The 124,299-nt window shown below is 41.2% G+C and overlaps 2 protein-coding genes across 2 annotated transcripts; one reads left to right on the forward strand and one right to left on the reverse strand.

Moving 5' to 3' along the window:
- Window positions 1–14,030: 14,030 nt before the first annotated feature.
- On the forward strand, window positions 14,031–107,428 carry REV3L (REV3 like, DNA directed polymerase zeta catalytic subunit). Its single transcript, XM_054393197.1, has 33 exons — window positions 14,031–14,169; window positions 51,651–51,840; window positions 54,212–54,286; window positions 55,670–55,835; window positions 56,582–56,595; window positions 56,927–57,004; window positions 60,270–60,364; window positions 60,937–61,041; window positions 62,019–62,103; window positions 62,189–62,341; window positions 62,634–62,755; window positions 63,704–63,941; window positions 65,776–65,915; window positions 67,966–72,163; window positions 72,536–73,518; window positions 74,126–74,208; window positions 75,678–75,803; window positions 77,320–77,512; window positions 79,912–80,023; window positions 88,164–88,279; window positions 91,430–91,548; window positions 92,289–92,407; window positions 93,367–93,508; window positions 95,816–96,060; window positions 97,914–98,022; window positions 98,899–99,105; window positions 99,748–99,857; window positions 100,818–100,932; window positions 102,598–102,735; window positions 103,569–103,759; window positions 104,582–104,828; window positions 105,150–105,359; window positions 107,240–107,428. Exons 1-33 carry the CDS (start codon window positions 14,031–14,033, stop codon window positions 107,378–107,380), a joined length of 9,504 nt encoding a protein of 3,167 aa, XP_054249172.1. The 3' UTR covers window positions 107,381–107,428.
- A 4,341-nt stretch (window positions 107,429–111,769) lies between these two features.
- On the reverse strand, window positions 111,770–118,396 carry MFSD4B (major facilitator superfamily domain containing 4B). The gene is made up of 3 exons (XM_054393174.1): window positions 118,228–118,396; window positions 115,802–115,918; window positions 111,770–113,016 (listed from the first exon to the last, which is right to left on the reverse strand). Exons 1-3 carry the CDS (start codon window positions 118,391–118,393, stop codon window positions 111,770–111,772), a joined length of 1,530 nt encoding a protein of 509 aa, XP_054249149.1. The 5' UTR covers window positions 118,394–118,396.
- Window positions 118,397–124,299: the final 5,903 nt, after the last annotated feature.

Consider the following 124,299-nt stretch of genomic DNA (forward strand, 5'->3'; position numbering starts at 1 on the left):
GAAGCCTTATGACAATTGGAATTATGACTGAGAATGCCAATGTGGACCTTGCTGTCTTGCATTTGGTGAGAGGAGTTTTTATTTTTCTGACCAATGTAGCACACAAAAACCTCAGCTCCAACACAAACTTTTATTAGCAAATCAGGCTGGTGGGTGGTAGGATAAAGGTTAAGCAGAATCTGTTATTTACACTTTTCAAAGTCATATATAAATCCCTGTGTTCTGAGTGCTAAACTCCTATCCCCATGCATATGTTGTTTGTTTTATTAGGCTACATGTGAATGAAAAGAACAGCTGTGACCTCCCCTCGTACTTTGAAAGGGCCCTGACAAAAAAATAAGCAAATCCTCTTTAAGGGGGGAAAAAAAAAGTCTTAGTTTAAATTAATTCATTCTGCATGTGTAAGGACCCACAGAATTACTCCACATTTTCCTTACATTCAAAATTAATTGTGAAAAGGCAGCTAAAGTAGAATTCCACATCTGTTCATACTCACTTTTGGAGTTATCTCTTAACATTTCAGTTATACTGCCTAGTTCACCACCACTTTTTCTACTTTAAAATCAGGCTCATCCCAGCCTCTACCTGGGCTGGAACTGTGAGTTCAAGTAATGCCATTTCCCCTTTGTATAAACTTTCAGTTGCCTAAAATATGCTATTAAAATGCTTTTTATCTTTCCATATGTAATTTTAACAAGTCTTTGTTGGATTGGGTGTGATATCTTATGCATAATCATTAAACTGCTGGAATTATTTAGCTTATTTAAATAGAATTCACTGAAATGAGTATATCTGCACTGCAGGCTTTTATTTCTTGTATTTTATTTTTATGTTGCTTTTATTTCACCAAGTGATTTGTTCCAAATATACAAAACCTGGGTGTGCATAGCCCACGGTTAAACAAATGCAAAGCCCTAGAGAGACTTAGAAAAAAATTAATTTAGGTTGGTAAATGAACTAATTCATCACTTAAAGTTTTGAATGTGACCACAACCTAACGAGACACACATCTCACTGTTCAGCACTCACAGCAATTACTGGTTGCCATAATTTCTCTGTGCCTCCTGGACTCCATGCACTCCTATTTTTTAACCCCAGAAAATACAGATTGTCACGATTCCTTAAGGTGTTTCCTCTGAGTTTTGTTCTTGGATACAGAATCTTCCTGTGGAAGATTTCTCCAAACCTTCCTGGAACGTGGCACATTCTCTTATAGGTGTGGAGTTTCCCACAGTATGTCCTGGACTCTTGCAACTCAGCATCAGCTTCTTGGGTTTCTGTGCCATGTGTCAGCTCAAAGCCCCTTCTTGACAAGGGCTCAGAGAAAGTAGTCTCTGTCTATGTTGTGTTTTTTTAGGCATTTTCTGAAGGATTTCATGTGCAGTTCAGCCTCTTTTGGTGTCATCATGAAAACAAATCTGAGTGGCCTTCCTGGCTCTTTGAGAATAGAGCTCTGTTCTTAAAGCACAAGTAATGAGGATACAAGAAGAACAAAACAACCAAAAATAGGCCTCTGAACTCAGCTGGAGGAGGCTGCTGCCTCTCCATTAACAAGATGGTGTTGATCAGTTTGCCTTTCTGTGAGGCAGCTGCTCACAGCTTCTGCTAAGCTGTGCACTCAGCATAAGAGGTGGAAGAGAGATGTGGGTGCTGGGATAGCAGTCTGGAAATAGGGAATACTGTGGCTCATATTATGGTGAGGAGGGAGGGAAGGAAGGAAAATGCAACCAAACAACTGATTCGTGACTCACTGTTGCTGTGTATTTTATTTGCCTTGTTCTTGGCCTGTGCAAGTTTGATGATCTCTGTCTTTTGGACTTCTTCCACGTACTCCCACTGCTGTCTAAGCTTTCCCATGTGTCAAATGACCCAGATGTTTCTCCTCCACTGACTGTTTTCCAGTGTGACTGAGCTACTCCTGTGGTCAGCGGGCAAGCAGTACATCAGCAGAGTGCATTTCCAGTAACAAATTCTTGCAGCTCATGGAAAACTGAAAAGTGATGAAAATATTTTTTAACACTTAGGTAGTAGAAGAGTTTGATTTGGTGCCTACTAATTTTTTTAATTTTCATATACAAACCTCATCTAGTTGGGAATGTCCCTGCTTACTGCAGGGGAGCTTGGACTGGATGACCTTTAAAGGTCTCTTCCAACCCAGTGCATTCTATGATTCTGTGATAAAGAAAATGAAATTAGATGATTAATTACTGAAGTCTGTTACAAAATCTCTCACTTTTGAGACTGGAGTAGCAGAACATTTGCTCATGCTTGCTATAGCACTGCCTGAAGACATACAGGAACAGGCAAAGCAAGCAGAGCATAGCTGTGGCTGGCTGTGCTCATGTAATCCAAATATTTAACAGCTAAATGTTCCTAACAATAAATAAGCAATAATAATCTATTCTGTATCAAAGGACGTATTTGAACTCCCTGGGCAAGTTTTGGCTTGAGCTTATGAGGCCTGTGGTAGTTGGAAGGAAAGAAACAAATAAAAGATAAACATGTCCTGAATTATTTTACCCACGGTGGGGAGGGGAGAGGGGGCAGGAATGACCTACCCTGTTCTGTACTTTGTTCTTGAAACAAGCAGAGTAACTTCCCTCAAAGCACACAGGGTGAACTTGCACAGCCTGTGACAAGGCAGCAGGTTGCCAGCTGAGCCAAGGGTGCCCACTGGAGTCACATAGTGCCAGCAGGCAGGGAGCTCAGTGCCTGCAGCAGTGATAAGAATGTGCTTATCCAGCCAGGAGGAAAGTGCAGTAAATCTCTCTCTGTCATCTTCCCCCATGTTCTTCAAACACAGTTACATAAATCCAACCCACATTTCCCTCTTACTATGTGGCAAATATAATCCTCTTCCCAATAATAATAATAATAACAATAATAAAAATAATAATCTGAATCTGAAAGAACGTGTTAAATAGTTTGCAGGAATGATTAATAGTTCTGCAGGCTGGTAAAAATCTGGTTAGGGCAGCTAGGGTATGATGGCTTTTTAGGAGCAGGATAAAGTTTATTTGATTCCCTGTAACTGAGTGTCCTCAGTTGAACCCACCAGCCCTTTGCTGTGAGAGGATTATAACTCACACTGCAGTTGGATCAGCCCTGATTTCTATTTTTAGTGCAGATCTTGCTCCTTATTTAGTCCTGATTACACAGCCAGAACTGCATTCTCAGCAGCTCAGTGAAAAGCCTGCCTGTTCCATTTTATAACTTTTCCAGACAAAAAGATGGGAAGCCTGTAGCTTTCCAAACAGTCTTATTTTAGGAGCTTGCAATGTGATACCATCCAAAACCCAAAGGCCACATGAATCCCTGCTGAAATATACTATTGATTTTCCTGGAGTTTTACACAGCAAGAATTTTGCTGCTTCTGAGTTAACCAGGATATTAAAAAACAAAACAAAACAAAACACCACCACCACACAAACCCCTCAAAAACGCTTCCTCACCCTAAATACTTTAAAAAGATGTTCACTGAAACAGTAATATACATCTGGATCAGATTCTCCAGAAAACATTTTATCCTACTTGGATTCATAGTTTAAAAATCCAATTCATTGAGGCAACTATTAGCAAAAAAAAAAAAAAAAAATGGAAAATGTTGGTTTTAAAGAATCTCTTAGCAGGGATGACCACACAGAAGTAATTTTCTGCCACTCAATTAAAACCATGAGAACATTTTTGGGTTTGAACACAGTTTTCCCACAACAGCAAGCAGTTGCTGTAATTCTATCAGAGCAACTACAAGGCTTCACCTTCCCTTCTAGATTTGTTTCTGGAACATCTTAGTCAGATATACTTAGTAAATTATGTTCCCCATGCACTTAAGGCGTGACTAAACACCCAGATCAAGATGGTCAAAGCCATTGTGAGGCTGTAAACACAACATATAAAATACCTTCACTGACAACAACACATGTAAATGAAATAGGTAATGAACTTTATTCTCATGTGTGAGGACATTTTGCATCTTCCTATACAGTGAAATTACAGATCCCTCCAAATGGGTCCTTAATTCCTAAGGCAGCAGAGTCATAGCCTCCCATGCACAGATCTCTTCTGAGATGTAATGTAAACCCTTGCTCTCCCACCCTGCCATAAATCACTGAGGAATTGTTATGCTGGTCAGGCAGTGATCACTGAGTTCAGCCATCCTTGTTGTACGTGTGAGGATGCCCAGCACTTCTCCTGCAGTGGGCAGATTGATTGCAGACAGACATTGCCCTGGACAGCCCCTGTATGCAGGCATTGACTAGTCATTTTCTGCCACACTAGGAACACAAAGGCAGATTTAAAAGAAAATTAACTGGAGGAGTAAAGAATTGAAATCAGTGAAGGGAGGGATGGACTAATACATTCTCATTGTAAATTCAGTAATTTAATTAGCCCTCAGTCAAACACTGGACAAATTACAAAGCCAATATAAAACAGAAGGGCCATTAAAATTATGTATTCAGCAGGTCTGAATTTGCATATGCTGTGTTCCCCGAATATCCCATTAAATCTGTGAAAGTGGAGGGTATTCCAAATACATGAAGTCAAATTCTCTATCTTGATTTAAATGACATAGGCTTGAGAGACAGAAGTTGAATGCCTCAAGAAGTACTCAAGATCTGTATCTCAAAGGCAGGAGGTTAGAAACTGAAAGGACTGGAAGCAATTAACTGAAAACAAAAGACCCAAGTACTTGAAAGCCTGTTCCATCCTAGTTGCTATCAGGAGCATTGTACTTTAGTAGCCTACATGCAGGCTACTGCAATTTGGGTATTTGGGATATGGAGTGTCTTGGCTGCACTTCTCAATGTGACACATGAAGTTGAAATGCTAAAATATTTAAAATATAATTTAAATAATACTGGCACAGAGGTGCCAATACTTACATTAGGGCAATGGAATCATGACACATGTGACTGTAAATTAGGAACAAAGATTTAAGAGTGACCATTCTGACACAAAGGTATTTAAGAACAGAGCTCTATTCTCAAAGAGCCATGAAGGCCACTCAGATTTTTTTTTCATGATTACACCAAGAGAGACCAGACTACACACAAATTCCTTCAGAAAATGTCTAAAAATAGTCAGTATGATAGTTTTCTTTCAGCCATTGTCAAAAAAGGGCTTCTGAGCTGATAGATGGCAGAAAAAGCTGATGCTGAGCAGCAAGAATCCAAGACCTGCAAGACTCTGTACGAGAATATGCCATGTTCTAGGAAGGTTTGGACACATCTTCCACAGGAAGACTGTCCCTAAGAACAAAACTTAGAGGAAACACCTTAAGGAATCTCTAGCAAGCCCATGGCATAGACTTTCTTATGAAGCACCACAGTAGAGTGCAAAACAAATATCAGTTTCCCCACAAGTACACTCTGGACATAATTTTTAACAATAAAAGTGACTACTGAATCCATTTGGATGAAATACTGATCCAAGTGTACACAGCTTTGTTTGTAACTCAACACTACAAAGAGTACCACAATAAATGGGATGAGTATTTGGGGTGTGATGCAATAACTATTTCTGTATTTTCACTTTGGGGTGGCCAGTCCTGTGTTTTGAGTTAGGAAATGTGCATAACATTAAAATCAATTATTCAAGTGCCATTTTAAATCAAAATGAAGTAGGTCACTTTGAAGTCAGCTTTGATGGGCAGTTTTGCTGTTGGGTTTTGTGTGGGTTTTTTTCAAATGAGAGCATGAATCTGTTCCCTCAGCATCACTTAATCACTGGTAACTTTCATGAAGAGCAAATAAAAGGCCTCTTTTATTTATCCATTATGTTCCTAAGAGGTGAGAACAGCTTGATGCAAATGAAAATCATTAAGGCATTCTGCACTACCATTAACTGTCTGAATATCTGCCTATGCAAATGCAGCACATAACCCAGTGAAACTGCAGCCTCATGACCTTCTGCATTGAAAATCTATGCCTTATGACTCTCTTAACTCAATAGTTAAAATACTCTCTATGATGTGCCTTTGTGTGAGTGCTTGGTTTGAACAGGCATGGAAATGGAGTGCAAGCTGCTACATAGAAACATACCCAGTTTCACATCCCCCTTCAGCCTGCCTGGGCAAGGATACCCAATTTGGAACAGTGCTGTAGGATGAATGACAAGCTGAAATGTGATTGCCCAGATCTGATTCTGTGTGCAAGCACACCCATAACTTCACTCAGGTGAGTAGTTCCATTTATGACATGATGAACATCTAATAATGCAAAGAGGTTTGTAGTATTGCAGCTCTAATTAGATGCAAACCCTACTGCCCTTTCTTTGGAACTTTCTCCTTTATGTAGCCATTTGTGCCCATGCAAACAGTGTACAGAACACTGCTGCTCTCACTAAGCACCATGCCACCCAGCTGATGAAGATGGATGAATGTGTGGAGCTAGAGGGTTCCGTCCTCTAGCAGCAGCACCTAGCAACAGAAACGCACCAGAACTCCTGCACTCGATAGTTTTAAGCAGAGGAACACTCCTGATAGCTCAGACAGCAGGTTACAGAAGGCCATGAATTGCCCTTCAGTCTCCTTGGTGAAATGGTCACTCATCAGGCACAAATGTAGAGCTTGCTGCCTAAGAGCTTTTCTAGAACTAAGTCTGGGCAGAGGTTGAGGAGATCTCCCCCTTCTTTGGGACACCTTTGTTCCATACTCTTATGTAGCAGCAGAGTGGTTAGGACATTGCATCATTCAGTAGCAGCTGGAGATTCAATAGTAGATTGGATTCCAGGCTTTCCATTATTTGAAGAACACCAAACAAGCCTCCCCTCACTCTTAGGAGAATGCCCCCATCAGCAGATCATAGAATGCACTCCATTGGAAGGGACCTTTTAAGGTCATTTAGTCCAATACCCCCACAGTAAGTAGGGACAGCCCCAGGTGGTTGCATGTGAAGCATCTCTTACACTCAGCTTGGGGTTTTGCCCCTCAGTGCTGAGGAATAGGAAGACTTAGAGGCCAGAAAGAATGAGGAAGCTTTCATCTCCTAGGCCTGCCCTTGTATTTTATTTAAACAGGAATTAGATAACTTGCACACACAGCACTGAGTGCCTGGACTAAGGACTCTTAAGCAGAGCCTTATTACTCCTATATTTGGATTCTATGAAAAGTAATTAATGTATTTGAAGGGCTTAGATAAGAAACCAGTGGAACTGATACCCCTAAAGGTCTTGCTCTGATGCTGGCAAACTGGCACATTTAAAAAACTTTATCTGCTGCTCTGCCCATTCTGTTTAGCACAATAGTAGCAAGGAACAAGCTGAGCACAGGGCTGCTCATTGCCCATGCTGCTAAGCTGTGTCACAGTTGAGGTCCATCACAAGGGGTACCATCTGAAACAGTGCTCCCATCCTGCTCAGGGGACAGCATTTGGAGACAGAGAGACACAGTGATCTTCCTAGACCTTTTTTATTTCACAGCATTAGAGGTAGCATGGTAAGGAACATTACAAAGAAGTGATGAGGAAATTACAAATTCCACTGTCCCAGTAGAGTTCGTGCCAAACAATGTTGACTTTTTAAGCCTTTGAAGGAGCAGTGTTATCATTTTATACATGATTACATTAAAATAAGCTGTAACATTTGGGGGTTTGTTAGAAATACAGAAATAAATGATGCTAAGAACAATACAACATTTACAGAAGCATTGTGCCACTACCATGTCCCTTCATCTCCTCTTCTGTCAGACTATCAGCAGTAAAGGATGTTTCCAGGTAGTGTACTTTGTCCCTTTCAGCAACTACTGCTTTATTTTCTCTTTATCTAAGTGAATTTTACTTCTAAACAGGAATATTTAATTTAAAAAATGCTAATGCTTTCAAAGTGTGATAAAAGATAAAGCTGCTTCAGATAAGCATGAAAAAATATGGATGTTGATTTCTTTTGTTTAAAATAGACCATTTCTGATGTACTCCAGGCAAAAAGCAATTTTGTGCCAGTCAGGAAAAGAGGAAGCTAGGGAACTGATTAGTAATCTCCAGCTGGAGCAATAGAGAGAAACTCAGGCTCCTGGCAGCAAAACCTTTGTGACAAAACTGCTTTAAAAAGTTGCAACTAGAACACGTGGTAGAGTCATAGAATTGTCAGGGTTGGAAGGGACCTCAAGGATCATCTAGTTCCAAACCCCCCTGCCATGGAGAAGGACACCTCAATCTATATCAGGTTGCTCAGAGCCACATCCAGCCTGGCCTCAAAAACCTTGGTCTTCAAACATGCATTTTTCTTCTCCAAAAGAAAAGGTCAAGATTTTTTTTGAAAATAAATGAAATTTTCTTATCAAATAAATAGATATTAAAAAAAAGAAACATCAAACACCACCACCACCACCACCCCCCCAACTTAGAGTGATTTTAAAAGTTTATTCATTACAGTACAAAAATTAAGGAGTCCAATTTTTAATGTGTACCTAAAGATGCACCCAGAATAGCCTTCAAAACTGTTGTCTTTACATAGGGATGAAGAAAACCAACCAGGGGGTGCTGGAAAGGTGTTGTTTAATGAAAGACATGCATGTTTTTCTCCAAGCACAAGGTCTTGGCACTGACAATTCTTGTTTCAAATGCCCAATCCTCATGCCTTGTTTCAGAATGCTATGGCTTTGCACATAAGCCCACAGCTACATTTGATTTACTGACTGATTCTCTTCTGTTTCCTTTTAAAGATAAAGAATGTGTTTAAGGCTGAGTGTGAGAATGTGATCACTTCTTGGAGGGCTCTCTTCCTTCTCTGAACAATCTGAGACTCTCTCAAAGTTATTTTTACAGCATACTAATTTCCTATTTCCCCCTGCTTATTAGTATTTTCACTCAGCAATAATTTTCTTGGACAAAAGCATGGTCCTAATGTGAACACATTGCTTAATTATTAGAGGGGGGGAAAGGAAAAAAAGTGGGGGAAAGGAAAAAGCAGGGAGGAAGGGAAAAAGTGGGGAGAATAGGGAAAAAGGGGGGGAAGGGGGAAAAAAGGGGGAAGGAGAAAAAAAAGGGGGGGAGGAGAGGAGGGAAAAGGGGGAGGGGGAGAAAGAAAACAAACAAACAAACAAAACCAGGTCAAAAGCCTAAGTCCTGTCCTCAGAAAAAGATCTACACAAATAGATTTGTAACAGAGTACCAAGAAAGAGACTAATTTAGATTTGACTTGCATACTTGGAAGCACTGTATCCTGGAGCAGGAAGGTAAGTTTCTCTACATACAGCTACAGGGCAGACTGTAGACCAACCAACCAAGTCCTTCCAGTCTCTAGGTGAACCAAACATTAATACCCTGAAGAAATGAATTCTGCCCTACACATGGAGGTCATCTGGGTCTACCTGGATATAAACCACAAAGTCTTCACCCACACTCTTTACAACCATGCCTGGAATCTGCCAATGACTTCGAGGCACAGTAAGAGAAAAATCTCTGCAAATTGGATGGAATTCACATAAAAATAACAGAAATTCCTTGGGAGCTGGAAGGACTCAAAAAGAAATGCTACAAACCTAAGGAAGTGTTACCTCACTTGCTCAAGCTAAGCAAGTAGGAAGTTCAAAATGCTTTTGTCTTAGCATTGTTTGTTCTGTAAAATTATCTCAAAGGAAGAAACCCCAAGAAGAGGTGTCCTGGTTTAACCCCAGACAGCACCTAAGCCCCACGTGGCCACTCTCTTACTCCCTCCCACAGTGGGATGAGGGAGAGAATCACAACAGTGAAAGTGAGAAAACTCCTGAGTTGAAATAAAAACAGTTCAACAGGTAAAGCAACAGCTGCATGCACAAGCAAGGCTAAAGAAGGAATTGCTTCACTTCCCATCAGCAGGTAGGTGCTCAGCCATCTCCAGGAAAGCAGGGCTCCATCAGGTGGAATGGTGACTTGGGAATATAAATGGCATCACTCAATGTCCCTCCTCTTCCTTCTTCTTCCCACAGCTTTAGATGCTGAGCATGACATCATATGGCATGGAAAATCCCTCTGCTGAGCTGGGGTCAGCTGTCCAGCTGTGTCCCCTCCTAGCTTCTTGTGCATCCCCAGCCTGCTCACTGGTGAGGCAGTGTGAGAAGCAGCAGAAGCCTTGACTGTGTGTCAGCACTGCTCAGCAATAACCAAAACATCCCTGAATTATCAACACTATTTACAGCACAAATCCAAAACATAGCCCCATACCAGCTACTGTGAAGAAAATTACCTCTACCCCAGTCAAAACCAACACAATATTCAAGCTTGATTATTTTCATGCAAATAGATGGCTGGCTAATGGAGAACAGCTGCTGCTTAGCAACTGGAGGAACAGGGAGAGAGTGACTTGCTTTACAGACATACTGGATGAAACCTTGGAGAGAGAGAACATTCAGTTTGGAGGTGCCAGAGAAAATGTGTGGTTGTGCTCTCTGACCATGATGTTTCCTTTTGCAGTTATGGCATCCCAGGATGGCAGCATTTTCAGGTAATAAAGGATAAACTACAAGAAAATGTACAGATAGTAGATGCATACAGGTGTGCACAAACAAGGAAAACAAGTGTTAAAAGCAGACCCTGACACACAAGTTGAAAGGTAGGAAATCCAGACACAGGTTGTGTGTCTGTCATCTGCTGTAAGTGTTAAACTGACTCAGACTTCAGCAATTTAAACTAGTGATCAACTTAAGCTATCAGAGCCAAGACTGCTACAGAAACTGGTCTCCTTTTTCTTCCTGCTACTTAGACTCAGCCCTTGCACTGCCTCCTCCATTGTGTAAGCACAGGCTTTCACACATCTACACAAATGAGAAAGGACAGGGACCTGATTTAGGTCAAAACTCACCCATATTTTTTAGTTGGATCACTTTTATCTGGATCAGTTTCCAAATCCAGTTTGTAATGCAGCTATTCAAATTGCTTGCACTAAGAGGAGGAGGGCAGGGGACCTCTTGTGACAGTGCTGACTCAAATCTTTCCTGAAAATATATCCTTACCTTAGTTTGACCCTTGCAGACTAACTTACTGACTGTAAGAAGAATAGGAAAGCAGAAGTGTGCTCCAAGAAATGAAGGGAAACTGGTTACAGCTCAGAAAGCATGTGAGTTCCATGGAAATGTCTGCACAGCTATAACACTACCACTTGGATCAAGCTATTTACATCAAAAAGGAAAGTTCCCCCCCTCCTTCTTTTTTTTCCTTGGAAAGTAACATTCAACACTTTGAGAAATCAATACCTCAAATGAACAGCAAACTGGCTCCAGGTTAGGTATCAACTGTTCCTGTCTCAGTCCTGCTGCCTACACTCTTTTGGTGCAAGGAATTGCTTTCCACTTAGATGCAAACTTGCATCTATACCTCACACTCACATTTATAAGCCAGAAGTCTCCAGTTGCATAAATGTTCTTGGATTATATACCAGCCCAGCTGGGGTGCAGACACATCATGTTCTGCTGCCCATGCATATGACAACAGAATATTGTAGTGGATTGGTATCCCCTAGCACAGAAGTGAACTGCTGATGTTGTAGTATCTTTAACTCGTGCAGGAAGGGGCACTAGCACACATGTGTCAGTGTTGAAAGACATGAAGCCATCAGTGAAACAAACAGTGGTGGCAAGATACAATGCTCAGGAAGCCAAGATGATTGTGTGAACAGAAAGACAACAAAGCATGGAAAGGAGCAAGAAAAGAACAGAGGTGTCCCTCCCTACCAAAGTCCTGTGGAAATGAGGGAAATGTGTCAGTTAGGCAACAGTACAAAATGTACTCAAAGTTAGAGATGTTATTTGTTAACGTGCTTCATCAGTAACCTCCTAGTGATTTATTAGCCTTTGTGAAATTCATAAGAGCATTCCTGGAGTTCCAAAGGTTTTCCAAACATTAGCCTTGCAAATGTAAATAACTGTCAAACGTTTAATTAAAAGCTGTAGCTCAGCTGTTCTTTTGATATAGTATTTTCAACCCTGTTTCAAATTCTTACTTCTGTCACACAAGATTTCTTGAGGACTAGGTGGGTCTTACTTTTTTTTTTTTTTTGCATAAAAATGAGTTTAAGGAGGAAAACAGATGTGAGCTAAAGAAAATAAACAGCTTTACAAAGAAAGAGTAGGAAACCAGTTACCCTTGAGTAGACAGGCAAGCTTCCTGTTCATTACAATGAAAAAATGAAGGGTAGCAACTGCCTGACCTGTCTTTTGTTCAAATCTAAAACCAAAACATATGTAAGCAAAATGTGAAACATATGTTTTACATATTGGACTTTTGTCAGATTTTATAGATCTGTACATTTGTCTCCTATCATCCAGTCTTGCACGCATATGTAACAATATCATTCGAAGTACATGTAAGAATCGTTGGCCTTTTTATGGGCTGATCTTCCACACTGCCAACTCTTTCCGTATTTTATGTCGTCCCCCCCCAACCCGAATCCTCAGCTTGGAGACAAAGAGACTGCAACAGGTCTCCCAACTCAAGGTTTTCGTTAAAAATTTACATGAAAACCTACACGAGAGAGCTAGAAAAGGCAAAATAAGCTCTCCTAAAGGACCATGTAAGAGACCACTGAACCCTCGACAATTTCACAGGAATTAATGGCGGGGAGCAGGGTTCCTGGTTCCCAGGACTCTCTTCTTGACCACTCAGGCAGGTCTCTGCGGGCCTGCCGCCCACTTCTACGGGGGTTCAAGAAGCAGGGAGCCTGACCCCAGCCTCGGGGTGCTCCTCCCCAGCCGGAGAGGGTCCGAGGTTGCGGTCTCACGGCCGCGATACGACAGGCGGCCGCTCCCTCATCCCCGCCGGGTAACAGCGCGGGGCAGCCCCATCTCGACCTTTATTCCCGGGTCGCAGTAAGGCAACGGGCAGCTGTGGAGAGAGGGGCGGGAGAAGAAACACGTCGGCCAGTGGCCGTGGCGGGAGGAGCGCAGCGGTGGAGCACGCTCAGAAGCAGGAGAAAGGCGCTGACGCGCGGCAGATCCCTGCCGAACGCTACCAGCCAGGCTGCGCAGGCCGCGATCCCTGCCCGCTGCCGCTCCGCCGCAGCGCGCCCGACAGCGGTACCAACCGGCACCGCCCTTCTGCAGGCCCCGCCCGCCGTATGCAGGGATCGTTACCACCGCAGAGGGCGCAGGCTGCGGCGGGAGCGCCGCCTGAACGGTGCCGCTGCGCCCCCGCGGCCCCGGGAGAGAGGGTGGCAGGAGGTTTCACTGTTTCCCTCCTCTCCCTGTATCCTGCCGTACCCAACATTTTTAATCTTTTGTTAGCCCCCGCAGCGTGCGGAGCCTCACCTTCCCGTAGCGAGGCGGCTCGGCATGCAAAATGGCTGCCAACTGAGCTTAACCCCATCGTACCCCACCAGTGCTCCCTTCCCGCCCCAAACCCATCCCATCCGCGGCTCGGGATTCCGCAGCCTCACCCTCAGCCCGCTCGGCTGATCGCCGATTCACCGAACACCCCCGCCCCGCTCCCGCCGCTGCGGGGAGGATGTTAGGCACCGGAGCGTTTTCCCCCACTCCCACGTACGCTCGCGGACTGTCTGACGCGCCCGCCCGAAAGGCGGCAGGGGTGCGGGAGTGTGTGTTGGGGAGCGACAGCTCCCCTGCTCGTTATCCTCCCCCAACACACGGCCCATCCACCTCCCCGTTCCCCTAATGGTTGCGTCCGTGACATCATCATCATGGCAACAACAGCTGCAGCCCGGAGCCGGGGAGCTGCCGCCGCCGCCGTCGAGGTGTCCGTGGTGCTGCAGGGGGGCGACGGGCCCGCGCTCGCGCTGCCCGTGAAGCGCTCGCGGCTGGCGGGGCTCTAAAAGGCCCGCGGCCAGCCCCGGACGACCGCGCGCGCGCTGCCGTCGCGCACGCGCTCGGGGGAGCCGCCGCAGCAGCAGGAGGCGGCGGCAGCGGCGGGAGAGCGGGAACGAGCGCCTCTGTGTGCGCGAGCCGGCGGGGCGTGCACGCGCGCGGGGCAGGCGGGCGAGGAGAGGCAGGCGGGGGGCTGCGCTCGCGCGCTCGCTCGCTGCGGCGGGGGAGGGGGGGGGTGGGAGCCGTGCGGGCTCCGCGCTCGCTCGCTCCCTCAGTGTGTGCCTCGGCGGCAGCCAACAACATGTTCTCAGTGCGGATCGTGACTGCCGACTACTACATGGGCAGCCCGCTGCCCGGCCTGGACCCCTGCCAGTCGCACTTCCGAGAGGCCCCGACCAGGCGGGTGCCCGTCGTGAGAGTCTTCGGCGCCACCCCTGCAGGTAAGGGACCCCCGTCGCCGCCGCCCCCCCTCAGCCCCCCCGTCGCCGACCGCCGGGTGGGGACGGCCCCGCTGCAGCGCGGGTCCTGTGGCGCTGGGCCCGTCGCCGTCTCCCCTCAGCCGGGTGGAGGTAGCGGCAGCTCCTGCTCTTTGTGGCTGGGTCGCGCCCCCCCCTCCCCACCCGCCGCAGCGGCGCGTCTCACCTGCCAGCGGCGGCTACGAGAGAGCGCGCCGGGCCCAGCCGACCCCCGGCGCCGCGGGGCGGCGGCGGCCGGAGAAGAGGGTACCTGCCCCGGGTGTCCCTGCGGGGGAACCCGGCAGCAGCTGCCGCCGCGGGCGGAGATGTTCTGTCCCGCCGCGCACCCCACCCGTTCTCCTGGCCGGTGGTGGATAGGGGGCCCCGGGGCCGGGCCGCAGGTGCGGGTCGGGGCGGAGGGCCCGCGGCTGCCGGGGCTTTGTGCGCCCCGAGCCAGCGGCAGCAGCTGTGCAAACAGTGGGGATAGCCCCGCGCCCCCACAGCATAACGGGCAGGATAACAGCGTGTGGGCAGGGGGTAAAGGCGACGCACCGGGAGGTGTGTTCCTGCGGGGCACATAGCCACAGGGTGGGCGTGCGAGAGGAAACCTTTGAACGTAGTCACAAGTGAGACTTCTGCAGTACTTGTAAAGTGGGGGGGTTATGTTGATCCTACGCTAGCGTGGTACGAATCGCGTAAAACGGTAGGCACTGGTGCTGCACTGCAGAAGAGAACGTCCTAACCGCTGGCCACATGTTGCCCCCTGAGACTTGCTAATGTCACATCCCACTTCTTCACTGCCTGTTCTCTGTGGACTTACGGTTTTATCCTTCCCACATCCCAACTATGTTTCTGACCATCAGAACAAATTCCAAACATTTGATATTTAGGAAAATGAATATTTATTGTAGTTTATTACTTTGGGGGAAAAAAGTCCTGTTCTTTGAGATGTTGGACATGTTAAACGTGATTGCTTGTGATCCCTTTATGCTTATGTTGTGTAATGCTGACCTTGGGGAATTAAGGTATTTCTGCATGTTTTATTGTCTTACGTGTTGAAAATGAGATATTGGTATGTACATTAAATGTTAGGCAAGACAGAAAACACATAATAAAAATGGAACCTTTCCCTTCACCCACCAGAGCAGATTTTTGGTTTTTCTCTGGTGGTTTTCTTGATTTTTTTTTTTTTTTTAATTTAGACTTATCTGTCTGTTCTCTGTTTAGGCATAGAGGAATGTGAGATTATAGAGCTATTGTGATCTGATGCATCTACAGCTCCAAATTGTTAAGTGGATGAGTGGGATTAATAGATAAAACGTTGAAATAGAGGCACCTATTTTATTGTAGTTCTAATTTTGCATACAAAGGGAGATATTATGTAATAATATTTATGTAATGGCACGGGTAACTATTTCATTATTAAAAAATGTGGAGCCTGAGGTTGTCTGGCAGGTAGCAGGCTTTCTGTGCATGCATGTGGTTAACTCATTAAGGCTTATATTCTTTTAAGAAAATGTTTAGGGCTATGCCATATTATGAATGTGGCATCATAAAGTAAACAGTGAAGTAGTTTAGTTGTCCAGCTATTAGGAACACAGTAGGAAATCTCTTGCTTCCCAAACCATAAACTTTAGTATTAGTTTGCATGATAGAAGTGTTTCTAATTTGTCTTGGTTAGAGAAGACACTTCTCTGTAGTCTGCAAAGGATGTGTGACTTGACTATCTTCTATTTATTTTCTTATTAAACTTTTTAATGGGTTTTTCCTTTCTATACCTTTAGTAATGTTTGCTAATAAGCTTCAAGACCTTGTTATTGCATACTTGCTTTTTGTTCTTTTTTAAGGAGAAAAACGTAATTCTGTCTCTTTTCAGAGGTGTTGGAACTAAGCAGCCACTGTCAAAAGTGACATATGTGACTTCAGAGAGAGGGCTATTCAATTATTTACTTGACAGATGAAATATACAATGAAATTTGATACAATCACATCTACACTGACATTTTGTTTGAGTAAAACTAAGTTCTAGCATACTCCATAGGACAATGAGGTGTACTTACTGTTTGGCCCACAGGCTGTTTGATGCTTGTGTTCACTTGAGTTGGTCTGGGTAAGAGTGACCCTTTCTCATGGGGTTTAACATGTCTGTCTTGCCTGAGGGAAAGGTGCTTGGTTACCATGCTGAAAACATGACAGCAGGCCACTATGTCTGCATAGGCTGTTTCACCTCTGGCATGATTAAGTCTGCCTGAATCTTAGTGTGTTTAAAGCTGTGTGTCCATGCTGTGCAGCTAATTGGGAGTCAGGTTCAGAACAGACTCCAAATTCCACCTGCTGAGTGAAGGGGGATTGATTGGTATGTGGAAGTGGCTTCTGCAGATGTTCAGAAAGTCAAACATCTAGCAGCATTTCATCCTGTGTCTAGTGTCAGCTATGGACTTTGGTTCTGAAGGCACCTCTTTCTGCCTCCTCTTCTGCTCAGTGAGGTATATGAAGGACAAGGATTGGCAGTGTTCTTATCTTTGAGGGCTTTTGTGTAGTCATGTACTCAACAAGCCATTTGTAAAGGTTTGCTGATAGGATCTATAAAATTAAAGTGGTTTGTCATATGGTGGTTGGGGGAGGTAAAACCCAGGCTTTTGATTTAAAACAGTGGAAGGATGAACTACTAGAATGCACTGTTTGCAATAACATCTGATAACTTCTTTAAGTCTTTTGAAGAAGAAATATCACTGTATTTGGCAAGACTACACAAGTCATCTATAGATGTCCTGCATCTTGGACGCCTAAAAGGCTTGAAAGGGAAGGAATCAAAATGTTGATTAAGGCCAAACTCTACCTACAATTTTCTGTTGTCCTGTGAAATACAAAGAATAAAATTCTGAGTACAAAGCAAAAGGTGAATTGAAGCACTACTGGAATTTATGTTTGAATGCATCTTAGCTGCTTGAGCCATTTGATTCCATTTTAGCTGTTTGGTGCTTGAAAAAGACTGACATGTCTGTTGACATAGTGACTTGGACAAAAGTACAATGTGAGAAATGCTGCAGCACTGCTGTGGTGGTAATACAATGAAAGCAGTGTTTAATTCATACTTTGTTGTGTAAAATCATAGATATTATTTGATACAGTAGTCTTTGTAGCTCTGAAGGAGTTGTGCACTATTGCTGCTTATAGTTAAAACAATAGGTTTTCAATCACTAGGTAATGTACAACGATGAAACACAATTCCATTATCTTCTCATACAGTATTTCTTTTTGGCTATTTAGCAATTTCTGTAAATGCTTTTAATAAATAAAAAAAAAATCAAGAATTGCAAGGCCTGTTTATTAAAGTGAAACCATAATGACAATTTAATTTTATGTTTACATATTGTGTTTTGTTTAATTGGTAATTCTTGGATTTTCATTCTTGTTGCTGAGTTGTTGTGTACGAAGCTATTAAAGTTTTGATTTGTTTTCTACCAGCTTTTGGCCATATCAAACTCTTGGAGGCTTTCCTCAAGATTTCAGTGACCACTTCAAAATAAGTATGTGAATGCTCAGCTGGGTCATTCTGTCAGGTGCTTATTCATCTGCAGGAAGAGAGAACCAAACTGTGTTCATAAAGAAATCAGAGATGAGATGTCATGTAAGGAGAGGCATTAACAAACAGTCTGAGCAAGCTAAATTATTGCTTCACTTAAGGCTAAGTGCAAATAGCTGGGGACACTAAACATAGACCACTTACAAGATACTTGTTGGTGTATTAGAGTGAGTGTTGTAAAATGAATGATTGAAACATTTAAAAAATCAGAATCTTGATTTGGGTGTAATTTGAGGCTGATACTCGTTTTACAGAAATAGGTCCACGTTTTAAAATTGCTTTTGAAGGGGGTTAGGCTCAGAAACGTGTGTTTCATCAAAGGGAGGGCCTTTGGAGAAGACAGGTTAAGAATTTACCTAAGAAAAAGCAATGCTTAATTTGAGGAACAATATAACTGCTGTCCTCAACTGCCACTTTGCATATTTGTCTCTTTTTGAAGGGTTTTGTATTTTACATTATGAAGTCACTGATCCAAGAATGAATCTTACTTCAGGGCAGCACAAAAACTCAGCTAAAGAAGAGGATGTTTTGAAGTTACCCTTGCATGCTTTTGATTAGGAGCTTTGCTGAGGCTCCATGTAATTTAGAGTAGGGGTTTACAGTCAGGAAAGTCTGAATGCATTCCAGGTATATGTCTAAGTTTGGTGGGTTCACTTCTTGTTTTTCTGAGAGGGGAAAAAAGCAGTCAAATGCTCCAGCTCAAATCTGGCTCCCTTCCAGCAGCAGTAGCTCTGGTATGACTCAGTGAGGGGGCCTGCTTATCTTCTTTCTTCTGTTCTTGTCTCCCCTTTCCCCCTTCATTGACCTGGCCAGGCTGGATATCTGATCCCATCGCAGTGGCTTTTTCTCCTCCACTGCTGCTCACTTTAGAAGGAATGAGCTCATTGCAGGAAGTTGCTGCTTTCTACCCTCAGCTCCTAATAACTTTTTTCTCCCTTCATTTTCGCTACCATTTCAGAGACTGTTCCACAGTGGTCATTCCCCATAGCTTCCTCTGTTCATTATCCCAATGTTCACAGCCTAGCATCATTCCAGTTGTTGCTGCTTCCCATATGCCTTTCCTCAGAAGTGGGCATTTCTTCTCATTAACAGGGTTCCAGTCTCTTCTGTGGCTTCATAGTTAGGGTATGAGGATGCAAAATAGGATACAGCCATTGTGGTGAGGCTTATGCCTCTGCCTTTCCTTGTGTAGTGTACAGCTCTTGATGGAGAGCTGTTCTGTGGGCTGCAGCATGGCTTAGAAGATACTCAGCATTGTACAGTGTCACTCCAGTCCCAGTGTACCATTTCTACATCTTGTGCTTCTGAAGAAAAGCACTGCTTTTGAAAAGCAGCCTCGTGTCCGTTTGTTTCTCTTTTCAGTTTCTGTGAGAGGTGAACAGGGCTGGAGTAGGATGAGGATTGTTCTGAGATTGTTTTCAGTGTTTGAATTTTATCAATGATCGATTGGAGGTTGTTAGGCTGTAACATATCTGGTTCTTAAAAGGATGCATTTCTGCTGCATTGTGGAGTTTCAGTGGTTCATTTTTTGTTAATTTTTTGAAGAACCTTCTCCCTTTTTTGAGGCATTTGTTACTATTTTGTGTGGATTGCCTGCTGAGTTGTTTGAGCAATGAGAAGCTGCCTGAATAAACTGTGAGATTGTGCTCTGCTGGCATGAAACTCATTAAGTAGCAAATTTAGTACCCATGTATATACAACTTGCTTTAATTCTATTTCTTGAATAAACCTTAAGATGGTGTGATAAAATCAATGTTGTAACTAGACTCCAGATATTGGTTTCATAATCATTCTACTGTTTGCTTCTGTAGAGTACCTCTTGGTTGAGTCACTGAATATATTTGTGCTTTTCTAATTCAGTAAAAAACTATGTGTATAACTGACACTATGTGCTTAGAACTCTGTCAGCTGAAGACTTAAAAGTGTTTCACAAAATAGCTGCATCTATATTGAGTCTAATATGTAACTTGGGACTGATTTCTAATCATCAGCCCCTGGAAGTAGGCTAACAACTTATCTATCTCAGCTACTACTTCTAGTTCTGTTACATACTTCTTAGGGATGTTTTTTGGCCTCTTGTTGAAATGTCTTCTTTTCAGTGTGTAAAATGAATCTCCTCAAAATAACACACTGGTCTGAAAATACTTGTCTCTCTTATTTTTACCAGAGTAGCACATGCATATCGCAACTGAGGTTGGCAGGATTAGACGATGTGTAAACACTCAGTGAGAAACAGCTCCTGCTTAGTATTTTTTGCAGTCTGAGCAGACAAGATAAATCTCTGGAAGAAGGAGACAGGTGTGGTAACACCACGCTATCCGTTTCTTCTCAGTCTCCTTTCAGAGTTCCAGTATTGATCATTTAATACCCTGTTCTGCTAACTGTTGTCATTACCCTGTTTTTGTCCTTTACCCTTGATTGACTTGATTGACCTCTGTGTGCAGTGGGCCTCATGAGAAGAATGGTAATGACAATGAAAATGTAACCATTTGGAAAGAGGAAGTATGAACATTCACACTGAAAGATTTACAGTAGGTGTTTGATCTCATAAGTGAAGCAGCTGAAATTTTTCAGAATGATTGAACAGGGTCACTAGAGATTCAGTCTCATGTTAAGGGAGATCAGCTGAGCAAAATTTCAGGACAATTAACAGTCACATTTTATTTATTTATTTTTTAATTAAACATACTCTATCTCCAGCTATTTCCAAGCCAGGTTCTGAAAAGCCAGCATCTCCTCCTCATCATCTGTCATCACTGGGTGCTGACAACAGATGAACTTGCTTCTTCCTCTCTGTCTGTCATATCATATGTTCTGTCCCTGTGTGCTACAATTGTTGAGGCACAAAGACATTTTCAAAGTTCCTGTACATATCTCCTCTATATTACATTTATTCTATGGGGGAAAATTGTTTCACTGTCTATTGAATTGCTGTCTCGCGTTTCAGGAACATGTTCTTGACAGACAGCAAGGTATACCCATATAAAGATGTGTCGGTGTGAGCTGAAATTCCCCCCCCACCAACAATAACCAGGCTAGCCCAGTCTGGAAGCAAATGAAAAGCTGTATTTACAAGCAGAGTCTAAAATCTACAATGAAATGCAATGAATATATACAAATATACAAAATTCACAACATTCACAAATATATACAATCAACAGAAAGAGCACAATCGATCTCCCTTTGCTTCCCCCCAAGGGGACCCTCCCAAAGGGGCCTCTCTCTCCCAGGAGCTTCCCCCCAGACCCCCCTGGACAGAGAAGCAGAGTTAGTTAAGCAGAAAGTTGTTAACTTAGCTGCCAAGGTCAGTGTGTTATCTTCAGCCAGAAGAGAAGAAGAAACAGCAGCCAGACAGCCCAGCAACTGCCCCCACTGCCGAACGCAGAATGTGCAGAATGCCTACTTTGTTTTGGGTAATAGTTCTTAAACATTTCTATCTATCCAATGGAAGTGTTTAGAACAATCGTTATTTTGCTTTCTTACACCCAATAGTGACTTATTTACATTCTTTCACTTTCTCTGTTTTGAACTTTGCAAGGAAAAATTAAAAAGACAGTTTCAAACCATCACAGTCCACCCCTTCTAAACAATTCCATTGGCTGCTACTATCATTTATCTAATCTAAAATAATATCTACAACAATAGGTGAATAAAGACCATAGTCCATTCCGGCTATCTCAGATGTAGATGATTCAAAAGAGTCAAATCACAGGAAAAACAGCAAACAGCTTGTTTCCTCACAGATGGAGCGAAGAAAGGAACAGGGACTCTCAGGTGACTCAGGGCTCTCAGGGTTCGTGCACCGTAGATCTCATGAACTCTCCTCTTGGGCGCGATGCTATATCTGCGCAACACTCTGAATTGAACCTCTCTCAGCCAAAGTTAGATTTCTTTGTGGAATACACTGAATTTCACCATTTCCTTGCATCACCCAATAGGTGTGACCAGGACCTTCAGCAGAAACCACCCCTCGGACAGGTTTGGCCTCTCCTGAAGGAGAAAATACCCAAACAGTTTTGCCTAACAGATTCTTTTCTCTGATAACAGGAACTCTATCACCTTCTTCCTTTCGCAACAAATCTGATTGGGCAGGTCCAGCTCGATTCACTGAACCTCTACTATTCACCAACCAGGTTGCTTGTGCTAAATGTTTCTCCCAGTTTTTCAAAGATCCACCCCCCATGGCTTTGAGAGTGGTTTTCAGCAAACCGTTGTAGCGTTCGATCTTCCCTGCAGCTGGTGCATAGTAGGGAATGTGGAATATCCACTCGATGCCGTGCTCTTTGGCCCAGTTTTTTACAAGATTGTTCTTGAAGTGAGTTCCGTTGTCTGACTCAATCCTCTCTGGAGTTCCGTGTCTCCACAGGATTTGTCTCTCCAGGCCAAGAATGGTGTTACGTGCAGTTGCATGAGGAACTGGATAAGTTTCCAGCCATCCAGTGCTTGCCTCTACCATAGTCAGCACATACTGCTTACCAGATCGAGAACGAGGTAGAGTGATGTAGTCAATCTGCCAGGCTTCACCATACTTGTACTTGGACCATCGGTCACCGTACCACAAGGGCTTGATCCGCTTTGCCTGCTTAATAGCAGCACAAATGTCACAGTCATGGATGACTTGTGTGATAGCATCCATGGAAATGTCAATGGATCTGTCACGAGCCCATCGGTAGGTTGCATCTCTGCCTTGATGTCCTGACGAGTCATGGGCCCACCGGGCTAAGAACAGCTCACCTCGGTGTTTCCAGTCAAGATCAGGATCAGAGGTTGTGTCCACCTGGGAAACTCTTGCAGCTAGATCTGCCTGATGGTTGTGTTGTTGTTCCTCTGTAGCTTTGCTCTTAGGAATGTGAGCATCGATGTGTCTCACTTTCACTGGGATTCTCTCAATGCGAGCAGCAATGTCTTGCCACAGATCTGCAGCCCAGATTGGCTTTCCTTTCCTCTGCCAGCCATTCTTCTTCCAGTCTTTCAGCCAACCCCACAAGGCATTGGCTACCATCCATGAGTCGGTGTAGAGATAAAGCTTTGGCCATCTCTCACGTTCAGCTATGTTAAGAGCTAGCTGGACAGCTTTTACCTCTGCAAATTGACTGGATTCTCCTTCTCCATCTCTCGCTTCTGCAACTCTGCGCGTTGGACTCCACACTGCAGATTTCCATCTCCGCTTGTTCCCAACAAGACGACAGGAACCGTCTGTGAACAAAGCATATCTCTTGTCATCATCAGACAGATCACTGTAAGGAGGAGCTTCCTCTGCACGAGTTACTCTCTCCTCTGGAGGTTTAGCACAGCTTGTGCCTTCTGGCCAGTTTGTGATCACCTCCACCAAACCAGGCCTTTCGAGATTTCCCATTCGAGCTCGCTGTGTTATCAGAGCCATCCACTTAGACCAGGTAGCATCCGTTGCATGATGTGGTGAAGTACCTTTGCCTTTGAACATCCAATTCAGAACTGGCAATCTAGGAGCTAGAAGAAGTTGTGATTCAGTTCCGATCACTTCAGAAGCAGCTTTCACTCCTTCATAAGCAGCTAAAATCTCTTTCTCTGTTGGAGTGTAGTTTGCCTCTGAGCCTCTGTAGCCACGACCCCAGAAACCAAGAGGACGTCCTCGTGTCTCCCCTGGAGCTCTTTGCCATAAGCACCAGGTTGGACCATTGTCACTCGCGGCCGTGTACAGAATGTTCTTAATGTCTGGACCGGTTCGGACAGGTCCCAGACCCATCGCTTGGACTACCTCTCGCTTGATCTGGTCAAAGGCTGCTTGTTGCTCAGGACCCCATTGGAAACTGTTTCTCTTTCGAGTCACATCATAGAGAGGTTTCACAATCTGACTGTATCCAGGAATGTGCAGTCTCCAAAATCCCACTATGCCTAAGAAACGCAGAGTTTCTTTCTTGTTGATGGGATTTGCCATGGTGGAGACTCTGTTTATCACATCCATTGGGATGTGACGGCGACCATCTTGCCACCGCACTCCCAGAAACTGGATTTCTCTGGCAGGTCCTTTCACCTTGTCTCGCTTGATAGCGAAACCAGCTTGCAAGAGAATGTCAAGGATTTTGTTACCTTTCTCGAAGACTTCTTCAGCAGTCTCACCCCAGACGATGATGTCATCGATGAACTGAATGTGTTCTGGAGCTCTACCTTTCTCCAAAGCATCATGGATCACTGCATGGCAGATGGTTGAACTGTGAATCCACCCCTGGGGCAAACGATTGAATGTGTACTGAATGCCTCTCCAGGTGAAAGCAAACTGAGGCCTGCATTCCTCTGCTATGGGAATAGAGAAGAAAGCATTAGCAATGTCTATGGTAGCATACCATTTGGCCTGCTTGGATTCCAGCTCATATTGGAGTTCCATCATGTCTGGTACAGCTGCACTCATGGGTGGAGTTACTTCATTCAAGGCACGGAAATCAACTGTCAGACGCCACTCTCCATTCTGCTTTCGCACAGGCCAGATTGGACTGTTGAAAGGTGAATGAGTTTTGCTGATGACCTTCTGACTCTCCAACTGACGAATCAAGTTTTGAATGGGCACCAAAGAGTCACGGTTGGTTCTGTATTGTCTGTGATGCACAGTTTGAGAAGCAACCGGCAGCTTTACATCCTCTATCTCATGTTGTCCCACAACTGCAGATTCATCTGAAAGCTCAGGTCTGATAGACAACTTCAATTTTCCTCCATCAATTTCTACAGTTGCTATTCCAAAAGCCCATTTGTAACCCTTAGGGTCTTTAAAACGCCCTTCTCTCAGAAAATCAATTCCCAAAATACAAGGTGCATTAGGACCTGTTACAATAGTATGTTTCTTCCACTGCTTCCCAGTTAAACTTACGTCAACCTCTATCTTAAACAACTCTTGAGATCCACCAGTGACTCCCTGAATAGTTATAGATTCTCCCCCTTGATAATTTGATGGTATTATGGTGCACTGAGCTCCTGTGTCAACCAAGGCCCTGTACTTCTGAAATTTTGAAGTGCCAGGCCACTGGATGTACACATCCCAATAGATTCTGTTATCTCCATTATCCCTTACCTCCCCCTGGCGGAAGGCAGGGCACCCCTAATGGTGGGGATTACCTCCACATGTACAGCCGGCACAATGTCCAGCACCAGAATTAGGATCACTGTTGGAGCTATCAGAGTTGTTCTGGGAAACTGAGGAAGCGACAGCTACCCTCCTGGTATTGCTACCTCGGGATCTGCCCCTCTGCAGCTCCCGTAACCTCTTGAAAAGATCAGAAGTTGGTTGACCATCCCATCTGTTCATGTTCTCACCAAACTGATCACGCAGAGTTATCCAGATACTGCCACGTGATTGCCTCTGCTGTCTGTTTTGGTTTGACCTATTCTGGAATGGCCTCCTTGGAGCACGTCTGTTCCTAACAGCTGAAACTTGTATCCATCTGGAGGAAGAGGAATTAGAATCATCCCCCTTCATCAAGTTGGATATGGAGGTTTTAAGTTCCTCCTTCAGCTCTTTCATGCAATTCTCCATCTTTCCAGACAAAGTTTCAATGGCTGAAACCAAAGAAGTACGTGCAAGACTATCCTCCAACTGCCTCATTTGGTCAGTGAAATGGCCAACAGTAGGAGGTGCTCCACCATAATTTCTTGCCACAATCCTGCTTGCCAGAATAGTAGCATAATTAGGAGGAGCAAGCTTAATGAGCTTTTTGGCAAGGCCTGTTCCAACAGGAATTTCATCAGGATTCAGAGTCTTATGATCTCCATACATTACTTCTCTCACAGCAAACTCTCTCAGACGCTTGATTCCCTCAGCTATTGTGGTCCAAGGCTTAGGGTTCCATGGTAAATCATCTCTGCTGGGGTACCTCAGCGAGACTGCCAGTAGGAGGCGTGCCCACAGAGAAACTTTACCAATGCACTTGCCTAGATGCCTGTCTATGCCTGTATCCTTTGAGAGCATCCCCAACTGAGAGGCCGACTTGTCGCCTACCACCAATGCTGGGGCTCCCATATCAAAACACCTGGCTAGCCAAGACAGGACTGGCTCATTATCTCCTCTGATGTAATCCTTCCTCACATGTCTAATTTCCTGTCTGGGTGCATTAGCTGACTGTATGTCATCCTCATCATCATCATCATCATCATCATCCTGAGGTCGCTGTCCCCATAATCCTATTTTAATCCTCCGTTGAATTTCTTTGAGTTCAGAGGCACTGCCAGCAGTTGCTAATCTACTAGGGTCTACATCCTGACCTACATCTCCATCATCCATGTGGGGTCTCAAGAGGTCTACCAGAGTTTTAAGGCTAACCCTCTCTTCCTCATCAGAAGGATCTTTCTTAAGAGAGGGACCCTGAGTAGAAGGACCCTCATCTCCATCTGCACCATCTCCTGCAGCATCTGCATCTCCTCCTGCAGCTCCTTTACGCTTTCTGGTTACAGTGGCCACCAAATTTACTGGCTTGGTTTTCACATTCACAGCAGAGTTGGAAGAGCAAGTAGCCTTATGTCTTTCTTGATACAGTGCTATCAGTAGCCATATGATTATTCCAAGAAGCAACAAATTTAAGATTAAGGCTAGTACAAGATATCTAAGGTACCACTGGTTCCAAAGACCCTCTGTAGTTGTAAGAGGAGTAACAAACTCATATGTGTCTGCTAGCAGATCCATAGTTGAGTTACCATAGCTTCTTAGCCCAATAAGACCATAACAGAATTCACCAACATTCAGTAACTTGTTCTTAACCCAAAGAAATGACTTATATGCCACATATCTCACAATCTTGTCTATCATGCAGGAAACAGCCCATCTGTAGACAATCACACTGATAATAGATAAAATAGAATGACTCAGAACCCAAAACAGCTTCATTTTGCTTCCTAATCTGAGCAGAAATAAATCAAACAAGCAATCGAGCCCCGAGTTGGAGCGCCAAAAATAAAAAGTGTGTCGGTGTGAGCTGAAATTCCCCCCCCACCAACAATAACCAGGCTAGCCCAGTCTGGAAGCAAATGAAAAGCTGTATTTACAAGCAGAGTCTAAAATCTACAATGAAATGCAATGAATATATACAAATATACAAAATTCACAACATTCACAAATATATACAATCAACAGAAAGAGCACAATCGATCTCCCTTTGCTTCCCCCCAAGGGGACCCTCCCAAAGGGGCCTCTCTCTCCCAGGAGCTTCCCCCCAGACCCCCCTGGACAGAGAAGCAGAGTTAGTTAAGCAGAAAGTTGTTAACTTAGCTGCCAAGGTCAGTGTGTTATCTTCAGCCAGAAGAGAAGAAGAAACAGCAGCCAGACAGCCCAGCAACTGCCCCCACTGCCGAACGCAGAATGTGCAGAATGCCTACTTTGTTTTGGGTAATAGTTCTTAAACATTTCTATCTATCCAATGGAAGTGTTTAGAACAATCGTTATTTTGCTTTCTTACACCCAATAGTGACTTATTTACATTCTTTCACTTTCTCTGTTTTGAACTTTGCAAGGAAAAATTAAAAAGACAGTTTCAAACCATCACAAAAGAAAAGAATGAATTTTCTTAGGGTCCCACTTCAAATCAGTAGCAGGACTGTTGTTTCTGTGCTGCTGCACTATCCAATAATAAATTAATATAAACAATAAAATAAAATTCCTTTATATGTTGACCGAAGCTATAGTTGTAGTGACAATTAAGACCTAGGTTTTATTAGCAAGATGCAGGGACTGGTTGCAAAGATCTGTTGAGAAATCTGTATAACTAGCACTGTTAATCATGGTACCTGTATGTATCCTGGTAAAAACAATGACTTTGAGGAATGCAGTGGAACAATTAAGTCTATGAGATTACAAACAGACAGTATTTTTCTGCTTGTGATAAAGTTACTTTAAGACTGAGATCAGAAGCCAAAATATGCAAGAATCTAAACAAATACCAGTAAAGTTTGTGCTAGGTACAGGAACTGACTGAAGTGCCAGTGTTTGCATGGGCCTCACTCATCCATGTTTGTTAAGCTTCTTTCCTTTCAAGAGCTGATTTTTATTACAGATAATTTATAAGGTATGTAGAAGTTTATGGGGCTTTTGGCAGGACATTTAGATAAAACATCACACTTGTTAGCTGGATTGGACCATGTGGTTTGTTAGTGACCCATTTGATGTCTGAATGTTCCAGTCTTTCTGTGATCAGTTCGTGGATAGCCATTTCAGGTAACTTCTACCCCCTCTCCTAGATATGCAGTCTGTCATAGTGACTGCATGTTTCTGAGTTCATGTTATGTGACCTTGGTGTACCTCTGCATGCCTTCTCAGATTCTCAAGATGTGGAGTCATCGTCCTTGGAGATATTCCAAAGCTGGACACGATCCTAGACAGGTGGCCCTGCTTGAGCAGAGGGCTTAGACCAGGCGACTTCTAGAGGTCCCTTCCAATCTCAGCCATTCTTTGATTACTGATATTACTCTTGTCAGCAGTGGATATCCAGGTGCTCTCTACAACCTGTTCATGTATCCACGTAAACACAGTTGCATCCAAATGGTGTGGAGAGTTTGCCAGATAGCTGTCTTTCAGTTGATTACACTGCAGCTGTGTGAGTTATTGGAAGGTTTTGGTGGTGTTAGTGAAAACTTATTTAGATTTAAAACGAAGAAACAAAAGAATGTTCACTACACAGACTGTTGCTAGGTTGGGTTTATCCCTCAGTAACAGGTTCTCTCCCTAAAAATTACAGAGAAAGCAGGAGCAGCCACTGCTTATTTACATTCAAGTTGTGCCTCTTATACTGTTTGCTGACTAAACCAGTGTTTTCTGCAGCAAGGCTGTATGTCCCATTTTAGGTGCATTATCAACATGTGGTACTCAGTGGGAATATTGCAAGGGCTGTGGAATGTTGCACATAATCCATAATACTTGGCATTACTCCTTGGGGGAGGTTTACAATACAAGTTTTCAGAGTTTTGTATAATGAGATGTATAATGAGTCTTTCATTTTGTGTTTGAAACTACCTAGGTGGGTTTCTGTATAGCACAGATCTTATTAAGCCGTGGGAATTGGAAGCTGGTTCAGTCTTCAGTTCTGCAGATATTGCCTTCAGATCAGTAATGAACCATTTTTTATTGCTGCCACCCCTATTATATTTATTATCCAGATGAAGAGGTAATTTTCTGGAGTTCTTGATATAGCAGCTTTTATATTTCCTTCTAAAACATTACCTATTTAACCTAGCTAAAATGTTAAAGACTTTCATTGCAGGCGAGTCCTTCTTCATGTTCTTTGTGTGTTTCTATCCATTGACCATTAAGCAAATGGTTTTGTGGCATTCACATTTGTAAGCAGTGAAACCTATTTTACTGTCTGTAGGAAATTAGAAGAGATAATGGGCAGTTTCTTATGATGAAGGAAAATTAATCGCTTTTTATAAAATCCTAAGTATCAAATATTTTCATTTTTGAGCTGTCTGAATTAGCTTTGTAGAACTGAGGCTTAATCATCTTTACTGCTAGACCTAAATAATAGCAAGAAAAACAAACTACATTATCTGTTTGTCCGTTACCTACAACAGAACTATGGTTTTACCCTCAGATTAATGTTGAGGTTGTAAGGGACCACTAGTCAACGTCCTACTGAATGCCAGCACACAACCCTCTAATGTATCCTTATATACTCATCCAGATTTTATAATCTGCAAACTTGCTGAGGATGCACCTGTTCAGTGACCAGGTCATTAATGAAGATGTTAAACAATACTGGCCTCAATATTGACCTCTGGAGTACACCACAGATGACTGGCTTCTGTGTTGCCTTCTTGCAAGGATGCTTCTCCTCAGTTCAGTTTTGGTTTTCTCCCTTTTGCATAAGAGTCAAATCTGGTTTAGAGCTTTCCAGTGTGTGCCTTGTTGTCAACTACTTTTTTTTTTTTTTTTTAACATGACATCCTCTGAGGTGGAAGCATATGTACTTCATTTCATTTCTGATTACAGCAAGGTTGCTTTTGTAGCATATATAAAACTTCTGTGTAGATATCTTTGGTACAATACGGCTGTGTAAAAGTAATAAACTCTAGGTCTGTGTTTTCTGGGGTATGGTGGTATTTTGCCTGTACAGAAATTGTAGTAATGATGTAAAATAACTGAATATAAGTCATCATTTGCCTAAAAAGGTGTTTTTTATCAGAAACAGAGTTTTAAATTGTCCCATGTTTTCCTTGCTTAAGAAAAATGGCATATGTTGTGCATAAAGTAATTTAACTTGCCATGGTAATTCAGGTCATTCCTCGGTGTGAGGTTTTTTAATGTATGGTTCTTAAGGAATTTGTGTCTTCACAGGTACATTTATAAACCTGCTATTTCTATGCAGAGATTAATTTAGGATCTTTACAGTCTAGATTCCTGTTTCGAGTCTGATGCATGAAAAAAACCCTAACCAACCAAAAAACCACCAACAAAACCCTAAGGTGTGGACCTTAGAATAGATGGGAAGAACAGAATAAAGTTCTGCTAAGTGTTTACAGATTGTGCCAGCATGTCAGCTTTTGGTGAGCTTGTGTTCTTATGCCAGCACTTGGAAACCTAATCAAGGAAATAAATAGTCATTTTCAACCACTGCTATATTAAAGATGAAAGACTTAAGAACAGAAACCAGTTGTTTTAGGCAATGTGCAGATAATGGTGGATAGTCCTCACTCCAAAAAAAATATGCCCTGTATAAAAGGAGCGTTGAAAGGTGCAGAAAGAGTGGTATGCTATGAAAACAGATGGCATGGCAATATTGTTAGTCGACTATTATTTTGAAGTGGAATTTTGTAGGAGGGATTGTCTGAATGGAAAAACAGGAGATGGGGAGGATGTGTTGAAAGGAAGAATGGGAATAGAAAGGAATATGTAGAGCATGTGAGGTGAGCTGGGGAGGGGGGATTGGAGGAAGAGAGTGCTGAGAGCCAGGACTGCAGAAAATATTGATGTGGGAGTTGCCACAACAGGGACCAGTTATCTAAGACTGGTCCCTTTTGGTTTCACGTCTTTGACTCATGGGCCTGATTCATCCCCTGGAATTTCTTATCTCCAGACTTGTGGCTGGAAGTAGATGAGGTGTTATGTGAGGTTTATTGCTCTGTGCAGTGGGAGAAGAGAGAAAGAAAACAAAGTCCCTCCAACTGAGAACTGAGAGGTGTAGAACATAATGGAGAACTACAATATTCTCATGAGCACTGTGCTGTCTGTGCACACATTTTGTGTTGTCTGCTTTCATGAAAATTCATAAAAAGAATTCTAAATATCTGGTGTTCATTTTCACAATATATCACTAGAAATAAACCAAAACCAGCCACACTTCATTCTGCAGTATGCTGTATGCATATGAAAATACATCTTTTGCTGTCAGGGAAAGATAGGTGCATAATGTAGATACATATGTGGCAGAGTTAAAAACAGAACAAAACCCAAACACAGTGAGAAACAGATCACATCTTCAACTGATCATCTTTTCCTTAGCTGTAAATGAGCTTTCTGTAGCCTGTTTGTTTGTCATGTTCTTCAGCTGCTTCCATAAAAACCTTGCTTGTTTTGTGCAAGCTTGATTTGTTGAAGGAAAACCTTAGCAACCTCTTATTCTTTCCAAGTTGTTAGTCTTTGGCTTTTTTCAGAATGTCATTCTCTTATGGAAACCACTAAAGGCAGTGTTGTACTTTTATTAATAAATTGGCTTCTGTGGTCATCTGACTCATAGTAAATCATTCCATTTCACTGAATGCTTAAAATCTATGACTTTTAAAGGTTGAGTGGTTGTTTTTTTTCACCTGTAGTGCCTTGTTGACCAGGGACTTGGTATTTTGAAAGCAAAACATTGATGGTGAGAGGCTGAAGCTTATGCGTTTGACAATCACAGTATCACAGTATATTAGAGGTTGGAAGGGACCTAACCAGTTCTCTTGGGCCCCCCTTCCTTCCAACAACAATAAAGTTGTGGAGATAAAATGGTGGTGGAAAAGTAACAGTAAATCAGAGTGGAGGTGGCCAGAGAACCTCCAGTAGAGGAGGTTCTCCAGCCTAGGAGAAAACCTGAAGACCAAGACTGCACTGAAATGCTTTTGTTATTTTAAGATATATAATTTGGTATACAAGGCTCGGGAGAAGCACAAATAAAGTTTAAAACTGAGTAGTACAGAACTTGGCTGTTTTTACAGCTGTTCTGCAGCAGCCACCAGTTGAAACTTAAAACTTGATCATATAGTCAAATCTCTGCACATGCCTCTAAGATACATTGATGAGTTTTCAAAACCAGTAGCTTGCATTTTTCTTTCATACTTAGTTAATAATTTTGAATGTTTTATGGTGTACAGTATTGAACAGGAGTTTCTTAGACTGAGAATTTGATGCAGAAATCACATTGCATAAATGTTTTGTGAAGCCACCTGATGTAATTTGGCTTATGTTTGGAGAAATACACAGTGTAGTTACTTGTTAGTGCTTTTACACTAGGAATTCACTAAGAGCTGTGAGGAAGAGGAAGGAGGGGGGAAAGACTGGTGCAATATAACTGCTGAGATGAAGTCTTTGCAGGGGAGGTTGTTGGGCTTTGGGTTTGTTTCTTTTATGAAGGTGGGCTCTGTATGTTGTCCTCAAAGAACTGGGTTTTGTTAGCACTGTGTAACTGAAGTTTTAACTGTTCTGGAGCTGAAAATTTCCTGTTTCAGAGTATTTTGTGAGCTGCTTATTGATGCTGTAATGGGGAACTAAGGAAGGGGAGATAATTTCCTACCAGTTGTGTGTTCTGAAACTCTGCAGAAGAATTCTTCTGTTTAAATTCATCAAGAGTAGAACAAGATACTGCTGGTACTGGAGTAGTACATTCATGTGAGGATTACAAGACGACACATAAGTGAAGATAAGAGGAAAAAAACAACATTGAGGAATTAAGTCTATTCCATCTGAATCCATGAAGGAGTGTCATCTTTTTTCCATCTACACATTATTTAAATGGTTTCTTAATTTCTTCAACTATGTCATGGTCTGTTAGTGCTGGACTTAGATATACCCTTCTGTCAGAATACAAGTCTTCAGGATCTGTAAATTGTATGCTTCATTTGTTGGCTTGGGTTTGTTAGGGTAATAAAAATGTTTTGGAAGTGATTCTTTAAAAATCAGTTAAAAATGACTCTTGTAATTAAGGGTGACAGTGTCATCTGTGCAGAAGGAATGACTTCTAGTAAATCTCTATAGAAGTGATTCCAGTTCTTGCTTTTTGGAGTTTGTTTTCAAAATACTCTATAAAATAGAGTATTGTCACTTCCACCAGCCAAAATGTCTCATTGTCACTTGGTTACTTCTTGAGTAGTTTTTTTCTACGAAACTTACGAGCGCTGGTACTTTGTGGTTGTCATAGTGGTAGAGAACTGGACCTTCATTGTAACTCCAGAAATTCACTGGAAAATGTTTCATCTGAGGAATAAACCATCAAAGTCTAGTTAGGACTATTGATAAAATGCTATTCAACTATTTTTTTAAGTACAATTTTTCTCTCTTCTTTGTAGTGTGTGTATTCTCTCAATTTTAAAAGAAAATGTGAGAACAAAATGTAGTTCTACATAATGTCTTTAAAAATCACTGTATGAAAGAAACCCAGATTACATATTCCAAAGCACAGCAGCTGCTTTACAGCATCTGAGTACAATGATTGTTTATTTCAAAGCACTGTGTTCTAAGCAGTCTCTAATTTGAGTGTTCAATGTATTGTGGTTATTAATGTAAGGGAACTTTGTATTCTCTGATATTATTGTTTGCAAGGATGGAAATTGAAAGGAAAGAACATGAGCTTTTGCATGTAAGGAAGCAGTCTGGTTTTTAACCTTTTGGGTTGTGGTTACTTTCTATTTTTGATTAGTTTTCAGTTGACCAACAGAATTCATCACCATGATACATTACATACTTAACAAGGAGAAAAGTGTTTTTTCATCAACCTATGTTCTAGCAGCTGCCAACATTTAGAACAAGGAAATGTCGAAGTTGATATTGGAGGCCAGCCATGTAAGAGGATAAGGCGCCAACTGCATGAAGTGTTGTTTTTCTGGCAGATAGCTTCTGTGTACACTCATCCCTAACTCAGAAGTAAATCTGATCTGAGGCAGTTTCTTGCTTTTGTGAGTTAGTTCATCTCTGAATTCCCAAAGCATAGGCCACATCTGTGGTGAAAATTGTTCTTCAGCTGTTTCTGTAGTTGCACAGTGAGGTCGAGGTTTTTTTTTTTACATTCAGGAACTTCAGTCACACTTTAATATAAGCTCAGTTGCAACTGGACATGGTTGTCTCTCATTGCCAAGCTGTATGTTGAACTAGTCAGCTTTAAAAAGGCTTCTAAAAAATGTTGCTTATGAGGCTTAGTGGTATCTCTCTGCTCTGGCCCAATCATAGACAAAAGGCTTTACTCCAAAGAGGATTTCTTAGAACTGTTGTCGTTTTGTATTAGAATTTGTTTAAGCAGTTAAGAAATCTGTTTTTAAATGAAATTAGAAAATCAGACATTTTCTGCTGTTAGTTCACTACATCTAACATGATCAAAATGGAATGAACTTTTCCAAACATGAAATAAACTGATATAAAAATGAATTGTGGGTGCAATTAAAATGCATGATTTCCATTACCTGAAAGTTGAAAAAAGTGAGAAATGCAGTAGAAGATGGTTATTGTAATTATTATTTAGAAATGGATTCCAGTTTTTCCACTGAGGAGACAAATACTTATGTTCTGTAGTTGTCTGTTAACAGATATATTGATCCCTAGCTATTGAACAGTGGCTGCCACAGTTAACAGGGTTAATATGTCCAAAATGCCATAAGTTACAATTTTCATTAACTCATCATTTCTGTAGAACATTGTTTATTAGATCTTTCTTTGCTGTAAGACAATTTTTAATGTTTGAGACATTATTAAAATTTCCAGGGACAGTTCTTCAGCTGGGTGCAAGGAAGTTTGTGAGTAGATGATCTGGCTAATCTGGTTCCATAACATCAAGATAAGTATATAATATTCACAGTTCCTATAAAATCAATTTCCTGTATTTTTGGCTACCTCCAGGAGTGCCACCCTTAGAGTAATTTTTTAATAGAAGCAGGCTACAAAAGTTTGTGTTTAGAAACAATAATTGGAGCCTTGCATTTTTCTAATGCATAATTGTCTAGAGTAGTTACTTATTTGTAGGAGAGAATAAGCAGAAGCCACAATTTAATTTGTGATCTTCCTATGAGGTTGTTTTTAGTTCTTCATAACAGTAATGTTTAAGTGATTGCTATTTTTCCTGATGTCATAGCTTGTATCCCCTACAACTCGCCAGTTCGTATCCTAAACATAATTTTGCACATGAAGATCTGAAAACCTGATAATGGCAAGATAAATCAAAAGATCTGCCATATCTAACCACTGCCCTTTTAAGCAGTATCTCTGTTGTTTGGTCTTTACTTTGTACTTCTACTAATTGGAGTTATTTTAAATTGGATTAAACTCTTGCAAGAGAATAATTTATTCAAGTTGGCCTTTCAAGATTATATTCGGATGGAAAGCTAAGAATCACGTGCAGAACCTTTGCAAGACATTTGGGTTTTCTTTCTGTTAATTCTACTCCTGCAAAGAATTATTTTTGAGAATTTATTACATATATAGTGCTGTCTGAATGCCATCTATGCAGTTAGTGAATTTATAAATAAAGTAATTCCTAATTTGGTATTACATTTGTAGAATCAAGACTGAGGGATTGAATGACTTCTTTAAGGTCATGAGGGGTTTGAAGTTGGAATTATCCTCCATTCCTTGCCTTCAGGTGATTTAATCATAAGACCATCATTTAAGATAATGATATGCACCAGTGCTTCTAAAAATTCCTCACCAGATACAAGCCTTTGTGCACTAATAATGTGTGCAGCTTTGTACAGCTAAACTAATGAGCAATAGACTAGAAACAGACATTGCAGAATATGTATTGAGAAGTATAAAACAAAAGGTGTTAGTAAAAGGTCATATTTTTAGAGGTACTAAAGATGGCTGTGTTCATCAATTTCAGCTTATTTTATTAAAGTTCATGCTTTTTTCATCACATTTTAAGTAAGATTTTTGAGTATTCTGTACTGGTAAATTATTTCAGACCTTCACAGCATGGCATTTTGTTTCCCAAAGATTAAAGTTTTGACTGTGCTGTGCCTTCTAATGTTTTTGAGCCATGTTCAAATGCAAGTCTGCATACGTGCTAGTAGTGCACTTCCACTTTCTGAAACAATTGTTTGAGGGATAGTCCCTGACACAGTTTGGCTCATACAGTTCTTTCTTGAAAAAAAAAAAAATCTGGACTGGGAAACTTGGCAGACTGTCATATTGGAAAATAATAAACACCCCTCTGCCAGGAGTGCTTCAATTTTGTTACAGTCATCTGGTCAGGACTAGTAGCTGCCTGGAGCTCTATGAATAGCAACAGTAGGGGCAGAGGAGCAGTTTTTCTACAGGCGTAGGGTTGAAATGATTCTTATTTAGAAATCTACCTTTGTTATGAAAGAGTTAGAAACACAGGTTTGTTTTTTCTCTGAATGTGTTTTTCTGAAGAAATGAAATACAATCTAGTACCAAACAATTTAAAATGTGGTGGAGCATTCATTTTAGAACAGGGCACTACAGAAACATCTTATTGACACTGACAAATGTTTCTCTGACCAAAGGCATGACAAAATAGAAATACCCTTACCTGTGGTTTTAGATCTCAAGGTCATTTGCTGGTTTTGATTGCAATTATTTTCTGCTTTTCCTAGAAATAAGGGAAATCCTTTTCTCTTAAATGACTAGAGACAAGGATTTAATAGTGGTTTTAATAGTAGGTCTCTCTTTGGAGTTGCACAAGACTTACTACTACTTCCTCTGAATATGAGGTTTTCAGGTTGTTTTCCCAGTCCACAAGCACCACTGTTATAATATGATGTAGCAGACACCTGTGTGAGAAGTTCCTGTTGGTCTCTGCTTTGCTCTTGATGCACTTTGTATTTACTTTACATTGAATGGTTTCAAGTCAGTTGACTAGAGGTATGTGGATGAACAAAACTAGTGCTGAAGATACAGAATCACTGAGTGATGTTTTTCAAGAATCTGACTTTGAACACCTCCAGGGAGAGGCCATCCACAGCTTCTCTGACCAACCTGTTCCAGTGCCTCACCACCCTCACAGTGAAGAATTTCATTGTACTATGTAGTTTAAATCTACCCTCTTTCTGTTTGAAACCACTACCCCTCCTCCTATCACTGCTCTCCCTGATGGTGTCCCTCCTTTTCCTGTAGGTCACCTTTATGTACTGAAAGGCTGCTGTGGGATCTCCCTGGAGCCTCCTCATCTCCAGGCTGAATGACCCCAGAAAGAAAGGATTTGTTTGAAAGTTACTCAGTGGAAACAATTTGAGTTTATGGCTGTCTCCTAATACAATCCTGTGAAAAAGAAAAAAAAAATTAAAAGTTAATAGTTTTGTGGTACTGAGGAATTTTTGATATCCATTTTCTGAGAATCAGATGGTACTGCCCACCACTTATTTCAGTGATTTAAGGCTCAGGGGTGGGTTAATTATATGTTAGTTTACATTAATCAGTCTTCTGAAATACAATTAATGAATAGCACTGATATATAATAGTAATAATATGCCTCCCTAAAAATATAAGGGTGACAGTTAACTATTTGGATAAAGGACCACGATTTCAACTGGGTGAAATTAATGGAGAAATTCAGTGCAGCTCTCTAGTTGCTCATGCTTGCATACTGCAGCTATTGCACTCAAGCATTGCAAACTTCTAAGAGCTCTCTGAGTTTGAGGGGAGACATACTATGAAGTGAGTGAGTGAATCTGCAATCATGGAACAAAGGCAAACAGCCAACACTTAGTAAGATTTGCATGGTTCAGATTTAAGTTAGTTTTGATTGTTGGCATTTAACAGCTTGCTTAGCATGCAGAATATCCCTCCAGCAGGTTTACATTTGTCAGATTTGGTGATTTGCAATAAGTACCAAAAGATTGCAAGCTAAGAAGGGAAGAAATAATAATAATCTGAGTTTGATGATGCTCTTTTAGTCCTGGAGGTAAATTTTAAAATGCAAACACTGCAGCTGAAGAGCTGAAGTGTCTCTTATTTGAATGAACACACCTGCGTTTTGTAACTACCATACATAGATCTATGCTAAAATGTATGCAGATACAGATGTTTTTTAGTGTACAATGTATCTTGTGTTCATTTTGACTGTTCTTGAGCTCTATGATAAAAATATTCTTGTATGCTTTTGCACATATGTTTTTGGTATTGTTATTGATGCATTTTTATGGGTTTTTTTTTTTTTACTGTTTGTTTTATTACAGCTTTATTGTTCTTTAGCCATGTGCCATGAAGTGTAAGCATAGTGGCTCCTTATGGCCTGGTGAACAACAATATTCATTCAAACCGTAATAAAACTAATGAAAGTAATTTATTGAGAGTAGAAGACACAGAAGGGCTGCTTTTTTTTTTTTTTTTCCCAGTACTCATTGCAATGTACAGAATTCAAGGTAGAAGCTTTGTGGTAACTTGGAACATGTCACCTGATACTCTCTGCTTTCATTTGACTTGAATTATAGTATGTGGTTGCGGAGTAAGAGCTGGAGTATGGGATTTTTAGAAAAGTTAAATAGCTTTGGGGCTTTCATTCCTTTCAGGAGTATAAATATTTCACATGAGAAGCTACTGGTTATAATATTTATAATAAACAATTTTAGAGCAAGTTGACTGTGTGATCAGTTTGTATCAATAATGTATAATGTTGACAGAATGCAAAGGAGCCAAAGAATTGCAGGAAGTTAAATAGTGAATCACTCATACATAGGTCTGTAAATCACTTGATGGAATTTGAATATTCCAAGTGGGATATTGTATGTAAGAATAAATAATATAAGCAGTGTCCACAGTGTAGAAAACGATGACTGTGTAAAGAATTTGGGGTCATTGCAGACAAGCAGCTGACTTGAGTATCACCATGGTGCTGAAAGAGCTAATGTCATTAATAATAGAATGCTGAGAAGGTTGAAGGTAGTATTTGTGAAACAGATGTGACAAGCAGTATGTCCTACTACTGCACTAATGTATTTGAAATTATGCTGAAAAGACGTAGAAGGCTCAGAAGAGAGCTCAAATGTTTTTCCTCCCCTAGAGGTTATTACCATTTATTTTTGTTAGATTGTATCAGAGCTTATGAAGAAGTGATGGAAGTTCTGGTGAAATGAAGAAAAGAATGGAAAGAAAAAATACCTGCAATTTAAGCTAGTCAAATTCAAACAACAGCTCAAACAGATATTTAAAGCAGAGTTTTTTGAGAGGGGATTTTTAATGGATTTTGCCTGTAAAGGGAAAGTGGTAGCCTCCTCTTCTCTTAAAGCTAGACATGAATCTTTGTAGAATAACTGCTTTTGTTATATGAGCTACTGGATGACCAGGTTAACTTCTAGGTCTGTAATATCCTGGAATAAATTGGCCAAATCTTTCCACATAAATAAAAAAAAAAATCCAAACCATTAATTGTAGATTTCATGGCATCAGCATGATGCATCAGTGCAGGGTTCTAACTGGGAGAAAAGTGCTGCTTCTCGTTGAGTTTCAGCAACGTGGAGTACTAACCATAGGCTTCTGAGGCAGAAGGATTTGAATTCCAGTTCCCCATTTGACTTCTTGCATTATCTTGGAGCAACTGGCTTGTGCTGATCAGAGCTGTGTGTAAACAGCTGAGCCCAAGATCTGTATGGTGGAGCTCATGAGAGAGCTCAGTAGCTTTGTGGCACCACTCTGATGGTGTTACCCTGTAGTAACAGCTTTGCAAACTGTCATGGCAGGAGCAGCTGATATGCTGTAAATTTATGTGCTAGTTCAACCTGCTCTAACTTGTGCCATGTGCTCATGCTTCCAGGAATGACAGGCAAAACATCATGCTGTACTTGAAAGCATTTGAACAGTCACTAGTATGTCATTACCTGGTGTCACTGTAGGCACAGTCACAGTGGAACCCGAAATGGAAGCTAATGTGACTTTTCTAGGAAATGTTTTTGGTTAATCAGGGTTGGGAAGTTACTGTCACAGAGAGGGAAAGCCTGCATTAGCTTCCCAAAGCAGATATTGAATGCACAATTTGAGTAAACTTTAGCTCAGGGAACCAATTTTTGAGACAGTCTTGTCCCTAGAAGTGCATCTAATTAATAATTCAGCATGTGCAGGATTGGATTCTTCTAACTGCTTGTGACCTAAGAGGAGATGCCAGTACTGTGAGTGCTCTCACACAATGTAGCTCAGAGCATAAAGAGTAAGCAGCTTCTATGTTTTTTATGGTTCTTTCTCAACACCTCTCTTCTTTTTTCCCATAGGGTAGGGGTCTTTAGACTTGTTCATGTAAACAGTACAGTTCTGTTGACAGTTAGACATGTGAAAATAAATGGACTCCTTTTTTCCCAGGGGACAACCAGTACAGAAGCATCTTTATGGAGGAAACAGTAGCATAAAGTGTATAATACAAGTTTTGGATTCAAGTACACATAGTGAAATGAGCCAAGATAGGGAATTGCAGATAAATAGCATCACATATGTAGACAGGGTGCATGGGCTCTAAAACAGCAGACAGGTCACTAGACAGATCCTGTTGTTTCTACATGGTGTGATAACTGCATAAAGAGTGGTTTTTATGTCTTGTGTCTGCTCGTTTTTGCAAAGATTCTGCTTTTGCTGAAATAATTGCCTTGGGACTAGGAAAGTTTGAAAAATTGCTTGGGCTGTATTAGCTCCATCTGAAGTTAGACAATCCTTTATTAGATGTGTTTCCAGTAGAAAGAAAAAAAAGTTATGTTTATGCATGTTTATCATGTACACTAGAGGCTTGTCTGCACGATTTTTTATAGGCAATGAGCTGCCAATTAGACTGTTGAGCTTTTTTTTTTTTTTCTAACTAGAATAAAGAGACTTTAGAAAATAGCATGTTTTGTAATACACATCCCTAGAGCTATATATCTTCCAGTTGAGTGCAGATGTTAATTATTAGTTGGTTAACCTCAAATTTCTCTGGAGCAAAAATGTAAGCCTGGTCACATGGCAGGCCACAGTGTTGATTGTTATCATCAGTACTTCTTAAAAGTTTTCTTAACAAGAGTCTGACTTTTTTTTCTGATTGTTTAAGTACACAGGCATTCTTTTGCATGCCTTCTTACAGATCATGGTGGAGGTGTCTGGAATCCTCTGTTGGAGGAATTACAATTAGATTGCTTTTGTTTCACTTCTGTAAAGTGATTTGATAAATTATAATTCTGACACTGACTAGAAAGTGTGCTGTACTATCCCTGAGGAAGCATTGCTTCATTTGTGCAGGTATTTGTTTGAATCTCTAATGCTGAGACAATTTTTTTGTGCTGTGATTTCTTTGAGAAATTTCATGCATGTTTGTTTTAATTATATAGATCTTGATTTATGAAGGACATTACCAAAGCTGGCAATGGTTCACCTGGGGGGTGAAACATGTGTTTAATTCTTATTCTGTATGACACTTTGTTGTGTTTGCATTATCTCAAATTTTTTTAATCAGTTTGGGAGTCATGGCTGGTTTCTGACCAATAGTTGCTAAGTAATTCTGTCTGAAAGTGGCACACCTGAAATTCTACTGGTTTTGTTCATTCCTGGTATACTGTGATCTTCCAGCCTTAAAGTGAAGACATGATTTCACTTTGTGTATTTATTCTGTGTTGTTCAATAAATAGCTGCAGAGTAGTGAAAGCTTTACTAGTACATGTCTTGATTATGGACAAAACCCCTTTAAAAATAAAAAAAAGGCAGATATGTGAGTTTCCCCATTTAATTGCCACTGTCCTAACTGTGATCCTGTTACATTAATGCTGGTGTAATTGCTCTGCTTTTAGAAACAATTTATTTTACACTCTGGTTTAATTAGTGTTTTTTTTTTTCTCCACGTGGAACTCCAGTCATGTTGTTTACAAGTGATAAGAATAATAGGATTTGTGTCTTGAAAACGTAGAACAAATTCCTTTCTTTTTTATTGGACTTTGCAACTTGCTTTGTCAATCTATTTGTAAAACACTGGCTGACCAGCTTGCTTTAAAAGTAAGGAACATCTAGAGATTGTTATTGTCTTTGAAACCACTTGAAATGCTTGTAAGAGTTTTCTGTCAATAGCTAATGAAAGGCTGACCTCAAAACAGGCTGTTTGCTTGAGTTTTTTATGGCAGTTAGTTAACTGGCATTCTAGTATTTCATTGTATTTGCAGAAAATAGTGCTTTTTAGCTTCCTTTGGTAAAATCATGGAGGGGGCACAACGTAAAAGCTATGTGGGTGTGCATCCTGCCTAACTGTCCCTTCCCACTTGTAATATTGTGTCAGCACAGGATTGTTTTCCCTTTCTTTCAGAGCAGGCAACCCTTAAGTTATGGTTCTGAGCACTGTGTGTTCTGTTAGCTATCATCAATGCTGTATGAAGCAAGAGCTGCACACAACTGCCCTGTGGGTGCTGGCACAATCAAATGCAGTTATGGTGAACTTGGGGAACATGTTGAAATGTTGAAACAGACACCTTTTGCAGGATGAATTTTTTAGCCAGATCAATGTTCCAGCTCAGTTCCTAGTGCAGATGTCCTCTAAGTATTGTACAATCTCAGAAGAGAAATGGGGAATGGGAGAAAGATCAGATGACCTAGACAGCTTAGTTTTCATCTGATTTTGTCTCTACAGCTGAATTGCTTTTTCTGAAGAATGGTCATTCTATGTCAGGTTTTCTAATAGTAATTCATGGTTGCTTGGGTCTGTATTTCCTGGTAATATGTTGCTGTTTCCTGTAGAAGTTTTATGACTTACCAGCCACCATGAACTTTAATAAATGGATGCTTGCAGCTTGAACACATCCAGTTTTTAGCTATCTCAAGCTCTTCATTATTCAGTGTCTTACTGTCAATTGGTTTGGGTCTTTGTACATTTTCGAAAAAGCTGTGGACTGGTAGTGAAAATTAAACATCTTTTTTGACAACTCTTCAGAGCTAGAAGGAGTTTGTCACATTTCTGTCACTTTTGATAACGTTTTAGTCTTGATCTTAAAATTTTGAGGTCAAACGTGAAGAATGCATTTTTGGGTAGGCTGGTTAAAAAGTGTTAAAACATACTGCTGTCACTGGTTTGGGAAAAGGCCCAAGTGGGGGTAGAGAGGATTCAGATCTGAACAGAGCAAGGAGGGGGACTGGTATTAAGTAGTCTCTTGGAGCATTTGTTGGGTTAGCTTGTAAGATAGATTGCTAGCTGTTTTTTCTCCTCTTGTTCTTTTTAATTATATATGAGGGAGAGCTTTTGTTTTCAGTGCAGAAAGGTAGTCAATTAGAGTTGTGCTGTGCACAGACTTCCAACACTTTAAAATTTAGTAGCCAGTGAGATGACCCTGTAAAATAGGGATATCTGGACTGGATGATATTACATCAGTGACAAATACTCTGAGTAACACTTGAAGAATGCAGGCATTGTTATAAACATCTTGTCTTTGGAAGTGAGGCATCCAGTCAGTTTTTATAGGCACTCTGAAGGTTATTGAGTAAATACAAGGTAACCACATGAAATGATCTGTACAAGGCAAGCAGTCTATAGATACATGCTTCTGTAAAGTGCTCAAATGTTTAATTTTATTTTTTTTCTGTAGCTCTGAGACAGAAAAGGATCTTGCAGTTCTAATTGTGTGAAGAACCAGAACAGTGTGTATGTTATCAATTAATGACTGTAACAAGCCTAAGATAAGAGTGCTACAAAGACTGGGCATTCTTTGCAGAAAGAAAAGCTAGAGCAGGCAAAAAGCCATGAAACACTTCAAGTGCTGCCAAGAGACAGCAGACTTTAGTGAAGATGAAAAGAGAGGGATGGATGCCTAATTCAAGATGAGGAAGTGAAGTAGCATGTCACAAAAGAAACTGAAATAGGAAGTAAAATACTTAATACTGTTGCAAAATGTGCCGAACAGAATAGTAACACCAGCTGTATTACTGAAAGAACATTCATTTACATATTTTGTGATATATAAAAGAACAGAAGAAGGCATAAAAAGATCACATTTGAAGAGTGACAGATGCTGTGCCTGCATTTAGCATCTACTGACTTTAGTGGATGCTAAGGTCTTCGTTTACCTGGACTTGGGGGGGAAAAGCCTGCTTCTTAGTAATCATATCTGAGGGTGTGGCAGAGATCAGGAGACTATATTCACAGCAGTAGACAAAAAAAATATAAAACTAAAATATTTTTTAAAGCTAACATATAAATATCCTGGAAGAGGCATTAATGAACCAGGTAAACTAGCGACTGCCCTTCCCCCTCCCTCCCCATTGCAGGGTCCAGGTTTGAAGTCGAGGAGCCAACAGGCAGGCGTCGCTGAGGCTGCCTGGGGGGGTGGAAGCTGGACCCCGTGCCTCGCGTTTCACACAGACAACTGCACGTGTCAGAGGCTGGTGGAGAAGGCGTAGCTTACCCGCCGTACAGCGCTTTGAGTTGACTGTCTGTGTTTGAATAGGTGATCTGCCATTGAGCCGTTCAGTTTTCAAAAGGGGAGTTTATAGGCATGATGGAGGAGCTCACACCCTGCTCGTTACTGGGGTTCCAGGCGGTGATGAGCACTCCCTTCGTGCTTGTCTTCAGGGCGATTACCTGCTTTGTCCTAGCAGCAGCGTGTTGAGTCCCGGGCCACACCACAGCAGCGTGCTCTCCTTTTCTCCCTTGCTTCTTCCAGTTTTGAGATTTATCTTTGGATTATCCCTGCCCTTTGGATTACAAATTGCAGCTTCCTGTGTCTCTTCATTTGGTAAAGGTTTTGGTGACCAGAAGCTCAGAGGTTCGTGAGTAACTAAAGCTAATTTACTTGGTTATTTCTAAAGTTCACAGACTGTTTCTCTGTGGCTTAACGCCACAGCGAGGCCGAGGGAGTCTGTCCTGCCTCCTGAGGTGGTATTGCTGTTTGTTTTTGTGTTATAAGAGTTTCCAGTTGGTTCCTCTGTATTTCAAGTTTCTGATTTTTCTAGACTGTTATTCCATTGTTCATTAGCATCTTATCGTGTGTGATCAACCTGTCATCGACCAGGCAAACGAACCTGGATCAAATTAGCTCAGAAAAATAATTTTTATATGTAATAAATCATATTCATATTTTATTAGATTTTCAGCTTATAAATTTTGTCATAAACTAGATCAATAAATTCTTTTAAAATACTTGGATAAATCTGTGGGAAAAGAATATGTCTAAAAAGAAGCTAGTTTCATTCACTTTTGGTTTCAAAGACTGTTTTTTCTCATTTAAGATTTTTACTCTCCCATGCCTTTTGACAAGCAGGCCATCTAACATTTTGGCAAATAAAATTTAAATAGTTCAATAACAGTCCTGTAGCACCATTTCTGTTTGCCACGTTACTGTAGTGTAAAGGAGGCAAACATCTTTCATCATAACAAAAAAACACTGAAACATGTTGTAATCTGAGTTAGATTTTCCTAATGCTGCTGTTGCTTCTGCTGTTTAAAATGGTTGCTCTTGAACTTGCACAGTACCTCTCAAGAGTTAATCCTGAATGGCTGTTGAAGTATAATCATTATTGAACAACTGTTAAACAGGAGGGAAGAAATTAAAAATTATCTGAGGGAAGAGGCAGTGGTAAGATTTCTTTTTTTCATGTGCGATACAAACTAGAGTTGCTTGGGATTTATAATTTTGTTAGATGAATCAGGGTTCAGACCACCAGCTTTCAAGAACACAGCTTCTGTAAATCATCTGTGGAGCTGCTGCCTCTATAAACAGCTCTAGAGAACTGAATTTATTTGACTTTAGTCCATAGCAAACCAAAGACTGCTATATCAGCTGAAAATCATTTCCCTTGTGTAGCTGATCGAAGGGTCCTATCATGAGAATCCTTAGGAAAAAATCTGGAATAGGGATGTGAGGTATGTACTAGCTCAATTTATATCATCTTTTTAAAAAGCTTCAATGGATTAAAGCATTTTGTCACCCTAGCTGTTTTCTGTAGCTTCTTTTTTTCCCACTTGGAAATGACTTGAAAATTCTGCACGTCTGTGCGTAGTATTTCTTGGAAGGCTCATGAACAGGCATATCTTTCACTAATATTTTTTTTAGATAGGTTTGTTGCAAAGGGTGATGCTGTCTCCCATGTTTCTAGTGATTGTGTTAATAACCAGTGGTCAGTATTTATATAGTATTATATTTTTTAATGTAAGCTATGGTATTGTAACTAATTTATAGCAAGGTTGTGGTTAAATGTGTTAATATTGCATGAAATGTTTTATTACTTGAGAAGTGGGGGCTGTGTGTTGGTTTTTATTAAGTTACTATGTGTAGCCTGCAACTTGTACTCTGAGAGTTTAAAACAGGGACTTGAAGCTGTAACACTGTAACAGAAATCTTCTGGTGAAGGTAGAACACAAAGTGGCAAGTATAAGTCACCTCAGACTTGCTTTACTTTGTTACCTTTTCCAAACCTTTTGAAATAGTTTGTAGGTTCTAGAGGGATGGTTCCTGCTAACTGTTGTGTGCTGGGTTAGACGTGGCTGAGACAAATTTCCCACCCAGGTGTTTGCTTGCACACCCCCCACACCCCCACCCCCCCCCCCCCACGTCTTGTAAGGCAGGGGGATAAAATAGGAAAACCAGAAACAGTAAAGCAATAGCTTAAGATAACAGGGAAATTGTTTGCCAATTACTATTGTGGGCAGAAGAAATTCTACTTAGAGAAAATTAATTTATTGCCAATTAAAATCGATTCAGATCATGAGAAGCTCAAAAATTGAAACAGCATACTTTTTCTTCCCCTCTCCCAAGTTCAGCTTCATTCCTTCACTCCAGGCTTCCCAAACCACATACCCTGCCCTGCAAGGTTAAGTGAAGGATGACCGAGGGGTTGCAGTCAGTACATAGGAGTATCTCTCAGCCTCTCCTTCCACCTCGCATCTTTCTCCTGCTCTGATATGGGCTCCCCAGGGGCTGTAGTTCCTTCAGGAATATCCTTGCGCTCTGCTGTGGGGTTGTCCACGGGCTGCAGGGAATATCTGCTCCACTGTGGGCTCTTCCATGAGCTGCGGGGGAGGGCTATCTGCTCTGCCATGGAGCTGTTTCCCCTCCTCCTCTGTTCTCTGACTTTGCTGTTCCCTTTCTTAAGCGTTTTCCCAGACGTGCCCCCAGCTTGGCTGAAGGGCTCAGCTGTGCTCTGTGGTGGGTCTGTTGGAGCCGGCTGTGTCTCTGAGGGCAGCCCCAGCCTTTTCCCACAGCAGCCACCCCTACCGCCCTCTTCTGCCAAAAGCATGCTGTGTAAATCCTGAACACAAAGTTAGTAAGACATTAAGAATGCAGTTTATTTTGTGTTGTGAAGTACTGTTCCCTTGTATTACTGTTGCATACCTTCTAGCCCTTTCAAAAGCTTATGGAGGAATTTAGAAGGTGTCTAAAGCAAGGAGGTACTCCCTAAGTAAGTTGCTGTTGGTCCAAAAAGAACATACAAAAGATGTTCAGATCATCTTTAATGACATTAAAGGATATGTGTGATAAGGAGTAGGAAGTGTCATGAATTTGCTTATGGGTATCCTCTGAGCAGTGCTTGTTTTTGTGGAGCATGTCCTCTAGCTAGAGGAATAGGCTAACACAGCAGTTACTTGCAAGTGGGAGATCTTCATGCGAAAGGGACAGAATAATGCCAAGAAATATTCATAGAACTAGTTTGCACTGCTTGAAAAATAGGGGAAGGGAAAACAAACAGAATGTGGTGTCATTTACTTACTGTAGTAAACTAATCTGACTCATGAGATTTAGATTTAGACTGGATATTAAAAAGAAATTCTTTATAGTAAGGGTGGTGAGATACTGGAACAGGTTGCCCAGGGAGGTTGTGGATGGCCCATCACTGAAGGTGTTCAAGCCCAGGTTGGATGAGGCCTTGAGCAGCCTGCTCTAGTGGAAGGTATCCCTGCCCCTGGCAGGGGAGTTGGAAATAGATGATCTTGAATGTCCCTTCCAACTCAAACCATTCTATGAATCTGAGGGTATCTGTATTCCACAGTGTATAGTTTTTCTGGGATTACACAAGCTTGGTTAGTTAACATTTCTGAAAAGTGTCTATGGAAGGCAATACTGGTGAAAACACCATTAAATTTACCACAGTTAAGGTCAGGGCCTTTTTTGCTCACAGTTTGGAATAACAACGATGAGCCTCATATGAAGGTGAAAGGTAAAATTAAGTTACCAATCAATGTAACTTTTTCTTCTTTGAATAAAAACAGGTACCAATTTCCATTTACATGTGGCTCTGTTACTTCATCGACAAAGACTAGTGAGGCAGCTAAGAGAGCCTGAGGAGCACTTAAGTCTTTAATGAAAGCTAGTTGAAGGAAATGGAAACCAAAGGCTGTGTCACTGCTCTGCTCCCCCTTTTTACTACTGACTTACTTTTCTCGTCTTCTACAGGATGTGGCAAAGTACATACCATTAGTTTATTTGGGACTAGTAAATACACTCTTCTCTGTTTGACCATACTTTGATTAGCTGGACTCATGTGGGAGCTTTCCTTACTGGACCAGCAGCTTGTCCTGTGTCACCAGCCTGTGCATGCCAAAGGCATGGTGTGACAGCTAGAATCTGTAGCTGGGGTCAGCTGCATTTTCCTCCTTCACATGTTTTGGTTCACAAAATTTTTGATACTCATTCAAGAAATATTGTGGATAGTGCTTAGGTGAGCAATCTGTCAGCAGAGGAAGCAAGGATAGCATTTTTTATATGGTCTATTTTGTATATGGGTGTTTAGACCTCACCTTCTTTGTCTACTTGTTTCTTCTAAGAAAAGAATAAAATACTGTTGCCATCTCTCATAACTCACAGGATTCTAAGCTTCTGAAGAATGTTTTACATGCAGCTCATATTTGATATCTGAGGTGCTTAACTTCTTTGGTCTCCTTTATTTCAGGAGTCATATACTTTTAAATTGTTTTGAATCTATGGACTTTTCTAGCTCTAGCTTGACTACGTAACAGTACATTTCATGAGCTATATTTTTCCTATGGCCTCCACTATAGATGCAATTATTTTTGCTTGGTGCTAACTATAGATAGTAGCAATTTGATCCTTTTACTTAAATAGTAGAAGCAAAATAAATCTGTTCTTAACACTGGCAGGGTAAGACTTGTAGTAATAAGGATTGTAAATAAAAATAGCAGTATAACCAAGTATCATGGTAAATGAGTCAGTACTACCAAAGATCAAAGTGAGTAGCTGTATAAAGCCATGTAACTTGACAGCTGCTGGCCTAATAGGAGTCTTAGATCAACAGTAGCTTGTTTGCTTTCTTGGCAGAATCGAAAATGAAAAGCAGCTCAGTGTGTATGTTTTATAAGATTTCCCTGGAGTTAGGTGGTAATTTGACTCTTTGGTGTCTTGAAACTGTAGTCTTTTTCATGGGTTTTTTTTGTACACAGAGTGCAAGGGAAGAAGACAGAATGAAATAGAAGTAAATCTTCTTCATACCTGTACTTTTATTCAACAGTAAAATGTCATTTAAATTCAGCAAGAATTGTTAATCAGGTGCTAGCTATAAAAGCATTATGAATTAATTGTCTTGCATAACTTGAACTTGAATTTGAGTCCAGTAAGTGTAGACTGTCTCCTTTATTCTGCTTATTCTTGTGCTTTGCAGTTTTGTTTTCTGGAGGAACAGAAATTAAATCAGACGAGTTTGGCAACCATTAAAGCAAAAGTGGTTTTTAAAAAGTGTTAGCAAAAACAGCAAGAGTTCATAGCTATTTGTGTAAAAAAGGAAAGAAAATAAAACAGTAAATGCAAAACTGATTTTGACTGACAAGTTAGAGGTAGCAAACACTTGACTATATAAAATTCCTGAGGGATAGAGCTGTGTATTTGCCAGAAATTCTTAGTCTGTTGTTCCAATATAAAAAAATGCAAACAAAACAAAATATACCAAACAATTAAATAGAGAAACTAGAGGTAGAAGTATAAACAAGTGTTAAATTTCTGTTAATTATACTGGGGCAGGGGAAAATATCCTTTATTTCAAAATAAGTCAAGTACACCCATAATGAAACACTCAGATTTGGTGGTAGACTCAGTACAGAAAACAAATGGCCTGCTACTAGTGCAGGGATCAATATTTTCTTGGTTCACAATCCATCAATAAATGACTTCTCCCACATTAGAGGGGTAGAGGTTTTCCTGCCATATAACACTGTTACTGTTCTTTATTTTGCTATTAAAAAGTCCCCTCTAGTTCATAGTTTCTTTCTTTAGTTCCCCTTTTTCTTAAGGAAAATGTAAATGTAACATGTATTTGAAGTGCATGATAATCTAAGCGAGATATTTCTTCTCCTGAAATGGTTTAAAAGCGTGGGCAGAATTCATCATAAAAGATGACCTTAACATTATGAATATATATATATATATATATATAGTTTACATTTAAACATTGCTGAAGAGACCTGATGGAGGTGATTTGTAGGAAGAATAAAATTCTCCTTGGAAAATGGACTTTTACCCCCATCCTTTGAGCAATCTCTCTCATTCCTACATGTTACGTGAAGGTCTGATAAATATTTGAAGAAAGAACAATACATCTGAGCCCCAGTATAAAAAACCCAACTGTTGTTTATAGTATTTGAAAGCACGCATTCCACAGGTGTAAACATCTGCAGGCAGCCCCAGTTCAGAAGCTCTGTTCTTGCTGTGCTTTAATGGACTTAGAGCTCTCATCACTGGGTGGCCAACAGTGCTGCATTGATAGGGGTATGAAAGAGTGTAAGTTGTTCAGGCAAGGCCCATCTGCTGGGAGACTACATCAGCTTGAAAGAGTGGAATTCTGGAAGTCTTTTCATTGGTCTTAATGGACCAGTGAAGTTATGCTGCCTCTTTGTAGTATTTATTTTCTTGTGGATGGAAGCGCTGTCTTACTGTTTTGCTCTCTTCTTACAGGGAGTTTATCCAAACAATGCAAGATGATTACTTTGCCCATCATTAGTGTGCAGTGGGGGTTAATCAGCAACATGCACTTAGAGTGGCCTTCTTTCGTTGACCAGTGAGAAGTCATGAATGATTCTGGGGGCTAGAGGGGTGGCAATCATGATCTGAGGGGTGGCAATCATGATCTGATGTTAGTTTAAGCAGAGAATCCAAATTCTGTTGTATTGTGTTGAAGAAAGAACACAGAGAACACACACTAAACCCTAAGATGCATAGTAGGTTTGAGACTTCCCAGTCCACATCAGAGTGCCTTGTCTGAAGCAGAAGCTCAAGCCATGGTCTAGCAGAAGGGTTTTCATGGTGTGTTCTTTTGTTCTGTAGTTATTGCAGACTCATGAAAGCTAATGCTCGGAAGTAAGTGTGGTAGCAATCTGCATATGTAGTAGGGACCTCTCATGGTCCAGTTTTAAAAAGTTGAAAACCATCTGGGTTTTTTCTATATCCCAAATGAGGTCTTAAGTAGAATATTGAAGGGTCTTGTGGATGCTCTGAATGTTCCTTTTAATTTCTGAGAGGTTGTGTGTTCATCCCAGTGAGGAAAGGGAAGGCTTTGGTGTTGCAAAGTTTTCACAAAGGCTGAGAAGCCATCAACCATCCAGCACTGAATATGTGATACTATGACAAAAAACTGCTGAGTTGCCAATCCTACTGTTATCCAGGGGTAATGCTGTGTATGTCATGCAACCACATTTGTTCTGTGTTGCTGTTGTCAATGAATCAAATGTGAGAACTGCTCTAAATCAACACCTTCTGTTTGAAATACACCTGAACTTGATTTATAAGTTTATCCTTCTGTCTGTAGAACCTGAAAATATCCTGAAAGTAAATCATTAGAAAGTAAGTGTTTACCTTTTCTTTTTAGGTCAGAAGACTTGTCTCCACCTCCATGGTATCTTCCCTTACCTCTATGTACCATACGATGGTTTTGGACAGCGTCCAGAATACTATCTTCGTCAAGTGGCATTCAGCATTGACAGAGCACTTAATGTGGCTTTAGGCAACCCATCTTCTAATGTTCAGCATGTTTTCAAAGTGTCATTAGTATCTGGAATGTAAGTATGACTCACTCAGAAATTTTGTTAGTTGGAAATGTTTTTGCCTGAACAGCTACTAAATAACTTCTCACTTGCTTTTACTTTAATATAATCAATGCTTTCCCCCCCCCCCGAAGTGTTGACACAACCATTCTTTCCTAATCTTGGATCCTAATTATTTTTCCAAATCTGTTCCTCTTGGCTTTTTCTGTCTCTGCTATTACAGCAGAACTTTCCAGCCTGATGCAGTGTGAGGTGTCCCTGCCCATGGCAGGGCGATTGGAACTGGATGATCTTTGAGGTCCCTTCCAGCCCTGAGAATTCTGTGATTCTATTTTCTTCTTGTCTGGCTTATTGTAGGTTCCCCATAACCAGACATATCTTGCAGGAATTTGACTCCAGGTCTCCTTTTCTTTGTTCATCTAAGATGGTCCCTTTAGGAAGAACCTCACAGAGACTGTCAGATCATGTTTATCCATCTCATTCTCCCAGCAGCACAGGCCACAAAGTGGAGGCTTTTAAAATTAATTTATTTATCTGTCAAGGTGACTGTTGTGCTTTATTTGCTGTAGCTTTCAGCTACTGCTGTACCTATATGCTATTATTGAATGTTAATATATTAAGGCTTCTCTTAATCAATTTTTATTTAACTTGCATAAATAAGGACTGAAAAACATGTCAAATCAAAATGAATAATGGGAAGCTGTCCTGGAGGAACACTGTTAGTCTATACATGCATTGAATGTTTCACTTCAAAACAATGTAAATGCTAATTTTCAAGACTGTGCAGCACTGTCTTTTAAAACTTAGGGCTTTTTCTTGCACTTTTGAAATACATTCTTTCTAACTGTTAAGTTTAGGGAGATATTCTTTCTGTTCCCACCAGTTTTAGTGTTTTTTTCTAGACACTGCTAGGAAAGTAGATGCAGTAACTTCACTTTTGGTTATCTTATCTAGGAAAATTGTTCTGCAATAAAGGTGTTTGCTAAACCTTTGTAAGTTTAACATAAGATTTTTGTTGCATTAGCTTCCAAATGTAGTGGAGGTCCAGGAATAAAAAAGAGGCACAATGTATTGTCCTTGTGTATTGTGAAGTTAACATAGGTGTTCACATCTAAACTTTAAGGTGGTGTCACTCTTGCTCTCCCTGCTGCCATATCAGTGCTGAATTATTACTCTAAGTAGCTTTTCATTTACATGCCTACAGCATAAGTCTTTGTAACCCAGTGTATGGAACCTGTCATATAGTTTGTACTGCCTCTATAAGGAAGAGGTTGATTCACTGTACAAGTCTGATCTCCTCCTTTTGAGCTTAACAGCTTTCAGTTTGTTTCAACTTAGCTCAGTTTTAACATCATAAACTTACTTAAAACAATTTTGTCTAGCTTTTGGAGATATTAAATGTGTGCATATCGAACCATATTAAGGCTAGCAGCACTAATGCTGAAATTGTGCATGCAGCTCTGCAAAGTCTGCATTTAATTTAGAACTGAAATCCCTCTTACTACTGAACTTTTTTTTTTTACTTAGCAGGTAAGCATCCCAGTTGAATTTTTTTAATAATAATTTTGGTAGAGTTTTTATTTTGTCAAGGCAGCACTTAGATGCATGTTTTCCTGAATTTCTGTCCACGTTGGTTGTGATTACTGCAAGCTGTAGACTGCTTGCCTGTACTCAGTGGGCTGAATTATGGCCTGTTTCCTTAACATGCTGTTTTACAAGCATGTTAGATTAGATTAGAATTCTAGATGCTGAAAAGTCAGTAATTCAGTCAAGTAATACCAGAATTAATGCTGCCTGTTCAACCTCAGTTTAGTCTTGACATATTAATTATGCTATGTATTCTTTAATTGCATTCTCAAATCCTATTTTCTTCAGGATTCATGCCTCATTTAGTGCACAAGATGATTAGTAATCACTGAAAAGGGGCAGCTCTTCAGTCTTTCAAGCTATTCTCCTTGTTTGGTTATTTATATTGCACAGCCAGTATTCACTCATTTACACCTGACCTGCAGAATTAATGTCCCTAAGGACTTGTTACACCATTTATCAGAAAGGCTGAATGCTGTTTTTGAAGCAATCCAGCATGAGTAAATGTATTAAAATACTATTATGATGGTGTGAGAAACAATGTTGAGCTCAAAATGCTTTCTGATTCTTCTTTTTCTAGACCCTCTGCCATGCATAGGATCTAATCTTTTTTAGCTCTATATAGTAATGCAGTGCTCCCCTTTGGCCTGACACATGGGAATTTTCATAGTCCTGAAAAGGCAGTTTATCTTCTGACTTTTTTTTTCCCATTTATTTTAATACTCTTTATAGTAAAACATGGTTGAATAAATGCCATAGAATATCTGACTAGCTGTTGCTTTTATTTGTTCTTCTCCAGGCCTTTTTATGGTTACCATGAAAAGGAGAGACAGTTTATGAAGATTTATCTTTACAATCCTGCAATGGTAAAAAGGTAAAGATGTAGTGATAGAAGTTTTGGCTCATTTCCTTATATCTCAAATTGAAAAGTCAATTTTGAAGCAAGATTCACCTGCATCTTAGCAAAGTCAAAGCAACAAAATTGTTATCCAGATTTTTTCAAAGCATATTGTTTTGCTTTAAAACCAGCAATTTTCTTAGAATCTTTTTAAAGGAGGAGTATGTTAGGAAAGAGAGGCCAAAATATGCTTAACCTTTAGTTATCTCCTATTAACTGTAATTATTGTAACACTTGAACAAATTTGCATCAGTTTATTTTTCTTGTAACCCTTAAAGAAAACCATGTAGTACTCTTCCATATGTAATGGAGCAGATTTTGGTACCTTCCACTGTTTTGTTTTTTTTTTTAATGCCAGCACTGATGATTAAATTTAAGATACACTTGGAAAACTGGACATTTTTGTTATTACATAGTTTCTCTATTTCTGAGTAGAGTAATGTTCTCTGAAATGAAAACACAGTTGATCTCAGTTTTACTGTCATAGTAGTTGCAGTAAATTCAGGAATCATTAAGGAAGAATTCTTTCTCAAGTATAAACTGAAATCACTTGAGTATGTAGGATGACCTGTCGTGACTGGTTAAAGATCTAATCCATGACCATAGGACAGGATTGTCTGGGGTTTGTTGTAGGCTAGTAAACTTTTGCATGATTTTAAATTTCAGTCTAAATGTGATCTGTATGCATGGGTGATGTGACAGTTTCCAACTTTGAAGATTCTTTTGTTTGAGTTACAACTATCTGGATGAGGACTGACACTTCACAACAATTATTCCTTTAATTCTTCTGCACAAAACTTTGTTGCATTTCAAAGTGCTTAGTGCTTTTCTTTGATTTATAGCCATAGCCTTTTGCTTGAGATAAACCTACCTCATAAATTCATAGTTATCCAAACAGTTGCAGTTATTTTTTCATGTGTAGGTGTTTCAAAGAGCAGATTTGTTACACTTCTAGGAAGCTGCTAAAATACTGCTTCTCTGTATATCATGTAACTTTAAAACCATGCAGGACATCTTCATATGCACATCAAGGAGAAGTAGAAAGGCTTTCAAAGTTATTCCTAGTGTGTAGACAAACAGCTTCCACAGTTACTCCGTAGAAAGATTTCCATAGACTGTAATGTTTTGGGATCAGTACATGGTATGATCATTTTTCAGAGAATTAAAGGAAACAACTCAAATACTGAATCATTATTAGCAGAGATCATTTTTGTGGGCTAGTTATTGTGAAAATAAAATTCTTCAGTTAAAATATGATGACAAAATTTAAGTTTATTTTGTATTTCAATTAAATCAGTTGTCAGTATTGTTGCACTGGAATAATTTTTGGTTTATGTCCTAATCTGTCTTTAATTTTAGAGTATGTGAGCTTCTGCAAGGTGGAGCCATAATGAACAAATCTTACCAGCCTCATGAAGCCCATATTCCCTACCTCCTTCAACTCTTTATAGACTACAACTTATATGGAATGAATTTAATAAACCTGGCTGCTGTCAAATTCAGAAAGGCAAGGAGAAAAAGTAAGGTGTTTATTTCTTCAGACCAAATAATTGTTTTGAAGGCTAAAATTTACTGTTTGGAGCAAAGTGTCACTAGCTATCAGACTTCTGCTGTTGGTTGTGTTATTTCCTTGTAGTTTAAAATCGTGGCTAATCATTCTGCTTTGCTGACAAATAATGTTTTAGTTAAAACACTTCTGTTTGCATGGCAGTCATGTGCTCTTTAATAGTTATTTGTATCTTTAACAAGTGCAGAAGTGTTTGCTGTTGTTGAAAGGTAAATTGAATACAAAATAAACCTGCTAGTGTTTGACACCAACATCACTGACAAAATTCAAGGCTGATCTTTCACATACAAGTTGCAGGCTGAGTAATTTTCAAGGTCTTCTCCCAATCCACCTACCCCCAACTCAGTTCCTGGGATTTTTTTGTTTCTTGTGCCACATCCTGTGTATATTGTCGTTTCCTTCCTCTGAAGAGTGAAGGTCCAAGAGGAGACCACAAGGCTCCCTCTTCAGAGGGAACTTCTGCAGCTTCCTTACCCTGCAGCCTTAGACGGTGTTTTCTTTATTTGTAGGGCAGACAACAGCTGCTTTCATTGCAGGCTTCCACTTACTGCTGCTGCCACTGCATCTGGAATAGATAGTGTATTCTCTTTTAGCTCACAGATAAAGGAAAGTGTGAAGCAGAATTTAGTGTTTTCTTTGGCTTCTAATTTCCATGGGGATCTGACCTGAGGACCCAGACACTTGGGAACTCAAGTTTACACCAGACTCTGCATGCTTTGCTTTGAAACTCATGCAAATAGGAAAAGATAAAATTTAAGTTGAGATACGACTAGAACACAGCAAATATAATTTTTATCATGTCAGTGTGAGAATATTTTTTTCCTTTTTACATGTATCTGCATGTTAGAAAGAAAGTTGAGTCACTTAAACAATAGCATACCTACTTTTTGAGGATGATACCATGCAGTGTTATTTATTCTTTAGGAGCATTTGGACTGGTAGCACTAAATAAATGCAATTGTATGATAATAGGTGCATAAAATATTGCTGCATAAATGAATTAATTTCTCCTTCTATTTTTTCTTTCCAGGTGATGTATCAGGTGTGAGTAAACACCATAGAATTCATTTGTCAGAAAATTCAAACAGTGTATCTTTCATTGAATGGGAAGAAGATGAAATACCAAGGTCAGCATGTTAAATTTTATATATATTAAAAAAAAATAAAGTCGCTAATGACACACAAATGATCATTACTTAGTTTCTTTATATGGTTTTGGTCATCTGACTCTTTCTGGTATATGTTTGTAAAAATCTAAGTGGGAGAAAACCATAGGAATATATGTGGCAAATTCAGCTTTCTGGTGATTGAAAGATGTGCTTCTAGCTAATGACATCTGATGCAAAGCTAATCAGTTCAGTAATTATAGACAATACTTGCATATCACTTAACAGATTCTGGCTCTGTAATCACCTGTAACTAATATGAGTGGTGTGCTGTCAGAGAATTCCAATTTATCTGTTTCGAATAGTAACTACCAAAGACTCTCAGCTTAGGATTTTCATGTCTGTCTCCTGTGCTCCTCCTTTTTTCTAGACATTTCCTATTCTACAGCTTGTAATTTGTAATAACTTTACCTGTACAAGAGAAGGAATGTTGGGATATTGGGGGCCAATGAGGGAGAGAAGCAGGTGTTACCTTATTCTACCTCGATTTGTGTAGTTAACCCACAGCAAGATCACTGCACTCTTTCTACCAAGTGATAATCTTCCTTTTGGAAACCCTTATAAGTTCACATAGGATCTTGCATCCCAGTTATAAATTCCATCCTGTTTCTGTTCTACTTTTAAGTTGTTCTGCTTTTGTTTTATGATACTACGATCTGGTTATGTATCCAGTGTATCTACCAGCTTGCCTTATCAATGTATTTCATTAGTACACTCCTGCATTTCCTGCTAATAGTATTCATGAGATGTGAGGTAAACTCAGTCCCAGAAACTGGTCTATATTCAGTTCTATGAATTTTGTATCAACCCTCAGGCTTTTTCTATATAACTATTAGGAATTTCACCTTTATCTAGCTCTTAAAATGCTTTAATAATTTAGGAACTAATTTGCATCTCCTCCAGCTGAAATTGTTCCCCATTTGATACTGTGTCAAACATTCCTTTGTATAGAAAATGAATTATATCATTAAAGGTGTTCAAGCATGGTTGTCACAAACTCTGTAGGATGTAGTTGCCTCTGCAAAGTAACAAACCAAAAGTCTTCTCCATTCCTGATTTTACTCTGTTATGAATCTACACAAAATTAATTGCCTGTCATAATTTCTTCTGGATTGTTTATGGCAGGCATCAACTTAAAAGAGTGTAAGTGTTTCTATTTAACCATGTGATTCTTTTAAAAAATGTGTGGGTTTTTTATTTATTTTAAATGGGTTCCTTTTTGAAGAGCAAATTAAAAGTAGAAAGCTCAGAGCTTTGTTTTATCTTCCAAACAAGTCAGAGATAGATTCCTGGTCATTTATATGTCATTGAGCAAACAAAAATACTAAAATCAGAAGCTCTTCTGATATCAGTGACCATTGGGTATTATGCTGCCTTTTAACTTGTTCCCAAACCCCCTTTAATTTCATGAAGGGTGAAAACAATGTTTGCAGCCCCCTCCCTCATTCTCATTTCCCAGGGATCTTGCAGTCCTTTCTTACTGTGTGATCACAATGCAAGTTTCAGCTTGCCTGCAGTTGCTGTCGCTTGCTGTGCAGGCAGGCTCTGTTTGAATGCTTTGATGAATGCAAGCACCCAAAATGCAGGACATGAAAAGTATGTATTTTGATCATGTTATGGACTTGTTTCTCAGCTGATGGTGTGACTGGAAAGGGAGGGAAGCAATGGTGTTGGATTGTCCTTAAAGTGCGCATTAGGGCATGGGCAGTCTGCTTCTGCTAAAGGGCTAAACTGGTTTGGTTTAGGAGTTCTATGATCTGCTCTCTTAATTCTTTACAATTACTCTGACGGTGCTCAGTACATGCCAAATGCTTCACAGCTTCCACCAGACTTCTTTTGGATGTTCAGAATAAAGAACCATCCTGCTCTGCCTTCTTTTCATGCATTTACATGCAGAGTGAAAAATACATTTCCTGTATTAATGCAGCCACAGAATGTGGTATCACAAATTTTAAAAGTATGGCTACCAAGAAATTATTCTGGAAATTTTTGCTTTCTCTGCATGTAAAATATATACTTTTAAAACGTTAAAGTGACAGGCAGTTCCTGAAATTGACTTTCAGGATGCTTATTCATTTTTTTCTCTCACTCTATTAAAAATGCAGTTGCTGAGATTTCTGTTTTATTTCTCAGTTTCAGATTGTGTGTAACACAGGATTTTACTTTCTAATAAAAATTCCGCTATTATAATATGGTACAAGGGGAGGGCAAAGATGATTCTTGAATCTTGAAAGCTGAGTCTGCTGTAGATAGATTAAGGTTATCACAGTAAACCCTATCAGCCTTAACTAGAGGAATGTTTATTCCCCCAGAAGTCATGCATGAGCTGAGCAGTTTGAACTATGTGTTACTGTGATGTATAGAAAGAATCAGTGACCAAATAACTAGATCTCCTTTAAGTGCTTTCTGTCTTTTTCCTTCTAAGTGCCTGTAAATGGATATTCTAGTACTGGTTTAATTCCTGCTTCCATTTCTAACACTATCAATTTCCATCTTGTCCAGTTCTTTGTCCTCATAGACTCCTCCAAATTAGTTGCCTTATAGCAACAGGTGGAAGGTCACTGACCTTAACAGATCTGGAAAGGCACAGCAGGAAGATGATCAGATTATTATACAACAAACTTGAAGCTGTTTCTGGTATTTTAGGTCTTTACCAAGCCAATCATCCTTAGTTCTGCTTGTGTTTGGGATGCTAATACTCTGTGTTCACCAGGCTACCCCTAATCTTCCTTTAAAAAAAACCTTGAAAAATAAAACATTTTTTGCCTCAGTTCTCTTAGCTGGAAATGTTAAAATGTGTTGCATTGCTCTGACCTGTGAAAGAGATTAAACAATTCTTGCTGCTGTGTTTTCTGGGCACAAGATCCCGTGAAGGTGCTGAGAGTTCTATAGAACTTCTCATCTTGTGTCTGAGGAAGAGAACACTTTTGTAATTGCTGTGGGATTTAGAATTGTTTACCACTGCTTTCTCTTCTCCCTTCAAAAGAAAGAGCTCATCCCTTGAAGATGCAAATTTCTTTTCTAATTATATTGAGATATGAACATTAATTTAAAAACTTGCAGGTAAGGATGAGAACTGGTAATTCTGTATTCAGGTACTCACACCTCTTCCCTAGATGGTTCTAGTCCCTAGACTAGATGTTAGTCTGGTTGTAAAACAGTGATGATGCATGTTTCAGAGTCAACATACTGATAAAATTAACTTAAGGTGTTTATGTTGTCACAGCTCTTTAATGTTGAAAGATGTTGAACCACAAAGTACCTGTGAATTGGAGGTGGATGCAGTAGCTGCTGACATTCTAAATCAACTGGATATTGAAGGTAAAGTGTTAAAAACTTTCCATGTAAAATGTTTTGGGACCAGGAACTGTATTGTCATCTTTATTTTAAGGCTCAGTTTAGTTAAGCCTCAATCCAGATTTCATTGACAGTGGATTGTTGATCTACAAGTTTATAAAGTTTTAAAATACATAAATGTTAATGAACTCTGAAAGCCAACAGGTTGTAAGAATAGTTTATTGTCAGAACAGTAGAAAGAGATTTGTGTTAGAATGTAATGGAGTATTTCAGACCTTGAAGGAGAGCAAGTGAAGTACCAACATTGAGCATGCATGTGGATGTACAGGCATCTGTACACACATACACACACACACACAATTTCTTGGTGAGAAGACCAGCAAAAGCCAAAGGTCTAGAGAAGAAATAGGAGCTCAGGATAACAAATGAAGTCACTCCTTAACTTTACATAACACTGAGCCCTAGAGTAAAGCAAGAATTGCAATTAAAAAAAATAGCAGGTTAGAATGCCAAAAGAGATGAAGCAAGAGTGCCAGAATCTAATTTGGGGAAAAGAATGCTTCATTGGTGAATTCATGTATCATTGCATGTTTCAGCCCAGATTGGCAGGAACCCTGGTTTGCAAGCTATATGGGAAGATGAAAAGCAACGACGGAGACAGAAATGTGAATCCTCTCAGATTAAGTCACCTGAGTCACAAGGTAAAAAAACAACAACAACAAAAAAAAAAAAACACCAATAAAGTGGTGCAGCTGTTTATTGAAAGCTTTGAATGAGAAGCAAGCAGGAGATAGAATTTAAATCAATGTATTAAGTTGGAGGGCTTTTTAGATGTACAGTTTTTTTCAGTTCCAAGCTTACTAATTGCCCAGTATGTGTATTCCAATTTTAAAAGCAAGATACACAGCCTTGCCTCAAATCATCATGATTCAGCTTAGCTGCAAAGCCTTCTTGGCAGAATGAATGATAATGACAGTTAAGATTGCATGCTTTATGATGGAAAACATTTAAATGTTTAAATACTGGCAGTATTTCAGTCTCTTCTCCTAAAGCTTTCTGTGATAGTTTCTGCACAAGGAAGGGCAGCCCCTTTGAATTTCTGTGGATTTATAGCTAAGGTGATGTTAGCTGAAAATTCTAAAAGGATGGATAAATCCCTGTAAAATTCATTGCACAAGGAAGACCATGCTCTGCAAGTTAATTGAATAATGAACAGAGCTGTTCTCTGCAGAACCTAGGCCACATTTCTTTTAAAATCTAAATATTTGTCAAGTAAGCCAGAGGATTGCAGGAGGAGAGAGGCAGGTTCCTGCCTAAGGCTGCTTTCTGACCATGGGTTTTTTCCCTGTGTTTCTGTGTGATATTATTCAGGCTGCATAAACCAGCCTTTTCAGAACTGTTCACTGATTGTTCTTTTCCTGGATGCTCACCTTGGTGTAATTGTGACATGATTTGTAAATGCTGTTGATACTTGGCAGCTGTAGATGAGATGGGGGTGTGTGAAGTGTTTTAAAGTGTTTAAATACACTCGAAAAATCAGCCCTCCAATTTGGCACTTAAAATTAGCAGACACTTCAACTTTGAGCCATTTCCTAATAGAATTAGTAATTTTATCTGCTCTCTGTATTGAGAGGTCAAAGTAAAACTGTGTATAACAAATATTTTTCAAATTTTAAAGACCGTGGATTTGTACCAGCAACAGAGAGTGAAAAATTTTTTCAGAAGAGACTTAAAGAAATCCTCAAGCAAAATGACTTCTCTGTGTAAGTGTTTAGACATTTGCCATAAGCTATAGTATTCTATGGAATCCTTAAATATGCATTTAAAAATTGGTTTTCAATTAACTAGAACGTTGTCAGGATCATTGGACTACAGTAATGGATCAGAGGAGTTCTCTGCTGAGCTAACACTACATTCTGAGGTACTTTCTCCTGAAGCCTTTCAGTGTACGCCAGCTAATATGGTAGAAGTGCATAAAGATAAAAAGATGAGCAAAGGTGAGTATCTTTAATAGCATAATTGTTTAGGTGTAAGTCTGTGGGATACTTTGGCTGTTTATACTATTAGCAGAAGCAAGTAAAGATCTGATTGTCAATTAGGAAAAAATGAAGACTAGGTTTGTCTTGTTTTCATCATTGTTAGAGTAATCCTTTTTTAAAATGGCCATAGCAAATAATGGAAACATACTTGAATAGTCAAATTCATTTTAAAGTGGCTTGTTTTCATCATGTATTGATGTCTGTGACACTATGAAGTTTCATCCCTTCTCTTGTTTTTCTTTTAAAGAATCCAGTAGGATGCATACTGATAAAGAAGAGGAAGCACTTATTAATGAAGAAGCAATTTTAAACATTGTGGAGAACAGTCAGAGCTTTCAGCCTTTGTCTCAAAGACTGAGTCAGACAACAGATTTTAGTGAGTATAACTGGAATGTCTTTTCTTCTAGTCTGTTATATTGATCCACAGTCTTTGTTGTGTTCACTTATGTTGCCAGTCATGAAAGGAAGTAGTTTACCTCAGGGACTTTGTCAAGCAGATTGAGACTTCACAAATGCACCCCCTACCATCACCAGCAAAAGAGCACCTTTATTCTTTACAAGTGGCACTAGGACAGTGCATTTGTAGAGGCTACTCTGCTTTACTGGGTCACTAAGCCTGGCTTCTTGCCAGGGCAGCTCAGGCCAGTCTGAGCTTGAGATTGTAGTTCTTCAGCCAGAAGAGAAGGAGAGGGAAGTAACAAAGATGCCTGGTAGACTGAAGGTCATAAATTGGTTATGAGGTCTGATTAAAGGTAAGCAGGAAGAGAGAAAAATTGTGATTGGAAGGATGTTTAAGAAATAAAATAAAGAATGACAAGGCAAGTGCATGAGTTAATGTAAGTTTAGATCAAGTAAAGGAAAGTAAAAAGTTAAATGTAAGAGTGAAATCAGGTGAAGTGTCCAACAAAGTGAATGCAGCCAGTGAAGTGATGGGAGAGAGAGAAGGCAGTGATGCTTCAGAAGCTGACATTCATGCTGAAATAAAGCAGGAGAATGAGGCTTTGCTGAATGCAAGGAGGTAATAGTAGGGTGGAGAGAGAGAAGTGCTTCCTGTATATCTACAGTCAGGAGAGGAGGGCAGAGTGAAAAAAGAATTTGCAGATCAAGAGCTAGAAAGGATAACGAATAATAAAAGTTGAAAACATAAAATATGAAAAAAGCTTTGTTTCTGTGGCCTGCCTTGCTTTAGACAATAATGAACTAGGAGATGTTAAAATGTCATTTTGTTAGTATTGGTTGGTTTTGGGGTTTGTTGGTAGACCATAAGTAGTCATTCACAAGTAAAACAGAATATAGATTTTACTTGTATGGGCTTTTTCTACAGTGAACAGTAGTGCTGATGAGGCCATGATTGATTTGTTGGCTGGCTTGGAGAATGATGGATTTCAGATGGGACATCACAAAACACTCTCTCAGCATCGTTCTCTTGGAAGCTGTCAAAATTCTCAGAACAGTGATGATGAAGAAAATGAGCCACAGTGTGAGAAAGAAGAAATGGAACTTAGTTTGTTAATGTCCCAAAGGTGGGACAGTAGCATTGAAGAGCCTGGGCCAAAAAGAAGGTATGTATATGATTTTCTTCTCTGAGTATGTTATTTTCTGCCAGATCTTTCCTCCCCACTAGCTATGTGCTATGAATCCAGTGAGCTGTAGAATGGTCTCTGTTGACAGCATTAAAAAAGGATCTGTGCAGATCCTGGAATAAAATACAGTTGTTGAGATGATACTATGATTCATCAGTTCTATACAGAAGTAAAGACTAAGTGTTTAGCTTTGGCTAGGCCTAAGCTTCTAGTTTGCTGTTTGAGGAAAAACTGAGTAGGTTTATTGGTCTCTAAGTCCGAAAGCAAAAAACTTTAGTTGTAATTTCCTTTTAAGGTCACACCTTGGATGCAGCACAAATGTTAAGGTGTGTCTTGTAGATCTCATGTGCCTGTAACTTTTAATGAATATTTTAAAAGTATTGTTGTGAAGACTGACCCAGAAGCCTGAGAAGAGCACTTGTTTGTTTCCATGCTCAAAGCTTAAATCAAGCCATGAATGTTGCTCGCTTTGCTGGACTGCCAAAGGTCAGCTGCCAAGGTTCTTGAAACACTTTCTCAGGTTGTAATGACCTTTTGTACAGCTTCACTGACAGGCATTGAAAGAAGCTATATCCAGTTTCTCTTCACCCCTGCTTTGAGCAGATCTTCTGGTATTTATAATTCTGTTTGAAAGATGAGAGACTTCACAGACATATATCATTTTTTAATTTGGGTTTTTTACATCAGAAATCATATCTGTACTGTGATTTGAAGAGCAAGAGAGAAGTAGAAATATTTCATCTTTTCTTTCCTACAGACATACAGAAAAGTTGTAACAGAATCAGAAGTTAGATCATTAGTGTCCTCTCTAAAGCTACTTTTCCTATTTGACCTTTGATTTTCTTGTGGTTTTTTTTTTTTTTCCCTTCACAGTAGTCTGAAAAGTTGGAATTCCCATCTAAAACATTTAACATTAATCTTCAGTGTAGTGGTAGTTTCTGTATAAAACCAGCCTGTATCTTGCAGAATTTCTTAGTTCAGGCAGAGCTCTATTTGGGTGTGACAGCACCTTCTGGAGTCAGGTAGGATCCTGAAGCAATTAACTGTTTTTCTGCAGGAAAGAATGCTGTTTAAAAACTCATCAGACTTGAGGAGCTGGTTCACGAGTAGCTCACTCCTGTACACCTACAGCTTCATCCCAGACACAAAGCACTGAGGATCAGGTCCCTCCACAGGGAGTCAGCTCATGTTAGGAGGGAATTAGAAGCTTTGTTTCAGTGTGATCTCTGCAGAATTTGGACTGACTTAGGAAGAGAGCACTGGTCCCTTCCCCCTGCCTTCTTGCTGATGCAGAATGAGCCAGATAGTCTGATGATGACTCCAGCCTTATCCTGCTCAGGGTCATGCTATCTGTACTACTTCCTGATGCACCTTCCCATATGCATATTGAATGTTCACCCATCTTCCATTATCACAACAAATACACTGAGATAATGTGGAGTAACAACCCCATACTGACTGAATTATATGGCTTGGGTGTGATTTGTGCTGAACTGAAGAAAAAAGTCCACCAAGACATGGATTGGTTCATGTCTGGTGGCATCATGCTATGTTACACAAATTTTCCTGGAATCTGGGCTTGAATGTGGAGAGATCCAAGTTATTATCTGCAGTTGTCTCCAGCTTGTCTGAGTTTACTGAAGCTGACAAAGACTTGCTTCAGGCACAGGATGATAGGTTGGAAGTTTGCCTTTGCTTCCCAAAAAAGCACAGCCGTATAGCACCATATCCCTTTAATTCTGAGGTTCCATGTGGCTCTTGGTAGTTTCAAAGGGAAGTATTGTGCCTTAACCAGTTCTTTCATTTTCTCTAGGTCAGCTGGCAAGAATATGCACCGAAGCTCAACAGAAGAGGATTCATCTTCAGAGGAAGAAATGGAGTGGAGTGGTAACAATATGCTTCTAACTAATCTCTCTATACCTCAGTTAGATGGAACTGCAGATGAAAATGGTGGTAAGTAAATTTGGAAGGTGAATTACTACCTGGGTCATAGATTGTTTTCATATCAATTTGCTGATTCTCAAAAGTGCTGATTGTTTTCCATTTTTGTTTCAAGTGGAACAGATTGAGAAGCAGGCCCTTGACATCTTCCTTATAAACATTATTTTAATTTACATGCACTGTAAGAATTGCCAGAATCTGCTTTGCTTATTCATAGATTTATAGAATGGTTTGGGTTGGAAGGAACCTTAAAGATCTATTTCCAACCCCCCTGCCAAGGGCAGGGACACCTTCCACTAGACCAGCATGCTCAAGGCTTCATCCAACCTGGCCTTGAACACCTCCTGGGAAGGGGCAACCACAGCCTCCCTGGGCAATCTGTTCCAGTGTCTCACCACCTCACTGTAAAAAATTTCCTCCTAATCTCCAGTCTAAATCTGCCCTCCTCAAGCTTTAATCCATTCCCTCTCATCCTATCACTCCAAGCCCTTGTAAAAAGTCCATTCATGGCTTTCTCGTACCCCCCTTTAGGTGCTGGAAGGCTGCTTTGAGGCCTCCCTGCAACCTTCTTTTCTCCAAGCTGAACAGTCCTGTTGTTCTATTAATTGCCAAAAAGATTTCTATTAATTACAAAAAAAGGCACAGTTTAATTAGTTTTATGGAAAAGACAGCTACCTTGTTACAAGGGGTATTTTTCTATTACTCTTTGTTATGCAAATATGGTGTTAAAATTAATTATTCTGTGGGATAATTTATCCAGCTAGGATTTTATTGTGTAAATTGAGAATTGAGGTGGTTCTTTGCTTTGCAGGTACTTGCCACACGTGGTAAAATACAGTGAGACTTTTCTAAGCCCATGTTTCATTCAGCAGATTGCATATTCACATTTTGGGATTGCATGAGTTAAAATTATGCAGTGGCAAAGCTGATGCAGAAGAAGCCACCTTTTAAATCTATAAAAAATTGAATTAATCTGTACAGATAGGTCTTGCTGTCTCTTGATAAGCTGCTGTCTTTGATCAAATAAGCCTGGTGAATGGAATGTACACATTGAGGTTAGGCAAATGCATAAACATTATTATTTGTTTCATTAGACAGTGTACGTGTTCTCACAGTTTAAGTATTCTATTGAGCAAAACAAAGTAAAGGGCCCCCTGTTTAGTATAAGTGTGCAGCACATGCTCCCAGGTCTGGTATCTCCTGTCCCCCTCAACATTTCAGCTGAAGATGTGGACACCTGCACAACGGGTTGTGTGCCAGGAGCTCTGTGGTAACTGTCTCTTTGCAGAGACAGACTCCTTCAAATGACTTGGTATTGGTTTTGGTTATGAGCAAACACACAGTTGCTGCAAACCAGTTGTTAATTTGTTACTTAGCATCTGCCTGTCCACACTTAATGAGAGATTACTGCAGCAGGTGCTGGTCACAGAGCTGTGTGGGAGTGTTGATGCTGGGTGTGAACTCTGATCTAACTGGTGTGAGCTCCTTGCTGAACACCTGAACAGGTGGTAGATTACTCTGCTTCATAAAGAGCAGCAAGCCACCTATGCCCAGCACAGAAGACAGTTAATACAAAGCCCTTCATATCTTTTAAGATCATACTATAGCTGTTTGTGCAGTGACTTTTCTGTGGGGAGAAAGTCATCAAAGCAAGCTCTTTGTCTTTCAGAGCCAATGAGTAAGTATACTTCTCAAGGACAAAGCAGGATACAAGCTTTTCTAGAGATCAATCTGTTTGTATTTAGTTATCTGAAAGTGATTTTAGAAGCTTCCTGTCAAAAAGCCAGCATGAAATCTTTGGCAATTGTATGCAAGCCTGCCATTTAGCAGAACTGGTGGAATGGCTGAGACACAGATGTACTGATGATTTGATTTGGATAAAGCAGCTCACGTACTCCGGATCTGTAGTTGTCATGATCATAAACACAATGTGATTTAGAATGGTTTTGTTTCTTCTCTGGATAGCTGGGGGGGGGGGGCTTTCAGGAAAATGTCATTAAAATGCCTTAGGGTTTCTTTTGTACAGGAAAGCTAGAGTAAAATTGCTTGTCTTCCATTTCAGACAATCCCTTGAATAATGAAAGTTCTCGAACTCACTCCTCCGTCATTGCAACAAGCAAAATGTCTGTGAAGACCTCAATCTTTCACAAAGATGCTGCTACACTAGAACCCCCATCTTCTGCTAAAATTACTTTTCAGTGTAAACACACAAGTGCCCTTTCTAACCATGTTTTGAATAATGAAGATTTAGTAGAAGACCTCTCGCAACCAAACGCAGAAACAAGACCTGAACTTTCAGTCCATTCTCTTTCAAAAGAAAGCACTTACTCAGCAAAGTACCTAACTCCATTCAGCAACAATACCCATCCAGAAAACTCTCACAAAGACAGTAGCAAGAAAGATAATCTACCAATTCCTTCATGTGAAAATAATATTTTTGAGTATGAAGATGATATTTCATCAGTGAACAGGCAGATACCCAGTAGGAAGTATACTAACATCAGAAAGGCTGAAAAGGATGTTTCTTTTATGCACATGGGCCGCCACATTGGTGACAGCATGTTGAATAAAAACTTATTTAACTTTTCTGACTTGAGCCACTCCAAAGGTAAGATGTCCTCTGAAGCCAGTGAAAAATCCAGCAGTGCAAGTATAAATACTTTTTTCCCAGCAACTGTTACAGAAAATTGTGAATTGATGTCTTGTTCAGGAGGCAGTCGAACTGTGGTACATTCACTTGAAAACAACACTGGTGAAGGTGGCCTTAATAAGCTTAAAATTAGATATGAAGAATTTCAGGAGCATAAGGCGGAAAAGCCAACCCTCAGCCAACAAGCAGCACATTATATGTTCTTCCCTAGTGTTGTCCTTTCTAATTGTCTCAGTCGACCGCAGAAGTTAGCTCCTGTGACATACAAATTACAGCAAGGCAACAAACAGTCCAGGTTGAAGCTGAATAAAAAGAAACATAGTTTTATCCATCACCAGGAGCCTGCCAGTGTCAGTGATGCTGCATCAGCGAAGGAAAGCTGCTATACACAAGGTAATGCTTGTAATAACTTCCCTGATAAGGACAGTGCTTTACCTAGTGACTTAGTTCCAGTTCCTCTGGAGGCTTTTGAAAACAAAATGCCTCCAAGTACTGCTAATTACACTGACTGCCAGTTTGCAGATGGATCCCTTGAGACGGAGCAGTCCTTTGGATTATGTGGGAATAAATACACGCTGCGAACAAAACGGAAGGTGAATTATGAGACTGAAGACAGTGACTCAAGCTTTGTCGCACACAACTCCAAAATTAATCTACCTCAACCCATGGAAAGTGGTGAAAGTTTGGATGGGTCTCAAAAGTCTCGGAAGCGTAGAAAACTTTCTAAGAAATTGCCACCTGTTATTATTAAATATATTATCATCAATAGATTTAGAGGAAGAAAAAATATGCTCGTTAAACTAGGGAAAGTAGATTCTAGTGAGGAAAGAGTAGTACTCACAGAGGAAAAGATGAACTTATATAAAAAGCTTGCACCTTTAAAGGACTTTTGGCCAAAAGTTCCTGACTCTCCTGCAACCAAATATCCTATTTATCCACTAACACCAAAGAAAAGTCACAAAAGGAAAGCAAAACATAAGTCAACCAAGAAAAAAGCTGGAAAACCACAAAAGACAGGTACTAAAAATATTAAAAGAACTTTATCTTTCAGAAGAAGGACTCATACGATTCTTTCTCCTCCTTTGCCATCCTACAATGCCGAAGCTGAAGACTGTGACTATAACTATAGTGATGTTATGTCTAAGTTAGGTTTTCTTTCTGAGAGAAGCACAAGCCCAATAAACACATCTCCACCTCGCTGCTGGTCTCCCACTGATCCAAAAGCAGAAGAAATTTTGACTAACCTGGACAGAGAAACTTTATTTAGTAGGGGGCCCAATATGTACAACAGCAAGACTGTTAATTCTAGCACAGGAAAAAGTAGTCGAGCAAAAACTCAGGTCAAGAAATGTAAAAAGAAATTTGCTAGTCCCACTGTATCCACCAAGAAGAAGAAAAAGATGAATCAGGCTGAGAAGCCAGCAGATGATGGAAAGAAGAAACCTAGAACAAAACAAAGACAAAAAGCAGCTGAAAAGGCATCTTCAAGAAAGCGTGTTGTATTTAAAGATGAAAAAGGAAACAGTCATTCTACTGCAGAGGTAAAGTTGGTGCTGAAACATCAAGATCTGCCTGAGATTTCTTACAACCCTGTCAACTCGCAGCCACTTCATAACCAGAAAGAAAGTCCTCTGCCTGGCTATGCAGCAGGGTTTCTGCCATCAGCACAGCTTCCTTCAGCAGCTGGTGCCCAAGCGAATTCTTCAGGCTGTTTTCATTCATTGATGGAAATTGATAAGCCTGTAGATGTACAGTGTTTACCTGTCCCACGAGAAGACCCTCATTCATCTTTTGCATCTACTCCTGTGGCATCTGGAAGGGAAATAGCAAAAATGAGCTCTCAAAAGCCCAGGGCTCCAAGTGCTATATTTAGGGTGAAAGATTCTGCTCTCATTCAAAACGTGTTTGATCCATCTAATCATTCAACTCAGGTAACACAGAATGCACGCATCTCTAAAGATAAGACTTGTGCAAAAGCAGAAGAGATCAGAACTTTGCAAAACAAATGCCTGCCACCAGCTGGGAAATTAAATGAAGCTCGTGACTCTTCGGACACAGTAAAGATGGATCAGTTACATGCCACTAACTACTTGCATTGTAAAGACAATAATCAACAGCAGATTTTTCGTTTACCAGAGGCATCCAAGCATTCTGATCCATGTTCTTCTGTTCCTAAGCCATCTGAGGAAAGCCCTGGGCCACTTCAGTTGCCTAAAAACTGTTTTGTAACATCTTTGAAGAGTCCGGTGAAACAGTTAAATTGGGATCAAACCCAGAGAGGATTTATTTTGGATATGGCACATTTTAAACCTGAAGCAGTAAAACAGAGGTCTGTGCCAGAAACAACCCTGCAGCCCAAACCCATCTCCCAGTATAAAAACAGGACTATAGTAGCCCCCTCAGCATTCAGTGAGGGACAGTCTGGCCTAGCTGTTTTGAAGGAGCTGCTCCAGAAGAGACAGCAGAAAGCTCAGAACGCAAACGTTACCCAGGAACCATTACCAGCTAAAACACAGCTGAGCAGTACACCATCCCCTCTTGAACAGAACAAAGCAGTCAAAAGGGCACGGTCAGTCACCTCACCAAGAAAATCTCGTGTTCCTAGGAATACAAGACCTAAAGAGAAAACACCAAAACTTTCCAAAAAGGAGTCCTTAAGCCAGCAGTTCGCTAATCGCATTGATCCCTCCGTGTCTGATGACAGTCCCATTTTTTTTTCAGACCCTGGTTTTGAAAGCTGCTACTCTCTTGAAGACAGCTTGTCCCCAGACCACAATTACAACTTTGATATTAATGCTATAGGGCAAACTGGATTTTGCAGTTTTTATTCCGCAAGCCAGTTTGTCCCAGCGGATCAAAATTTGCCCCAGAAATTCTTGAGTGATGCAGTTCAAGATCTTGGTTCTGGACAAACAACAGAAACTGACTTTCTGTGTCGTAATGACCAAAAATCTGAGGAAGAGAAGCAGCATCCTTCAAGCACAAGTAAATGGATGAGGTCTGGTTCTCTGAGCCCTGAGCTTTTTGAGAAAACCTCACTGGATAACAATGAGAACCACTGCCATAGCCAGTGGAGGAAGAACGTTCATCCTTCGACTACTAGGTCTAGTTCTGTTGATGCCTCTTGTACACAAGAGACTGAGGTCTGCTTAAATGAAAAATTCAAACTGAATAGAAGTACAGTCAATAAAGAGAGATTTCTGAACCTTCCTCAGCCAACCAGCTCAGACTGGATTCAAAGCCACATTAGAAAAGAAACCACTTTTGAACCCTGTCAACCACTTGATTCAGTTAATACCTCTTTTACATCCATACTGTCTTCTCCTGATGGTGAACTTATAGATGCAGCTTCTGAGGACTTAGAATTGTATGTCTCAAGAAACAATGAGGCATTAACTCCAACTCCAGATAGTTCACCAAGATCAACCAGTTCTCCTTCACAATCAAAGAACGGAAGTTTTACGCCTCGTACTGCTCACATTCTGAAGCCTCTCATGTCCCCACCCAGTCGTGAAGAAATCATGGCAACTTTGTTGGATCATGATCTTGCAGAGACAATTTATCAGGAGCCATTTTGCAGTAATCCTTCAGATGCTCCGGAAAAGCCAAGGTACTGTGTTAAATGCATTTCTGTCTACATATGCTTGTGATTATATTAAATTTAATTGATTTTTGTGAACAATTTTCTGCTGTTTTGTGGCACAGATGCATGAAAGATCCCATACATTGCATTTGAAGTTGAAAATTACTGTGCTTCCCATGCAAATACACATTTTTGTTCATGACACTTTGTATGTTTTTATTGTTTCATATTATTGTACTAAGTTGGAATGTGCCTGCTTGGTTTGTAAGAGAAAGATACTGCCCACAGGAACTGCATAGCGAGAAAAGTAGTTAGCAGGGCTCTGTTTGTATGTCATCCTAAGTGCTGCCTGCAGTGCAGTTCAGAGCAAAAAAAGAACTCAAACTCTTTTCTTCACAGGGAGATTGGAGGACGGCTTCTCACAGTGGAAACAAGACTTCCAAATGACCTGCTTGAGTTTGAGGGGGACTTCTCATTAGAAGGCCTACGGCTCTGGAAGACTGCTTTTTCAGCAATGACAGAAAGTCCTAGACCAGGATCTCCCCCTCGTTATGGTCACTCTACTGTTAATGAAAGAGAAAGTAATAGCCATAAAACTAGTGAAGACAAAAAAATAGTCATAATGCCATGCAAGTGTGCTCCAAGCCAACAGCAAGTTCAGATATGGCTTCATGCCAAAGAAGAGTATGAGCATTTCAAGAAATTGCCTAAGAATCATCCTGCCGAGCTGGCAAAGGCAGCTGAGAATTTCAGCTCTGCAGCATTTTCCGAAGAGAAAGCTGTAGAAGTAGTAAACACAGCTAAAAATGTGAGTTTATCTAGTCCAGAAGATGAAAGACCTGTTGTGCCTACAAAGAATTCTCCTGCTTCTCTGGCAGAACCTACAAAAGCACAAACCAAGGAAACCTGTGATAAGTCTATAAGCACTATAGGAACTTTTATAAATACTAAAAATGACACAGACTCTAATAGAATTCCGTCTGACAGCAAGACTCTTGTTACTTCAACACTAGAACATGATAAGGAGGAAGAGGAGGAAGATTATTATGTCAGTTACAGTTCACCAGATTCTCCAGTGCTTCCTCCTTGGCAGCAAGTAGCATCTCCAGATCCCAAGCAGTCCAATTTAGAAGACACAGAGTGGAAAAATCAGGATATTATTTTGTCTTCTGTGGAAGAAAATGAAACAGTACCTGCTGGAAGTGCACAAAACTCTCCATCCACCCAGGAGGACATTAGGATAGCCTTTGACACATCTCCATTTCCAGTTAATGAAGATCCTGGAAACTCTGAATCAGTTTGCCTGCATAGTACACCCATTGTGCAGAGGAAACATCAAGATGGAGTACCTGAAGTTCTTGGTTTTACTCCTTTATCCACAGGTAAATTCATTAAGTGATTCTAATGATGCACACACACACAAAAACTGAATATGATATTACATTTTTGTACATAATGAGAGGCTACAACTCCACAAAAATATATTTAAAAGTAGTTTTGGAAAGGAAAAGGCCTGTGCATTATTTTTAAAATAACTGCTGAGTTATGAAAACCAAATCCAGGAACAGAGCGCCTTTTTGCTTCCTGATGATCTCCAGTAACTTGAAGTGCTGGTTAAAAACTTAATTTAAAAGTCTAGCTTATTTTGGGGGTGTTGAAATCTTGTTGGTTATGTTGCTTGTAGTGTTGGTATTTTTCCAAGCACAATCTCAGTGCAGAGCGTGAACAACATTGCAGTGTTCAAGAGGATAATCATGTCAGGTTTGGTAACTTGCTGGCCTTGTACTATGCATTCCTAAATGTTCATAGATGCTAAATTGCAATAGTTATGCTTTGAATTGGACAGAGGATAATAGGGGCTTTATAAAACTTTGTATATGTAATGTGTTTGATAATGTTCACTAATTGCCTCTGGTTGTTTCTAGCATGTTTTAATATTTAGACAGTGTTAGTGAGGCTAAGCAGTTTTGTACTCATACCTGTTCACAGAGCCAAAAGCACAGAAACTGAGCCACAAGAGGGGAAGTAACACTGATGGTCTTCGAAGAGTACTTCTAACCACACAAATGAAGGTAAATTAAGATTTTATGTACAGATAGATACTTTTATTTTTATTTTTTTCATGTGCCCCACACAGACATTTCCGTTCCCTTTTTGTGTTGTTTTGTTCCTTTGCTGTTAAGATCTTGAAAATGCAGCTAAAATTATAGGATACAATTGGTGTAGAATCAGTATGCAATCAAAGCTAGGAAGAAGAAATCAGTTTAATTTGCAAGGGGGAAAAGTTAGATATTGAGAGTATGTTCTGCGTTTTAGAGCAGTGAGATAATAATGAAATGCTAAGGAGGCACTGTGTAAGGATGTTGGTTTGCTCTTTTAGGTAGAGAATCCTTTTTAAGGTCTCTTGTGATTTCCCTGTTTTATATCTGTGTGTGTGTGTTTTAATATTTTTCTGACAATGTTCTAAGCATTTTCTGAAAATAACATAGGCAGATGGCACTGCTCTGCTGACAGTAGAAAGGAAATGGGTCACATAAAATGGTCAAAGCAGCATGTTTTGCCTAAACTGTTTCTGCTCCCCATGTCGGAGACAGAATGGTGCATTGCTAGGTGCATTGCCAAAATGACCAAGAGTCTTCTCAACATACTGACACTCACCCAGTTCAAGTGAGTACCTAAGTGCACCCTTAGTTCAGGACCTTAAAAAATAGACTCATAGAATGGCTTAGGTTGGAGGGGACCTCAGCTCATCTACTCCAACTGCAGGGGCAGCTCTCAATTGCTCCGCTGCTCAAGGACTCATCCAGCCTGGCCTTGAACACCTCCAGGGAGGAGGCATCCACAACCTCCCTGGGCAACCTGTTCCAGAGTCTCACCACCCTCATACTGAAGAACTTCTTCCTAAGATCCAGTCTAAACCTACCCTCGCTCAGCTTAAAACCATTCCCTCTTGTCCTGTCTGTAGACACCCTTTTGAAAAGTTCCTCTCCAGCCTTCCTGTAGGATCCTTTCAGGTGTTAGAAGGCAGCTGTAAGGTCCCCTCAGAGTCTTCTCCAGGCTGAACAACCCCTGCTCCCTCAGCCTGCTCTCATAGCAGAGGTGCTCCAGCCCTTGGATCATCTTTGTGGCTCTCCTCTAGACTTGATCCAACAGCTCGGTGTCCTTCTTATGCTGGGGATACCAGAACCGGATGCAGTAATTGAGGTAGTGACTGAAAGAGGGTTTTGATGAATTGTCACTTGAGAGAATAGAGATTTGCAGATTGCCATCTCCTGAGGCTTCTAAGAAAGCCAACATATATGGTTTCTGGGAGGATTTGTATTTCAGTTGGGTTTTTTCAGTATTTCAAACTACCTCTTGCTTTACTATGAAGTTTTATTAAAATTATTCCTAAAAGGCAGAAATATACAAGTAGTAATTTTAGTAGAGCGTTTGCATTTTCATTGATAAATTTGTTTTTAATACTGCAGATCAATTTAGCTACCTGGAGTTTCTTTAATCTTTTACTGTGCTTTTTTGCCCTTTTTTTTCCCCCAATAAGAATCAATTTGCTGCTCTGAGTGCTCCAAAGAAAGAGTCTTCTGAAATTGAAGGCCCATCTTTAAACAACACTTACGGTTTTAAAGTCAGTGTGGAAAACCTGCAGGAAGCAAAATCTTTACATGAGGTAATGTACTGTTATGTCTTATTTTACAAAAGGATAGTTTATCAGGGGACTTTTATAGTGGCAGAATTTGAGAATCTTTTTCTCCTTGGTTCACTGCCTGGCATAAAATGAGTCATTGTGTGATGTCTGCAGCTTTTAAATAGTTGCTCTACTAGTTTCGGCTTGATCTCCAAGTGCCTTTATTTAATATAAACTTCACAGTATTTTTGCTGAGAAGGTGGTGAACCTTCCTTTAAAAAATAAACATGAGGAAGATCAGAAGGAAGAAATAGCAAGTTTTGTATAAAAACATTACTGGAAAAACTAATTGACCATAACTTCCATGAATTGTTTCCTTTAAACAAGGCATCTGGCATCATTCAGTCAAGCCCTCCTGGTATCTCTATTTTTTTACCTTCTGAACCTGTTGGTTGGCTTCTACTGCATTTAACAAAATGTGACATATCTCAAAGAGGGTTTCCACATATTTCCTGTAGGTCAATGGGAAGAGAGATCAGAGTTGGTGCTGGAAAAAGGGATGTAATGTGAAAGCAGTTCTACTGTGTTTGGCTGCTAGCTGGCCAGCCAGCATGTCTGCTCCCAGATAGCCACCACATCTGTGGCTTTGAAATTAGCTGTGGGCCAATTCACAGAGGAAATGGGGAGACAGCAGTTTTATGTGCTGAGTAGGTGACACAGGAGAGGCCACAAGAAACTGATGATTTTGTGGGCAGTGGAAATAGAGCTTGATAGGAAAATTTCATTTCAGTGATGACTGTAGTTATTTAGGATGTAAATGCAGCAGAAATCAGGCTGGCCCCAGGGCAGCTTGCATGCTCAGAAATATTGTTGCTTTTCCCTTGTAATCTCTGCAGTTTGCCCATTAGTCCACATTATCAACAGCATTATGCAAGACAAGAGCAGCAACATAGCACTGAAACCATATTAAATGCTACAGTATTTATTGCAGAGTCAGACTTGTGCACTATATAGGAGTTAGCATTTTCTTAAGGGAAACCTTTCTGCAAAAAGCTGTAGCAGCATGATGTGGAATTTTATTAATGCAAGTGAAGAGAAAGTTGTGTTATCCATATCATCCTGTAAGTGACTTTGTTTTCATGCTTATTTGCATGTTTTGGGCAAGGGAGGGAAAGGAAAATAAGGACCAACAGTGATTTCCAACAATGGAAGCTTAATTCAGGTCAATATCAAAGCTGCTGGAAAACACTGCAGGAATTTACAATTTTTGAACATTTCTGTTTGTCTTTTCTGCCTTTGGTAGGAGAAGATAGTACTCAGAAATTAAATACTGATTTTTTTTTTTTTAATAATTGAGTATAAAAATGTATTGAGTGATAAATTTTTCTTGTAAGGGATGTTCAGAGATGCATGTTTAATCACTTGTCTTACTTTTCATACATGCTCTCTCAGTTACACTGCAGTATGACCATACCAATGTCTGCACCACTAATCTTTTCTTACATCTTTTGAAGCGAGCTCCTAAACGTGCTGACTTACTGTGTTTGTTTGTTGGTAGGTCCAACACCTTACCCTCATCAGTATGGAATTACATGCTCGGACCAGACGAGATTTGGAACCAGACCCAGAGTTTGATCCCATCTGTGCTTTATTCTATTGCATCTCATCAGACACAGCGCTGCCAAATTCTGAGAAAAGAGAAATCACTGGTGCTGTAGTGGTCGATAGAGACAGGACACCCTCAAGCCAAGGTTCTTGTTTTCTGTTTTTCTTAACACATTTTACAAAAATGCTTGTTTCGTAGTAATCAAACAGTAGCAGGCAAAATAGAATCGAGTAATATTACTACTTAGCTCCTTTAATTTTGTCTTGTTGACTGTTGGATGAATGGCCATATTAAACAGAGAGAGAGTTTTCCTGCTTATATCTTCCAAAGAACTATTGCATGAGCTGTAAACCACAGATAACATCCACGTGTGCACAACCTCTGTGTTTGCCTTCTGGTGGACAAGCTCCTGCAGTATTCTAAAAGTATAAAGAGGAAAACCAGCCTTTAGTTTCCTACTCCAATTGCTGGATAGCTACAAGTAGAAAATGTTAAAAGCAAGACAGTATGTTTGATATTTTACTTAAGGGTTATTTTTGTGGTTTTATCTGATCCTTTTAGGATCTAAACAGGGGCCCTTATTCTATTGTACCTTTTTGGCTTTGTTTAGACCAGTGATACTCAACCTGTGGCTCTAGAGCCGGATGTGGCTCTTCATGGCCCTACAGGCGGCTCTCGCAATGTAGGCATCTGATCGGCGCTCCACTCTATCAGGCAGCGCGGGGAGCACTGAGCAAATGGACCAGCAGTGTGGGAGTCGCTGAAGTTCCCCCTCCCATAGGGGGAAAGAAAAGGAGCTGCTGGGATCCCCCCACAGGTAAGAGTAGAGATCACCTCCCACCCAGCAGCTGTGGGGCAGTATGGGGAAGAACTCGCCCTTTTGCCCCTTCCAACCCCTCTACCCCACTCCTTCCTAGCAGCCAGAAGGGGTCGAAGACAGAACGCTGCTGGGAGAGAGGATGCTGATGTGTCATGTCGTGATGTATCAATATGTGATGATGTTGAGGCAGCATCATCACACATTGAAGTGTCATGATGGGAAAAAAAGGAAAAAAAAAAAATCACACTGTTGACAATATCAACTTGATTTTTATGGTGCTCTACAACTCCATTTAATAAAGAAGTGGCTCTCCAGCTGTTAAAGGTTGAGTACCACTGGTTTAGGCTAGTAAAAAACAAAACAACCAAAAAAAAAGTCCTCTTCCTTTCAGGGTTTCTTTGGTGTCATGAACGTGTCTTAAACCACAAAATACTGTCTAAAATTTAAGTGCGGACGAAAACCTACCACAAAGAAATTTAGCATTAAGGCAACAGCTTCTTCTTTTGCCAGTTTCTTTTTCAAAGCATTGTAGATGTTTTATCATGTTAAGCTAAGTTACTGTTCTCAGTGAAGCTTATTCTGGTATTACATGCTTGTTACTATCTTATAAAAACATATCTCCGTTACCTTACTAAGTGAGATTTTTTTCCATAGTATAGCTACTACAGCTCCCTAGGTGTGTGCCACTGATAAATTAGGAAGAAAAAGCTCTCTGTCAAGGGGTCCAATAGTACTTTAAAAAAACCAATGGTTCTGATCTGGTTTTGTTAGCAAAATAAAATGGTGTTTTGAAATGTTACTGTGACATTCCTTGCTTTAATTGATGTGTGCTGTCAATATTTTCTTGGTTAGAACTTTTTGAGTTCCATGTGGAATGAGTTGACATTGAGATACACCTATTTTACCCCTTTTTGTAGTATTCTTGCTTTGTAAGTTACAGTATTTAACATTTCTTTCTGAAAGCACACTCTTTAAAATTCTCAGAAATCTTAAGAATGTGTCAAAGTAGAATGCCTTTTTATAAACTCCAGATTGTTGCCTTAATCAGAGATAATACTATCTGTTGTATGGAGAGAATGAAAAGACAGAAATATGTCTTGCATATTATTCATTTAAAGAGGTTTTTTAGTATGGAAAGAAAATGCTGAGTTCTTGCAGGCATACAAATTTAGCTATTATTCACATATTAGCAATGTAGACACTCTTAATGTGGATTAAGTGAGCAGTTGTTTGTGTTCTTCCATTTCTGTTAGTAACTTAGCAGTGTTTTTGAGAATTGTGCTAAAAAAGAACTCTACCATGTTATGTATCATTTTAATTCTTCTTAGCATTTTGCAAGTACTGCATTAAGCTAGCAATTAAAATGGATATTTTGCATGAAAGCATTGTGTGAGCTGTCGTATGGGCCTTTAAGATTTCTTACTCAAAACCAATTTCCTAATAGCTGGACTTTGGAAAAGTCCATGGACATGTAAAATGGTGACATTTCTCTTGAATCATTTCTATTTATACCACTGTGATAAGAATTTTGCAAAATGGAAAGAACAAACTTTTCAACCCAAGAGGGACAAAATAAGTCCATGGAATTTAATTGTGATAATAATTAGTGTTAGAGATAAAAATAGATTGTGTTCCATGCTTGTTTTATTCTAAAGTGATGTTGTTGACTTGAAGTCAGGGAAGTCCTTCTGAATTGTAATGATTTCTTTTACTTTATTTTCTAGGGTGCAGAGACCAAGCCCCCTTGCTCACAAGATCTGGAGTTACAGGACTAGAAGTCAGTTACGCTACTGATGAAAGAGCTCTTTTCCAGGAAGTAGTGAATATTGTAAAAAGGTAGCATATCTGTACGTTCTGCTTCTATTTTTCAGGCTTGGTACAGCAGATTTAGTTCCTTCAAACCTTTGCCAGTCTCTCAAGTGCTGATTTGTTGTTGTTGTTGTTGTTGTTGTTGTTTCCCTTGAAGGCTTATTTCTAGAGTGGACAAGCGTGGTGGTCTTTCAAATAAAAACACTTTTTTTGCTTTTCCTTTTCCCTGACAGCAAGATCCTCTTAAGCAGCTGAGTTACACTCTTGAAACTAATCAGCCGTATAAGTAATCTTCTTTAACATACAATCTTGCCTGTTAATCCCAGAATTCACAGCACATCTCTCACTGAAACTCACAATAGCAGATATTAACAGTGCTGAAAACTACAGAAAACCCCTCAGATGGGAAGAATTTTTCTAGGGATTCTGAGACAAGGCAGAAAAAAATGCCCTGTATGGTACTAAACATGCTGTGCACAAATTAAAATAGCCTATCATTGAAAAATCAATCTCCTTCATTGGTTTTGTCTTCTCTGAATGGAAGTCCCTTGCTCCATCAGACTTGGAAAGCTTCCTCATCTCCACTGAGTCTGGAAAGCCTGTTTGGTAGGCTCTCTCAGCTGTTGAGTAGGTGGAACCACAGATGTCTCTTCAGGCCTTACTGTCAGAGGTGCAAAGCTGTAAAATTGCAAGGAAAAATAAACAGATTTAAACTGTGAGTCACCCTGCTGGAATAGAGGCACAAGAGAAAAATGTGTACTAGGCAGAGTACATTTGCAATTCTTTCTCTCTCCAACCAGAAAACCTCTGATGAGAAAGACATTGACCAACCCCATGATGCCAGAATACAAAAAGAGTTGCTGAATGCAACCAGCACAGGGTGGGTCCTGACAGAGCACCAGATTCCTGTTCAGAGAAGACAAAATTCAGGTAAGGAACATAATTTTATTTTTCTCTTTCTTGGAAACCTAATGCTCCATCAAGCTTAGGAAAAATCACTGAAAATGACAAGCTGTCAATAAGTGAAGATTTCTCCACCAGTTTTGTGGAAGTTTGAAAAGTGACAGTACAAAAAGAGCATGGGGCAGAGAAATCAGTAGTTAGATTATTTATCAGTGAAGAACAGAAGCTTCCATCTGTACATCCTGAAGTCATTACAGAAGGAAAAAAAGTTTTTGTACTACTTCAAGTGGACTGTACCAATCACCAGGTTGCTGGCTGAGAAATCTCTTCTTATTTAAAAGATCTCTTTCTGTTCTGTGCTAGCATGTCCTTTTGACACAACTTCATCTTCAAAGACTGAGCTAGTTAACTTGTACTCCTGGAAGATAAAAGATGTGATCTATTAAAGGAGACAGGGACTGCTGTCATCTTAGTCTACTTCTCTATCCCCGCCATGCAATATCACCTGAGGAATCAGACTTCTGCTGACCTCTCAACAAATATGATTTAAAAATCTTGGACCACATCTACAGTTTGCTGCTCTTTTTTCCCCCCCTTCATTTTCTGTAGCCTAGGTGAAAGGGAGTTAAGGTAGTTTGCTGGAGTACTTTATATTTATGCTTTATATGCTTTATATTTATGAAGCACAAAACATGTCTCCAGACCCCAAGGAGGTTTAACTGAAAGAAAAAGTGTGATAAAACTGCTTGATTAAAAGATAGTGCAAAAATCCTCAATGGGAAATGAAGAAGCCAAGAAACTTCAATGAAAACTTTCAGCAACAGGAACTATTTTTCAAACAGTTTTCTGTTGCAGTTTTCAGTGTTACTTTTTCCAGCACAAGCTAGGTAGTCTAATTCTGGTAGGTGCACTTAATAGCAGGCCTGATATCTTAGAGAAAGAAAACAATCAAACCATGTTTAAGAAGCATTACCACTTGGAGTTCATGAAACTGGACTCAAAGTCACCTTAATTTATCAGCAGGGGACCATATGAGTGTCTTTTACACTGATCTGTCAGGCTAGAGGATAATAGGTTCTTCTGACCAAATAGCATGCCCAGCAGGACTGCAGCTTGCATTTGGTTCATGTTCTTGGCCTCTTTGGCTGCTGGAGGGAAGAATGGAAGAGTGAAGTTCCAGATTCCTATCACAGTGAATGACCAGACTATCTATTCAATCTTGATAGTCAACACCAGGAACAGAACTACCAACTTGTTGAAGGGCTGAGCAGAGGGTACCTCAGCTGTGGGAGGAATTGTCTTTGCAGTCCAGCTGAAGGATTCTTGTTCCCATTTCTGGCCATTCTCTTAGTAGATGGCCTCAGTCTTGCTCTTATTTCCCATATGTAAAATTGTGGAACATACTTGTTTCACCTTCCAGCATTCTACCTTTCTGTTTAGGCCTTTTGTTTTCATTCTGTTCTGGTTATGGAAGATAAGAAATGGTTGATTCTGTTGCTTTTGTCAGTAGATGTGAACTGGAGGAGCACTGCAGAGAGTTCTTGACCAGCACACAGATGAGGGAAAGCTGATTCCTGGGAAATGTATCACTTTCTACAGTACTTCTGGCTCATCAGTCTCTTTTTTTTTTTTTTTTCCATCAGAACTCTGCAAGTGTTTTGTCTTTGAACCCAGAGTATCTACACACGTGGTCTTTATAAGGTGCTGGTTGATACTGAAGCAGAGAGAGATAAATTAGTGAGGTTTTAATGCTCTGGTGATGTTTTATTCTTGGGCTGTACTGCCAGCCTTTTGCTGCCGAAGGGTGAATCCCAAATCTAACCTTTGATAGCAGAGTTAAACTGTTGCATGGTCACTGAAGAGGAGTATTGCTCCAGAAAACTCATTGGAATTGATGAGCTGAAGTTGGATTCAGTTACACCTTCACTGTGGAGTTTTCAGTGTGTGCTAGATCTCAATGACCACAGTAAGATTAACAGAAGTTTCCACTTAGACATCCATAAAGTAAAGTAAATACCAGGCTAAGTGGTGTTCTGTAAAATGAGTGAATGTTGTCTCCAATTAGCTCAGGGTAGTTGACAAATGAAAATAAGCCATCTTGAGGTCTGTAGACCAGAAGCCATGGTTGTTTCTCTGCAATTGTGATCTGTGATTTCATCTAACCTGAAAATGAGCAGATTTATCCAAATATTGAGGGAAATAAGCACTCTTCTTTCTAGATTATCACTGAGAGTGATTCAGCTGTGAAATGGAAGTACTTACAGGAGTGAATACCAAAATCTGTGTATAGACAGCTAAAAGAAAGCTGATAATTGTAAAGGGAATTTGAGAATTCTCTTTAATTCTGAAAGGTATTGAAATACTGAGCTGCTTGAAGGTTGAGAGGCAGGAAACAGTTTGAAAGGAAGAGCCATAGGGGTGAGTTTGAAGGAGGGAAGGGAGAATAAACAACATGGACTTGTAACAAAGAAAAGTATGACTGAAGTGGTGCTTGGTACTCTGACAACCATCTTAGGGTTGCAAGGAAGCCTCACCTACAGAGGTCCCATTTTCCCTTCTTTGGTAAGCTGTCCTTTGACTGCAAACAAAATAGATAGGACTTCAGCTCAAAACTGGCATGAAGCAGCTGAGAGACAGCCACCTTCCCATCCTGGTTACAAGCACAGAGGCCAAGTTGTAGGCTCTTTAGAAATGTAGGGGAAATTATTTCTTTTCATGAAATGGAGCCCATCCCTGCATTCCTTTCCTAAAGGATTCTGGCGTGCTTCCTGAAGAGCCTTCTTGATAGACCCTCTCTATTGTAACGTGTCAACTGCAATGAGTTGGGAGAAAACTAGGAAGAATCTGTCCATTTGAAAAAGTAAAACAGAACCAACTCTTTGTCTGAACATAAAGGCAGAAAAAAAAGGATCAAACACATTCACACAACTGCCTAAACCAGTCAGACCAAAGCACAGGGAAGCTAGCTGTTGGAGGAGGAGGAGGAAGGGAGGGCTATGAGAATGCTTGTCTCGGAGATTTAAAAGGACAGGAAAACTAAAGATGTCCAAGCCTGATGGAGCAGTGGATTCCCATGAAAGAGAAATTAAATGTCTGGGCCTCTCCTACAATTTTAAGGCAAATTTTGCCACTCTTCTGTGTACTAGATAGCAGAAAAGGACTGGCCCTGCAGGCATGAGAGGAGAAACATTTGGGGAATTCATGTGGGAATGCACAGTCCCCATCTCTGTGATATGAAGAGGATGTGGAAACAGGATAGACTTGAAAAAAAGCAGTAGATTCACTGCTGTTGGAGACTCCCCAGCCACCCACAGAGCCTTGTCCCCACAGAAGAATTTTCTGATAAAAACATAAAACCCTAATGTAAAGTTGTAAGATATTTTTCTTAAAGATTTCAGAGCTAAAAATTTGTAAACTAATGACTTGTTAATGTTTAACATTTGAATGTTTTGTATCACATTTTTCTTGCAAGGTATGATGCTAATCAGTTTTTTGTATTGAAAACAGTGCTTTGTTTGTCCTGCAAATGCTCTAGCACCATTTTCTTTTAAAAATAGATATGTTCGTCTAACCTTCTTTTCCCAGGAGTAACCTTCTCTTTCACTGTGTTTTCCTGTAGAAATCTTTATTTAATATCTTGTGCCAACTTTATGATTTTTTTTTTTAATTGTCCAAAGCAAACTAGAAAAATGTTTTCAGATATTTCAGTTATCTATTTGAGTCACCAAATATTCCACTGCTGTGCACAGTTACTGGTTTTGTCTGCATCATAGGTCTGGCCTAATTTCTTTTATTATTTCCCCCTCCCCACTATTTCTCTTACATTTAGCTGGAAGAAAAATAGCAGTCAGAAAAACCAGACACATAATAGAATGGAAGGCATAACTGAGAGCTTGAGTGTTCATTCACAAAATTATCAAGTGAGAAAGAGGAAGAGATGCCATAACAGCACAGATGACTTAGCTAGAAAGGAAAATAATTGCATCTCTTCTCTGCAGCATGTATGAGGTGAATGCTAATGCTGTCATCTTTAAATCCTGCCAGTGTAAATGCTGCCTTTCATCTTTGCAGAGGGACTGGCAACAGCATGCAAAGCAGTATCAGTGCCCATCCTTTTAACAAAAGAGCACTATCTTGGCAGGCACACCTCCAGTTCCTGTTGTATTAGTTCTAGCCAGCAGCTTTCAAATATCAGCATTACAACTTAGGAGTTTCTTGCAGGTGTTAAAAGCTGATCTCATTACCATTTTTCTTTTAATAAAACAGCTTAAACTGATGATGAAGAGCAACTGGATAGTATATGTAAAAATTGTGAAAAGGGAGGGGAAAACGTTAAACTCATCCTCTCCTTAGCTCACAGCCTGTCATCTTTGTGGTACCACATGAAAGGGGAGGGAGAGAGAACGTGAGAGAGACAGACTTCAGTTGAGCTCCCATCAGCTGAACCTTAGGTTTACCTAAGGTTAATTTTTCCATTTGAAATAATGTCATCTTTGAGCTCCAGGCACCTCTTCTGTAATAGCACAGAGAATGCCCCAGGACATCTCAGCAAATGACACACTGTTCCCTCAGCACACCGTGGGACTGGGCTGCAGGAGAGGGCACTTCTGCTGCACTAATGGAGGCAGAGTTATCAGCTAGAAACAGCAGAGCCCCTCTGGTTAGGTGCAGGAAACCTGATAGGTCTGTTAAACTTGTTGCATAAGGCAGACCTTATGTGTGTTATAGTGCAGGAGTTTGGCATCCCAGGAGTTGCTTGGTAGAAGTTTAATCTTACTTTGTTTTTCCCTTCAGAGATAGTTCAGAGACACACTTAACCAAAAATGCATTTTGATGGTAAAGTTGAGGAAATACCTAAGCATCCCTAAATTCATGAGTGCTAATTATAGTCCTTTGTGCATATGGATTGTGAATACATACAGCTATACACACAAAACATACCTATGTGTAACTTGCTGCAGTATCTGAGCAGTGTGTTTAGTGGTTTTCCTGCTTTGAGAAAAACACTACCTGGATCCAAGTTTTAAATACGGGGAACTAAGGGACTATGTTCACAGGGAATTTACAGTAGGGCTTGAATTTGCTATTTGTTGGCTACTCTACCTTGATTTTCCATGTAGATAGGTTTGTATGAGAGTTGCCTGACTGAAACTTAGACAGCTGTATTTCATTGTCAGTGTCTAAATAGCTACTCACATTACCATGTATGTTACAAGAAAGGAAAAAACAGGATCCCATTCTGTAAGAGGTGGCTGAAATATGAGGAATAGTTCATCCAAAGAGACCTTTTTTCTTCTAAGACAGAGACCAGCTAAGAAAACTTGAGATGCCTTAAAATGCATCTGCAGTGTTTAGTTGGGAAGGAAAAGCAAAGCAACACTGTAGAGTGATACCCTCTGACTCAGTAATGTGTTGTTATAGGTGAACCCTGGTGGCTGTAAAAGCAAGACCAGGTTCAAAACCAGCACACTGATGTTATTTTTTAATTTTGACTGATAACTTTCAAAAAATAATTGTTAAAACATCATTCGATACCAACATCAGATAGAAACACACTCTCCAAATGCAAAGTGCTTGTTATTTTACTTTCTCTAGAATGCTAGAAATCAAAATCTTACTTTAGAATCTTCTACTTTAGCCAAAAATTGTGTCAAACCCATTTCTTCACAGATGGAAGTAGGTGATGAAGGGGATTTTTGCACCTTTGGCTGGCCGGTACAAAAGCCCAAGTTGTAATAGACAATTATCTTTTTCCTTTATTTTTTTTCCTTTATTCCCTTTCTGACCCCCCCCAAAAAGGAAAAAAAATAGTGTGTGTGGCAGAAGGTGTGGAGAAGCTCTCTTCTGGAACTATTCTCAGAGCAGTCAGTTACTTCAGAGTGAGCTGTCATCTGCCTTTGGCTGGGACACACAAGCAAGGAAGGCACTTTCACAACAAAGTCTGAAGTTTCAGTTATAATATCTGTGGTACACCTTGAACTTAGGATTGAGGGAAAGGGTATTTTCCTATATCCAGCAGTCAGGAAATGTTGGCAACTTTTAATACATTTAAGGATGCAAAAAGTACAGAGATGCTATTCATAAGCCCTGGGCCTCTGCATACTTCTCTCATAAACCAAGATCTACAAGCCTGCATCCTGTTGTGGGGTTGGGCATAAACTGTGGTGCCTGTTGTCCAGTCCTCTGCCTCCTGACAGCTGCCCTTTTATCATTCAGTGGTACTGAATACTGCCTGCTAGAAATCAAAAACCCCTTCCCAGTGAAACTTCCTTTCTTATTTTGCTATAAGAGTAAGAGATATCTGGTGTAACTTTGGCCAGTCTCTTTCTGTCCAGCCCAAGAAAATCATTCTTAGGCTCTTCATCAAGTGATCAGATAATGACTTCTGGTTTTAATTGTGCCTACTCAAAAGGTAGTGATACAGACTCCTTGGAGCTAACCCCTGCCTGTGCATAGCCTTTGGGGCCACCTTGTCTTTTCTGAGCCTCGTTGGAAGATGGGCAGTGAATGGGTCAGAAGACAGTTCTGACTTTTCTTTTTGTCATACCTGAGCCAGTCACATTTTCCACCTGGCATGAGGTAAAGCATAAAATGTTTTTTTCTTGTGTACAGTTATCCTGAAAGAAGAGCTGTTTAAACAGACCTGGAGGATACAGTTGCCTTCCTCCATGTTTCAGTTTTGACAGTTCTCACTCAGCTGTAAATTACAATTTACTCAATTTCCAAATAGAGTCACCATTTGAGACCAGAAGTGTCCTCTGGTTACTGTAAGCTGCATTGCAGTATGCATGATGCATTGTTGTTTACAAACTGTTCAAGTAGTCTAGTAGCAAATTCTGTTTCATAAAGGGAAATAATGCAACAAAGTTGGAGGACAGGACTGTATTTTATTCAACATCTGTCCTGTGCCAGTAGCTGGGTTTATGCTCAGTTACAGCTTGATCCCATTTGAAAAAACCTGCCTAGACCTAAATTTGTTCTTCATTTGCAAAGACTGAAATAATAGATGTGTGTTTAAAACAATATTTCCCAATGAAAATACTCCTCCTGGTTATTTTTTTCCAGTTGAATGTTACTAAAAATCCTAAAATGTCTGTTTTAAGTATTGTCTCCTAGTCCAGATGCTTCTTTCATAAAAACCGTTGTGACTGCTTCTTTTTTAATCTCAACATGATTAAAATGAAATCCTGTTTATATTCTGTTCATGGAAAATATTTTCTTAAATAATATAAAACTCATTTTCCTTTTCCCCCCTCCTCTCTAGATATGACCCAGACATTTTGTTAGGCTATGAAGTCCAGATGCATTCCTGGGGTTATCTCTTACAGAGGGCTGCTGCACTTAATGTTGATTTATGCCAGATGATTTCTCGTGTGCCAGGTAAGTTATTGTCTAGGGTTTCAGTTGAAATCCAATAGAAACAAGTTGAAATCAATGAATAAATTAAAGGAAATATATGCAGAGTATTTTTTCAGATGTCCCTCTGTATTTCATAGTCAGGCTTCTTCCCCTATAGCCATGAAGTGCCACACAACATTCAGTTCTAGTGAAGGGAGCCAGGGTTGTAGCCCTTAACATCTTTGAATGTAAGGTTCAAGTGGGCATGCAGGACATAGGCATGATCTCCACAGCACTGGTATTCATAGCACAGAGGCTCTTCTGCCAAGCAGTAGGTGCACTGCAGGTTCCTAGGAACTAATGTTACTGTAAGGTAAGTACTTGTTCTCTTCTGACTGAACTGCAGGAGGAAGATAGGAAATGTTCACACTGGTGTCAGAAGTGTGGCTCTGCGTGCATGACCATAAACGTACCAGTGTTGTGATCTGTCTTGCTTTGTGGCCTCCTTCTCCATTGTTTTGACCCCATCCATGTTCCTCTTGCTTTTCCAACCCCTATGCTTCATGTTTCCCTCCCTTCTTCACATGCTGTATTTTCAGAACAGGTTGTGCTCCTTCAAGCAGTATGCTACTCTTTCCTCCCATTGAAATAAAGATGGAAGGTACTTTTCCTTCCCTTTCCTATGATTTCAACTAAACAAAAAGAAAGCTGGACTTCTCTCTGGTTTTGCTTTATTGGCTGAGTCTGGTGCTGCTTCTGCCATTTACAAGTGAACTGTTGATAAGTCATTAGGACACACCACAAGAGAAGTGAGTACTGTGCCTAGTGGAATTTTTTGTGTGTGCACTGTGGCCTCCTGTCGTTTCCTCCTTTGCATCACAGCTCAAAGTTTTTTATTTCATCTCATGCACATGAAAAGTAGGAAGATTGTCTCGTTCTGCTTCTTAACAATTTCATTTCCAAAGAGGCCCATGTGGTTGTGCTGAGATGCTCCCCACACCAGTTGCAGAGCACTCCATGTGTTTGTAATTTTGCAGTGTTCATCACATGCAGTCTCTTGTTCATCAGGCAATGGGTCTCCTGTGACCACAGTATGCTTTGTTGCCTGTCCTTACCAGCAAGATATGAAGTGAACTTTAGAAACATGGGGAATCACTTAAGAGAAAAAGAGAAGTAGGCTGACATTGCAGAAAGTAGAACTAAATTATAGTTTCTGAGCCAAATACCAAAAAAAGAGGGGAAAAATGTGTTAAGTTCCTCATTTTTGCAGGAGATTCATCATGTGGAAATGAAGAAAAACAGAAGGCCTTTTTTCTATCCAAACATGAGTAATTGCTGGGTTTTCTCCTTCAAAATCTAAAGCAATAAGGAGGTTAAAAAGACAGTACAAGTTTTTTTATGAAAGGCCTGCTGAATTTGGTCAAGGCTCTGTGATTTATTGATAAGGCCACTAAATGAGAGAAGTTTTTTTAACTATATTTTGATTGTTGAGAGACACGTTAGATTAACATACAAAGTTAGTCAGCATTGTGTTGTTTCAGAGCAGGTCTGCAGAATTTCAGGCCATTTTTACTTGTCTTCAAGGGTAAAAGTGCTTCACATCTGTATGAGGAACGAATTGCTCAGTTCTGATCATTATTGCCAAGTGTTGTGTATCCACACTTCCATACTCTCTGCCCAAATGCTTCTCAGTAGAATCATAGAATGCATTTGGGTTGGAAGGGACCTGTAAAGGTCATCTAGTCCAACCCTCCTGCATTAAGCTGGGATATCCCAAACTAGATCAGGTTGCTCAGAGCCCCATCAAGCCTGATCTTGAATGTCTCCAGAGATGGGGTCTCCACCACCTCCCTGAGCAACCTGTTCCAGTGTTCAGCCACTCTCACAGTAAATAACTTCTTCCTAATGTCTCACCTCAATCTGCCCTGCTCTAGTTTAAAACCGTTGCCCCCTGTCCTATTGCTGCATGGAATTAGTAGGGCACTGTGCAGGAGTGCCTGATAAATGGGTCATGGTAGAGTACACAACCAGCAGTTGAGAAATGAGCATGGGAAATGGGGGAAATGGCCTCAAAGTGTTTTCTTTTCCATTGAACTAGTAAGAGGGAACAAGACTGGAGGAGTAAACAATGCAGTGTGTTTTCATGGTGAATTTTAACCTGTATTGTACATTATTATTTTATTTATTTATTTGTTTATTATTATTTTAACCTGTATTGTACATGTATATATGTAAACTTAGGAAAGAAGACCAAAACTGTAGCCTTGAGCTGACTGTAAAAAGAAAAAGTGTGTTTCAGGAAACATGCACTAAAAGACTGTCTTCTCTTGTGTTGGTGTTTTTTAAAGCATGAAAAAAAATGGCAGAAGAGGGTGTCTTTGCTGAACTGTAGTCGCTGCTGTCTTGCAGAGAGATTCAGAGTGCTGCTTCTGCCTCTGCAGCTGTTCTTTCCTGTTCCCTTCTCTCTCCATCTGTTCTATCCAGAGCTCATGCCTACCTGCTCCCACTGTTGCAGGGTTGCTTTCACTGTATGCAACTGAGGTTTCTCTTCCATGACTTGGTTCCATCTGAGTAAGACCATTACAAGTGGAGCATTGAGTTACAAACTCCTTAGGGCAGAAGTCACTTCCTTTGTTGATGTTGTGCACCAGTGTGTGTGCAGCTAGCCCTCAGGTAACATTCAGCATTGCTTAACCAATATGTTTGCTGTGGAGACTATATTGCCACAGACACCAGTTCAATGAAACCAAAGGAAAAGTTGTCTTCAGAGGGATGTGGAAGAGCACAAAAACCTGGGGGAGTTGTATTTACAGATTCATAGAATGGTTTGGGTTGGAAGGATCCTTAAAGATCATCTAGTTCCAACACCCCTGCCATGGGCAGGGACACCTTCCATCATTCAGGCTGCTCAAGGCCTCATCCAGCCTGCCCTGGAACACCTCCAAGGAGGGACATCCATGACCTCCCTGGGCAACCTGTTCCAGTGTCTAGCCACCCTCACTGTAAAGAATTTCTTTGTAATCTCCAGTCTAAACTGGTCCTCCTCAAGTTTCAATCTGTTCCCTCTTGTTCTATCACAGCTGTGGAAGACTGGTAAATAATCTTTCGCAATCAGTAACAGTCTTGATGAATTTTCATAGCTCCTGACTGCCCTATAACTTGTCTAAATATATTCTCTCTTCATGTCTTTAGTTGAAAAGAAAGAGAACAGATTTGCAGCTGAGCTGGATGAATATGGGTCGGATACAATGAGTGAAATAAATATTGTTGGGCGAATTATGTTAAACATCTGGAGAATGATGAGAAACGAGGTAAAGTTTTTAAAAGGTCATGACTTTACTCAGGGTTTTCAATGATTGCAGGCTTTCTTGACAATTTCATGTATCTTTTTGTTCTTTATTTCTACACCTGTTCAAACAGAGCAGTCTGTCACCATATGAGAATGGATTTTCCTATCACTGTAAAACATGAGGCCCTTTCAGTAATATTTCTTTTCACTTCTTTGTGGGTTTTGAGAACCTGGTTTAGTAATTTGGTTTGTATGGTGCTTTTACTAAATGAAATACTTATTTTAAGCTGTCAGACTTCTTGTTTTGCTGTTTATGACTTTAATGTTCAAGTGGTTTAATCTTTACAGATCTTATTCTGATCAAATTCAGACCTGATCTACTGAATTTTGTATATTCTTTTAAATTGATGAGGGATACTTTTTCCTGACTTGCAAATAGTTAGGAAATTCTAAGTCACAGAGTTATTAACAATTATTGAGGCTGCAATAGAGCTCTAAGATCATCAAGTCCAGCCTATGATTTCTGTTTCATTAATCCTCTAGGGCAGTAAGGAAAACAGGATATAGCTTGACATTGAGCTATGCCTTAAGAGGAATTTACTACAACACATTCTGTGTCTCTCTGTAGAACACAGAAGTTTGTTTACCTTTCTAACAAAGAATACTACTAAAAAGTTAGTAAATTTGGGTGTTGCAGTTAAAAAGTAGGAACTTGACTGTGGAAGACATCATGCCTGTTAACACCTGCTGTGTTTTCTCTAGGTGACCCTAACGAATTACACTTTTGAAAACGTGGGCTTTCATGTCCTGCATCAGCGCTTCCCTTTGTTTACTTTCCGAGTTCTGTCTGATTGGTTTGATAATAAGGCAGATGTCTACAGGTAATAATGAGCTGCTAATCCATTTTTGTTCTTTCCCAGGCCAAATTCTTAACTTTGGGTAGGTGTAAGCTAAAGTCAACAGAAGAAATACTCATTTTAGCTCAGGTACTCGAACAGTGTTATGTGCAGCAACATGACCTCATTTACTCTGCTGTTGTGTAGTTACACCCTCAATATTTCATCTTTCTGTATTTCTCTGTTTAAAGTGCACCCAAAAAAATTTTATTTACCATTTTAACTTATCTGAATAGATGTACTATTTTGAAGTTCTGCAAGGTCTTTATTTTGTGTTTACTATTCATCAGGAGGACCTCCAATGAAATGTCAGGTTTCTGTTTTCCTGCACAGTGCATGGATTAAAAATAGTACAAACCAGTGTGCAGGGTGTTAAAACAGTAACTATAGCTTCCTTAAAATACCTTTATATGGCACATATCACACTGGGCTTCACTCTTCCTTGGAGTGATTTGGTATTGTATGTGAACAGTTCCTAAAGCTGAGTACTGATCAGAACACCACTCATGACATGTATAGCATTTCTGTAAAAGTTACTTTGCACCTAGGTGGCAACTTGGTTTGGTGTTGAAATTACACATTTATGTTCATCTGAGATCAATATTCTTAATGCAGAGGGATGTTTCCACAAAAGTCCTCTTGGTTCCAAAACCCATATAAACAGATGGGGAGAAACTTGGGTTTCTGTTTCATTGGGGCACTAAGGTAAAGAGGATACAGCTTGACATTGAGCTGTGCCTTAAGAGGAGTTCACTGTAACACATTCTGTGCCTCTCTGTAGAAGTTTGTCTGCCACATTTTCAAAGGAGCCATAGGAAAATGTTGTAGGGGAAATTTAATTTGCCAGTTTGTAACAAGATGTCATAAAGGTACATTTTTTTTTTTTCTTGACAGAAAGAGCAGCACTCTCCTGGTTGTTTCTAATGAGGTGTTTGCTTTCACAGGTGGAAAATGGTTGATCATTATGTTACCCGGGTCCGTGGGAACCTGCAGTTGCTAGACAAACTGGATTTGATCGACAGAACAAGTGAAATGGCAAGACTTTTTGGCATTCAGTTCTTACATGTATTAACAAGAGGCTCCCAGGTAAGATTGAGTTTTCCTTACACTTCACAAAAGTCTTTACAAAATGCCTTAATTCTTCAATCACGCTGCATATTTTTAAGGTCACAGAAGACTGTTTTGGATAATGACACTGAAACGTCAAGAAAGGCAATTCAAAAGCAGTGATAATGAATTGGTTAGTCTCAGAAACTAAAAATACCTGTTAGAAACAGGGTGCCCCAAATCTAATCACAGAGTGCTCCAAATGTAATCACACCAGTGAGTTTCTTCTGATGACTTTTGGGAGCAGGTTTTCTCTTTTTTTTTTTTTTTTTTTATTGAGCTGGTATTTTTCACTCTTAGGTGGTCTGAAAAGAAATGCTTTTTAAAACACTAAGAAATAAAATTGAGCATATTTTAGAAAGATGAGGTTGTTTTCTTCCAGGGCAGACAAAGCTGCATCAAATCTAAGTGACATTTCCTGTGCAGCAAGCCTCTGGGTGAGATTTGATGATAAGGCCAGAAGAGCTCTGGCTTTATTAAGTACACGTGTTGTGCGAGATGTGCGTGGGTCTCTTGTTTTGGTACTGGCATCTGAGGAAGAGAGGAGGACAGAGTGAGATTTATCCTACTCTTCCAGCAATACCAAAGGCTTTTCTTGCCTGGGTGCTGCGTGACTAGACTAAGCAGACTGTCTTCATGGCTTCACATGAGCCCTCAACAGCACCTGAAGTGAGAGACAGCTACTCCCACATGTGTCTGCTCTTCTGTTGTCATCTTCTTCCCTACCATAATTCTTATTTCCTCTACCACCGTTCTGGTTTAATTGACATGTAGCTGAGGTGACCACGATTGAATTATTTTCTTGCTACCTTCTGTGGACAAAAAGACAACTTAAAAAACTAATTTCCTAAGCAGGCCAGCATTGTCTTAAGCCACTAAGAAACAGGAGTGTCTGAAGCTGCAGTTCCTTAACAATTCAACCCACTTTTAAAATGTTGCCACGTTTTTGCCATTTACTCTTGCCTGTGTCATCTCTTGACCCAGCATAGGTTCTTGTTGATCTTGTTGCTGGTAGTGGTTCTACTTTTATTTCCTTTAGGGGAAACTGGGGTGGGGGTGGCACCAGCAGCAGAACCATGGTGAGACTGAATAGGTATTTGCCAGATTAGCTCCCTGATATGGTTTCCCATGCTGTCAGAAAAGTACTGCTGCTGGAGCAAGGGAAGAGAAATGCACAGTTAAGGACAGGGAGGATGGGACTGGCACACTGCCAGTGTAGATCTGCTTAAACTGTCATGATGGTAGCCTGCAAAGACTGTTCTGCCTGTCATCTTCTCAAATGGCCATGAGTGGGAGTAAGCAGCAGAAACATGCTGCATTTTCTCTCCTGACTGTTCTTTTCTCTTTCCTTCTGTGCACGTATGGTTTGTTTCCATTGAAGCTTTCTAGGTCACAGAAATGGCAATTGCAACAATTGCAAATCACCTCAATTTTTTTTTTTCCATTCACAAAAAAAAACTTGCTACCTTTCAGATATTCCTTGTCTCCTGAGCCGAAAAATATGTTAAAAGGCAACATCACTAAGTTATGTCTCTTATTCTGACAAGGCCTTTTCTAAAGGTGATTTTTTTCCTCTTATTGTATTAAGCTATCTTGAATATTCTATAGTAGGCTAAACAAATAACAGAAGGTGCACATAGGCACACAGATTATCAGTCAGAACATAGATCCTAGAACATAGTATCATAGAATGGTTTAGGTTGGAAGGGACCTTGAGACTAATCTAATTCCAACCCCCCTGCCATGAGTGGGGACACCTCTCACTAGCCCAGGTTGCTCAAGGCCTCATTCAGCCTGGCCTTGAACATCTCCAGGGAGCAGGCATCCACAGCCTCCCTGGGAAACCTGTTCCAATGTTTCACCATAAATCTGAAATCAAATTACATATTCAGAACCTGCAGGAGGACATCCTGTGAGGGTTGAGCTTGGAGCATAGGAAGTTTCATCTAAACATGAGGAGGAACTTTTTTACTTTGAGGGTGGTGAAGCACTGGAACAGGCTGCCCAGGTGGAGTCTCCGTCTCTGGAGTTATTCAGAGCCCACCTGGATGCTGTCCTGTGCAACCTGCTGTAGGTGAACCTGCCCTAGCAGAGGGGTCGGAGCAGATGATCTGCAGAGGTCCCTCCCACCCCCCACCACGCCGTGATGCTGCGTGGCTGCTTGTTTTGGAAAGCCCCCTGTCCACGCTCCCCGTTTCAGAAGGGTCGGTGTGCATCTGCCCAGTTTGAGCACAGCCCTGTTTGCTCTGCTTGTGACACTGTGCCGGCTGTGTCCCACCCCCGCAGTACCGCGTGGAGTCCATGATGCTGCGCGTGGCCAAGCCAATGAACTACATCGCCGTGAGCCCCAGCGTGCAGCAGCGAGCGCAGATGAAGGCCCTGCAGTGCCTGCCCTTGATCATGGAGCCGGAGTCTCGCTTCTACAGCAACGCTGTGCTGGTGCTGGATTTCCAGTCCTTGTATCCTTCCATCGTCATCGCCTACAACTACTGCTTTTCAACCTGCCTGGGACACGTTGAAAACTTAGGAAAGTAAGTTGTGTCTCTTGCCTCACAAACCTTCCTGCTTTAGAGGCTTTTAGCCTAACGTACTGAGAACCCTTGTGTGGGGGATTGGAACTACCCCCCCAACATAAAATTGCCAGACCAGCTCAGATAGGAAGCAAATGAAGCTCTGTTTACAAGCAGAACTACAATCTAAAATACAGAATATAATGAATAGGTACAAAATATACAATGTTTACACATATTTACAATTTATAAACAGCACAAGGACAAACCAGGGGGCTACTAATAGCTTCCCCTTCCCTGCTCCCTTCTCTACCCCTTTGTACAGGGGATGAGAGAGCTCTTAGTTACTTAACCACAACAAGAACACATTCAAGGTCAGCAAAGCCAGCAGAAGCCAGTAGTATCTGCCAGAGTGAGGAAGCCGAAAAGAGAGAAAGGTAATATACACAACTAGTTTATGTTGGTAATCTGCCCAATGGGATTATTTAGACCTTATCATTGTTTTCCTTTTTACATCCAATGGCAATTTATTTACATTCTATCACTTTCTGTTCCAAGATCTGTGGAAAATTTTCAAGGCACAACCTAAAACTACCACACCTTGGTTGTCATGGGAAACAATGGGCATTGTTATAGTTGGACAGTCCCAAAGGGCTGAACAGAACAATAAGAGATATGTTTATCCCATTTCATTGGCACAGCTTGGTTTTGCCCTCTTGCTTGTTTCTTTCCCCCCTTGTTCTGCTTCTGGCCTTGCTTGCTCGGCCTGATTGTTCTCATTTGGGTTATGGTAAGAAACAGCAGCAGGGATGAGGGAGAGAGAAGCTGTTTGCTAGTAACAGCCCTCTGGGCTTTGTCTGGGGGGGTCTCTACAGGGGGGCAGGTGGGTTATTGTCTAGTTGTGTATGTATATATGTATTTGTATATGCTTATTACCTTTTATAGTTAAGCTGCTTTTGTAAATGGTAATAATAATTTCATTTAGCTTCCAAATTCTGAGTAGTGTGGTAATTTACTCCTTGGGGTAAAATTCCAAATTGTAAAGTGGTGCAAAACCAAACCACCACAGACATATATGAATAGCACAATATTCTGTTAGACAGCAGAGATGATAAAGATCTCAGACACACACATACACACATCAATATGTAATTTTAATTAAATATAGAATTAGAGTCCCTTCTGTTAAAAAACCCAAACCCAACTTTGTGCATGAGTGTTTATGTGCAGTATTGTGGTGATGCCAGGTTTACTATTGCTGCAGAAGAAGTTAAGATGTTGCAGAAATCCACAACTTGGTTTCAAAACTAAGCTAGTATTATTCTGCTGTATGATAGGAAATTGTTGTTCTCTTTTTAACAGTTGTGAAAACTCTTCTGGTCTTAGCTATTGCAGTTAAAAGATACAAGAAGTTCTGCTGCATAGCATCTCTTAGTGAGCTCAGTAATTCTGTTATTTGGAAAAATACTTCAGTTCTCATTAGAATTACCTCTGTGAAAAAGTAATTGGAAGAATGGAAGAGGCATGAGATGATTGCTAGGTGTCATCATCATTTGACCTCTCTTTCAAATTTCTGACCTGAAATTCTGAAACTGCAGGAAGCCAACAGATGCATTTATTATTAATTTATTCCTAGGGCCTTTTGCATGTCTCAGAAATGGTGTCCCTGCCCATGGCAGGCTGGTTGGAGCTGCATGATCTTTAGGGTCCCTTCCAGCTCAAGCCATTAGATGTTCTGTTTGTTTATACCTGAGATTATAACTGTGATTCTCTCCTTCCTGGCATGATCCTCATTTGGACATGAGTTGATGCTTTTCCTTGGTTGGACTGTGAATGAATGAGTTGTCTTCACCTTGGATTTTTCTGTTTATTAGGTATGATGCATTCAAATTTGGCTGCACCTCTCTCCAAGTGCCTCCTGATTTGCTTTACCAGATCAGGCATGACATCACAGTGTCACCCAGTGGAGTAGCTTTTGTCAAGGTAATGATATTAGTGCTCTCTGACAGGCATCTTCACTTCCTGATGGCACACTAGCTTAAGATCAAATTGTTATTGTGGTTTATATTTTGCTGCATTAAAAGAAGACAGGAGAGCTTCAGTCTCTCATTTCCCAATATGTTTTTTTCATATTTGTCAGAGTGCTGAACTTGTGGCAGTTCAGGATACGAAATGTCATCTTTATGCTTTCATTTACACTGAAGGCTTATTTCATCTATAATTAAACTGTATTTTACTTGTGCAGTTTGGGGATCAAACAGTAATTATCTCTGTGTAACGATTTGCTGTTCTCCTGCCTGTACAGCAGAATGTTTTCCTAGAGAAAGAGTCATGGCTTGGGAGATGAAACTCCCTGACTTGCTTTCTATTGTTTTCATTTTGTTATGTGTACTGCAGGCTGATTTGTAATGAATTAATAATTATTCCCTGGAGCTCTTACACATAATCAGTTCTAGCACCAGCATACATATGTGTAATGTAAAACAAAAACTGGAAAGAATAGTTATAGAATTTTAAAAAAGAAATTAATATTCCTTTAGTATTTAACATTTTGTGACTGAACAGTTAAATACTGAAGTCCCATTTTAGTTAATAAGGTTATCTAAACATTGCAGTAGCAGGCTTGATGAAAACAAAGAACAAAAAGCTCTTTACCCAGCCCTTAAGAGTTTTTTGCCTGTGTTTTAGGTTGCTCTTAATATTTGTGGGAAAAGCCAAACCGTTGGTGCCTAGGGCATCCTGCTAATTAATTTGTCTTCTTAACAGTGATTATCTAACAGTTCTAATTTTTGCTTTTACTGCTGACTGTTTAGGTTGGGCTTTTGAATATAATTTTTGCCTTTGTTCCCTTTCTGGCAGCCTTCAGTAAGGAAGGGTGTGCTGCCAAGAATGCTAGAAGAAATCCTGAAGACCAGGATAATGGTGAAGCAGTCAATGAAGGCTTACAAGCATGACAAGGCTGTAACTCGAATGCTTGAAGCTCGTCAGCTGGGGCTTAAATTTATAGCTAATTTCACATTTGGTTATACTGCTGCTAATTTTTCTGGAAGAATGCCATGCACTGAGGTAAGGATTGCAGGTAAAAAGCAGAAAAACTGTGGGCAAGCCACGACTGATAAAGTGTAGTCAGACAATACAGCATTGTTGCTTGAAACACTTTTAATGTAAATACCTTCATAAAAGCTGGTTTTATTTGTAGCACTGAAAATCACAGCAACCTGGCTATTTATTTCTGATCCTTTTAAAAAAACAAAAATTGGTTATTATTTTATGCCCATAAAGGAGCATTTGAAGTTGGCATTTCTGTCCAACCCCCTCCAAAGGTAGATTAGATTATAGTTCTAACAGTGGAAATAAAACATTGCAGCTGTTTCATAGTTTTCATAAAAGGAGGAATCAGCAGAATCAAAACCCTGGAGAAAATCATCCTAAGTGATTTTTGTCTTCCCCTTTACACTTCCAATATGCCTAAAAAATGTTTACACCAAATTTTCTTTTAATTCTTAATAATTTTTGATTGTTCTTCCTTTAATTCTTGTAAGCAACCTTTTTTTTTAATTGTATGCATTTAAACCATGAAGTACAAGATATTGCCTCAGTAGAATAATTTTCATAAACAGATGAAGCAAGGCTAGACTCTGTTTACCAAGAGCTAGTTCTGAGTCTTGCAGCAGAAAAGATTTTTCAATTTACCCTTCATTTTTACAGGTTGGAGACAGCATTGTCCACAAAGCCAGAGAAACATTGGAGCGTGCTATAAAACTAGTGAATGACACAAAAAAATGGGGTGCTCACGTGGTGTATGGTGACACTGACAGGTAATCAGTCATGCTCTGCTTCTTGCAGGGTTTTAAAATCATAGCAGTTCTTCACAGACACATTTTTTTCTTTCATCATCCCAACAGTGGGAATTTATGGGACTGAAAAAAGTGTGTGGACCTACTTTGGGATGTGGTTTCTTCTCTTGCAGAACTTGCAAATTAAATCATATTTCTTTTCTTGGAGTTACTTTTAGGACTCTGAGAAAGCACTTTGAGGGAGGGTTTACTTTCTTTTGAGAAGTGGAACAGAAAGTGGGGGGGGGGAATTATGTGTTTTCAGGTGTTAATTAATATAAGTTATTTCTCAAAGCAGGGGGCTGCCTGTTTCTGATGCAAATTTATTTTGGAAAACACATTCTGTATTGGTAGTGAGAGGAAGGCACTAATGTAAGCTTCAAAAGTGGATACAATTCAAAACATGCAAAGATACATCATAGAAACATCTCCCCTTCCTCACTCAATCTGTCATCTAAATGACAGCCACGCTCTAGGATGTCTGTCTCTGGTGCTAGACTTGGATAATTTTTCAGCCACAGGAGACAAAGCTTGTCTGGCTGACCTTCCTTAAGGACTTGTGAGTACAGTGATTGATTTTAGCCAGATCTGATGGAAGACTTGAAATTTCAGAGATACTATGTTAATAGCTTCACCAGAGGAAAAAAAAACCAAAGAAATTGTTGGAGAAAGGAAGTAAAATTCTATTGTTGCACACAGTGGGGGAAAAGGTGTGTTCAGTCCTGGGATCTCAAGCGTTTCAGGGCCTGGAAGCTGTCACGTTCCCTGCCTCACCAGAATCACACTGTTCATTGTGCCTCTGGTGCTTCTCATCTTAGTTAGATACTGAAGTTTCTCAGCTTTTTGGGTTTTGCAGCTGAAGTAAGGGGAGAGAATTGCTAACAACATCTCTGCCTATGCTGAACAGCTTGGTGCTTATTTCCTCTGTCTGATCTCTTGTAGCATGTTTGTACTCTTGAAAGGAGCCACCAAGGAGCAGTCTTTTAAGATCGGCCAAGAAATTGCTGAAGCTGTAACAGCAACAAACCCCAAACCTGTGAAACTGAAGTTTGAAAAGGTAAAAGGAAAATATTTTACTTCAAGTGTGTTGGGTGAAAACATTTTTCTGGCTTTTTCTAGTGTAAGGATGTACTACAGTTGTGTGCTGCACTGGTTCTGCAGGTATACTGTAAGCTCCTTAATGCCTCAGGGACCTTGTCAGACAAGCACTGCACCATCCATAACAAAAAGAAATATTTCTGCTTTCACAAAAGGCTGCCTGGTGGCCTGTTGTGCTTGGCAGCAGCAGGCAATTTGAAATTCCTGTCTCATCAGTTTTTGGAAATGTCTCCCTCAGTTTTGTATTCCATACACGCAGTCAAAGCAGTATGCAGCTTGGTAGAGAAAATGTATAACATTCCTTGAAGTGATTCCAGTGCATTAATTACAAGCTTGATATTTATTCTTCAGCCAGCCTTGGCACAGGATATGCCCACGTGATACATATACACAGAAAGTAAAACACCCTAAAATCCATTCAGTAGGCTTTTGGAAGAATTAATGGCAATCAGCCTTTTATAGAAGAGCAAGGCGAGGTGATGCTGATCTTGGTGGACATTTATCACTAGAAAGTCATTAGCAAAGAGTTCAGGTGCTGTGGTTGTTTTCAAAGTACATACCTGGCTCAACAGGGTCAATTAGAATTTGTAAGCAGATGGCCACTTTTTTCAGAAAATACAGCAGAAAACCATTGGCAAGAAAATTCAGAATGGGTGTGGAAGGCAGGGCAGCTTTTCCACATTGGGTGCTCTACAGGGCCCTTCCCACTCTGAGACTCCCACTCTGTGTTGTTAAGCTGAAGGGAAAAAAAACAATTAGGTGCAAGGAGATACTTGAGAAAATGTGTGAGTGTTTCACTTCAAGTGCTCTTACCCACCTAGGGGTCAGAATATTGAGTAGCCTCCTAGGGTAGCTTCCTGGCACAGCCTCAAAGCTGGAGCAGCCATTCAAGAAGTGGAACACCTATGCACAGGACCCTCTTCTACCTGAGGCAATCTAAACCTGCTGCTCCCTCTTACATGAGAGCCAGGAAGATGTGGTGTTATCCTAGTGATACTGGGAAGAAATTATTCCCCATTCTGCCTGTTAAAACTGGTCAAGGAATAGTGACACAATGAGGAATGTACTAAGAGATTGGGGAAAACAAGCCAAAGAAACCATGGCCCTAAAAATCCATTCATGAGGAAACCATTCTCCAGGCACAGGCATTTAAAAGCATGCTTTGCCCAAAGAAAGAAACTTGTTTTAGGTACTTCATAATTAGATGAAGTTTGAAAACAGAAAGTTGAAAGCTACAACTTTTGCTGGGAAAGATCTCTAATGTTTAAAGTGCAGTTGCTTTCTTTTTAAGAGAGATAACAGAGTTACACTAAAAGTGCTGAGATGTAGTCCAGAAAAGTAAGGGGATTGGAAACAAATTACACCATATGTCACTTCTCATCTGAGCTTCAGGTTGCTTGCCTTCTACAGCTAGATGAAACATAAAGTGATTTAAGAAGGGAACACCACTGCATCCCAACTTCCTCAGGCATTCTATGGCAGTCCTTTGATCTAGTTTATTTGGTTTCACAAAAGAACAGAAACAAAGAAAGCAAAATATTCCTTAGGAAACCCTCTGTGTTCAGAACCATCTTATATTGCCAACACATGCCAGATCAGGCTACCTTCCTTCTAACCATTTCAGGTCTACTTGCCATGTGTCCTGCAAACTAAGAAGAGGTATGTGGGTTACATGTATGAGACACTGGACCAGAAGGACCCAGTATTTGACGCCAAGGGCATCGAGACAGTCCGGAGGGACTCCTGTCCTGCTGTTTCCAAGGTAAGATATTTCTGGATTTCTTCCTGAATGAAATTAGAGTATTCTATTATTGAGTGTTTGCCCTTTCTTAGCATTTCTAGTCCTTGTGAGTTGTCTGAGGCCATTTAAAAAGATCCATTGAATGAACACCTTGCACAGCATTAGGAGCACCTGCATCTTCCATCTTAGCTGCTATCATTCAGCCCCTAAAACCCTACAAAAAGCACTCTGGCCCCATGTAAGTTCTCTAGAAGACCATTCTTGATCCAGTTCACCTGAACTGGAAGTAATTATTACTCCAGGATAAGTGAGGCATGCTCATGCATCTACTAAACAGCTCAAATCTAGTTTAGCTAAGAATTGGTTTAAAATAAGCTTCCTTGCCTATTTTAAGCTCTGTATTAGGGGGTTGAAAAGTTAAGTTTCTTGTCTGTAGGTCAGATTCATGCCAGTAAGAAAGGTAACAAATTAAGAGGATTTACTTCCATTTTTCTTTTTAATCCAAATTCTTTTGTTTGCTGAGGTAGTCAGTCTCGGCAAAACATTTTAGATGATAAGACATCTTCATTCATACTCTGGAAGACCTCTGTAATTGCTGAAACAGTGCTGGAATGTGGATGTTGTCATGAAAGATGTCAGAGTGAGGAAGAAGTTGTCCAGTAGTGTGTTCATGAATGTCTTTGAGTGGAAGAGAATGCAACTTGTCCCTATTAACATTCTAGTTCACAACTGATACTTACTTCTAAGCGGTGCATTAATGCTTCCATGGAAGTCACTGGATTAGTTGGAATTAATTTTTTCTTGTTAGTTTTAACCACACCTCTCCTTCTCACCTTTCTCCTTTGGTTGTAAAGATACTTGAGTGTTCTATCAAGCTGCTATTTGAAACACGGGACATAAGTCAGATCAAACAGTATGTTCAGAATCAATGCATGAAGTTACTGGAGGGAAAAGCCAGCATGCAAGACTTTATCTTTGCAAAAGAGTACAGAGGGAGCTCAGCTTACAGACCTGGATCATGTGTTCCAGCCCTGGAAATCACCAGGTAATGAGATAAAGAAGTGCTAATTGTACATAGCTTTTTCTCTCGACTTTTGGACTGCCGGGTTATAGGTAGCAATGAGATACCTCCTTCAGATACTGTTGCAGCAGTTGGCTCCTTTCTTCTGAGTGTGAAAAGAGATCAGGCATCGTGCAGCCATTGTGCAGGCCTGGCAGGAGCTGCATGTGTTCAAGAGTCAGGTCTCTAGTCAGGACACCGTAGCAGTGTGTTCACTGCTGTTATGCTTTGGCCTTGACTCTCCAGCATTGCCCATCACTCCATGGTTATCAGAGACGTTAAAAATGGCAGTAGTGCTGTCTCTCAGTGCTGTGAAATACACTACCAGGCCTGATTTTCATTTTTTTAGAAGTACTTTACCCAAAGTCAGGCTTTCATCCTGTTGATGTTGTTCACCAGTAAGAGATAAGGTGAGCTGGCACATTTTGCCATCTTGCTCAATATAAAAGGTCTTTAAAGAAACCATGCAAGTAAAATAAAATTCAAGCCCTGCATTGATGCCTGCTTCACATTGAACTGTCCTTCTCTTTCTGGGGGTCCTTGAGCTCTTTTTAGTACCCTGGCTGCACTATTGAAGTATTTCTTTAAGGAAGGGGTGGCTAGAGAGCAGCCTGCATGCATGAAACAGAGCATATCTTTAGTGCTCATGTTCCAAGTTCTAACACTCAGGACAAAAGTAAACCAGCTTGGTCCTGTGCTTCATAATAGACACTGACTTCAGCTGGCTGGAGAGTACTGACACAGTCAAGTAAGTGAAATAATGCTGCCTCTGTCTCTGGCTGCACTCTAAAGGCTGTTTTCAAACAGGAGGATGCTGGCCTACGACCGTCGCTCTGAGCCGCGGGTCGGGGAGCGAGTGCCCTACGTCATCGTGTACGGCATGCCCGGGCTGCCCCTCATACAGCTGGTGAGGAGGCCCATTGAGGTCCTGCAGGACCCCAACCTGAGGCTCAACGCTACCTACTACATCACCAAACAGATCCTGCCACCACTGGCTAGGGTGTTCTCACTCATTGGCATAGATGTCTTCAGCTGGTACCACGAGCTGCCAAGGGTAAGTGAAATGAGCAGGGTACCGATGGGGGTTGGTCCTGACTGTTAATGGAGCGAGGTTTGTGTGAGGCAGTAGCAAAGGTTATTTTACAAAGCAGTGTTTGACCATGCAGACCTGATTCTTAGATCTGGAGGGGGGAGTCTTTTTACTTCATTTTTTCAGCTAACCCTTTTGTGCAGGGTTGATCACACTGTCACCTTCTGTTTTCTGCATCTCCCCCTAGTTTAATGGAGTATTTTGCCATAGCCACACATTTTCCACAGTACTTGTTTATGGACCCCCTTTTACATACCACTCATCACCTCTTGCTTTTTCTAACAGATTCAAAAAGCTGCCTCAGCTGCCCAGAGTGAGCTGGAAGGACGCAAAGGCACAATCTCCCAGTACTTCACGACCTTACACTGTCCTGTGTGTGATGAACTGACCCAGTATGGGATCTGCAATAAATGCAGGAGCCAGCCACAGCATGTGGCAGTGATTCTCAACCAAGAGATCCGAGAGCTGGAGCGCAAGCAAGAACAGCTGGTCAAGGTATGATGAAAGCATTGTCGGATGTCTGTCAGCCAAAGGCAGGGGCTGAGGTTTCAAAGCAGCACAAACAGGAATTAAACACCTTGGAGCTTGTTTGTTTTGCCTGTTGCTGTTGAAGGCAGCACAGCAGCTGTTACTCTCCTTAGCTTGGAGTAAAACTGAAGGTAAAGCAGGAGAGATCAGAACAGGAGAAGCTTTTCTCCTTTTCTGCTTTAGGACCATCTTACATGGTTCGTTGATGCCTTTTTATAATGACAGGGATGGAGAGTTGTAAAATACCAAAAAATCATCTGGTTTTGTATTAAAATAACTGAATAACATTTGTCCCAGATGATGAGTTTTATATCTATAACCCAGGTGTGGTTTAGCTTGGGGGTTTTCTTGTCACCTTACTCTCCACAGGACTTTTCCAAGCTCTTTTTTTCTCTTGAGCTAGGAGTCAATTAAGAAGGTAGCTGACTGTGCTCATAAATATATTACAGCACTGATTTTCTAGGTTCCCCTGGGGCTCTGTTGCTAGAAAACCATTCTTTAAGTGACCCTTCTTAAATATTGCATTGCTGAGGTGTGGGCTTCTCTTTCTTGCTGTGCTTTGCAATGCTTGCTCTGATCTGCATGGGCAGTAAAGGAAGGTGATGCATGGTCTGCAGTTTCCCTGGGGTAGTTTGAACTGTTCACAGTGCTTTTGTTCTGGAGTAAATCAGAGCTTGGCAGGTTGGTGCAGCCCCACAGAAGGATCAGTTGGTTCAGTGGGTTTGATCAGAACATGCTCTTGTCCCTGCAACATGCAGTAGGTTGGCAAGGCCTGGGATCACCTAGTCAGTGTTTGGTGACTCAGCCTCTCAGTAAGAGCATGAAGGTGAATAGATCCTTTACAGCTGAAATTCTTAACCCTCCTAGAGTATCAACCTGCTGGAGCTAGAAGAAAACGGACAGACCAGTTAATTGTCCATTATTTTAAAATACACTGTAAAAGCACACACCATCGATGAAGGCCATGGACTTCTCCCCTCTACACAAACTGAAGTGTCTTGAGTACTTTGGACTTGGCACTGCCAGATTATCAGTTGGACTTGATGATCTTAGAGATCTATGGTTCTATGATTCCATCAGTACCATTTAGTTTCATACCTTGCATTCAAACCAGCCACAGCCTCTTTCACAAGAACTAAGGCGGTTCTGCTGGCTACAAACCTGGGACAAACCCTTTAAATCCTGTTCCTTTTGGTCACAGGTGCAGGTCAGAGGGACTGGTATGGTGTCAGGGGCTGCCTCTGGGAATTGGCCAAGAGGGGCAGCTCCAGCTGCTGTCAGGTTGAGTTTCTGGTCTGATGCAGGTCTGGCTGATAGGGTCACTGGTGCCCAAGTAATTTTAACATGGAAAGAAAAGAACTCATTTTAAAAGCCAAGGACATGAACAACTTGGCATTCAAACTGTGCAGGTGCTACCAAAACATTGAGCAGTGAAAGCAAAAGTCTTAATTGAAGCTTATCCTGAATCAGGAATAGTTTAGTTAAAGTCCCTTGGCTGTGTAGATAGTTTGTCTTTTTTCTCTAGGAAACTTTGATACAGGGGAGATTCATCATGAGCAGAGCACTGCTCCACTTAAAGCCACTCACCTCACTTTTCCAAGTGAATTGAATCAGCAGCATGGGAACCAAACTGTGCAGGCTTTGCCCAGTGTGGGTAGGCAACACCCACCAGGCAGGCACTGGCAGCAGGAGCAGGAGGGGCTGCAGCAGGCACAGAGCTGCTCTGGCTCCCTCCATGCTGGGGAAGGGCTCGGTGCTGGCAGCACTGCATGAGTTCTGCCCACACTGCCCTGGGCACTCAGCTTGGGTGCAGTTTCCAGTAACCTGTTTTGCTTCTCCCCTGCCAGATATGCAAGAACTGCACAGGCTGCTTTGACCGACAGATCCAGTGTGTGTCCCTCAACTGCCCTGTGCTTTTCAAGCTCTCCAGAGTCAGCAGAGAACTGTCAAAGGCACCGTACCTTCGCCAGCTCCTTGACCAGTTTTAAATGCTCTGTGTTACAGGATTCCAGGTGCTAATTTTTTCCCTTCAGTGTTTACCACACTAAGACTATTGTGCATGGTGCTTTTTCAATTCTCATCTAGTCCAGGATTTCCATTTTAACTGTGGGGTTCATCATCTGAAGAATAACGACCGCTCACCCTAACCAAGTTATAAAGCAAACCCTCTGCCATTTGTCAGTCTATGAATAGCTCACTTTTGAAGATGTACAAATTTCTGCTCTCTCTCTCCCATGTTTCTAACATCCTGTTTTCTAATGCTGATGTTGAAATAGCTCTGTGTGCCATCTTGTAAATCCATTTCCAAGTAGAAGTCAAGTCAGGTTTACTTCCTGGAGGAAGGAGCACTGAAAACCTCTCGAAACGCTAAACCCATTGGTGTGTGTTCTGGAACTGTCAGTGTCAAGCCCTGTGACTTTCTCTGGTCTCCATTCATTCACTTTATAATTTTGTCTGCGAACTATTTTGTAAATACACTTTTTTACTTTTCAAACAACTGAGTAAAAATAATAATAATAATAATGTGCAATGACTTTTATACAGATAATTTTAAAGTCGGTTGGTATAATCTCCTCCTAAGTTTCGCTCGACTCCAAGTAGGTTGTTCCTTTGAGCAGACTGTGCAAGCAGTAGTACCATGTGTAGCATTTTGAAACCTTATTTTCTACAGATTGCTGTCTTGCTTTAGCTATTAATGGGGCATTGTGAGGAACTGTGCAAAGACATTTTTGTTACAAACCTGTGGGACTGTTGCAATACTTTAAATATAAAATTTTATTCCATTTTTTTGCTTGTTTTGTATAGACATTTCTATTGCTTCTAAATATGCTTAAAATATTTTCTTTCCTTATGTACTGTACAGTTAAATCTTATTTGCCACCATCTTGACAAAATGTGTATTTAGAATATTTGTATAACTGTATAAAATGGAAAAGGAATTATGTGGTCAGTGCATTGTTTTCTAAACTGGAAATCATTTTGTTTTAGAAGTTAATAATGGAAACCATATTAAAAGTTGAATAAAATGATATGGTAAAAATGACCCAGCTGCTTTGTATTGCCCCTCAGGGTAATTGCTTCCCTCCTCTGGCACACTAACAGTAACACAAATGAACCTGCTCAGCTAACAGTTAAGAATCCACAGTTTGGTTTGGGATCTAAAACCTCACTATTGATTCTTGGAGGCCTTCCCCAAAGCAGGATACATTTCTAGGTCTCCATTAGTCAAAACAGAAGCTGGTCCTAAATTCAGAAGGCCAGAGTAGCTTTGAAAAATAGAAGAAAGCTTTATTTACATCAAGGAACCTGAGTGCCTTCTGTAGCTCAGAATGTCTTACATTCAAGTATTAAGTCAGTCTGAAATGTCACATTATAGAGTACCCTGTAAACCCACACTGAGCAGAATAAACACAATTAAATATTGAATAGACCAGTCACAGACTGTGATGTAAGCTAAAACACCCAGCCATCAAGGCACAAACCTTTGCCTCCCCTCACGTCCATCAGGTACAGGATCTAAGTGCAAATGCCAGCACAGAGCAGTGCTTCAGCTCTCACCACAAACACTACAGGCCCTGGCCTGCAAGAGCTCACTTTACCTTAACACTGCAGGGAGTGGCCAAGAGCTCCTCCTCACCTCCGGCCTGGCTTGATGGCCAACAGGATGCTTAGTAATTCAGGTCTTTCATCTGTGCACTGCAGTGCTTGTCCTCAACACAGAGATGGCTTCTCTAGCATAAGCAAGGCAATGCTAAAGTAATGAGGTGACTTCAGGTAAGCTTAACCCATAGCACGTCAGTTTAAGTGTTTACGCTTGCTGGAGGATCTAGAACTTAAAAGGCACTGTAATGGAGATCCTAATTTTATCATCTATATGCTAAGGAAGCAATTTACTTTAGAAGGAAATTTAAACATGTAAAAAAAATAACATTCATTGTCTAAAAACAAGTGCTGAGGAACACCAAAATCCAAGAACTAGGAAAGCTGCAGCCTCTGAACATCAAAGAGGTCCAGAACTGCTGTGAGCTGGACTCAGTGCTGATGATGTCCTAGATCTGGTTTAATCTTTAAGTACTCCATCATCATTAAAGGCAGCCCCTGCTACTGAAAACATGCTTTTAGGGGCTAACAGGAACAAGTTTGGTGTTTCCATTTTAAGGCCAGAACTAAGACATTGAAAGCTCAAAGTCCTCACTGAGTCAGATGTTCCAAAGGCCCCACACGTAGATCAGCCATGATTCTGCACAGCTCAAGGTCTGAGTACCACTGCTCTTTGCATCCTTTACCTTCTGGAAGTGGCTGCTCTCACCTTGCCATTCCCAATGGCTGTTGCTCCATTCCTACTACTCAAGCTTCCTGCTCTTAGGGGGGAAAACAAGGGAAAACAAGTCAAGTGACTTGGAGCAGGAATTAATGCAGCTAGTAAAAAACCCTCTGTCTTCTGTTTTGCACAGTATTGTTACGTTTGCTAGGAAGACAGAAACACAACTAACTGTGTACACACACAGTAAAAGCAGGTGAGGTTCCAAAAGGTTAAAGAGCACATAATCACTACTTGATTATGCAAGACATTGGCTTACCTTGTGTGCAGGACATTCCAATTTGGAATTACATTCCAAGAATCAGCAGATGAACTGGGGATTATTTAAAGTCTTCGTGGCTGCCAGGTGTGGTTGGTTCTTAAACTAATTTTCTGCTGGCAACATCATCTCTGCTCCGAGGAAACTGACATCACCCTCAGTTCAGCTAAAGTCTTTGCCTTGCAGCTGCAGCAGGAAGCTGCCACAGAACCATTTCCCTGTCTTTCCTTGCTCGTCCTCCACCAAACACAGCTTCTCCCAAACAACCCACCCTGAGGGGGCTGGGGAGCTCCTGCAGAAGCTGTTGCCACTCCCCATCCACCAGCAGGATCTGTCCTTACCTTCAGGCAACACCCCCACTTCCTGCACACACACAGCAGTTACTGCAGCGTGCAGGGGGAGAAAGGGGAACAGGAAAGCAGAGGCAAGGCAGCCTTCAGCTGTGTCTCTGCTGTCACAGCAAACCAACCACACAGCAGGCTGCAGGGACTTGCTCCTGTTGGACAAATGCTGTGTCACACCCACCTGGGTCAGGATTTAGCCTGACCCATGAAACACCTTCATCATTCCCTCAGGCAGGGAACCCTCTTGCAGCAAGGGAAAGGAGGCCAGGTTTAAAGTGCAGGCTCCTGCACTGCACTGGAAAGTATGCCACAGAAGTGCACAAGGGAAAGAAGAGTGGGGTAATACCACACTGGCTTTGAAATGCCAGCAGCAGAGGGCTCAGGGGGAGGCTCTTCCAGGTGGTGAGATGCAAAAAGAGGATGCATTTTCACTCCAAGTTGATTCCTGCTTCTTACTAACTCCTCAGAAGAAAACAAAGAGCTGTGAGGGTCTGTGTTGCACACTCAGGACAAGGGGGGGAAAAAACCCAACCACCCAACCTGAAAACACACTGTGCTAGAAAATTAAAACTTAACAAGGGAAACACCAATGAAAGTGCAAAGTAAAACCCCCAAAGGGGCACATTCTGAGCACACAGCCTTAAAAGAAATACTTAAAATACTTAATGTACAAAGTAGCAGTAATTAAAAACCACAAATAGGTGAGAGTACTCTACTTTGTCACCACTCTTTAACTGGTAAATCAGAGTTAAGCACTAAAGCAGAGTAACACCACCCATTTCCTACTCCTTCCCATAAATCACTTCTAAATGACCCAAAGGCAGGGTTGCACCAGGCTTCCACCATGCTTTTCTTGGTCTTTTTTTTCCCCCCATCTTAATGGCAGAACCAGGAAATTTTGTACTTCGCCAACAGCTAATCTGATTGACAGCCATGGTACATCACCCGAAAGCTGAGTTCATTTCCTGGTTCATGTCACACAGACTTTCAAGGCAGCAGAAACATGACCCTGTCAGGAGGTAAGAAAGTTCAGCCCCACAGATTTCTCTCCTCCCTGGTGGAGACATTTTGTGACAAAGCACCTCTGAACTACAGCCTCCACTCACTGCAAGAACCGAGTGCTCCGAGCAGTCCTCTCCTTTCCTAGGTAGTTATTAGTTAAATGCTGCCTCACATGGAGAGAGCATCTCCTGTTGGGATCCTCAGTGCAGTTCATGCATTCTGGCAGCATCATGCGTTGAGTTGGATCAAGGTTACCCCACTCAGCCCTGTCACTGAGGACCCTGCCACTCACCAACACACAGCTGCAGTTTGGCAATAAAAGAGGGGAAAGGTCTGGACAGAGGCAGAACTGAGCATGCCGAGCTCTGTGCCACTGAAGAAGGGTTCTCAAGTCACTTAACAAGAACACCATTATCCAACTGCATTGTCAAAGAGTCAGTCAGCTTTGACTTCAATCATGCTTCTCCTGGTCAGCATCCTCCTCTTGAGTCCCAGGGGAGCCATCAGCAACTGCAGGGGGATCATGCAATACATTGTCCAGGGGGGACTGCAGAGAGACCTCAGCTGGCGAGTCCCCAGGTCTCTTCTGGGAGATCTCTACCACAGAGTTTCTCAGAGTGTTGTTCATTTCTATCACCTCAAAGTCTGCTTCATTCCACTCTGCCACATCCTCCTCGTCCTCTTCGTCCTCGTTAGGCGAACTCGAGGTGGACAGCAGAGCCTTGCAGACCTCGCCCTCGTTCACCTGCTTGCAGTCGCTCTTGCGGGGACAGTTGGCCAGTTTGTACATCAGGGGGAAGAGCAGGACGGTCATGGCAGAGGTCCCCAGGGCAGTGTACATCACCACGGGCACATGGTGGAACCTGCCCTGCAGGTAGCCAACCACGCCGGGGATGCACATCTCGCCCAGCGCGGCGCCGACGACGCAGAGCGAGGCTGCCTTGCCCTGCACCACTGTGTACTGCTCGACCCAGGAGATGCCACTGGGGAAGACGGTGGCCATGGAGGCGCCGTAGACAGCGGTGCCCAGCCAGAGCGAGGCCGAGCGGCTAGCAAAGAAGGCCAGGCAGAAGGAGGAGACAGCAGAGCCCATGAGGCTGAGCACGATCATGGTGCCAGGGTAGAGGCAAGCAGCACAGAATATGGCCATGGCTCTGCAGGCTGCGAAGGCTCCCCAGAAGACAGAGTTCAGAGCGGCTGCTTCGCTGTCTTTCATCTCGGCAAAGACCTTGGCATAGGTGAATATGTAAGAGCCATAAGTGACCTCTGCTCCCACGTAGCAGAAGAAGAAGAGGAAAAGGAGACCAAGAAGAGCATAGTGGTACCTGGCATACATGTTCTTCTGCACAGAGGCCTGGGATTTCTCCTGAGCAGAGTTGGCCTTCGAATACAAGATAAAAAAGAAGACAGAAACCACCAGCAGATAGGTGCCTATGACAACATAGGACCACAGAAAGTCTGCACTGAGGTGGTGCTGCAGTGCTGGCACCACTGTGGCAGCTGGGGCTGTCGGCACAGACCTCAGGAGGGAGTGGTTTGTCTGCTCAGTCACTGGAGGGCCTTGCGAGTTGGAGCCCCCCAGGGCCATTTTAGCCAGGAGGGGAGCCACGAATGCCCCAGCAGCGAAGCTGAAGTGCAAGGCCTGCATGTGGGGCCCAGCCTCTGCTCCCCATGTGTTCAGTACCAGCACGTTGCCACCTGCAGAGCAGAAAGAGAAGTCAGTCATTTCAGTCTGACACCAGATCACAGGACGGTAGGAGTTAGAAGGGACCTCTGAAGGTCAAGTCCAACCCCCCTGCCAGAGCAGGACCATAGAACCCAGTACAGGTCACACAGGAATGCACCCAGATGGAGCTTGAAAGTCTCCAGAGAAGGAGACTCTACAACCTCCCTGGGAAGCCTGTGCCAGTGCTCTGTGACCCTCACAGTGAAGAAATTCCTCCTCATGTTGAGGTGGAACCTCCTGAGCTGCAATTTATGTCCATTGTCCCTTGTCCTATCACAGGGTACAACTGAGCAGAGCCTGTCCCCTCCCTCTTGACCCCCAGCCCTCAGATATTTATAAACATTTACATAAATCCCCTCTCAGTCTTCTCTTCTGCAATGCTGTTCGAAAGAGAAGAGACAAACCAAACCCTCACCCATATCACTGACTCCACTGGCAACACCACCAGCTTGAGCAAACAAAATGTGCAGAACTGTAGGTCACTGAAATTCTGCCTGTCAGCACCTCAACCCCCCACCATCACTTGAGCCTTAGGAGGGCACAGGCAGTGGCTCCACCCAGCAGCAATGCCCATACTTAATTGCTGTACCAGAGGAGGCATGAAGAAAAAAATTCTTCATCAAAAGGGTTGTCATGCCCTGGAACAGGCTACCCAGGGAAGTGGTGGAGTCCCCATCCCTGGAGGTATTTAGAAGATGCATAGATGTGCTGAGATTCAGTGGTGGGCCTGGCACTGCTGGCTTAATGGTTGGACTCAATCTTAAATGTCTTCCAAACAAAAAATTCTATAATTCTATGCTTCTAAATACCCTAACTTGACAGCCTGCAGCATTTCTCAGCCCCTTTTCACAAGAGCAAATGTAACTGCTTCTCATTTCTCTAAGTGTTAAAATCAACAACATGCAACACCAAGAATCCATGGCCTCATTAAACAGCATCCCAGGAAACATCAAACTTCACCTGCCTCTGATGGGCTGGGACTATCCCAACTGACTTTACAGAAGCAGAAAGGTTAACAGCAATGTCCCTGCGAAGACCAAGCTACAGCACCCTCAGATCAACAATGATGCTAGAAATTAAGATCTCAGAGAGACATCTTTAAGTATTCCCCAAGAAGAAGACAGGAGAATAACAGTAATCAAATTCCTGTGCTGCAGCTCAGCAGCCTCTGCCTCTCAGCACTAACTCTTCCAAATAAATGCAGCCACCCTCTCCTGCCTTGCTCTTAGTTTCTCCTCCTGCTGCTCCTGCTCAGGCTGGAAGCCTCCCTGACTTCCAATCAGCACACCCAGCCACTGAAGGTATTTTTATAGCCAGCCAACGTTTCTAAACCAAGTGCCATGGACAATGATCCTACCAGAGGCAGCAAATACACCTCCACACTCATGCCATTGAGCACAACCTGCTCCATGCCAAGCCATCTTTTTTTTTTTTATACTACTGGATCCTACCTCACTCTTTAGCATTCACAGAGCAACCTCAAACTCTGCAGAGCCAGGGCAGATAGCTCACATTTGCAGCCATCACTCCTCTGTGCTGCCCACCAGCCAAGCCACCAAATGCAGGCCCTGGCTGGGACACTGCCAGAGCTGTCTGGGTAACCTGGCTAACTCCTCAGACAGCTCTTTCTCAAGAAGCTGCCTGAAGCTGCTCATCTTGATCCAGCAGTACCTTGCCAGCTAGTGAGTAACTACAGGCACCCTCAGTAATCCAGGAAAGTCAGGACATGACTGGGACATCACTGGAGAGGTGCCAGGTGAGTGACTGCCTGTTGCAGGTTCACCACCACCTTCTGCAGCAGCACCAGAGCACTCCACCTCTTCTGGGTTGTTCCCTGATCCCCTGATTCCCACTTGCAAGTCTGCCACTTGTGTCACCCACTCACCTCTAAGCGTGCTTAGATCTTTGGCCCTGGCCTCACCTCCTGATCCAAGCTGCCTACCACAGCCAGCCACCACTAATTCATCCTTCTAAGCCATGCCCAAAGAAATCATTCCTGTGGGAGGTTCTTCTCCCCAGGTCTGGTGTAAGTGACCTTTCCACCAACCTCACCTGTAGACACCTGCTCTGGAGCCTCACTGGTACATCCACCTCCAGTAAGAAGCCTCTACCAAGAAACTGGTTTTGAACACGTTTCCAGCAGAAGTGTTTTGGGTTATTTTCCAGGCCATCTGCAGCAGGCACACGCCACAGAGTTACAGTTTGGAGAACAGAATAAATCCGTATTCCCAGACACCTATGTGAGGCTGCCCAAGGGCTGCCAATATCCCTTAACTCAAGGAGATGGATGCCATGGTGCTGTAGCAAGTGAGCTCTGGCAGCAAATGTCTGCTGTGAATCCCCAGATGGCTCCTGGCCAGCTGCAGGGAGGCAACTCTCCAAACAGCAGCTGTGAGAGTCTCTCAAACAGCAGTGTCCCAGCTGGCACCAATGAAGCACAGCCCCACCAGCTCCCTGTGGATAAGTAATGTGAAGAAAAGGCTGCTTAAAGCACATGGAAAATTGTTTACACCTGCTCACTGAAATGCAGATTGGTCTTCTCCAAGAAGCAAAAGATACCCAGCTCCTCAGGCCCTGGGAGGAAGGTCTGCTACAGAGACACACAGTGGAAGTCCCAGGAGCAGAATGATCCAAGAATCCCAGCCAGGTAAGACAGCTGCTCTCTTCAAATTCAAAATGTGCCATGTGAAATACCAGCAACAGCTTGAAGGCTCCAGTTAGCTCACGAAGGAATTATCTGACCAGGTGGTCCCTTACCTGTGTCCAGAACTCCCATGGCAGCTCCAATAACTGACATCAAGGCAGTCAGCAGCAGGGCTTCCTTACACCAGGGTATGGCATAAAGACCAGCTGTCGTCCCAAACATGGATAATGCTGGAAAGGTTGAAAAGAAAACACAAACCCCACATTGTACAGTTCCTGTTTACACCACAGAAAAACCAGGAAGCACAAATACACTGAGAATTATTAAAGTTCCAGATGATCCTAACAGGTGATGCCAGCCAATCACTTCAATTTGTGATCAGCAGAAGCAGTTACAAGGTTTAGCTGGATCAGTTTTCACTTGGAATAAAAGGAATTTCATTCAGGAAAATCCTGTTTTGCTAAAGCTCCATTGGCCAAGGGAGTAGATAAAAGTCTTCTGCAGACTTCTGACACAGCAGTGCTGCTTCTGCAAACATCTAATCTAGGAATGTTACTTCACCACAACAGAAATAAAACACTGTCATAGAATCCTAGAATGGCTTAGGCTGGAAGGGAGCTCAGAAATCATCTACTCCTACCTCCCTGCCATGGGCTGGGACACCTCAACCAGGCTTCATCCAGCCTGGCCTTGAACACCCCCAGGGAGGAGGCATCCACATCCTCCCTGAGCAACCTACCACCAAACCCTTTCCCAGGCATTGCTGACAGACAGCTATCCCCTGTGACACCTCAGGAAAAAAAAGCAACTACTAAGTTATTTGCAGTTAACACTTCCACAGCTGCATGATGGAAAGTCAAGTCTTGAATGCCAGACACAGAAAACTTTGACTTATCAGATGCACAAGTAAGCCAAAAGAAAGCAATTTTACAGGTGCTCTGGAGAAGAGGAATGGAGAACAGGGAAGAGACCAAAGAAAGACATCCTAGAACAAGAACAAATAAGAACTGATCCAGGAAGATGAAGACAAGAAGAAGGGGGGAGGAAGGAAGAGAGAAGAGACAGACAGACATTATACGATGGGCCTCAGGGGAGGCCATCTCTCCAAGTAGGGGAAAGATAAGGAAGAGTGAACCCTGATAGCTGGTTTAGTCCCTGATGTACAGCATGAAGGCACATAACTGCCATTACTGCACGAGAAAGGAAAAACAAACAGAAGACAGGGCATCTGCTATTGCAGGTGTGCTCTGCGAACCTCTCACTGAACAAGACACTAACACAGCACTAAAAGGAGCATCTCACATCTAGATCCTGAGCGTGGCTCTTGGCAACCTGACAGCCAAGGAGCCTGACTCTGCCAGGACGAAGGCAGCCCTGTACCCCTACCTGAGAGTTTCCATCTGTCCACAAACTGCTAAGATCATGAACTGAAGTTCTTACAGAGATTAAGCATTTTCAAAGCTAGGCAGCAACTGAATAGCCAGTATTTAATGTTTTCCCACTTCCAATAAGTGCTAATTTGGTTAAGGCCCTCCTGCCAAAACCTCAGCACTTTAGTCCAGCACACGAAGCTGATGAACTTCAAGAAAGGTCAGAGCTCTCCAAAGCTCTCCCCACAGAGCTGTGCCCCAGCAGGGCTGCAGGAGGTTTCTGTGTGAAGCCAGAGCAGCCTCCTCTGGTTATGCACCCCACAGTGACACTATACAAACCTGCATGTTCCAAGATTACCTATATCGAGCATACTACTTGATACAAGCCAAAAATCCTCTAACTGTACTTTTTTTTTTCGAAGCCAAAGTTACCTTTCAGTCAATTCAAACAGATTTTGTCAGCTCAAGCCCAGCTGACCGGCGAGCCTTGTAGCGCAGCCTCTGGGCCTCACACGCTGTCAGCAAGCTATCGGAACGGAGCACGGCCACAGCAGGGAACACCGCGACAGAGAGCGATCAGCACGGCACGGAGCACCGCCACAGCAGGGAACACCGCGACAGAGAGCGGTCAGCACGGCACGGAGCACCGCCACAGAGAGCGATCAGCACGGCACGGAGCACCGCCACAGCAGGGAACACGGCGACAGAGAACGATCAGCACGGCACGGAGCACCGCCACAGCAGGGAACACCGCGACAGAGAGCGATCAGCACGGCACGGAGCACCGCCACAGCAGGGAACACCGCGACAGAGAGCGATCAGCACGGCACGGAGCACCGCCACAGCAGGGAACACCGCGACAGAGAGCGGTCAGCACGGCACGGAGCACCGCCACAGCAGGGAACACCGCGACAGAGAGCGGTCAGCACGGCACGAAGCACCGCTACAGCAGGGAACACAGCGACAGAGAGCGATCAGCACGGCACGGAACTCCGCGACAGAGAGCAATCATCACGGCACACCACCACAGCAAGCCACCGCACAACCGCGGCGGCCTTCCGGCTCCAGCCCCACAAGCCCCGGGGGTCCCCGCGGCTCAGCACCGCCACAAACGGGCCTGCAGGAGCTGCCCCGAGCAGCCGCTGGCGGAGCTCGGGCCCAGCACTCACCGATGAGGAGATGTGCGTTCATGCAGTCGAACAGCACTCCGCCGAGCACCGAGCCGCCTAGGTAGCCCAGGGACCGGCCCACGAAGATGAAGTAGATGTCGCTGACGTTCTTGCGGACGTTGGCGGCCAGGTTGTCGAAGGTGGGCCCCAGCACCGCGATGCTCATCCCCTGGAACACATTTGAAAGCGGAGTCACCTCGCACGCCACATCTCCCGCCTGCCCCGGCTGGCGGCGGAGGGCAAGGGGGCGCAGCTACCGGGCACCTCCCGCCCGCTCCCTACACTCACCAGCCCCAGGAAGGCCGCGGACAGAGCCGCGGAGATGCACCACCGCAGCGCGGCCCCCTCCCCGCCGCAGCGCCAGCCGCTGCCCACCACGGCCACCTCATCGGGCAGAAAGGGCTCCGCCGCCTCCCCGGCGGCAGAGAACCGAACGTGCCTCTTCTCTTCGGCTCCGGCCATGGCGGCGTGCGCGGCTGCGGCGCGCCAGGCCCCGCCCGGCAGCGGAGCGGCGGGGGCGGGCCCGGGAGGAAGACGGAGGCGGCCGGGGCACCGGTTGTGCGACCGCCGGTCTGGAGGGGCTTGTGAGGCTGGTGGTACCAGGGCAGAGAACAGCTGCCCTGCCTCAAGGCAAAGAGCTGCAGCCTTGTGTAAGAGAGGTGCCCTTATACACCTGAATTGCTGGGGCTCGTTATGACCCTGTTTATCACAGAACTCATTCCGTAGGACCTTTGAGACGCAGAATCGCTCAACTGTTCCCTGTGGAAAAGTCTTTTAAGATCAAGTCCAGCCATTGGCCCAAGGCCACCATGGCCATTAATCCATGTCTCAAAGTACCATGGCTGCACATTTCTCAACACCTCAGGGAAGGTGACTCCACCAACTCCCAGGGGAGCCTGTTCCAATGCATGACCACTCCCCTGCAGTAAAGACATTTTTCCTAATAATCTAAACCTCCCCTGATGCAACTTGAGGCTATTTCATCTCCTATCATATTTTAGCATAAAAGATCTTTTGTCTTCTACATTGCTTGTGCCATGTCACACTTAAAAAGCTTGCCAATACACAGAGAGGTGCCAGGTCTGCCCTTAGCTCAGATGAAACTACTTTTTCTTGTGTACATTTCTACAGCAGCGCACAGGCTGTTCAAAACGTTTCACTTCATCACTGCTGTTGGGCACAGAGGTGCTACTCTCTGTAAGAAAGGCTTAAAAATGCAAATGTAATGAAGGTGAAGGTAAGCCTCACCAAACAGATAATTCAAAAGTTGGATTTTGTTTTGCTTTCCAAGTTGTTCAGAACAGAAAACATGCTAAGAACAGAACAGACATTGCATGCAGATTGCAGCAAGCCTGCCTTGGCAGAGGTGAGCATGTGTGTATGTAACTTTTCTGTAAGCTTGACATTAAACCCCAGAGTAGAAAATAGAGTGGATTATTCAGGCACATGTAACTCTGGAAGTCAGTGGTTTAGGTTTGTAAATCACGGGTCTTAAAATGGATCATCAGTGCAATCAGAATAAAGTTAGTTGCACCATGTATATATATTGATTTGGGAGTAAACATAATGGGGACATTCCAGTCCTAGCACAAAGGTAAAAAAAAAGCTGTAATGACAAAAGCCTGCAGATAAGATTCAGTAATTATCAGAAAATAACAAAATTACTTTTAAAAAGTGACAAGTTCTACAGCAGGACAAGACTTGAAATGATGCATGCAGTAACAAATGGGGCGCTTTAACAACTGCTATCTTTATTCCGAGTAATTTGAGACTGATCACAGTTACTTTAGCACCATGAAAAAAAACAGTAGACATTCATTTCTTAGCCTTCTAACAAAGCAGAATTTCAAAGACTGGAGTTAAGGCTAGCAAAAAACACGTCTTTTAATATCAAAAACATACAAAATAGGATGTCTATAATGATACTTCAACATGTCTGTTACCAATATTAGCACACCTTTTAGTATAAAATCACTCTAATCTTAGCATATATGGTTCTGAAACGTTAAAAAATGGTGACACTATATATATATATGTATGTGTATAAAAGGCACACTGAAAACATGCCAACTCAGTAGAAATTCACTGGCTGGCTGAACTGCAATGGTGCTGTGTACTTCTTCCTCAGCTGTCTCCCACACTCCAGTGCTACAGCTCCTGTAGTTAGATGCAGAATGTGTCTCCACCCTGCTCAAAATACATGGTATTTATAGATACCTACATACACACTCTTCTCTCAGAGGGTCAGCTCTGATAGAAGAGTCAAGATCCCTAAAAGTCAGTTTCCATAACACTTCCAGCTCCCCAGAGGGGACTCTGGGCCCCAGACAAAGCAGCACCTCTGCTCCCTGCTCAGGAGGACAGCTGAGCCCCTCCACATGGGCTCCCCACAGCAAGCAGTGAAGCAGGGAGCTGCCCCACACCAGCACAGTGAGAACCTGGCAGCTTAAGCTAACCCATAAGGTTGACCCTAAGGATGGTATCATTGACTCCCATCCTTAGATACTTACTTTGGGGCTGCAAGGAAGCATCTCCTGTCTCTTTGGCAAAGAAATGGAGCAAGTAATTTTTGCTTTGAAAAGGCAGTGTCTGTGTTTTAGGTCATAAGCCTGTGTGACAGGTGCCTTCAGCCCTCATGTGAGCTGATTCAACCTCACACTTCCCACTTCACAACAGCTTGCCTAGCCTGTCAGGCTATGGCTATGCAAAGTTCAATGCAGGGAAGATGTTTGGGAAGAGAAGGCTGAGAATTACTATGATGGATGGTGTGCATCAGCTTTGCCAATCCAGTGTCTCCAAAGGGAAGGGGGGAAATGGATATGCCCAAACCTTGTGCATAAAGAACCAAAGAAAAAAAAAAGTAAGTTATCTATCTCATCTGATGCCAAATATACCCTGAAGGATGGCCACAGAATGGCTGTTATTTGACCTGAGTAAGCAATTTTGGAAGATCTCTAAAAGGTTACCAAAAATAAACTTCAATTTTTTTTTAAATGTTAATGCTGAACATTTCTTCTGAATCTTCCCCTGCTGAGAACATTTGATGGAACAAAGACTCTTTCTAGAGTGACAGAGCAATGTCTGCTAAAAAGGACATTGCTTCTTTTTATGTCCTATCATATACTCTGCTCTCAAGAGGGACACATCTGAATGATTTAAAGTTTTATTGAACTAAGCAGCACTGTAACTTTAGAATCTTCCCCCCACAAGATTACATCTGGCATTAATTAGGTCAAGTTTCTCATGAGCAGGTTTTCCCAACTGAGAGTGAAATGGTTACAAATACTTATTTGCATTTACTCAAACTGAATATTAGGTGATTTTTCTCTCCTAGCTTTCAGAATGCCAACCTCTCCTACATTCTGCAACTAAATAGTTGATATTTGTCTTTAGGGCTTTGTGTTTTAGTTTTTCTCTTTTTAAAGGGAGACAGCTTATATAATTTTTAAAACCTCAGGGCATACAGAGTCCTGCAGGTCTCAAGTTTCCCAATGATTAGGTAGTCTCACTGCTAACAATCTGAATTTTAATTTCATCTTAGCTGCATCTTACCAAGCTTTAGGACATAATCCAGTAAAGACTTTTTTTTTAACCCCTCCCCCCATAGATAAAGCCAACAATAAAGATGCTAACAGAATTCTTAAGCATTCATTTACTGTTAAACCTTTCCAGAAAGTTCTGTTTGCCTGCTTTCCAATGTTAGCATTGCTGTAAAACAAGCACTGGCAGCAGAAATAGGTTCCTAATTCAAAAATCATCACACCATCAGAGCTTCCTTACCCCTAGTTCTGCTTCCCTCTTGTCTGACATCCCCTTCACTAGCTGGTTTTAAGATAGCAGCCACTCCTGAGCAATGATTCACTCCTTGTACCCTCCCCCTCCTTGAGTCCCTGGGTTTCTTTTATTTTTTTTTTAATGCTGTCTTTCATATCTGTGAGCATAATTTACATTTTTAGTTACTCAAATATGAGAGTTTGGATTTTTATGTGCAGAAACATTTTGGAAAGGCATGGCAATAATTATTCCGTGCTATTGTTATACTATTTCTGTATCATTTCTAAAGGTGAATTATTTTATATTCTCTCCCAGAGAATTTATAGAGGTACAGAGCAGCAAGTCAGGAAGGTGCCATAATCACATCAAGACACCTGGTCACCATGATTTCAAACTGCAGCCTTGGTTTTGGCTAAAAACTCAGAACTGAAGCACATGAAGTGTAAGATCTGTGACAAACACCCATTTCTCAAAGCAATAGGAAACAAGAGGCTTTTGCCACATTTACTCAACACCTTTTGCATTGCCCAAGTAAAGATAATACTGATTAGCAACTCCTCCTACAGAAATACTCCAGACAAGAGCAGCATAGGCTGGTGTTTGTAATGAAGGCAGCACTTGGTGGTTGCTTTAATTAACACCACCATGAACTTAAGTGACATTTTTAGAGGTACTTATGAGGTGCAGAAGCTCAAGTCCTAGAAAACCTAAAGGGACCTCTGTTTTACAGATTGGTTTGTTGGAGGTTTTTTCCCCCTACCTCCAAGTCCCTTCCATACACTAACATTTTAAGATGCAATTCTTTTAAACCTCACTAATGTAAAGCAAGGACTGAAACTCTGCAATATAAAAAAAGTATAGACTTTGGCCTCCAGTAATTAGGATGCTTTTGCATGATTATACTTTAAGGACTTTCAGTCAATAGGTGTAAACATTCTATGCTATAATAGTGCTAATATGTTTGATATCACAAATGCACATGGGCTGAGCAATTTACTACAGCTCTAGACAAAGGAAAATACAGAAGACAAAAATTACAATTTTAAAGCAGTATGTCTTCATGGATTTGTAAAGAACAAGTATTGTTACTAATTAAGCAAATGCACTTAAAAATGCATTTTGTCTTCAGATCACATTTAGTTCACTCTCAGCTATGTCAGTCCTAAAAGAAACAAATTATTGGCATTGAATGGACTTGAAAGAAAGAATTAAGTGCTCCACAACATTGCTGATCCATATCCATAAAAATGTGCTTGGAAGTGTTTTATGATAAACTGAAAAGCAGTATTCTCATTCTAAATGCTTTCAAATACTTTTGAGAGAGGTTTTCAGAAACACCTGCTTGACAAGCAGTGCATAATACCTAAAAATATGCAAGTAATAGAGCCAGGTGGTTAGTATCTTAGGCAAGAAATAGGACATGCAAAGACATTTCTTGGCTTGAATAAAATTGAACGCAGCTATAAAGACCTGTAAAATACCTGCATGTTCACTTAGTGCAAAAATATTTAATTGCTGAATGGCATTTTAATAGCTTGTGCATTCCCACATTAAAAAACAACTTATTGCACTTAGAATGTATCCTTTAAAGCTGTCTTGGTTTTAAGAATAATAAGAAAAAAAAAGAACCTAACAAATACAAGAGAATAGTTTGAAACTTAGTCTAATTCACAATACTGCTCCAAAGTGTTACTCTCAGTACAGTTTCAAAGCTACTAGCTAATTCTGAGGTCCAGCTGAAAAAGAAATGTACACAAAGACATTAATAGTATTGCCTTCACCTAATTTTAAAAGTTCTCAAAAACCTATCATTCAGCAGCTTTACTTCTGAATGTTTGTACTCACAGCTTAGTTTGCTCATACTCAAAATCTGTGCCCATCCAAAATTTCATCCTGAATGGTCTGTCTTTGGGCTACTGTGAAAAGGTGGATGCAAAGCAGGTGAGTGCTCTAAGCAAACTGAGCAGGCTGGGGTAACTAGAGAAAATAAAACAGGAGTTTAATAATTTAGCTTTCTAATGCAAACTGATTTCAGCAAGAGTAAAGGGGATCAAAAAGATGAATGTCCATGTTCCTGATATAGAATTGTAAAACACTGTAGAAAAGCACGAGAAACTTCAACACAATTCAGTCAGAAGAGCTACTACATTTTTCCAGTATAAACACCTAGAGGTGGTGCCTGCATTGGATGAATGATAAAAAAAAGTGATTGAAGAATCCTGGGTCAGTGAACCAAACACATCCACACTTCCAGAAACAAGTTCTGATGAGTTAGAAGAATACTCTCTCCATGCACAG

Source organism: Indicator indicator, chromosome 27, assembly GCF_027791375.1.
Source record: "Indicator indicator isolate 239-I01 chromosome 27, UM_Iind_1.1, whole genome shotgun sequence".
Classification (NCBI taxonomy): Eukaryota; Metazoa; Chordata; class Aves; order Piciformes; family Indicatoridae; genus Indicator; species Indicator indicator.

Excerpts from the sequence above, each read along its gene's own strand:
- REV3L (XM_054393197.1), top strand. The coding sequence starts at position 14,031 with ATGTTCTCAGTGCGGATCGTGACTGCCGACTACTACATGGGCAGCCCG. Across the intron at positions 62,104-62,188 it reads AAGCAAAATGACTTCTCTGT|AACGTTGTCAGGATCATTGG; the intron begins GTAAGTGTTTAG and ends TCAATTAACTAG. Across the intron at positions 99,858-100,817 it reads GTGTATGGTGACACTGACAG|CATGTTTGTACTCTTGAAAG; the intron begins GTAATCAGTCAT and ends GATCTCTTGTAG.
- MFSD4B (XM_054393174.1), bottom strand. The coding sequence starts at position 118,393 with ATGAGCATCGCGGTGCTGGGGCCCACCTTCGACAACCTGGCCGCCAAC. Across the intron at positions 115,919-118,227 it reads GAACGCACATCTCCTCATCG|CATTATCCATGTTTGGGACG; the intron begins GTGAGTGCTGGG and ends CAACCTTTCCAG. Across the intron at positions 113,017-115,801 it reads CATGGGAGTTCTGGACACAG|GTGGCAACGTGCTGGTACTG; the intron begins GTAAGGGACCAC and ends TCTGCTCTGCAG.